The following is a 129333-nucleotide window of genomic DNA, read 5'->3' on the forward strand; positions in this document are numbered from 1 at the left end:
TATTTTTACAATAAACATGATTTCAATTTAAAAGAGAAAATTCATTTAGTAATATATTAATCAAAATTTTCATTTTTGTAAATATGAAACTGTAAACCTTAAACTGAATTTTTTTTAAGGAAAAATTGTATACATTTATTTACATAAAGTAGTATTAAAATAGCATTGCAATATGTTACAATATAAAAGTTAGTAATAACTGTGCGTTGCACGAGACTTAAGCTAATTAACTATTAAAGCAAATAACATTTGTTCTACAAATGTGTGCTAGTTCATTAGCCTTTGAAACTTGATTCGACCCACTTCCAATGCAAGTTTTCAATAAGTTGCCTATCTTCATATAATTTCACGCACTGTCCAAAACAAATTGATCTCTACTTTGTTTATACGTTGGAGTCTAGTAAGAATGTATGATTTTTCAAGCTTATCTAACAAATATTTAAATCAAGATCGATATGAAAATAACTTGAACATACGAAAATTGAACCAATCTTTAAATTTGTGATGCAAATATATATCACGAATTTATTATATTAAATTACTCTTTTTGGGTTTTAATATTTGCAACAATTTGACTTATTATTAATGAATAAATGTTATTATGCAATATATTATTGAATTAGTTACCAGGTTTATCTTTATAATACTTCCTCCATTTTTTTCTCTCTCTCATATCGCATGGGCCTCTTTACTTAGAAAGTATAATTTTTTTAACAACTTTTACTACAGAGTAATACATAGTTAATGATATTAATGATCAAAGTTTGTGCCGATCAATGTGATGTAAAAAAAAAAAGAAAAAAAGGTTGTATACTTTGTAGTTTGCAAACACATTATTTTGGATGAGGACACCTATTGCTCGAAGTATTCATAAGTTTTTAAGATTAGGTTAGTAGCTTAGGATACTAATCACTCAATGTATAACGTTAATGAATCAACCTTTTATAATAGTAATTCTATAAAAAAAAAAAAAAAAAAAGCAATTTGTATATGGTTAATGATATATTGATATTATTGGCCAAAGTTGCAGGTACATAAGTGCAACATGGTGAAATAACTAAAAAGAATCATTTCTTAGTATGGCTTAGTGACAACAAGTTGTAATGTGTGCAAATGTGCATGTTGCTAAACTAGTCAAAAACTCACCCAAACCATGATTAATTTGGCCGAATCCAAAGTGACCGGAAAGACACCCAATTTTGATTCACTGACACATTGGCCTAGCATTACCCATATAACCTTATTGGCCAAATATGATATGACCCAACCCAAACCCGATCAAATACTTGATTCAACTACCCATTATTTCATCACTAAAATTAAGTAAAATCATTCAGAGTCCACAGCCAACCATAATCATAGGCTAAAATGCTGATCTTGATGAGCTATGCGCCTGTGCTGCTGTATGAGATCAACTAAATAATGCAAGCACTACATATATTTCCACAAACGGTAAGCTATAAAGAAAAGAATGACGGCATGATGCCTTACTCAATAGATGAATTGCAGCCCTTAATAAACAACAATGGTAAGAATAACAGTCTTATATAATAATGATATTAATCTCATTCCCAGATTCCCTTTTTCTAAGTGTAAGAAACCTGAATCTACTGACGAATCTGAGCTCTCTCAGCACCGTATTTCCCTGGTACGATTTTTATCAAAAAGCAACATGGGAACTATGAGTTCCAATAATGTGCTTTCCATCTTTCAACCTTTGAAAATTGAATTCGGACTTGTAGGAGCTCATCATATCAACTTTGTGTTGTAGGAGCAGCAGTTTAAGCATTTATGTGCCAATACGTGGTACTGGACTTCAGAACTAGCCTCACAGTCGTTGCAAAGAATTCGCACCTAATAATGTCCGCAAGGAAAACAATTTAGGTTGCATAAACCAAAACTTCTGAAGTATACTTAAGACAAATAGTCACTTACCATCCTCTGACATTCTTCAGGCAATAGCGTGGTTGCTACCTGGAACATTGTGATTTATTGGATGCCAAGGTTAAACTCAGTGCACAAGAGAGAACAAAGACATGAAGAACTGCTGGTAAAGAGAGTATACATTTGGACGGAAGCAGCTTGAGATATTGAATACAAACCTCTTCATCGAGTTTCCTCCAGACTTTCGACATATCACACATAGACTTCAAGCAAATAGGGCATGCATACCTGCAAGAGTAAATATCAAATGGCTGAAAATAGGTGCCAGAAATGTATTCACTGCTATAATTATTATAGCTATATTAGGCTCTAAGAGTTTTATGTAAGGTTGTGAGTTCAAGACAAATTGCGTTTTTTTCTATCCTTCTTATTACTCTGAACATAAAATGAAGTATCTACATTCTACCAAAAAGAAGATATTGATATTGATTCAGGGAATCTCAAAGACTCCAATCTCTTCCAGATTTTTCAGAACAGTTATTATCCGTAAACTGTTTTAAGAAACTCTCGAAAAATTTATTGATTGATAGCTTGAAAACTAAATGTTTAACAAAAAACAGTGTGAAAGATCAAGGTCCTGTTTTTCTTACTGATAATGCTGTTCCATCTGTTTAGCACATTCTAAATGCATTGTATGCCCACAAGAAAGTACACTAATTTTCCTTGTTGTATCAAATATATACTGCAAATATAGAAATGTGGCAGCAATGTTAATGACATAAAGCTAACATACTGAAGTATTCTTTAGATCATTAGACAGACATAAGTCACAGAAAACCTAAAGGAAAGATCGGAGGAAGAATTCCAACCTCACAACAAACAGGGCAATTATGATGCATTGCTTTCTCCAAGCACTTGTGTGTACCCTTCATAATATTTGAATAACAACAGCCTAATCATAGTGAGATGTAAAACAGTTACATATCTTAGAACCGACATAAAAAGGCTTAGAGAGTTTCAAGCAAGTTTCTATGGTCTAACCACATGATGAACAATGAAAGAAGTTTTCTTTGCCTCCAGTCCTGCACAAAAAGAACCATTCAGAGATGAATATAAAAAATTCACAATTCTTTCTAGTAATAAACACCAGTTACATGTGATCAAAATAACAAAACTGCCTACATTTCAGAGAAAAACTAGGAGGAAACTTTGATAAAAAAAAGAAAATGCCAATCTAGTGTCTGGCCATGACAAATATTATGTAACTGATTTTACAGTGGATAAAACTATGAGTTGGTGACACTGTGATGGGAACTAGAATTAAAAGCATTGACCACAAACTGTTTCAAAAAAAGACTAACATCATCAAAGAGAAGTGGCCATCATCGTTGCTGAATACTGGCATTGAATCCCATCTTAGCAACCATTCTATTTAAAACTAATACAAGTATATGCTTCCTGACAAATGAGGTTTCTGTGACTATTGTTCCATGAGGCTATGACAAATACATTATTGTTTGATTTGTTCAACACTACATCAAAACTGAGTCCAGAAATATGTGCTCAATATAGCCTTTCTTCTAATTAATAATGTTGTCAAGAGAGTGGTTTAACAATAGAAAAGTGATTCTGAAGTCTGAACTTACAATTACAGAGTAGCATTCATTTTTCACAACAAAATTGCATCCTAGTTGCATATTTGTTTTATTTGTGTTTTAGATTAAAACAAAAAAAAAAAAAGTCATAAGAAAGAACATAAGTAAAGCCACATACCTGCAAATTCCACAGTCATCACAGTGGTACTGTTTCTTAGAGACCTGAAACACAATAACAGCAATTTTGTATCAAGATCTGCCCTGTAATTGTTAGCTATTATCATATCTAGATCAAAAGCAAGCGAGCATAGCTATTTAAAATTTACTAAGATGCTTACGTCATCATCAAAGAAATTGCATTTTGAGCAGAAGTACTTCCCCATAATAATCCCACAATTAGTACAGTTATGTTGAACCTGCAGCAGTCCGATTAAACATGAGTTCATTCTCTTTTTTAAGGTCCTAATACTACTGAATACCAATATCCATATTTAATAAACTTAGAACTTACATCTTGTTCTACACCACAGAGGGAGCATATAACCTGGAAAAAAACCACACGACACATTACCAAAGAAGGAAATGATGATCTAGTGATTAGGCAATATAAAGAATACTACTCCCTTTATAATAGGCCATATATGCTTGGGGGTAATCTTTAAGGTATTGAGACAAAATAAAATAGTTATCAGTTACTCATTTAATGTTCTCATCTCCATCAAGGTATCAAATCAATGTTGACTTTCATTTGAATGCTGGTTAAGCATAACCTTAATGAATGATATGGGAGAATCAAAATTTCAACTTACTATAACAAGAATTAAAATGTGGCTTATTATATAAGGACAAAGTAAGTAGAATTTATGCCCATGTTTGTCATTTAAAGAGAGATATTTAGAGCTGATATGAAGTTCAACTTTCCATATAGTGTGGGAAGTATGAACGCCTGATTAAAGCACATTGCTAAGTTTACGTAAATGACTTCATTTGTTACAAGCTTACAATCTCATTGACAGTCATGAAAATCAAACATAATCATCAACATGTACTTTTTTTGTCAACTTAGTACATAAAATAAATCAATTTAGTTTGAAATTCAGATAAATTCAGTTAATGGTGCAAATATTTGTTGTAAATTAAACTTGGGTAAACCCTTATTTTTCCCGGTCTTTAACCCTTATTTGAATTTAAATGGACTTACATTTTCTTAATTAAGTGACATTAAGATAAACAAAACAAGACTTTTTGGTTATGCCCTATATTCTAAGAAAATGTTGTTATTTACCATGAACTTTGGTCATCAGATTAATTCATTCAGTAAAAAGAATTTGGAAATTGACAATCGAATAGCTAATAGGGAAGAGGAATCTAAGTATCTTATGATATGAATGAAAAGGGCTCATAATATTTTTCGTAATGAAAGAAGCATTGGATGTGATTCTCATCAAATCCAGCCTATCCTTTTCCAAACTACGGAGCATTACTTTCCTAAAGTTTTCATAGTGACATATTTATTCTTTAAATCATTAGTCGTTCAGCTATACACTATTTGTCACCAACAATTAACAACCTTTTCTAGCTCACAGGAATAATCAAGACTTCTCAAGTAAGAACTTATAGATAAATTTAGCTTACACTTGAAGTAATTAACATTCAAAGCAAAGACAATGCAAACCTTTCTAATCTCATGTCGAGGAATATCATGTCGATCCAAAGCGTCGATTTCGAGAGAATTCTGAACAATTTTAGTGCAGGAGTGGTGTCAGAGTTCAGAACAACAAATTTCAAGTGTTTTAAGAGCTGTAAAATTAAGCAGCCAAAATATCACCTTTGCTTCATTGTGGCAATGTCTGCAATCAAATATCTCATTACAGCAAGGTGCTCTAATTTTACACCTTCTCTTATAATGCCTGCATCTGATTTTACAAACCCCAATCAAAGTCAAATGATTAGGCAATTTCCCACAAACCCAAAATCAGGGAACAAAAGACAAAACAGGCAGTTTCTAACAACAATAACAACAAACTAAATAAACCCCACAATTAAGTCTTCTTTTGTGGGGTTTATTTTAAATAGTCTTGATACCAGAATGTCACTAAACATAAACAATAAGTCCATCTGTTCAGAACAAGTTGTCGCATTGTCTTTACCTCTTGTAATCAACTATACGAGAGATTTTAGCCATTTTTTCTCGACATTGGAAAATAGTATACGTGACTTTTAATCTATGGTATAATCAAGATTTTCCCGGACATTTTAAAATAGTAGTAAAATTCGTAAATTTAACTGACTTCTAAGTTCTAATTCGGATGGGAAAATTGGCGAAAGTATCCGAAAATCAATCAACACAACAATTACTCAACTTCAAAAGGAAACAACCCCACTAAAATGCAGAAGAAAGCAGATGATTTAAAGATGAGATATACCCATAATTCCCAGATGAAAGCTCCATCAAATCGACAGAAGAAGATGATGAATTAACTGAAATTTGTTCTGGGCAATCCATGATTAATTGCGTCTCACACCCAAACTTCATTTTTTACAATGTAAGATACTTCAAAAAAATATCAATCAATCAGTTAATTAATTTCAAAAGTAGTACAAAAGTTGAAAAAAAAATGTTGATAAAACAGTGGTTATAGTGTAATTGTGTAAAGGCTGCGATTTTGAAGAGTGAATTTATATGAAATGCAGGATTTGGTCGACAGCACTAGTTGTCTTGGAAGCGCGTCAGAGCTGACGTGGAAAGGATAATACCTATCGAATTTAATTATGTTTAATGATTAATGATTGTCTTACAAATGTGGATATGTTTCTGTTGGCTAAACCCTTGGTTTTTTTCTTGATTGCTTGTAATGCAATTACAAGCTTTTGATGGATGACATAAGATATTTTTGCAAATGGGCATAATTTATGGAAAAGTTTTGTTTGGTTTGTCTAGGTTGATCTCTTGGTTATAAAGGTTGTTTCATTGTTTGAATAAGATTAGAGCGGTATGGGTTTAACTCAAACTAGTGTGTGAATTGATATCAATTTTGAGATTTGCTTGAGTGCGGTATGAGTCTATTAGAGCCTAAAAGCATGTTACTCCCTCTATTTTTTTTTTTTTAAGTGCCCTATTTTTTTAAAATGACCGTTTTTTTAAGTGTCTTATTATTAAAAGTGAAAACTCCAGTCACGTTATATATTATTTCTCTCTTTTCCTTTTAACTTCATCACCATTTAATAATATTTCATCCCTCTCACATTATTCATAGTGGTCCCCATTTATATTTCTCTCTCTTACTTTTTTCAATTTTTTTATTCCTAACCATACCTACCCTTATATTATTTTATTCATTTACCTAAAAAGTATGTGCTCAAGGGTATGGGACACTTAAAAAAAAACGGAGGAAGTAATTGGTATTACGGTTATGTGTGGATATAAGAGAAATTCTCTGCCTCTAATAATACTTGAGTTATTAATGACTCTAATAATGTTTGTTTTTAGAAATTGTGCTTAAATGGTAGGGAGTACGGTATCACCGTGTCACAAAAATGGTAGGGAGTACTGTATCACTGTGTTACAAATAAAATACTTCTTCATTAATACCAACAAACACAAAATCATTTGTTGGCATCAATAGATTTTTTGTTGGTAATACCATCAAAGTATTGTTTTATACCAAGTGTTATTTAGGTCATTACTTAAGTTATTAATGGCTAAGAAATGCTCGAGGACATAGTATGTACGTAAATAGACATGTTGAGTTGCTCATTTTTTAAAATGAAAGAAAAAGGGTTCATGTTGTGCAACGGTCTATTCTTTGAAAGGACATAGTATGTACTGTATCAATAGTTTTTTGTTGGTATACCATCAAAGTATAGTTTTACACCAAGAAAAAGGACATAGTACGTATCAATAGAATTTTTGTTGGTAATACCATCAAAGTATAGTTTTATACCAAGTGTTATTAGAGTCATTAATTACTAAAGTTATTAATGGCTAAGAAATGATCGAGGACATAGTATGTACATAAATAGACACATTGAGTTGCTCATGTTTTAAAATGAAAGAAAAAGGGTCCATGTTGTAAAACGGTCTATTCTTTGAAATGTCAACTACTATACACGATATTGTATGGAATCAATCAAGTCGCCTAAAGATAGTTGGGGGTTTTGTCAGGTCATGTCTCATATCAGGTTCACGTGTCTTGCACCTAGCTAAGATTTCACTATGTGTTATGCAAAGTTTTTCAAAAGAGCATTATCTCAAGCACACCTAAAGCCCACATGCTACTATGTCATGTCGTGCCGTGTCGTGCTAGTGTGTCTAAGACAATATAATTTATTTTGCATGTTTTTGTCGTACTTCTTCAAAAACAAAATGTGGCCCAACATGCAAAGCAACATGTTATGCCGTGTTTTTTGTGTTGGGCCTTGTCATGCCACGTGCTAGCACGTCCCAATGTCATCTTTAGTCATATTTAGGCTCAACATTCCATCAATTACTAGTTCGTTATGTTGACAAAACTAGTGAGAGATACGACATAATGTAGGACCTGCTTTAGAAAAAGATGTTTAATATATTCCATCCAACACTATATTGAAAATTTAAAATTGAAACAAAACTAATAATTTGCATTTAATATAATTTTTCTTATATATTAATTAGCATATAGATATATATGCTATAACTATGTGATGTTGATGTGAAGAGCTAAATGATGTGGATGGGAAGAGGTTCAGAATAATTAATTTGATCAATTTTTCTAACTATTGGTTTGGTTTATTTTACAAGTCAAAAGGATATATGATATACATGATGAATAGCATTATTATGTCGTGAACTCAATAACATAGGGTTAAGCGTATACTAGGAGTCTGTGTAAAAAAAAAAAGGCGTATATTAGGAGTCATGTTAAGATTTTATTTATTATAGGGATTATTTTAGTTTAAACCTTATACAGGTAGTAATGTAATACATTATAATGGAGTGTGTTTTTGTAGCGTAATAAAACAACATAAATAAAGTTTTTTCAGTGGAATTTATTCTGTTTCAAGAGTAATACACAAACATTAGTTTTTTTTTTTTTTTTTCCGGTAGTGACTAAAATTAATAATTGAATACCTTATTCAAGAGTGTTTGTTGTGATTCAAGAACCAACTAGTACTTAGGCCCGAGCGATGCGCCAAGTTTTCGCATTAATTTCATGATTAAAATATAAATTAATTAAAACCGTCGTGGTTACAATAAATGACAACAAAAAAGTGTAAAGTACTTTTCTTAAAAAAAAAATTATTGTCTTCTATAGTTTCCAGAAAAAAAAAAAAAAAAAAAAAAAACTGAAAACAGATGGACCCTAAATCAATGAGGACAACGACATGCAATCCCCTTAAAGCTGATATAGCCCAGTTCAATTACAATCAAAAGGCCTACACGCCATGGATTGAGAGGTCCTCTTTAAAGTCCAACGAAAACCAAAGTACTTCAAGGCCTTAATGCCTTACACTATGTTTGGATAGAGAGAAATGGAGGGAAACGGAGGGATGCATAATCCATTATTTGGATATCTAATGTAAGGAGGAAAGGGGAAAGAAATGGAATGATCCATTTTCTTTCCATTTTTGACAAAATAAATCCCTCCATTGTTAGAGATATTTGGAAGGAAAATGGAATGTCATCTTCTTCCTCCCCTCCTCTCCCTTTCCATTCCCTCTTTTTCCTCCCCTTCCCTCTTTTTCCTTCCCCTCCCTTTCCCTCCACTATTGTTATCCAATCATAGTATTAAGGATTTTTTTACATTAAAATCTCAATTTCTAGCACAAGTTACGTAACATCTTAGATCTCAAAATCAGATTTTAGAAGAGGGTGAAAGTTTTGGTTTTCGGTTTGGATTTGGGACATGTTCAATGCAATCCTAAATAAAATTTGATTTTTGGAATTTGAGTCCAATTTAATCTGAAATTTCACCAAAGCCAATCTAATTATGGACTAGTTAGTTTGGATTTAATTTGAAAATCCATATCAATTAAAACATCTCTATTTTAATTAGAAGCCTAAAAAAATTAACCTATGAATCCTATTCCAAATAATAAATAAATTAACCTTTACAAGCCTAAACACTAACCCACAAGCCTTACAAAATCCTTGAAAACTTATTACCATTTCTTAAAAGTATAAATAAAACTTATATATATATTATACTCCCTTCGTTTCGTAATAATCAAAATACTTTCCTTTTGTATACATTTCATAATAATTGCAACACTTTCTGATTTGGTTAAGACTCACTACTATTTTATTATTTCTCTCTCCCGTTGATTCTACTTAAATACTGTATTTTTATTATTTCTCTCTCCTTATTACTCCACTTATACTACTTTTAGTTATTTTTATTATTTCTCTCTAATAATTAAATATATTAAATATATCTTCATTATACTATATGGTGTAATATTCACTCTATGATCCATATCTTATAAATTTCCCAAAAATTTTGTGCAAGCCTCGTTGTTGCAATTATTACGAAACAGAGGGAATAACTCTTAAAATGAATTGATTTATATTAATTGTTCAATTTTTGAATCCAAACACCCTTAATCAATTATGATCAGAAAATTCTATTTTAGAATTAATTTAAGTCCAATACTATCAGATTTAAAATTAATCAAATATAAATTGCTAAACCGATCAGAAAATTCAATTTTTGAAATAATTTAAATCCAATACTATCCGATTCAAAATTTAATCAAATATGAATTGCTAAATCGATTTGGATTGAATTGGACTTTGGATACAATCCAAATAACTTTCACCCTTAGATGTATCCATTGTAGACTTGGTAGTTCATACAATAACCATAAATGAAAATGTAAGCTTGAAATTGTAGCCCAATATATAAGGTTCAAAACCCAAGATCTCATACATGTAGGCCCAAATATCATAGAATTGAATCCAAAAATCTATGGCCCAAATCCCAAATTTTGTGACCCGAAACCCAAATTTTAAAACCCAAAATTGCTGAAAGAAAATAACAATACATCTTTCTAAACCGTAAATCAAAACTTAAAAGTTATCGTACACCACTAATTTGTCGAACCATCCTATTTCGATTTTAATTAATAAGAAATTAAATTAATGTTTGTGATTATCTTGAGTATTCGGCTTGCGTAGAACACGTGAATGCATGTGGTTTATGCACATTTGAAGTATGAATAACAATTTGTTTAGAGGAAATAATAATAACAACAATTTAAATTAAAGATTAGCGACATGAATTAAGCCACCTGCAGGTGGCATGCTTCGCCAATTGCACCATATTAGGAAAGTACTAGCCATAGATTAATTAAATAATCAATTAAATTGAAGGGATTAATTAGTAAGGAATCTGTAAATCGAAATCCGACAAGATCATACATAAGTAGATTTTTGGGTTAGTAAGTAGATGACATATTTTGTCACATAGTTAGTTCAACTAATTATTGATTAAACAAATAAATCCCATGGGAAAGAACAGTAAACTGAATTAAATGATTTATCCCAGAAATGTGGAATTCAAGAATCGAAGACTTGATTCATTGTTTCAATGCTACGTGTCGATTGTCTTTTCTTGGGAAATTAAATTATTACACAACGTAATAATTTAAGGTTCTATGTAATTTTAAAGGCATAATACATTACAGAGTAATTAGTTTTCTTAATCTGCGGAGAGCATTGGACTAAACGTGGAGTACGTCAAAATGGCGTGTGCTTTGATACAATGAGTGTAATGCATATAAGAAGTACTTGTATACTTCTCCTGGCCTGTTATATAATAATTGTAATAAGGGGGATTTTTCTGTGTGGCTCACACCGTGTGATCGGAGTTGTTTGATTTACTCGGTCAGGGTTATTCGAGTTACTCCTAACAAGGTAACCTCTCAAGTAACCTTTGACCGAGTAATCCCTCAAGTAATTCCTGACCGAGTAATCCCACAAGTAACCCCTGACTGAGTAACCCCTGACCGAACCCCTAACCGAGTAACCCTTGACCGAACCCCTTAAGTAAACCCCTGACCGAGTTACTCAAGTAACCCCAACCACACGGTGTGACCAGCCAAATATAAAAATTTATGTTGTAATTAGAGGTGGGCATGGGCCATGCCGGCACGGGCCCAACATGAGATTGGCCCGGCCCGGCACGAGCCCTCTAGCGGCACGGTGACCGAGGATTGGGTCGTAGGCCGTGCCGTGAACACGATTATATGAATCTGGCGCGAGCACGGCACGAACCCGCTGGCGGCACAGTAGTTTCGCCCACCAGGCACGGTCATAAAATAACATAAATAATAATAAAGAACTATAATAATAATAATAATAATAATAATAATAATAATAATAATAATAATAATAATAATAATAATAATAATAAAAAGAACAATAATAATATGATAATAAAAAAAACATAAACATAAATTAATAAAATTATTTAAATAGTATATCCATTTTAAAAGTTGTTCAAAAAAAAATTATGGACGGCTCGGTGTCCAGCACGGCATGGTACACCAGGCACATGGGTCGTGCCGTGCCGTGGGCTGGGGTGTGCTAAATGGTGGCCCGACACGGCACGGCACGCCAAGATGCAGGCACGGCGTCGGCATGGCACGACATGGCACGAGCCACCACCAAACACGACGAGGCACGGCCCATGACGGCCCAGCACGGCACATTGCCCACCTCTAGTTGTAATAAAGGGTGAGATTGGATTTTGAGATGCATGCTTTGTAAATGACGAGACAAATAGAGAGAATGAAAAAGTTTCTTATTACAAAGAATTGAAACTCATTAATTATTGCAACTACTTTGTATTATGGAACACAAATTCTTATATATGGCTGCTGTGGTCAGCCATTATAGGGGTTATTTCGTTAGTTTAATTAATTGGAGTTACTTGGTTAGCGTTAAAGGGGTTACTTGTCAGTGTTATAGGGTTATTCGGTCAGTGTTATAGGGGTTACTCGGTCAATATTACAGGGGTTACTTGATCAGTGTTATAAGGGTTACTTTGTTCTTTTATAAGTGGTTACACGGTGTGGCCAGCCACACACAAGACGGGTTGATTATGGAATAGGAATATTTTATATTTGTATACAAAACCTATTATTATAATAAATACTCGGGTAGTTAAAGAGGAATCCGAAGTTTATCACCCAAATAAAAACTTTGTATGTTTATCTAGTGGCAATTAGGTAGGTAAATAATTTGCTTTGATATTGGTGCAATAATACACCTTCCAACTTTTTCTGCACATAATTTTGTTTTTCTTGCTCCATCATTAATGGAGAAAGGTCACATCCAATTCAACAAATGAAAGCTCATTTTTAATGAAGAAAGCTATGGAGATTATTGAGAAAGCTCACCTACCCTTTAAGGGTTAACCATGCCCTAAATTACTCCATTTTCCTTATGGTTCATAGGAAGAAGATGAAGGTGGTGGTCCCTGGTGAAGAAGATGAAGTCTTTAAGGGTTAACCACTCCGTTAATGTCGGTGTGGATTCGCATGAGGAAGATGAAGATGAAGATGGTGGTCCCTGGTTGGCTCATAGGAAGAAGATGAAGGTGGTGGTCCGTTTGTAGGTAAGAGATGAAGGTGGTGGTCGGTTTCTGGTTGTACTGTGGATCGAAGGAGGGAGGAGATGAAGGAAGAAGATGGCGGTGGTTTTGATGGTATTCACAGTAGGAAGAAGGAGATGATTGAAGGAAGAAGAAAGAGGATGAATTTACAAATTTGCCCTTCACTTTATTGTGAAAATGACGATTTTAACCCTTGATATACTTGGAAAAGTTTAAGCATATTAACTGGGCCTGCCTCGTAGTTAAACAATATTGTCCCAATTCAGATTAATTTGATTTGGAGAGTCTAAATTAGAATGTTAGTGTAAAGAGACATAAATTTCGAACCTAAACGATATTAAAGGAATTTTTTTTTTGGATGATAAAACAACAACAAGGTAATAGGGAGCTAAGTGATGAGGTCTTTAATTTGGAGAAAATTCAAATATCTCTCTGAGATAAATATGTAAATATATCTCCTCTCACAACATAATTCTTTTATTTTATTTGATTTTTTAAATAATAAAAGTGAAATAGTAATTAAGTGACATAGAAAGAAATGCATAAAGTTGTGAGAGGAGATAAACTAAAATGTTAATCTTAGAGATTAACTTGGACTTCGATTCCTCTTTAATTTGTGACTTGTTTTAATACGTTCCTAAATTTATAAAACACTATTATATTTACTAAATCATTCTTCACATTTTTTTTTTTTTACGAAAAATCATTCTTCACTCATCATCCACAAAACTGTTAACAAAAATAATAGGTAAAGCAAAACATGTTGCATTTTTGTTAGCTAATCAATATTTTCCGCAAAAAAAATATATTACTCCGTTTAAGAATCAAGTTTTCAATAGGTAAAGCAAAACATGTGCATTTTTGTTAGCTAATCAATTTTTTTCTGCAAAAAAATATATTACTCCGTTTAAGAATCAAGTTTTCAATTATTAGTATAGATAATTGATGGGGGAGAAGTCCATAAACCAAAGTCCACAACAAGGTTCCATTCTTAAATTAAACCAATTGATAATAGGAGAATTAACCCGTTTGGATTATAAACTGAAAACCCTTTGCTTTCTTTTTCAACGTGGGACAAAATACTACTCACACTTGAAGCTAACACTTGTTTTCTTCACTTTAAACAAATATGGAGTAATATTAAATATAAACATTTTAAGTTCATAAGTTAAATATAGCAAAAATAAGTTAGGTTAAGTAAAAAAAAAAAGTTGCTTTGAGCAAAAAAAATTAAGTTTAATAAAAAATAATTTTATCAATAAAATTCGATAACTTTAAAGGACAAATAAGAAATACGAAGTATATAATAACGACTCAGTAAAATAATTTAAATCTAGCCAAAATATTTTAATTGCAATAAAATTAATTTAAATTCAGCGCATATAATTTAAATCCGGCGTATACAAGGTAAAGAGAATGGGTCCATAGTGGTAGTAAATTACTATGTTATATACGAAGTACTTGCTAAATCGTAATACTCAAAAATTTAGTTTACTACTAAAGAGTTAACTAAGTTTCATTCTAAAATTGCAAGTAATGAAATCCATGCATCACGTGCTTAACCAAAAAAAAAAAAAAAAAAAAAAAAAAAAAAAACTCCGTAATCTAGAAATACATTTAATGACTTAAGGCATCGTTGGAAGTCAAAAACTAATCTTCATTACAAATTACAAATAAAAAATATACGCCCCATTTCTTAAAAATTGCAACCGTTTATATAAGCTCACCAAATCTAAGCTGTCACTTTAGAATTAACCTTTTTACAGTTATAGACTCATTCAGCTATTTGGTCAACCAGTATTGATTTCATGGTACAATCATCAAATCATTCATAGGAAGCCAATCCTCTAATTTGAATCATCATCACATTATAAAAAGGTCGTCTAAAATTAAATCATGAAATATTGGAGCAAAATACAATAAGAAAGTATTAGGAGCCCATAATTTTTTTTAGGAAAAATTGACCGCAACTACACCAATTATTACAAAGGTGTGTTTAACAGCACAATTTTGTAAGGGTGCGATTTACATCACAAACTATGTACTTGGGTGCACGTAGCAATATGAATGACACCAATGAACTAAGATTTCATGGGAAAAGTGGAATCTTTATTATTTTATTATTGTTTAAATATTGTTTAAACTTACATGATTTTCCATTACGCATGACTAAGTTAGCTTTTACTTCTACTAAATATTTTCATTTAAACACTTCTTAATCTCCACCATTAAAGCGAATCCCTTCAAAAAGTTTTCACTATTATTTTCCTTTGTTCGCTTTTCATCAATTACTTTTTTTTTTTTATATATCGATTTCATGTGATTGATTTAGTTACCTCTCCTTTCTCCATTTAGTCAAATACTAAATTGATAAATAAAAGAAAATCATCTGAAAACCATTTCGTTCCTCAAATTTTAGGATAAAAAGTCTATTTCTAATACCATGCAAGCTCACAAAATGTTTCAAAATACTTAATTCTTCAAAAAGCAATTTCAGAATTAGATTTTAGGATAGACCGAATTGTTCTTTTTTTCTTGGTTTTCAATGTACAACACTTTAATGGTGGAGGTTGAGAGAGATAGTAATTTAAAGGGAGAAAATTAAATACAGGAAGAGGAAACTAAGACAATCACATGAGATGTTAAAAAAAAGTAACCGAAGAAGCAAACGAAGGAAAATAATGGCGAAAACTTTTTGAAATAATCCCTTTAATGATGGAGGTTGAAAAGTGATGTTTAAAGGAAAACAATCAATGATGGAAGAGAAGACTACATAGTCAAGTGAGAAGGAAAATCAAGTAGGATGGAATTAAATAAAAAATATATTAAATTATGTATAAAAAGCATTAAAATATTGAATGAAAATTCTACTTTTCGATGAAATCTTAGTTTACTTGGTGTCATTTATGTTGTTATTTGCACCCAAGTGCATAGTTTGTGATGTGGAGTGCACCATCGAAAGATTGTGCTGCTGCACGCACCTTTATCATAGTTGGTGCTATTGCGGTCAATTTTTTCCTTTTTTTAATAGGGCGTTATACATATTCAAAGCTATTAATCTATTTTCTTTTTGTAGATTTTATTTGTAAATTTCAAAGCTTTTAATGCAAATTAATTGGAATGTAATACAAAATGTATTGGTTATATAAGAAAGAAAAATAAACAAGTAATATTTTGTTTCACTTGTCTCGTTATATGTATAGTTTGCAAATATCAATTTTTAAAATTACTAATAATACTTATTAAAATATACGGTATCAAATCAAGAGTACCTCTTATGGTAAGCTCATTGCTAAATTAACTTGTAATGCCACATATGATTTCAAGCTATACCCCTTTGTAGCTAATTTGTGTCCTAATATGGTTAACTACTTTTAAGTGATCCCCAAATTTTCATTTAGATTTTCAATTAAAATTTTTAATTTATTAATATATCCATCTCTCAGGTTTTGGAATTTTTTCAAGCAAATTTTTAGGTCCAATGGTCAAACTAATAGTTATAGACATCAAAAAATTGCAAGCAAGACCCTAAACTGGCTACAACCATTAAAATTGCTCTGATGATATACTAGATGCATGCGTGTACTAGAAACCGTGTTAATTTTGAAATAAGAATATAATTTTTAAAAAGTAGCAAAGAAATTATTACTAATTACTCGTACCACGAATAAAACCATTACCATAGTTAATCTTTAAGAGACTAAACTATAATTGTTAAATTAGAGAAGAATTGGAGATAACGGCTCAGCTTCTATTGATGTTCACAACGGTATATATAGTACAATCAATAGTCAACCTTAACTTGCTTAAACTCCATAACTTAACGGATATATATACCAAAAGATAACTATACAAAAGGAATATTAACATAACCAAAAGTTTAATCAACCTAGACTTTCTAATAATAATGGTTGCATTATTAGATCGATCAAGATCATCGAAATTCAAGCAAACCAATTACTATCTTGATTTCATTCTAATAGAGTTCATAAACCGATTCTGGGCTTCAACCATCAGCTTAACTTATTGATTGAATTGATCCTCTTACATGGTCTCCACCCCCCACTTTCAAGTGGAATATATATTTCGCGCTAGTCGCTGGGTATAAAGGGACTTATGCCGCATCCACACTTCAACGCCAAAGGAATCTCATGTAAGGGGGCGTGATAGAGTATTTAAACCGATTTTTGGGCTTCAACCATCAACTTACACTTTTGGTTGAGTTGGTCCTCTAACACATTCTTTACGACCGAGAAGTTGTTTCACTAGAATTATATTTAATGAAGCTAAAACTACTTGAAAAAGAGTCAGAAGAAATGATTCGATCTTGAACTGAGTAGGTTGGTAGTTGTTTAGAGCCGAAGAAGCTTCGGTCGCTAAATGATTGTGCCAACAGTTGTGGTCAAATGCCAAACATTGATATGGTAGTTGCAAAATCAACCTTTAAGTGATGTTGGTAATAAATTGTAGCGTTTGTTGAAATATTTTTTGGTGTGGTCCCAAAAATTGTCATTATCTAGCGACCAACTAAACAGATGCTATTTATGTGCGTAATTCATTCGTGCAACTGATGGAATATGCTGGTCGTTTAATTATTTCACGATTAGGTCATGCATTTTCTGTTCTTTGATAATTGATGACTTTGACATGTATGCGACTTTGGCATGACTTGATAAGAAAATTTTATTTTAATTAACGTGGATTTAAGTCTATTTGTTAACATTTCAGGCAGAAAAATTGTATTTCTAGTAAAGATGGCACTGGGTCGGGCTGGCCCAAGGCCCGGCACGGCCTGCACGAAAAAAGCCCGGCACGCCACGAGCACGGTGTAGGCACGACATGAGACGTTATTGTGCGTGCCGGGCCGTGGGCCGTCTTTATTTAGGAGAAGCGCGATAAGACACAACATGACTTGACCTGACACTACAAAACACGCTAAAATCAATGAAATTTTTCTTAGGCACGGAACCCTGGCACGATGGCACGTGGGACTGGCTGTTGCACGGGGCAAGCTTTTGAAAATTTCGGTCTGGCCCGGTACGGCACGAAACTCGTGGGTTGAGTCATGGGATGAGCCTAACTAAACTCAAAGCACGTGGATCCAACACGAGGCACAACCCGACACGATCCAGAGCCATCTTTAATTTCTAGTAATAAATTGTGGAATTTAGGTTGTGCTCTTAGACATGCTTTGAGCCAAAAGCATACTCAAAATTACAAAGTAACGGCATTATACCTGATACAAATTAAAGTGATTGGCCGGTTCACAACATTGCGGTGTGATGGTACTTGTCCTTTTCACTGTCCTTAATTATTGGAGACAGCTGATCGTGCATGACTGCGTGGTAATTTAGTTGACAATATATAAAATAATCTTGAACTCCATTCAATTTTTGTTGAATTTTCTTGTTGATAATTCCCTTTGTCAAAAATTGTTACTCACGTAGACTATAAAAGACAATTACAAAGTACAATACAATTGTTTGGGGAACAGAATATATTGTCACATTAGCTAGGATTTTATTTCGAAAAATGTACTACGAGAGTATCTAAAAAGGTAGAAACGGGATGAAAGAGGACACCTATACTGAAAAATAATATTTTATTGAATTCATAGTGAATAATAATGAGAGGTAGAAATATAATAATATGACAATTAATTTTTTTTATCTAGTTCGACCTATAGCTATATTTTAGCAATTAGGACCACATATTTCGCATCAACAGAAAAAAGACTGGCATCTGTAAGAGCAAAAGACCTACATACATAATTTTAGTACTATAAAACACTATATTGAGTGACTATCTGTAGTAATGTTTTGTATTATACAAACAAACAACAGTAATCACACAAAATAATTGACGTTGTTAAATAATTGATAAATGAGATAAAATATAAATTTGCAGGATTTTATTTGAGGCAGGTTCTATTTGCATTAATATTTATGTCTTTATCAAATTAAAGTTTAGCTAATTAATCCTCTAAGAATCGATTCTTAAGATGATGAAGCGTACACTAACGGTCACAAGACATCGACCCGCATACCGTTTTTCACATAATTATAATTAATTACTTCATATCTTAATTTAAATTTAGTGAATAAGCAAATCATATGCACTAATGATATTAATTAAAAAAACTGTATTTGTCGTATTAAGTAAATAAGTAATTATTCAATTTTGTCAACATATGGAGTTGAGAGTAGAGATTGGTTCCTCCCTATATACCACTATTCTTGTTCCATTCACACTAAGAAAGCATATTTTTATTCATCCCTTTTAGGTTAGTAATAGGTAAGCACTTGTTTTGAGAATAAGTAATTTGGCGTATTGAAAATTTTGTCACATATTTTACTCTCTTCTTCCTTAATTAAATGACAAGTTATACTTACAGTGCATATATTCTCATCGTCTAAAAAAGAAAAAGTTTCAAATGCAATAATTTCAAACAAGTGCAAAGCACGAAAATGTAATAAATTTCAATAAATTTCGATAAGTAAATCTAAGTAGTTCCAATAAATTTTAGACTAATATGTATATGGGAGGATAAAAGGTATATTTATCTTTGTCATAATATGCAAAAAAAATGAAATACGAGAAAATTCTATGACGAAGAACTCTATAGACCAAATTTAGACAAAAAGAGGGTAGAATTTAAAGGAACATAGGGTGTACATTACATGTACTTTGTATTTAATGACCGACTGATTATTTAAAAAATACTAATGAATTGTTTTATATTTCTAACACAGGAAAAATAAACAAACTCAATACAACAAAATTAATGTGGTTCACTAACAAAGTGGTAGCTAGTCCACCAAGCAACGTAGATGAAAATTTCATTGAACTTGAGAACAAGGTTCGTAATATAGAATAAAAGAGTTTATAATTTTATATAACACACCCAAATACATACGGAGTACTTTGCATTAGTTGCACATATAGTCAGGCATTTCATCAACTTAAAACGGTAGCCCAATCAAAATAAACATCATCATGGGGATTGGGGCACTCAATAGATTCTAGGTATTCTAACGATTTTTATGAATTACTTCCTCTATTCTATTGAGAAAGTAACAGCTAGACCTTTACGTCTGACTATGTACAGCTTAGATCATTATCATATATAATACTTTATTATAACAGTAAAAATGTACATAAAATAATATAGTATAACAATATACAAAGTATTTTGTATTATTTAATCCTTTTATAAAATTCCCTCCAAAAAATTTAACATTTACCCTTCGATACAGGGATTGAAGGAAATAGAGGAAAAAGAAGGGAAGGACAATGGAGGAGGGTGTATCTTTCATTTGGATAGCAAATTAGGGATGAAAAGAATTGAAGGGATTAAATTCTAAGAAAATTACCCCTGTAACAATGGAGAGATTTGGAAGAAAAACTCTCCATTCTTCCTTCCCCTTCCCTTCCCTCCCCTTCTTTTCCTTCCCTTAACTTTATCCAAACAAGCTGTTAGTTTTTTTGGTGTTCTACCCGCTTCACCCTTTGGGCTAATCCGAATTTGAGGATCAGTTTTAGGTGGTTAGGTTCCAGTTCAGGTTCCAGTTCCCTCCCAATTGTGGTTGCGGGGGATCAAACACTCGGTCCTCCTTACCAAGTGTAACCCCAATCACCACTACACCAACAACCAATTGGTCTTTGATACAATTAGTAAGAAGCTTACTATAAAATAATATTTTAAAAAACTATTAGTAAGAAGCTTTAATCGAATTTTTAAGAATAAATTAGTTTTCATTTCCCTACTAAGTACTAACCCTCTAATCCGCTAAGTATAAATAAGCACATAAATGAACTTGCAAAATAAAAAAGGTCAACACACTCTTCTCTCTCTCTCTCTCTGACTTTTTCCCACAAAAAAGATCTAGTCATGGATGATTCCAATTCCTCCACCCCATCATTACCACTAATTCATGATTTTAGCCTTGATTTTGTTGAAAATGACATTAATTTTAATCATGTTATTGAAATGTTAAGAGGATCTGAAACTTCTGATCCTTCTAGTATTTGTGTTAATCAAAACTTTGATCCTCTTTCTTTTACTAGAAATAATGATGTTTCTGATAATTATAGCATGAATTTCTACCCACTTTCCCAAGATAACAATGTTTTTAATACTTTTAGTTCACCAACTATGTCTTGTACCAACAATACTATGCTTAATTCGTTGTCCGGGTTCGAAGATGGTAGAGGAGGTGAAGAGGAGGAGGAGGATGACGACGACGATGATGATAACTTGGAGGCCGGAGAGCATTCTTCGGCTACTACGAAGAATACGTCGGGTTCTTCGAAGAAGGGGAAGCTCGATCGATCGAGGACGTTGGTTTCGGAGAGGAAGAGGAGAGGAAGGATGAAGGAGAAGCTCTATGCCCTTCGTGCCTTGGTTCCTAACATCACTAAGGTATGCGTATTAGGTGGTTTAATTATTTTTTTTTAGTAAATTTTCGTGTTAACTATGGAATAATTCACGACTATTTACCAACGTGACTATCAAACTTATTACGTATTCTTTTGATGTTTTGATGTTACGGTAACTTTAAAATTTTCACCTAATTTTTTTTATGGAGAAATATTATTTGATGGCTCACAAGTTAATGACTTATTGTATGACACATGTAATTGTTAGATTAACTTTGAGATTTTAGTAAAAATGTATAATTGTAATATACTAATATCCCTTATATGTAGTCCTTGCCTTTTATTTTCTTATCATGCATGTTTGAGAGCAAATTACTCTCATAATTTGAGAATTGCAATTTTTTTTGGTGCATAAGAGGGACAAGCTCGAAAAAAACAAGAACAAACTAAGCAACTAAAATAAGCCACCCTTATTTGAGAATTGCAATTTAATTACACCATTAATATATATTTTTGGGTGATTGTGGCCGTTAAATTAATATAATGTTATTTTATTCTCTAAAAACATTGTGCGGAGTAATAGAATCATTGATTAAACGCTCAATTTAACGTACTAATCATGAAGTGTACAAAAACACCTTAGCCAAATTCTAGAAGTACATCTCTTCATACAATCATACACAGGTAACACTACTACATTAGGCTTCCAAATCTCCGTCCCAAATTTAAGTAATGGTTGATAGTATATATTTATTTTTATTTTTTTGAAAGAAGTTTTGGCTGATAGTATGAGGAAAAAAGATAATTTCTAAATTTGCAAAGTATTCAAGTTAAAAATGAAGAATTTATAATAAAAAGATCTATGTATACTTTTGAGTATTATTAATTTTTTTTCCCCATAAGTTCGAATTACAGGGTATTAATTTATTTGTGAAGTGATGATTTGATGATATATATATGTCAAGTTACCTAACACATACTATGTATGGTTATTTGACTTATTTGAGATCAGTTTGTGAAGTGATTTATAAAGAAAATTAGATAATACTATAAAGGGGAACCGTGCAAACATTTTGGAGCTACTTAAAGGGAATGTAACACACATAGAAGTTAAAATTTAGACAATAATTACATAGTCAACTTAACCACTAAAGCAATGTTTTTAATTTTTTTTTATTGGGATTTGAAATTGAAAAATGCCTATGAAAGAAAAAAGGGAGACAAAGATGACAAAATGACAAGGAGGGTGCAACGAGTATGGATAGTGATGTAAACTGGAAACAAAAAGACTGGAAACAAAAAGGAGAGCATATTACGATTTTATTCTCTACTAAAAAAAAAAAAAACCCAAAATTGTTTAAAAATTAGACTATTTCTATTAAAGGAATATAAAATTGAGCACATAGTTCATTCATAATTTAATAAGAAAATAAAAATTAGACTATTTTCATTCATAATTTAATACGAAGTGTATAATATGATGAGCACATAGTTCAAAATTCATGTATCATTATTGAGACATCTTTGCCTATCAAAAAAAAAAAAAAAAAAGGACATCTTTAGCAATAACATTCACAAGCATTTCTCTCAGGTGGAGGGTTTAATTTTCTATTTTCTAATGCCCTTTTTTTTTTTTTTTTTTTCTTTTCTAATGTTTAAAAAAAACATTAAATTATAGGATTTTCAATAATATTTGCAATAAATAAATAAATAAATAAAAATAGACTAGGTTCGATTCATGGAATTTTTGAAAGCAGACCAAGAGATACGCAGATTTGCTATTTTGAGTTTGATAAGGTTTCACATGCAATAATTCAGAATCTTGAGACAAAACACCATAGTTGTTGTACGAGTATTAAACAAGACAAATGAGCTTACTATAAAAGTGCATTACATTATTTAGACAAACAACGCGGCATTCAAAATTATAATCATGAATCTTCTACCATCTACTATATCTAAATCCAATTATGGGGTGCATGTTTGATCTTAAATTAAATTAATCTTAACAAAATAATAATAAAATGTTACGTCATGTTCCAAGAAAGGGTACATTCATTTATGTTACTCTTTGTAGTTGAAGGTTTTGAAATCTGATTCGTATAATAAGAAGCTAAGCTATTTTTTAAAGCACAATTATAGAGTATAATATCAAAAACTGTTATTTATTATGAAGTATTATATCAAGATACAATGATTAAATTATTATTGTAGTTCAATTTTATTTACATCGTCAACTTACATTTTTTTTTTTTTTTTTTTTTTTTTTTTTGCCAATTTTATGTTTATTGGAAATTAACCATCATTATTTGTTCTAGATGGACAAGGCATCCATAGTTGGCGACGCCGTGTTGTATGTGCAAGACTTGCAAATGCAATCAAAGAAGCTAAAATCTCAAATAGAAGGCCTTGAATCATCTTTGAAAGCTGCTGAGAGAAGCCAAGGTTATGCCGATACCCCTAAGAAAAATGCTTCTATTGACAACTTTCTTCCGGTTTGTAAGATGATTGTGCAGGTACGTTCTAAAGATATAATATCCCAACCCATCTATAAATATTATCTCTTAATAGTTATGTTGATAGTATAAGTTGAAATCGTCATAATATGACAACTAAATTCAAGTGACATTAGTATGATTTTTTATTCATTTGACTATTAACCATATTGTACTATTGAATGTAACGTAGATGGATGTGCTTCAAATTGAAGAAAGAGAATTTTATGTGAAGGTGGTGAGTAACAAAGGACAAGGTGTAGCAGCGTCCCTTTACAAGGCGCTTGATTCTTTGACTACGTTTACAATCCGAAATTCAAGCTTAAGCACTCTATATGAGCAATTCGTACTCACATTTACCCTAAATGTAATAACTTTGGTTTATTATACATATAATCTTACTTTTCGATTTTACAATTTGATTGAATGAAATTATAGCAACCTAATTCATGAACTTTGTTTGGAACAGGTTGCAAAATGTAGGGAGGAATTTAACTTGCCTAACATGAAAGTGTGGATAAGTGGGGCTTTTCTTAACCAAGGATTTGAGTTTCAATGTTTTTAATTGAGGTTATTCATCAGCTCAAGATGTTTAATTTTCACAACTTTTGTAATTTCTTTTATGATTTATGTAGATCTAGTTATGTTAAAAGAAAAAGAAAAAAAAAATTAGCTGCATGCATAACAAAAGGTCCATAAGGATGCTTGCTTTTGCATTATGGAGATATAGTTCCAACAATGCTTGACAATTAGAACTTTGCAAAATTCATAAATTAGCTTCTATTTTCTTGGTAAATCTATTATATCCAATGTCAATTCTTCAAGTTTGTAATATATAATTTTTTATATTAAAACATACTTGAAACTAGAAGAGAAATGGACTCTGACTCGAAGCTTATGTAAACTTGGCCGAAATTGACCCGACTTGTGTTAAATTTAGGTCTCAATAAATTTCTCTATATTTCTCATGCATTTTCTGTTGTATATTCTCATTTACAATATTCGGCCACAAAACAATATATAGATAATAGGAATATCTAACCCTAATATTCCTAAGTATCTTAACTTTATAAAATATATTACATTATATATTTTCACAAGATATTCTCCAAAATATTATTTCAACCCATCTCTTAATACTAGACTCCTCTCTAAGATTTTTCATTAATGGTTTGCTAAAGTATATATTTTTTTTCATGAAATTTCAGCGCCAAAGATTTTCACTACAATTGAATACTAAATTTCCCTCTCTTTCCTCTACAAAGACGGGCTTAACCACTGGCGGAGCCAGCATGGGACAAGGAGGGACATCTATCCCCCCACTTTCTTAAAAAAAAAAAGATTAAGAGCCTGTTTTGTTCACCTTATTTTCACTTATTTCAGGTCTAATAAGTTCAGTTAAGTTAAGATAAATTCAATTTAGAAAAAATAAGTTCAGATAAGTTATGTTCAGGAAAAATAAGGGGCTAGCCCCAGTTACTCATTTTGAGTAACAACATATGTTACTCAAATAGCACAATTGTAAATAATTGCTTCTTCCTCCTTCTTCCTTCCCATCGTCACAGCCACCACCATCATCACAACCATCATCACAACCATCATCACAGCCATTACAGCCACCACCATCATCACAACCACCATCTCTCAAGCCGATCTTCTTCTTCCCCATCGACCTCCGATCTTCTTTCCCCCGTCGACCTCTTCTTCGTCCTTTCTCAAGCCCACAACGCCGCGACGAAACAAAACTCAAGCTTCCTCATCTCCACCTTCCCCGATCTCCACCCACCTCCCCCGAAAACGAAAACCCTAGGAATGAAGGGTGAAATTAAGGGCATGGTCAACCCCAAAGGGAAGGGGTGACCATGTCCTCCATTGAAGCTCCCTCAATTGAGCTTAATTTTTGAAGATGGGCGAAGAAGTGTTGATGGTGGAGGCTATGGTGATGTGTTCGGCCGGAGAGATAGTGGTTGTGGTGGTGAATAAGTGGTCGGCGTGCAGTGCCATGGTTGAATACTTGAGGTAGAAGAGGAGTGAGGAGAGAGAAAGTTGAATGGTAGTATTGAAAAGACAATAGTACCCCTTTGAGTAACATATTTTGTTACTCATGTTGAGTAACTTAGATTTCCCCAAAATTAAGTTCTAATAAGGGTTACCCAAGTTCAAATTACAACTAAAATAAGTTTTAATAAGTTCCAATAAGTTCAGTTAAGTTTAGTTAAATTTAAATAAGTTCAGTCTAGTTCATATAATAAGTTAGATAAGTAAAAATCAAGTGAATAGAACACACCCTAAATACATAATTGTGCATGCAAAATTTTATTAAACAAGATGAGTGGAGCAGTGGTGAGTGGAGTAAGCCAGTATGCAAGGGAATTGTATGCATGCAGTTCGATCTTTGCTACAGTATTTTAATGTTGGATATTATTAAGACTAAGCTAAGTACTCCGTATTTTAATTTGGATTTTTGTGTTGTAATAAAACTTTAACTATATGTGCGTTCAAGTAATTTTTTTTTTTTTTTTTTTTTGTCAAACTATGTGATGTCTATTTGTCCCCCCGCTTTGAAATTTCTAGCTCCGCCACACACTAGGGTTCACTATCAAATTTACCGCCATAAACTCAGTCTCTTCTTTTTTTCATGAATGATCTGTTATCATCATTTTAATGGTTCGTTGTCTTACTTGTCTGTGATTTATTCATTGTTATAATATATAATATCCAACAAATCCTAGTTACATACAACATATTATTTTACTAAATTCAAATAAAATGTCTAAAACTCTGCACATTGCTGCAGTTTAAAAAATGAGGGATATATTATTTTTGCACATTTAATAAATAAAAACTTTCTTGAATGATCAATTGATAGTGGACTTTTACTAAAGCAATGTGAGAGCAGAAATTATGTGTTCTGTAGTTCTATGTTATAATATACTCACATAGATAAATTGTTCATGCCATATGAACTGTAAATACAATAATATTCGGTGATAAGACTAATGGCAAACCTACCAGAGCAGCAGACAGTACACTACAATAACCTCTCACAAGTTATTTCCAACTCAATCCAGCTTAGCATGTCGAAACTCAAGAAAGGGAGAACGCTTGGCTCCTATCAAAATGAAAAGGGTGATTTTACTACCACGACCTAACCAAAGCTCCATTGCTTGCTTTGGCAGGCGCCTTAGGTTTCAACACAAATTTGTAAGAAAAGATGAGTCGCATGATGGATGTTAGCCCTTTGCAGTTTGCACGTTGCTTACTAATCTGTTAGACATATAGTTAAGGCTCCCAAGTACATTGCAAGACTAAGTGTTGTGCTACAAAAAGGCTAAGTAAGAAAGCAAGCATGCAACGAAGGTTTTCAAAGATTTGTTAGATTGTTTTGAAAGAGTGTACAAATTAAAGAGTTTGATTGTGTTTTTTTTTTTTTTTAAACACAAAAAGGAACTAGATTATACGGAGTATCAAGAAAGCAACAGCTTCCTTGTACAAAAGATGGTTCGGAGAGTTCAAAAGTAGAAATATACTGCCACCAACATAAACTGAAAAGTACGTAAAAAGCATAATTAAAAAGATCTTCAAGCTGCTGTCAAAAGTCCACAAAGGAAACACCTGGTGCGCAAAATGGGAGAAGCAAGCAACAACAACAAAGTAGAGAGAACTAAGTAGCAATGGGATCTGGAATTTCAGCAGCATAAGTTTCAAATAGGTCAGCAGGGGAATTATGATACAAAACTGTATTTCTAGTTCTTTACTTGAGTACTTCCAATCGCAACAAGCTGATGTGCCATATAGTTTACAGTTCTCTTGGCATGCAGAATAGTAACAGATTAGTTTCTTTGGAGAAGTTTAGCAACATCTCTAATGATGTTACCCAGATCATGATTCCTGAAAGAGTTTGGATTATTAAGCATCTTTCCAGCACTCATAACATTGAAGTTCATGGCATATCCAATCTGCCATAGGCCTTTGTAACATCTGATTATACCTCCACCTCTTGCATTAACAAGATCCATCCAGGAACCATCTGTATTGTGCTTGTAGCCTTGTACTCCCTCCATCCCTTTTTATAGTTACTATTTATAATTTTGAACCTATTCATAATATGAGATAATCTTCTAAATTACTATTAATATATAAGACATAACATAGTCATGTTGGGTCTTATTTGATTTGTCTCGATGAATAGATTATTAATATTCAATTGTTATTTTTTACAAATAAGCAACTAACGATATTTATGGTCAAAGTGTTGCATTGGCTAATGTGCACAGTCCAAATGAGAACTATAAAAAGGGAAGGAGGGCGTAGTATCCTTTTTGAGGGGGAGCCCAAATCCTAGTGATCGGGCACTAGTTAGAGATATTAAGATTACAACAGCCCAAATCCTTAGAAAAACATGTATAAAATGCTTATGTGACTAGCTCTAAAAGCCTATCTCTAACTAGTTATAAAAGCCTGTCTCTAACTAGTGCCCCGATCACTAGTGAGCCTTGATTTTCCACATGTTTTTCCAAGCAAAATAAGATAGAAAAGAGATATTAAGATTATAAAAGGGTAAGATGGAATTATAAGTCGATTTTATAGTAAGAAAGACCATTTTTATCAAGAGACCATCTAAGCCTATTAGAGACAGAAACCAGCTTGGGGAGAGGGAAAGATTTAATTAAGAGACATATATTAGGAAGAATAATATGAGTAACAGTACATCATCTAAGTGTACCATTCATTAACAGTCAATGACCTTTAGAATCAGAAATATTAACACCAGTAATAAGGTAAATAGGACAATCATCAATCCAATGGTGAAACCATAGAGAAGTATCCTTGCCATCCCCAATGTTAATAATAAGACCTTTCTTGAGGATGGTCTCCCAACAAGAATGTCATTCCAAATAATAATGGAATCTGAATTTTTTTTTGCTATAATCCATAAAATTCGAATATTTGAGATATTTTTTGGTAAGAATCTGGACCCAAAGCTTAGAATGTCGAGTTGGCATTTTCCACCCAAATTTGGCCATACAAGAAAGATTCCTTGTTTTTAAATCTCGAATGCCTAGACCCCCTTTAGCTATAGGATCACAAACAACGTAACCTTCCAATTAGTTCTTGGAATGTATTTAGAATGATTAACTCGATTCCAAAGAAACTGTTTGCAACTTTTCTCTCCAGATCATGAATAACATTACGAGGGAAGATGTTAGTCTGTATAGCATAAACCGGATAAGAATTTTAAACGGACTTGACAAGGGTACATCTACCGGCCATATTTAAAAGGATAGCTTGCCAAGCTTTAACTTTAGAACAAGTTTTATCAAGCAAATGAAAATAATCTAATAAACTTAAACGTTTGTGACTAATAATGATACCAAGATACTTTAGTAGTATTGGTAACATTACATATGTTACAATTAGATTTTCAAACATTGAAATTCATTTTTCTAGGAAAAATAGCAGAAGACTTTATGATGTTAATTGAAATACCTGAAATAGATTTGAAATTGTTTAGAACATCCATCATGACATGAATGTTCCTAAGGGAAGCCTTTCCAAAAAAAAAAAAAAAAATAGTCGTCATCAGCGTAGAAAAGATGCGAAATGCAAATGTCCTTTGCAATTTTCAAAGGTTTCTAGGATTTATTAATTAACTTTATCTTGGATCATACAAGATAAACGATCAAGATCAGACAAAGAACAAAAATGTAAGGAGAGAAGAGACGCCTCGCCAAATACCTCCAAAAGGGGTAAAAGGCTTAGTGATTTCCCCATTCCAAAGAAGAGAAATGGAAGGAGTGCAAATACAACTAAGAATAAGCTCTACAATATTAGAAGGAAGGTTAATGCTAAGGAGTGTGTCTTTAATAAAACTGGATTCTAAACTGTGAAAAGCTTTAGAGAGGTCAATTTTTAAAGCCATTAAGTTAGCTTTTTTAGAGGCTTTGTTAAAATGGTGAGCAACTTCTTTAATGATAATAATATTCTCTTCAATGGATCTATTAGGGATAAAACTAAATTGAAAAGGACTAATAGGTCATTAATAATTAGTTTAGTTTAACCCTATTAGAAATACATTTAGTGATAATTTTATGAATTGAATTGCACAAACCTCAAAAATCTTTCATCAAGGAAGGATTGTTAAAGAAATGTAAAAATCATTGATGGAAGAAGGCAGAGCTCCTTTAGAAAAAAAAAAAAAAAAAGTCACCTATGTATATACCAGTATAAAAAAAAAATTAAAAAAAAAAAGTAGTAATAGAAGAAGAGGAAATCCAAGTTACTCAATATGAGTAACAAAATATGTTACTCAAAGGGTACTATTGTCTTTTCTATACTACCATTCAACTTTCTCACTCCTCTTCTACCTCAAGTCCTCAATCATGGCGCTACACCCCGACCTCACTTCTTCACCACCAAAACCACCATCTCTCCGCCGAACACTCCGCCGACCACATCACAACAGCCACGCCACCATCATCACTTCTTTTAAACATGTTTTCATTTTCTTTTAAACATTCATATTTTTGGGCAGGATTTCAATGAACCCACTTGAACTCACCATGGACCCGTCACTGTCTTTCAAGGATAAAATTATACCTTTACTTTATTTTAATGTTTTAAGTGAAAATATTTATTTTAATGTTTTAAGTGAAAATATTTAGTATTACAACCTGCATTTTATCGCCAATCTGCACCCAACTTTGGAGCCAAATTATTCTATCAATTTTATACAGTCAAAATTTTTTAGAAAGAGAAAGTTGAATACCATCAATTCTAGCAAAATGTTTTTTCTATTAGTGATATTACTTCCTCCGTGTTTAAATAAATAAAACGTTTTAACTTTTTGCACTACTCATCTTATTCACTTTAACTAATGTTTGTAATTTATACATAAGAATAAATATAGTCTTGTGAATACTTGTTGGAATCGTATCAATAAATAGTTTATTAATATTCTAGTGTTATAATTTTATTTATTGATAACTAAAGCTACTATTAGTCAAAGTGTTGTATTGACACACTTACACAAAGAAAACGTTTAATTTATTTAAAGACAAACGGAGTATCAAACACATCGTGATATCAATATTAAATGTTATTTAAAAATTCATGTCCACCCTTTACAAAATCAAAACTATGAAGATCCCAATTATTGACAAAAAAAACCTTTTGAAATCAGGATGCTCCGGCCATGCAGCCTAACATCGAAAAGAAAAAAGACCATTTTTACAAATATTAAACAACGAAATTAAAGGTGAACTATGATCAGAATACGTTCTTGGAAGATTTATAGGCATCCATTCTAGCTTGTCCCTAAATCTAAAACCTTTCTATATGTTCTAGACTTCTAGTTACAACCTTATAGTATGTTCCCACATCTAAAGAAACATACATACATGGAGGTTTCTACATACTTCTATTACATACAAATCTTCTATGTCTAGTATATACAAGAGTATTCTAGACATCTTTATGCTTGCACATATCCCACAAGGCTACAAGCTAAGAGCCTTGCAATGCCATCCATAGTATTCTAGAACCTTTCGAGAGCACTATCCTCCAAGTTGTACACAAACTTGTATTTCAGGACCCCCATTTGATTCTCCAAATGACCCATCATTATGAAACTGTCAAATGTAGGTCGCTAGAGATACACAAATGCAAAGTAGAAGCTCTTTAAGGGAAAAGGACTGCCAACTACCCATGGGAATTGAAACCCCTAGGCCATGATGTTGCCTTCTTGCCCAATGACCTATTCAACGCTCCTTATTGGTGTGACAAATGACGCAACTCTCATTATAGCATTTAGCTTGGGTAAAGCTCTTTATGATTTAATAAATGAGCTGAGTTTGAGTAATTTTCAAAACTCGTTTAACAAATGAGCATGAACATAAAACAATATATACTCCTTCGTATAAGTTCATGGATAACTCATTTATTTAAGTTCATGAACCTATTTATTCATGTTCATGAACAAGCTTATTAAGTTATTTATCATTTAATATTTCATGAACAAACTAATCAAACAAATTTTTAAATATGATTAATTATTATTCTTAATTTTTAAAATTACAAGTGCAAAACTCGTTTATAAATCTCGGTGATGAACTCAACTCAATAATAAAAGAATTGTTCACAAACACAATAATCTCCTACACAAACCAATCTTGTACAGATATTTGAACTCCGACTCCCCAAGCTCGCCAAAATTAGATGAATGTAAAATGTTGCAAGTACTTAAAAATGGATATAGTAGGCAAAATAGCTCCTCTTCATTATCCAATGTTCAACTCATTCCAAAAACCAGAATCTTTAGATGATCCTCAAACACCATTTTTTGAATGAGAGCCACTTTCACATTCTATCAAAAGTCTTCTCTGGATAAATTTGACAATAGAGCTTCGTATTGAAGAGCAATCATGTTCTCAATCCATTTTGTTGGTTGCCTAAATCATCAAATTCAGTAAAGATTTTAAAACACAATTAGAAAACAATTCTATACATGTTTACTCTTGACTCACAACACCTTCTCATATCTATCTCAATCCTCTAGTGTATCCACCTCTGCTTGACTAGAATCATTTCCCAAACCGTCTTCCTAAGTCTGTACAGAGGAAACCAATGCACATTTACAAGAAAGCTTTCACCTTCACGATCAACAAAATGATCTTTTAGATTTCTAATCCTAACTTATCTATTTACATTTTTAATTTCCATCTAGATGGTCTCGACCATAGTCCATAGGTCTGATAGGTGAGGTATTCAACATGGCAGCTCCAATTTTGCAACTATTATTGTACATATAGGTGTGCAAAAATGGAAAGAGAACACAGATGGAGTGGGTTGCATAATAGAATAATATGAACAAAATGCAGAGAAAAATTTTTTAGTTATGCCTTACTAAAGTTGTTCCTCGTTAGAAAAACATAATAGCAGCATAGAATACAGTTACTTACAGGAATTTTGCTGTGGGTTCTGCAGACAATATAAACAGAGGGGTGCACATTATGATACGGTGATACCCCAAGGAGTATTAGCATTTTTATCGAGTGTTCTCTGCAATATGTTACAGGGTGATCAGATTTGTTGTAGATGAGGGCCAATATCCAGACGAAACCTTAGAAGCTATACTCCCTGCTCCGATTCACTTGCAAGTTGGTAGAGTAGGCATCGCGATATCAGAGTGCTTCACTTAATTGTAGTCTAGGTGGCTCGCTGTATTAACCACTGCAACCCTTCAACCATCAAGCTGATCAGATACTTCTAACCAAGTAACCAGTATCCCAATTTTCTCCTACTTCAGCAATATGCAAGCAAATGCTAGCCCCTGCATAATAAATTAACATAATTAATAGTTAATACGGTGTCAATAGTGGAGGCAGGAAATAGGTCTTTCAGTTTGGGTTGATTTGGTCCAAGTTCTTTCAGGTGATGAGACAATTGATTCTGGTTCGAATTTAATTCGAAATAAGTTTTGGACATGTTTGAAATTTCTTCTATTAATCATCTGGATCTACTCTAAATATTAACAAAATATGTGTTCAACAAAATCTATAGTGGTAAGCAATAAAAATTAAAATAAAAGTTCTTCGAAGTTGTGCCAATGGTGGTCAAGAATAAGATTGGCTTATGAAAATTTTCTTTTTACATACATTCAATCATTATTAATTAATAGTCATTTATTATGGTTAGGTTCAGCTAAATTAAATTTCAGTTTTAATTCAGGATTACTGAATTATGTTATCTAATTTCGAGTTCTTTGGATTTTGATTGGGTAGATGAGTACTAGTCAGTTTTATGAGGCCTAGTGAATGATAAGTTAGCATCTTGATTGAGTACATACCATTTTTTTTTTTACTAAAAAATTAAGCACCATTGAAAAGCTGAAGAATTACACTAAGGGGGGCCTTAAGTCCCACCAATATTAAGGAAAAAATTTAAACTCCAACCTCCAACCTCACAATAAACCAAAACGGAAAATGGGACACGACAGGGCGACCAAATAAGTGTAACCCAATAAAATAGGTTGACCGTAAAAAAGTCATTCTTTTGGTATTAAACCAAAGCACCCACAAAATAGAACAAAACCAGCCTAGCACTGAGCCTTATGCCCCTTACACCTTCCACATAGAATGTATACATGACATAACTTAAAATCAGGCCACCGAATCAAGAGTTGAACAGCTTTTTCTTACCCCTTTTTGCTCCCTTCAGCACTTGCTTATTTATACCCTCATCAAGACTCTCCTTACATCCTTCCCAAAAATACATCTTACAAGAAGACCAAATACCTTTTTGTCTTCCCACATCTCATGTCAACTAAAAAAAAAAACCTTCTTGCACACAAATGAATTATGACCTAACATTGACACACTGTGTGCAGCATTGGCCTACCACTCGGTTCACTGAGCAAAACCTATTCCACTAACATTGACATATAATGAGGCATAACTTACAATACATAGTTCATAGTCTCAAATATTAGCTACACGGTCTCCTTTTTGACATACTTCCTCTGTTTTTTTTAATTACACCATTTGGGTAGGGCACAAAGATTAAGAAAGGAATTAAATAACAAAAATGCACATGGAAAGAAAGTAAAAGTGAGGTAAAAAGTAGGGGTGTCCATTATTCGGATAAAAACCGAAATCCACAATCCAAACCGAATTATAAATTCGTATTAGATCCAAACTATAATTCGAATCGGATCGGATTGAAATTTTTTGAAAATTTGGATTTTCGGATCGGATCGGATCGACCTTGTTTGGATCCAAAAAACCGAATTAACCGAAATATGAAACTTGCTTTTACAAATAATGATTGTTAATATTAATCATGAAAAATTACGTTTATAATACATTAATATAAATTATGTAAAACTATATTATCAATACTTGTATTAATCATGTACAACTATGTTTTCAAAACTAAAATTTTAATAATTGCATTTTTATTTTTATAATTACTTTAGGCCCTAAAAATTTGCAATGTATTTTAATTCGGATTTTCGGATCGGATCCAAATAACCGAATTATAAATCGGATTGGATTGATGAAAAATTCGGATCGGATTGGATTTGAAAATTAAAAACCGAATTTTATTTCGAATGTGATCGGATTGGATTTAGCCAAAATCCAAACCGAAAACCGAATAGAGACCCCTAGTAAAAACGGTAAATATTAAACGTGAGTCAGGGTAAGCTTGGGTATTTGGTGTATCAACACAAACAAAAAAGTGTATAAAAGCATACCCCAAAATAGAAATGGTGCAATTATTATGCAACTTTTTAAAAAGGAAAACGAAAAATTGATGTGAATAATCCCACCTTTTGAGCGTCCGCGATTAATAATCCTACCTTTGGGATTCTTTTTAATAATCCCACCTTTACCCCCCGATCTTTTTTAACGGTCCCATTTTACTTGAAACCGGCTAACAAGGTGAACTATTCTTATGTGGACTTGGGTACTCTCATTTCCCTCCTAAAAGATGTCAGCTTATCTCTCCCTCCCAACCACCATCTTTAATGTCTGAAAGAACTCCTCCCTCATAACCCACTGCAACTGATCTTTCGCTGTAGCATTTAAACAAATTTTGTCAGCCATAATTGAAGGTTCAACCACTTGTGTATGGTGCCCTAAAGTCTAAAGCTTCCATTTTTGGTGACATTTGGACTGCAAAGAACTCCAATTTAGGTAAGTATTCGAACCCTAAATGCCGCCTGAAATTTTGAAAATTTTGCAAGTTAATCTCGAACCCTAAACAATTAAACTCGAAATTGTTGATTTTGCGTGTTGGATTTCAATTAGTATGTTACTTATGAGTGCGAATTGTAGTTTGTTTGCATTATGTTGCGATTTTCATGTTGGTTTATGTGAATTGAGTTCGAACCCTAAATGCTAGGTTTTGTTGTGTTGTTTTTGTTTGGTTTTGTAAATTGTTGACTGTGCTATAGTTCCTGTTAAATTAGGTATGAGTGATAGTAAAATAAGCTTGAAAATGTGACATGGAGGGGTGTTTAGGAACCTTGACAATGGTGCCTTGTGTTATATGAATGGGCAAGGTAAAACTTTTAATGTGGACCCTGATGAATTGTGCTCCTTTTATCTTGTGGAGTTGGTTATGAAGTGTGCTAGATATGATGGTCGAATCCGGGGATTTTTATACTTAGTTCCTGGAGTGAGTATGGTGGATGGTTTGAAGAGAGTGACAGATGATAGTATGAAGGAAATGATACAGGTGGCAGAGTACCCTTTCCCTCATAATTACACCCTGCTTCCTCAAAAGAACCAACCCAAAACCGTGAGATCCAAAACTGTGAGACCCAAAAAACTTCAAGTAAAGAGGGGACCACCAGTTAGATCTAGTCCAAGAAAGAAAAGTCAGACATTGACTATTGTTAAACCTTCCCTAAAAGCCCCTGACAACTCACTAAAGCAAAAAAAAGATGCTCCCACTGAAGTTATTCCCACTCCACCAACCATTTCCTTATCCAACCAAAGTACATATAAAGTAAAATATGTTCTAAACCCTAGCATCACATCTGAAATAGGGCAGCCCACTCTCTCTTCCTCAAACACAAACACAGACCCTATTAACACCTATGAGTGGGAAGATTCAAGGCTTGAGAGCCCTATCCCCATTAATGACTTGATACCAGATTACAGCAATGACAAGTGACAATGAAGACCTTAGTTACAACCCACTAGTTGACAAAGGCAAAGGAGTGAGTAGTAAGCCTTTCTTTGGAGCTGTTTATACAGATGATAGTGAAGAGGAGGATGTGTTAGATGCAGAGTTGGATGGTGGTGCTGATTCAGATGATGAGGCTTATGGCTTAGAGGAGGTAAAGGAAGAGCTTGAGAAGGAGACTGAAGAGATTTTGAATGAGGAGCTGCGATATCACAATGGGAATGAAGAGTACAACATAGCTAGGCAAAGGGTAAGGGATACAACTGCTCACCTTGTTGATATTTGATGAGTGACATTTATGTTACCCTTAGGGGTAGTGTATTGGTCTCTTTTCTCCTGTTTTTCTTAGGTTTTTCTACCTCTTTTCTCCTCTTATGGCTTCCTTTTTTTTTATGGATGAAAAGTATGCTTATTTGCGCTTGTTTTGATAATCTTTATGCATAATTTTATCATCCCCATGCTCTCGTGATCTTTGCTATCTTTTGCAGGTTCCATGACGGTCCTAAGCACGGTAGGAGGCCCCTTGGCCAAGTATGGAGGCATGGACAAAGACAAGAGGAGCAAAAGGGAAGGAGAGGAAGCAAGAAGAGGAAGTTCAAGAGGAGGTGTGGCCGAACCTCTAAGAGGTTCGGTCGAACCAAGGTGTGGTCAAACTTTTGAAAAGTTCGACCGAACCTCCAAGGCAGTTTCAACCAAGTTTTCAGCATGTTTACAGGAGGGGTCGAACCAGGAAAGTTCGACCAAACAAGGATCAGGGAGGTTCGACCGAACCTACCCTGAGTTCGGCCGAACCTACCCTGAGTCCGACCGAACCTACCCAGAGTTCGGTCGGACCTTTTCCCGTTTCAGCTGACTTTTTGCGGAGCTTCCTAAGCAATTTTGTAAGGGGTATAAATAGTTTTTTTTGCTCATTAAAGAAAAAGATTTTTTCAGTTTAGAATAGATTTTAGGTTAGTTTTAGGTTTTAGAGAGAGAAACTCTCAAAATTTTAGAGAGAGAAAGTGAGGAGCACAATGGTTTTCATGGATTTTGGATAATCAAATGAGGAATTTGAAGATCTCGATCTTATATCAATGAGCATTTCTTACTTTCTCTTCTCTTATTGCTTTATTTAGTTGCTTTCATTATGCTTGAGTAGTTTCCCTTCTACTAGGTGTTGAGTGAGGCTTTGTAATGATTATTTGAGTTATTTGAGATAAATTTGATGATAATTGTGTGATTAAATTGATTGAATTGATGTTGGCATGTTGTTTGTTTTAGATTGGATTGATCTCCCATGATAGCACACTTAATTGCATATTGGTTTTAATTTGACAAGGGATTGTGAATTAGAATTGATATATTTGATTGCATTTTGGGTAATTTTCTTCTATGCACCTAGTCAATGAGGGATCTAGGCTAGGAATTTGAGAGATTACTTTTGAGTGTAGTTAATTCTCATTATAATTCTTTCTTTGCATGATTGATTATCAAATGGATTCTCATTAGCTTATTAATTGTTCTAAGTGGATCTTTTCCCCTAGTAGACTTTATCATACCTTGTTCTTTATATGTGTTTTAGTGTAGTTGTAGTGTCCTTTATCCGTAAATCGACTTCGGCATAGCTTAGGCATTAGATTAAGAACAATCTAGCATTACCGTTCCTTGTGGTTCGACTCCGAACTTACCACTAGACTTGTTTAGGGGTTAGTTTTAGGATTTATAAATTTATTTGATTGAGTGTGGAATGTGCGACCGTTCTAACGCCCGTCAAAATGGCGCCGTTGCCGGGGAACGGTGTTGTTGATAGCTAATTGATTACTTGAGTCTAGTTCACCATAAAAAAATTTCAAAAAGATTGTTTCTTTTTGGCTACACTTGTAGCCTTGGTACTAATTGCGTTTGTTGAGAGTGTATGCGCAGAACTCATAACAGGATCTTGGTACCTTACGATCCCGAGATTGAGCAAACTTATAGAAGGAGAAAAAGAGCCGGTTCTAGGCCGTTTACTACTCCCCCAGCTAGAGAGACCAATTTCGAGGAGGATCGAGATCAAATGGGTGACGCGGAACCACCACCTCAAAGACCTTTAAAGGAGTTGGGAACTCCGGGAGCTTATAGAGCTTCAAGCGGCATTGCTCCACCCGTTACTCAAGCCAATGACTTCGAGATTCGGCCCGCAATGATTAATTTGATTGAAAGGAGGCAATATAGTGGAGCAAAACATGAGAGCCCTCTTGCACACTTGAACGAGTTCGAAAAATATTGCAACACGATCAAGGTAAATGGGGTAACTCAAGAGTTTGTGAGACTAAAGTTGTTTCCTTTTTCTTTGATAGGAAGGGCTCTTGAATGGCTTGAGAAGGAGGTGAGGCCTAACTCCTTGAGAACTTGGGACGAGGTCACCACGGCTTTCTTAGGAAGATTCTATTCCCAAAAGAAGACGGCCGAGGCAAGAGCTTTGATCCAAGGTTTCCGTCAAAAAGCTAGTGAAACCATTTATGAAGCATGGGAACGATACAAGGAATATCAAAGGGAGTGCCCTCATCATGGCATTCCGTCATATCAAGTGCTTCAAATTTTCTATGGGGGTTTGAGCCCACAAGGAAAGACTAGCTTGGATGCAGGAGCGGGTGGCCCGATTATGAACAAGACGGAGGAGCAAGTCATAGAGATAATTGAGGATGTGGTGAGGCACCACATGGATTGGCAAGAAGGAGAGAGAGATTCTCTAAACAAGGGAGAGAATGGGGGACAGTAGCCTAGTTTTCAGAAACCTCTCTTAGTTTGAAACATTCCTTAGGATTAATTTAGCTTAGTTTTCATCAAATCAAATCATTGTATTAGTGAAATTCAAGAATTATTCTCAAAGTTTGGCAATTTGTATTCAACATTTGAAGCTTCAATTAGTAATTTCTCCAACCTTCTTCCTTTTAATTTCAGATTTTATTTGGTATTTGCATGTTATTTAAATCTTCCTAGTTCTTGGTAATTTGTTATTGGATGATAGTTATTTCAATTGTTAACCACTTTTCCCCAATTATTGAAGTATTTAGAACCCTAATTCTTGATTGCATGTTGATAAACATGAGTTGTGAGTAGTCTTCTTGCTAGGGGTTGGGTGAAGCTCGACCTTTTGGGTTAACTATGCAAATGTGGGAGAAGCATTGATGTTTGAATTGCAATTAAATTGATTATATGAGATTGCTTGTTAGTTCCTCATGATAGGTTTAGCTACCCTTGACTAAGGAGCTTGATAGTATGATATGCCTAATTTGACATGGAAGTGTAAATTGAGTACGTCATTACTTATTGTAATTTGATTATGTATCATCTATTGCTAAACTAATGAGGAATCTAAGTTTAGTAGTGTGAGTTGTTTTCTAATTGCATGAGGTTGATTTTACATATAGTCCTTGCTATATCTTGTCTATTTTACTCCCCGTTTGCCTATTTGCCTTGGTTGAGTGGATCTCATTCCCTAGTATCTTTAATTCATTGATTTAGAACCATAGTTTGTTTGTCTTCTTGACGAACCCCAATTCACCAATTGACTTCGAGTTAGCTTAAGTGTAAAGATCTTTGGCAATCATATCCCGTTCCTTGTGGACCGAACTCTTACTTGTCATTATGCTTGGTTTGTAAGGTGTTTGTTAATAAATGTGTTTGATTGAGTGTGGAATGTACGACCGTTCCAACGCCCATCAAAATGGCGCCGTTGCCGGGGAACGATGTCAATGCTTGATTGTTTTTGATTGCTTGAGTCTAGGTCTTTGTGTATACTTTTTTTTTTTATTTGTTTATTTATTTTTTGTTTGTTTGATTGTTTTTGTTAAAAAAAATTAAAAAATGGCATGTTTCTCATTTCCTCAATATGATAATGAGCCTTTTTGTGATTATTTCAATAGACTTGAGGGACTTGTAGATCGTAATTGTTATAGTCTTTGGGAGGCTTCTGAGATTTGTTATTTTGGTTTGAATAAGCAAACTAGGGATATTGTTGAAAGCATGTATAATGGTGAATTTAAAGCATTATCAACTGATGATGCTTGGGATTTTTATGTATGGTTTGCTAGGGATGTTTACAATAAGGGTAATCATGTTTCTAATATTGATGTGCAATGTGTCGATTCTTCTAATGTTAGCATGCATTCCCATGATTTGTCACATGATCTCATTAGTGAACCTAGAACAAATGATTTCAACTCTATTTCCCCTATTGTTCATGATGATGAGGTGCATTCCAATGTTGATGAGCATGGTGTGTTTCATTATTCTTCATTATTTAGCATGCCTTCTTGTGATGTACCTTTTTCTCCCAATAATGAATCTTATATGCTTGATTGTGCCCCCTCTCCCCGTGATGATGATTATACTCATCCTTCTAAAGTTGATGCTTACAATCTTGGTTGTGATCCTTCTCCCCTTGTTAACCCTCAATTTTCTTCATCCTGTGAGTGTCCGATTGATTATTTAGAATCCCTTATTAGGTGTGTTGAGCTTGATTCTACTTTTGGGCCAAGTAAGGAGTTGTTTTTAAATTCTATGAGAAGTCAATTGGAGATGATGAATAGGAGTGAAGAGCGTATTGAGGAGGTAATAAGGAGAAAGGAAGAGCTAGAAAGCCAATTGTCATCTTTGTTGCATGATCTTGAATCTTTCAAATCCCATGTGTGTATTGAAGATGATAATGATGATGTTTTTGTGCAATCAAAAGATTGTGAGGAAGACAACAATGAGCTTTTGAGTGAAGGAAAGAGAGTTGAGAGTGAATTAAATGATGATTTTATGAATCAAAACCCTCTTTCTTATTTTGACCAAGTGCATGTTTGTGATTCCTCTATTCATGAGTATTTGGACTCATTTGAGATTATGTCCCATTTATTTTGTGAGGTTCAAATGAAAAATAATGATATTTTGAGTGAGTTCATTGAGAATGCTTCATGGGAAAGAGATGAATTTGAGATGAATTTGCATCCATTCATGCATGGTTTTGAGATCTTAGGCTTTCAGATTTCTAAGGGAAATGTTGTTTATCGTCGTGATAGGGAATTGGAAGATGAGGTTGTTTCTCTTGGAGATTGGTTGTTAGAGGGAGATGTAGATCACGAGTGTTCTTCTTTTGAGAATTCAATGATTAATTTTCATTCCCTTATTAGTGATGAGAGGCAAGGTGGTGAAAATGAGATCATTTGTGAGACCATTTCTCCTATCTCCCCACGTCATCATTTTCCATTTTCAAGAAAATTTGATCATGTTCCCTCCTATCCCATGTCACTCCCTTCTTTTCTCAAAGAGCCTATTGGGGACCCTCTTTCTATTTGTGATCTTCAAGCTCCCCACTCATCGATTATTGAGGAAGAGGGTGATTTTGCCACCAAAAAACATTTTAAGGAGAGTTTGCCTTCCTTTTCTTTTTCTTCTTCTTCTTCTTCTTTTGTTGAATTTTCTTTTGATTCTTCTTCTTCTTTTTCTTGGCATCTCTCTCCTCATTTGCGTGCACTATCCTTGTTGCACGTTATCTTCCCGTCATTTTCCTACCTTCTTTCTTATGAAATGTGTAGTAGTGCATTTGATAAGCTCTTACGATCCTTGCAATATTATTTACTAGAGCGGTCAAGCTTGGACCTTAAGCAAGCCTTTCTCGGGAAGTAACCCGTGTTTATTGCTTTCATTTTTTTTATTTTTAGAATAGTTTTTGGCCTCATGGAAATGTTTGTGTGCTTGGTGCTAGGTACATAACTTAATATACTCTTATGCATTGGTTTGGATCAAGAATCAAGGAAGTTTGACTCCACTTTTGCTAGCACATGGAAAACAAGATTCAATTTTAGAGGTAGTCGGCTTCAAGAAGGTTTAATTGGGTCATTTGCGGGTACTATACACACCTAATATCCGGTAATATCCTTCCTTGCTCTTCCTCTAATGATTTGTGACTTGTTAGACATATGTTGGTTGGTTGGATGACTTTCTTTCTTTTCTCCTCCCATGGATTCTTTGGTTTAAAGTTTGAGCATGTTGCCTCATTCAAGCTTGGGGGAGGGTATTCTATCATGTTTGGTGGAATTTTGATTCATATATGCCATGCACATTTGTATATGCATTTCCATTTTCTTTATTTTGAAAATTCCAAAAAGATTTTGTTTCTATCAAGGCAAATTTGCAATGTGTTTTGTTTTGTTCTTACTTTTGACATAATACGCTTGGACTTGTATTCTTGAATGTCCTTATTCCTAAATTATAAAGGTATGCACGGTTTGAGAATGTGTTAGGTTGACTCTAGGATATGATATGCTAAGGTAGTTGTTAAGAACTTTGAGACCATGAAGCCCTAGTTCACTTGCTTGTGGTAAGATGGAGTTGCTCTCTATGGTGGATATGAAATCAAGAGTTAGTTATTGCTATCCCTAGTGAGGTAAATTGTTCAAGCCTTCATCATACTTTGTTGAGCGGCATATTTGGATCCTTGGCTATTGCATTCTCGTATCTAGAACTTGACTTTTATCTCCCAAGATCGCGACCGTGCCACTTTAGGGGATGACAAAGGAATTTCTCTTTTTATAGGATAGATTTTCTATTTTTGAGTTTAGTTTATATTTGCCCCTATTGCTAGCCCTTTTGAGCCATATACCTTCTTTTCTCTAGCCACAATACAAGCCTTGAAGCCTTGGTTTCACTTTCTACCTTTAGTTTTGTGAAGCAATTTAGTTTTCGAGCTTGTTTTATTGTTTATGGTGCAAGTTTAGAATTATGAGTTTATTTGCAAAGCAAGTATGTGTTGTATATAAGTTTGTGCATAAAAGCAAATGCATTTTGAGAAAAAGTCGTCCAAAGTTAAAGAGGCAAGGACTTTTAAATGAAAAAAAAAAATGTCGAAAAAAAAAAGGTAAAAGAAGAATGAAAAGCACAAAATGATTTTGTTATAGTTGTTTTTTTTTTCCCTATTTTTGTTAGTTTGTTTTAAATAAGCTTGGGGAAATTTATTTTTTGAGCATAGTTGGTACTTTTGTTTTGGATTCGTTTGGATCTTGTGGAAAAAGTTCCACCCGAGCTTCACATGTAGGTTTACCACCAATTTCAAAAGTTTTCCACACCTTTACTCTCCTAGCCTGTGTATTACAACCTTGAAAGTCCTTTTGATCCTAGAGGGTTAAGTCATTTAGTGGTGGCAGGAAATAGGAATCAAGCCTATAGAGCGAGTTTGCATAGCCAAGATGTTGGGTAACCTTCTCATGTTTTGAATTTCTTACTTATTTTCCGGTTCCTTCGTGGAATCATGAGAAGCTAACTTGAAAGTGGATTTGAAACTTGTAGAGAGGTTGTGGTTTGATTAGTTGGAACAAAAGGTGGAATATGTTTCCGTTAGTTCTCTATGCTTAGCATATGCTATGTTTCAATCAACCTTGGACATCTTAGAACGTGCATACCTTTATTTTTTTTTAGAAAGATTGACATTCTTTAGTGCTTGTTCCATTGTAAAAATCCACTTAAGAACGCTTGTAACCTCTCTTTTACTTCAATTTATTTTATCTATTTGTTTATTGCTTTGCCTTGATTTTTGTCAAGAGTTATGGGTTAAACTCTTAGGATACCCTTACGAGAGCATACTCGTCCTCTAGAGCGATCTATGGGGTTTAAAGTGCTTGATGCATGCGCTAAATGCATTCGTGATTCCTACGAAAGTGAGTTAGTGTATATTCTTTCTCTTCTAGTTTTATTTTATTTTATTGTTTTTTTTTAAAAAAAAAAAAAATATACATCGTTTTCCGTTGTGTTTGTTTTGTTTTGCTCGAGGATGAGCAAAAGTTAAGCTTGGGGGTGTTTGATGAGTGACATTTATGTTACCCTTAGGGGTAGTGTATTGGTCTCTTTTCTCCTGTTTTTCTTAGGTTTTTCTACCTCTTTTCTCCTCTTATGGCTTCCTTTTTTTTTATGGATGAAAAGTATGCTTATTTGCGCTTGTTTTGATAATCTTTATGCATAATTTTATCATCCCCATGCTCTCGTGATCTTTGCTATCTTTTGCAGGTTCCATGACGGTCCTAAGCACGGTAGGAGGCCCCTTGGCCAAGTATGGAGGCATGGACAAAGACAAGAGGAGCAAAAGGGAAGGAGAGGAAGCAAGAAGAGGAAGTTCAAGAGGAGGTGTGGCCGAACCTCTAAGAGGTTCGGTCGAACCAAGGTGTGGTCAAACTTTTGAAAAGTTCGACCGAACCTCCAAGGCAGTTTCAACCAAGTTTTCAGCATGTTTACAGGAGGGGTCGAACCAGGAAAGTTCGACCAAACAAGGATCAGGGAGGTTCGACCGAACCTACCCTGAGTTCGGCCGAACCTACCCTGAGTCCGACCGAACCTACCCAGAGTTCGGTCGGACCTTTTCCCGTTTCAGCTGACTTTTTGCGGAGCTTCCTAAGCAATTTTGTAAGGGGTATAAATAGTTTTTTTTGCTCATTAAAGAAAAAGATTTTTTCAGTTTAGAATAGATTTTAGGTTAGTTTTAGGTTTTAGAGAGAGAAACTCTCAAAATTTTAGAGAGAGAAAGTGAGGAGCACAATGGTTTTCATGGATTTTGGATAATCAAATGAGGAATTTGAAGATCTCGATCTTATATCAATGAGCATTTCTTACTTTCTCTTCTCTTATTGCTTTATTTAGTTGCTTTCATTATGCTTGAGTAGTTTCCCTTCTACTAGGTGTTGAGTGAGGCTTTGTAATGATTATTTGAGTTATTTGAGATAAATTTGATGATAATTGTGTGATTAAATTGATTGAATTGATGTTGGCATGTTGTTTGTTTTAGATTGGATTGATCTCCCATGATAGCACACTTAATTGCATATTGGTTTTAATTTGACAAGGGATTGTGAATTAGAATTGATATATTTGATTGCATTTTGGGTAATTTTCTTCTATGCACCTAGTCAATGAGGGATCTAGGCTAGGAATTTGAGAGATTACTTTTGAGTGTAGTTAATTCTCATTATAATTCTTTCTTTGCATGATTGATTATCAAATGGATTCTCATTAGCTTATTAATTGTTCTAAGTGGATCTTTTCCCCTAGTAGACTTTATCATACCTTGTTCTTTATATGTGTTTTAGTGTAGTTGTAGTGTCCTTTATCCGTAAATCGACTTCGGCATAGCTTAGGCATTAGATTAAGAACAATCTAGCATTACCGTTCCTTGTGGTTCGACTCCGAACTTACCACTAGACTTGTTTAGGGGTTAGTTTTAGGATTTATAAATTTATTTGATTGAGTGTGGAATGTGCGACCGTTCTAACGCCCGTCAATATTGCAAGGAAAATCCAAATTGAAGCAACTAAGGGTGTGAGCATACAGCAGGAGGTTGTGAACAGAGGTTAGGCAAACTGCATGTGGTGAAGCTTTTGTACTCTATTATGAAGAGAGTGATGAGGAAATACATACACCACCTGATAGTGGTGAGGAAGATTTGATTGCTAGAAGGAGACAAAGATTTGGTCTGTTGGTGTCTAAGTATACAGACTTTTGCAAGCTTTGAGTGGAAAGTTGGCAGAAATTTGCAATTAGAGAGGACTTCAAGAAGCTAAGTATGGAGTGTTGCAAGGGAGAGATGTGAGTATTGTTGTAAGTAATAAGCAGAGATCACAAAGGTTGGGTGTCAAATGCATAGAAAGCTGTCCATTCTATGTGTATGCTTCATGGGACACTAGAAGAGCTACAATAGTTGTAAAGACAGTGAAAGGTGCTCACACTCGTCAGAGATTGGGTTGCAAACCAATTTCTTGATGTGATTAAGACAAGGCCACATTGCCAGCCAAAGAGATTATTGAGTGTGTACGGAAGGCATACAGGATGCTTGCTTGTGACCAGAGACTTTGCTTACAAAGTAAAATATAATGTCCATAGACTGTTACATGAGTCAATGCATGACCACTACAACAAGCTGAGAGGGTACTTGAAGGCAATAGAGGAATGCAGTCCTGGAACAGAATTGGAGCTTGTAACTGAAAAGCAAGCTTTCCCGCCAATTTTCCAGAGATTGTTCATATGTTTTGAAGGTTTGAAAACTGGGTGGATGCAAGGTTGTAGGAAGGTCTTAGGAGTTCTGAAGACCTTTTTGGGGGGTCAACTGTTGGCTGCTGGTGGCAGGGACAATAATGACCCGGTGTGTTCAAGGTGAAAACAACTCCAGCTGGGAGTGGTTCTTCATGAAACTTACTGCTTGTCTAAATCTGGAAGAAGGAGAAGGGATCTCAAATCATTTCTGATGAGCATCAGGTATGAGTCCTAGCTTAATGCTTTTACTACAGCTATTTGTAATAGTGTTTTGTGCTCAATTGGTTGTTGTTTCATTTGCAGAGTATAGTGCATAGTGTAGCACAAACACTAGACACATATTTGCTCACTAGCACAAACAGAGGGGATGAGATGAAGTTATTGTTTTGGAGGATTGCTAAGTCATATAATATGGCTGATTATAATGAAGGACTTAAGAAGCTTGTAGAGTTGAATGTGGATGCTGCAACTGATTTCAAATTGCATAGGCCTGAATTATTTTGAGCCTATTTGAGTCTTAGAGTGAAGACTGATGCAATTACTTCAAACATAGCAGAAACATTCAATGGGTATATCATTCAAGCAAGGACCAAACACTTGTTGTACATGCTAGAATGACCTTGACGAAGTTGAACCACTTGAACCCAACCAAATGACCTTGACGAAGTTGAACCACTTGAACCAATCTACCTCCTACTAGCCATTGCACCCTAATTCCAGAGAGAAGAGAGGAAATTGAAAGTGGAAATTGAGAGCAACAATGGAGTTCAATTTCTTTTGGAAACAGAGAAAGAAGAAGAAGACCCAACATTTAAGGGACGAGGCATTTTAAACAAAATAAAAAAAATAAAATTAAAAGGAATATAACCGTTGGAAGCCACGTAGGACTAAAACCGGCTACAACAAGTGAGGTAACCTAAGTAACCTGTAGGGACCGTTAAAAAAGATCGGGGTAAAGGTGGAATTATTAAAAAGAATCCCAAAGGTGGGATTATTAATCGCGGACGCTCAAAAGGTGGGATTATTCCCAGCAATTTTTCCAAAGGAAAATGGTGCAATTAAAAAAAAAAAAAAAAAAAAAAAAAAAAGAGGAAGTATTAGATTGCAATCCTCTCCGAAATCTCAACATCATCTTTCACAATCCAACTTTGAAAATATTAAAAAGAAAATTTGGGAATCCCAAACCGAAAGCTCACAAATGGTTCTTCTTTAGTCCTCCCTCCCTATTGAGCATGGTAGTAACAAACACAACTTATATTTTCTCTTCAATCGAGCAGAAATTTCCAGTCCAACTAAAGCTAAAAAAATTCCCCAAATTGACATTAAAGCAAGAAATTTTACCGTATACATGCTTATCTAAGCCTGTCAAATTTTTTAATTGCTACGTAATTGATAATGGCAAATTGCCCAAAAGATATTATTGACCGTAAAAAACCCACTTTATTCAAATCATCTAGCAGAACCGTCTTTTGATATCCCCTCCAGATTAAGCAAGGGCAAAGTGGACACATTTTAGGGTTGCAGCACAGAGCTTTGTATTGACGGTCCATCTCAATCATCTAACATTTTCATAAATCACAATTAAAACAGAGAAAATAGTAATGAAAACTAACATGGCAAGGGGGTCAGAGCAAGAAGAGAGATATGAAAGATATTGATGAGGCTGGAAAAGAAGCTCAAATTGTTATCTCCATGTAAGTTTGAGACAAGGATTTAAGAAGATGATTTTACGTAGTAGGTGGAAAGGGAGGGGAAAAATAGACGGGAGTGGGAAACTCCACTTTTGTGTTGTTTATTTAAGTCAATCTTACAGGGGTACAGATAGGTTCAGAGCTATAAGATGAATGTGTTGACAAATACACACCATAAAGCAGTAGTTTGGTAGAAAACTCCTCCCTTATTAACCCTGTCCCTAATCTACTATACACATATCATATCCTTGAGAGAAGATTCCCTTACCTCTCCAAACGAGGGAGCAACACAGAGCACGCAAACACTCTGCACCTCCACCTCTCAGCCTCTAACCCTCATCTTCTAATTCATCTCCAAGACCACGTACTGCCCTCCATTTGCTCCTAAATGAGTTAAAACCCATCTTTCTTCTTCCCTCGGTGCCAATAGTCAGCCCATTGTCTTCGTCCCACCACTAATCCTATATTGCTACCCTGCTATGGGTAGCTCAGCTTTTTAGATTTGGGGCAAAATCAGCTTTATGAAAAGAAGAATGGAGGAGGAGAAAGCAGTTGCACTGATAGAGAGAAAAACAGAACATGAAGGGGAACAGCATGACTGACTTGGGTGAAGCAAGGAAGAGGGATTTGCTTGTAAGGGTCTATGTGGAAAGCAGTCGCTGACCTAGGCTATCCCTTTATTAGAAGTGGTTTTCGGTGGTCATTCCAGGATAATCTAATCGCATATTAATTGTGGCTCAAAACTTTAAAATTTAACTTTCTTTTCTTCTCAAAATCCAAAAGACTCCCCCTCTTCTTTTCCTTATTTTAATAAAACAAATAAATACTTCTTCCGTTTCATTAAATTGCAACACTTCTCATTTTATGTTTATCAATGCATTATTTCAATCAAGATATTTTGAAAATTGAGGCGTATCTATTAAGTTCCCACATGACTATAATTTTCCTTGACCATAAATCATATTTCATCCGTTCTTTTTTAATCGCAACATTGGGGATTTTAAGCTTGTCAATGCACATTTTATAACATTTATATCCTAAACGATATTTTAGTAAATATTATAAAAATTTAATATTCTAAAAGGAAATTTTGAAAAGAATCTTACAAAATCTCACTTGACTATATCTTTTCACGTATCAATCAGTAAAGGCGATTAAAAGAGTGTGAATAGTGTAAAATTCCAAACGTTGCGATTAAAAGAGAACGGATGAAGTACTACTTCATCTGTTTTTTTTTTTTTTTTTTTTTTTTTTACTTGCAATACTTTTGCTTATGCACTATTCATGTACTCCACATTAACTAATAATTTAAAGTTAAGTATAAATGTAGTCATATGGGATCTCGTTAAATTCGTCTCGATTTATACATTCATAATATCAAATTCTTATATTTCTTACCTTTGGAAATTAAATATATTAATGACCGAAATAATGTATTGGCAAACATCAAATGAAATGAGAAATGTTGCAAGTGAAATAAACGGAGGAAGTAAAAGTTAGTCACAATAGAGATGTGAATAGTCAATCAGTCAAAGCATTGTAATTTTAGTGAAAAGAAGGAAGTAAATATGGAGAAACATTCTTGATTGCGTACCTGAGGTTCCTACACATTAGGCCCAATCAACTAAACACCGCCAAAATGAGGAGACTTGTGATGTAATCAATCAGGTAACTGTTTCACCAACAACCTCTGGTCTTCAATTGCCTCTTAAAAACCAAGAAACTCAAACAAGCTTGAATGTACCCCTGAAATATTAAGATAGGAAACCAGCCAATTAGATTAATTAATCCATTAAAAAAATGAAATGTAAATGCCCTGAAATATTAAGATAGGAAACCAGCCAATTAGATTAATTTCTTTTAAGCAATGTAATGGAGTTAGTCCTACAGCCGCTGCAATACATTCTCATAATGAAGAAGCTCAGTAGCAGCAAACCCAGAAACTATGCAGCAGGCTATGCTAGCAAGATTAATTGCTTCCCTGTTAGTCAACTCAATCTATGGAGCATAATGACTGTTTAAATATTCATTATACAGTCCAGTTCAGCATCAATAGATATTAGTACAAAATTCTGTCATAACAAAGTTCATTATTTCCCAGCTTTTCTGTTTTTGCATAACAAAAAAGTTATTACCAATTGTACTATATTTTTTGTTGCCAACCAATTGTACTATATAGTTGTAAGAAACCTGATATCATTCAATATAGAGTAATAAAGATTATAAATAGCTTATCCAAAATTTCTTACTCTAAAATCCTCCAAAGAGCTCTCTCAAAGATGAACTAAGATTAATGAAAATACACAGAAGAAAATCTGCTAAGTTGCAGAAAATTATTTAAAAAAAATAAATAAAAAAAATAAAAAATAAAAAAATAAAAAAAAAAAATCATCTTTTTTTTTTTTGGAAATTCTCAATGGTAACACTATAGTTTTTTATTTTCTCAGTGGTAAATAGTAAAAATTCTTATTATCCTTGGTAAACTTTAATTAGTTATAATTATTCAATGGTGACATTAATGAAATTATAAGCTTAACTCTAGTTAACTAAAGACTTAATGACTAATTTAACCTAATCCTCAATTCTAACTTTTCTTCCTAAAGCCTTCAACCCAAAGACTACTACTACCCAGCAACCAGAACCACCGCCCAGCAACCATAGCCGCCGCCGCCATCGCCATCACCACCAGAACCACCGCCCAACCGTCGTCACTACCACCATCAACTGACACAACTTCACCGCCCACCCAAATCGCCCTAAATCCACTAGAAAAAAACCTATCCTCCCTGAAAACCACCCCACCGAAAACACCCTAAACCCTCCCCGTCAGCCTGTGATCAAGCTCACGCCGGCAACCTCTTCCCCTACCCTCGCCGGCTGTCACAGCCCCTCCCCCTCCACCTCCCTCAAAATGTGTCTTTCGCTGCCGAAATCTCATCAAGCTAGGATTTGTTCTGATTTAAGTGGCTGAAAAAGCCTCTTTCATTGCAAGATGAAGATATTCATCCTTGCCCATCACCCCCCACTCCAAACACACTACATACACACACACCAAGGCGGTATTTTACAAAGGAATTTGGGTATTGTTGCTGTTGTACTGCTCCTTGCTATATGTGGACGAAACACATAATTGAAGGTTAGGCGGCAGCAATCGGCGATCCTTCTTCATTGGATCTGATTTCTGCAATTTTCGCTCAATTTGATTGATTATCAACCTAGCTAATTTCCCCAAATTTGCAAGAATCTTATTCAATTTTTTAGGTTTGATCTGATTAATTTGTAGGACAATAATTTAGTAATTTACCCCAAATTTACCCCAAATTCAACCCTAAGTACAACACAAAGGAAATTAGAACAATTTGAAGGAGGAATTGCAGAAATTGGGGAGATTTCGAGCCGAAATTCAATGGATTTCGTTTAGGGGGGGAGAGATTGAGGATTTGAGGGATTGTTTGGAGAGGGGGTGGTGGTTCTAGGGGAAGGAGAGACGCGGCAGGGGTGGGGGAGGGCGCCGAGCAAGGGAGGGCTGGGCGATGGCGCCAGCGTGGTTGGGGGCGGGGTAGAGGTGGTTGGCCGGTGGCGATTGGGTGTTGTTCAGAAAGTGTGAAAGTTGAGGAAGAAAGAGAGGAGGATGAAGATGATAGTTGATGATAGGTTGGGTTTGAGTGAGGGCATTTTAGGAATTTGAGTGTCTTAAGTGTATTAAATGAGGAACATTTTAGGGAATTTTAATTTTTTTATTTATAAATTGTCTCATTAAGTTCACCATTGAATAACTGTAACTAATTAAAGTTTACCAAGGATAACAAGAATTTTTACAATTTACCACTAAGAAAATAAAATACTATAGTGTTACCAATGAGAATTTTTTTGTTTTTTTTTTTTTTGGTGCAACAAATCTACTCTCTCTATTTTTATTAATTGCAACACTTCCTATAAATGGCCTTTTTTTAATAAAATACTACCTTAATTGAAAATACTATTCACTATTTTTTTACATCTCCCCTTAAATGGTTCCCATTCATAGGTCACACCCCACTCACACTTTGTTAATACTTCCCTTCTCACATATCTCTTCTTTTTACATAACTATTCACCCACTATCATAATCAATCAAACCTCACTTACATAATCAATCAATCAATCAAAACCTTAATCCCATAAGCCGATGACATGGTTGAATTCATTGGTGGGAGTAGCTGGGGTAACTATCACTAATCACTAATTGTTCAATATGTTGAGGAGAGGCCTCCACGTCCTTAAATGAGGAGCTTAGTAAATCTCCATGATACTACAATAATCTATAACGTAGCTAACAAAACTAAAATCAATTTCGACTCCTTTAATAATTCAACATCTTGACCATTGCATCTAGGGATGACAATTCAATCCGAGTTCGAATCCGACCCGATCTGAAGAAAAAAAAAATTCGATTCAAATCCGTTTAAAAATAATCCGAATCCGACATAATAGATCCGGATCCGAAAAGGAGGCGGAGCGGACTTGGACCCTGATGTGGATTAAACCACAATAAGGGATACTAGCAATTAGGGTAAACCTAATTCAATAAAGTTTTGATCTTTTCGACTTGAACAAGAAGAAAAGCAACGTAAATTTTGATATTTTCGAAAGAAAAGCAACGATTTGAAATCAGTTCGATTCACTCAAACTAACTCCCAATTTCATGTTTTCATAAACTCAATCACTCTAAATTCTCATTAATGAAAACAAATATTTATAGGCATACAATCCCATGCCTGATATGATAAACAAACCTAAAAGATAAAATAAAATCCTAACAAACTCTGATAATATCTTATAAAAAGATAAATATTATAATACGAATACGGAAAAATAAATCCTAAAAAAATTAATCTACACTTTGATTTTTTGATGCTTGATCCGCATCATTCACTCCCTCTTGAAAAAAACTTGTCTCAAGTTTTCTCCATGTAGCAAAAGACCAAGAAATCATCCAAATTAAACGAACAAAACATGAAAACATATTCTCTTGAAGATCATTATTTCCACCAAAAGCTATCCCAATTTTCAGTGTGGTTGCTTCCATATGCAAACAATTAGAAATATGTTGTACAGCTCGGATCTCATGATTAATTTGCTAGGGTTGCATCAATTAATGGATAAGACAAAGCTAAATCTAATTCATCTTGCACAACCAGATTTGAAATATTATCAACTTTGTTTATAGAATTAGAGTCAACCACCTCCATCTTATGTTGTTCTTTCGTACCCTTGCATCTCAACCAAAATTTCTAGTAATGTTTGCGTTACTTGTTGCAATTGTTGATTCATTTCCAACATTCTCTCCATATGTGTTATAAGTTCAATTTGGTCGTCCATATTGAACAACAATATTGCATTTACCAAGATAAGCCACCAGCAAGCAATCACGAACCCGACTCAAAACTGACCCGTTGGCAGAAACTGACCCAATTTAATAGAAAACTTTATCTAAAAAATTCTGAAATTTTGTATGTGGAAACTAGACAAAAAAAACACTCATATTCAAAAAAAGAATCGCTAAAAAAGCTTTTGTAACAAAGGAGATATAGCCACTTGAATCTGACCCTCAAAACGGTTCAAAACTGAAAAAAAATAAAGGACTTCCAAGATCCTGATAAACTGAAAAATTCTTCTAAAACCTTGACTCTGATACCAATTTGATGTGGATTAAACCACAATAAGGGATACTAGCAATTATAGTAAACCTAATTCAATAAAATTTTGATCTTTTTGACTTAAACAAGAAGAAAATCAACGTAAATTTTGATCTTTTCGAAAGAAAAGCAACGTTTTGAAATCAATTCGATTCACTCGAACTAACTCCCAATTTTCATGTTTTCATAAACTCAATCACTCTACATTCTTATTAATGAAAACAAATATTTATAGGCAATCCCATGCCTAATAGGATAAACAAACCTAAAATAAAATAAAATCCTAATAAACTCTAATAATATCTTATAAAAAGATAAATATTATTCTAATTAAATCATACGAATACGGAAAAATAAATCCTAAAATAATTAATCTAGACTCTGAAATTTTTGATGCTTGATCCGCATCATTCCCTGCGCGAAGTCCGACCGAGTCCAAGTCCGACCCAAGTCCGAATACGTATTGAACGACGTTTTAAAAGTTACTTTGTTGTTGTAAGAGAATAAGCTAGTAACACTTTATATCTTGGGACGATTTCTTGTTTGTTAGTAGCAAATTTAATTTATAATTGGCAAAATTGGCCGCAACATGAACTATTAACAAGTTGCACTCAGCGATACGAACTTTGACTACTAGCTCAAACAGCACGACCTATAACATAAGGTGCACGAAACATCATTAATGAGTGTTGCCACATGAGATTCTCCCAGAAACAGCCTATACATAATATTTTATTATTTTTCTTTTTATATTAATTTTTAAATGCAATTTAGTTAGGCTTTTTTTTTTTTTAATAAAAAAATACCATGTAATTAGTATGGTTCTTGAAGGTGACATGCTACCAGCACCATTCACCATAACCACCACATCACCACCTATCCCCACCTCCACCTCTAAACCAAACTGACCCCACACGCCACACCCACAACCACTGACCACAACCCACCACCCCCTCTCACCTGACCGCACCCCAACAGACCGAAATCCCACAACCACCTTGAAACCCACCGCGTCGATCGGAACCCCACCTCAACCAACCCCAAAACCAGATTGTAAATGGTAATTGAAGCTGAAGCGAAAAGGTGCCTGAAAGGATTTCCAAAGTAATCGAAAATCAGAAAAAATGGAGATATTTGGTACAGACTTTGGCTGTGTAATTGGATAACTTCGCCATAGCCAAATTCCAGAAATAGATTGCTTGCTTCGGGGTGGGTGTTGAACGGCGAGAAAGGGGTGGAGAAAGGGTTGCGGTCTGGTGGGGTACGATGAGGCTACTCTGGCATGGAAGGGGGTAAGTTGGGGCAAACCCTTGCCTGAGGTGGTCGCCGTTTAGGCAAGGATGGCAGCAGAAGCGGGGGAATGGGTATCGTTCAGGGGAGCAGGCTGAGTTGGGTTTTTTTTTTTTAATTTTTTGTTTTTGTTTTTTTAATTATTTAAAAATCTAGGGCTAATTAGACAGTGACACATGGAATGTCACCTTAAAAAAATACAATGTAATTAGTATGGTTCTTGATGCCTAACTAAATTGCATTTTAAAAAAAAAAAGCCTAACTAAATTAGTATGTATTTTTAAGCCTAACTAAATTGCATTTAAAAATTAATAAAAAAAAGAAAAATAATAAAATATTACGTATGGGCGGTTTCCGGGAGAATCTCAGGTGGCAAAACTCATTAATGATGTTTCGTGCACCTTATGTCATAGGTCGTGTTGTTTGAGCTACTAGTTAAAGTTCGTGTTGCTGAGTGCAACTTGTTAATAGTTCATGTTGTTACGGCCAATTTTGCCTTTATAATTTACATACATTCTGTTTTTAAATCCTAGGTTTTTCGGGTTTTTTACGCACTAATATAATGTAAAACAATTATTAGAGACAATATAAGCAATTATAAGCATATCACACATTATTCTCCAAAAAACAAAAAAAAAAAGAGTACTTTGGGTCAATCCGGATGTCCGAATAAATGGATCGGATTCAGACCCTTAAAATGTGAGCCAGATCGGACACAGACCCGGGTCAATCGGATTCGGATTGAATGAATTCCGCCCTCAGCCGGCTGGTGAGCATACGGATGTCGTGCTGGACATCTCACGTCCTGACCGAACAGTCAAGGTTGGGACGACTGCTCTTGAAATATTGGGTGAAGATTTTCACCAACTTTTGAAGGAATTTAAAGACATTTTTTTCATTAAAATAATTTAATTCGTGGATTATAATCTACGTGGCATTAAAATTTTAGATATATCAAATCTAATTCGTTACTTTTATCTAGGTGGCGACATAATTTTTTAATTCAAAAATAAAATACAAAGGTGGACCCAGGTCACCCGAATCCGATCCGCTGCCATTCTTAATTACATCATGTTTCAAAATCTCATACAGATCATTACTTACCAGCAAGCAACATAATCATCGTATTTTCCAATACAGAATAATTTCTCTTCAATATATAACTACACAGTAAGAAGTTTGACTATAAATGTACATCAATAACTGAACTATAAACAAGAATGAAAAATATAGATTGGCAGCATTACCTTGGTAGGACGGACACAAGTTTGGTGACAGCTTCAGCCTTGTGTGCTCCTGAGTCCTGATTTAGTCAGAGGCTTTTTCCCAAGATAATCAAATGTATTTGCAAAGCTACTAGTCGGGACTTCCTCCTTTCCAAATGGCCTGCAGTGCTGTGCCTTGCATGATTCGGGCAGTCAATTCAGGTTGGTGTTCAAATGGATTAAGAGGAATTAATCCCTTATCTTTGACCTCCAAGCCATAGACAAAGGGGAGTCTGATTGAGACAAAACTCTCTGGAGGCAATATAACTTGACATCCAAGGCTGAATTGCAGCAGCTGTTCGTGACTTGAAACACCTTCCAGTTGATGGGGCTCCTGCATAGATGCAAGGAAAAAAACTAGTATTAAATTCATAAAGATAATGGACAGTCAACAAAAAGATAAAACATCAACCCTGTGGTCAAGGTTCAAGCACAAACTAACCAAACTACCAATTACAAACTCATTTTTACAAATTTAAATGCAACAAAGTCAACTAAGAATAGTGGTCAGTGAATACCTCAAACTGTAAAACAGGGTTGGTTGCTAATACAACAGGAAAAGGAGGTGTAACCTGCATCCAAGAAACAGATAATTATCTAAAATGCTCACAAATGAAGGCCTCATAAACTTGCAATAGACCACTTTGACTCAGTATTAGGAGAAAAAGAGTAAGCACATTTAACTGGCATCAAAAGGGATCATGTAATGCCAACTTAAGTCATTCTGTCATAGTGGTGGTGTATTAATACATAGGATACAAAGTGAGTTATAAAGAGAAAAAGAATACAAAAAAGAAATGGAGTTACATATATACTATTCACAGAATCTTTTGGCGAACCACTAGAGAAGACTTCTAAGCAGAAGCCCAAAATATCCAGGGATGCAAATTGAAATATTCTGAAGTCAATCCATTCTGTAGTTCTCCTACATCAGATATTGAGGAGGTTTTACCATAACTTAGTCTTTCTTTAGCATTCTCATTATAAAAAAATGACAATGAAAAGGTCCCTCATGCATGATTTAATAGCAATATATAGAACGCAGGTGGCATCAAGTCTAACAAGAAGGTTATTAGAAGGCTAGAAGCTAAGTGTCAACTTGTAAAGGGTAATTGGGCAATTTGGCTGCAGAAGAGAGAAATGCAACAGATCAAGAAAAGATAGCAATACAGGGGTAAAAATATTTTTTAAGGAGGCTCGTGAGGGAGGAGAAAAAGAGAGAAATAAAGAAAAGGGCCCCATTTCGTGAGGAGAGAGGTAACGAGTCCACAAACCAAAACTGAAATGTTGCAACTAATACAAATCAACCAAAAATTGCAAGTGTGGTGCATAAGAGAGAATGGAGGGTATAGAGGGGATGTTTATGTGGGACAAAAGGAAAAGTTAAGTAAAAGGTTTAATTCAATTCGGAATTTTTTTTTTCTATAAGATTATTAAAGATAAGCATTTACATGTCGCCTTAGAAATCCCTGAATGGATTTCCAATTGCAGATATCAACATGGTACAATTTGTGAAAAAAGAAGACAGAAGCACACAGATGAAGAGTTCAAGATGTTAAGAACTGTCAATCTACCAAGTGATACCACAGAAAATAAATAAGTTTCATCAGTAAACAAATAAGTTTGAAACAACTACATATACATTAAGGAGACTGATGCACAAGATTTTCATACCACAAAAATCCTCTGTAACTGAGATATTGTGCCTGCAAACTTCAAATTTTGCCCATCCTTCTTATTCTTTGATGTCCTGCAATGCGGGCAATTTAGGTACAGTGGTAAATTTCTGTTTAGCAATGAGAATGCAGGCCCATTATTCTCCACATTTAGAGAATGGTGACTCTGTTGAAGATCTGTAACAGAATTAGGTGGAATTGATGAATCAAAAAGTGTATGTTCCACTGGTTTAGACAATGATATTCCATTCACAGCAAGGTTGCTGTCAACCACAGCTTCATTAGCTTTTTCCAAATTGCTAACTTTGTGTGTTGTAGCATTACCACTTGGCGACCGATGCACTTTACCATGGAGATCACTCTTGCCCGATTTCAAGGGACCCCTATTCTTACGATTAACATGTTCCACAGGACGAGTAACCTGAGATCCTTCAGGCAACGAGTATGGTTGCCCAAGTTGATTCAAAATTTCTGAAGATAATATATAGCGGTGGCCACGCGGGCATTCATGCTCAAAACCAACATAAACTACGAAATGCCTAACCGAAGGATCAAACATAGTCTTTCCCCCATTGGCATTATTGTTCTCAGAAGCTTTTTTACCATCATCAACATTTAACGGAATTACATTGCTACCTATATGCAAGAAAGGATTACCATCAACATGGCCAGCATTGTTCAACCCAGATTTGTTCTCTGCTCCTGCAGAAGAGACCTCTTCAGATTTTTCAGATCTTTGAGCATCAGTGGCAGAAATGTGACTTTGCTCTGTGCTTGCAACTCTTACAGCAATTTTCTTAACACCTTTTCCTGGACCAGACGCCAGCTGTGCCTTTGGTTGTAAAGGGGGAAATGCAGAATTAGACGTCGTTGATCCAGCAACAACCTCAGAAAAAGCTTTCTTCATTGTGGTAATTGGAAGACCTCTACCAAAACTGATCTTTCTATGGTCAGATATTGAATCGTTCACAACTTTTCCGTGACCTTCCATTCCATTTTGTTCTTCACCTGGCTCCACCGGCAATGTAGTGCTTTTCTTGGCATCCTTGACAGCAGTTGATTCAAGTTTAAAGTCTGGTTTACTGCGGAAGGAACCTTGCCTCAGAGCATTAGCAAAGGAAACATTTGAGTGCTTCTCTTTCTGAAGAACAATAGTCCATTTCAAAAGGAACTTTTGATCATGCGGAAATCCAGCTTGAAGCAAACCTTTAGAAGAATCATAGTACTGTGCCCCTCCAAGCCGAACCACAGTCCATGATGAAGGCTGAATAGGCCAATTGTCACTCAATTTTGGCAGTTGCAGCATAGGAAGAAGCTTATCACACTCAGAAAATATATTAAATTTGATATTAGCAGATTCAAAATCAAAAGGGTCGGCTCTTAATTGTCGAGAGCGGCCACAAGCACAAGCATGAAGAAATACATATCCACTCTTATGTTCCCTGCTTGTGGCATCTAAAGGAAGTCCATCATTCTTGACTTCATGTCTCTGGTTCATGCACGGTTTTCCAGTCAAACTGATAGCATCACATAGTTGCCTCCCAGACTTCCAGATTGACACGCATTCATCCTCCAATTTTTTTTTTAAATTCCTTCACAGAAGGACCCTTTACCATTGAGTGAAAAGCATACAGAGCCTTTTTTAATTGAGTTTCATGCTGAGATGTTGGGTAACAGGGAGGCAAGTCTTTTAAATAGACTTCCATAGCAGCTGGTAGGGCTTTTTGGCACCATAAAGCCGAAAATTTTCTATTGATCCCCTTGCCACTCTCCAACAGAGACAGTGCAGTGCTAGGTGGATCAGCACCTTTAGGAGCGATCCCTTCAACAAGAGGAGGGATACCATTACGTTGCCGGAGTTTCCTTCTATTTAAATCAGTTTCATCAACAGAACCGGGTTTTGCAGACAAAATTCCCTTTAAAATTAGTTGGCTGGAAGACAACCACATTTCTAAACTGGGAAGCTCAGGAACACTAGTTGCTCTTCCAGAAGAAGCAGATGCTGCAGCTGCTGCTGCAGCTGCAACAGCAACCATACCAACACCTGCTGCTGAACCACTGTTTGCATTTGTAACCATCCCCCCTTTTCCTCTTAAAATGTCAGCCTGCCTAACAATAAACTCCTTTAAAGTCATAATGTCATCCTTATTTCCACTCTCACTGTGACTTTCAAGCAACAAAGCATCAGGAGTTGCCTTTCCACTCAAAACATCTTCTACAAGGCCTGTGGCAAAATCAAGAGACTCACGCCTCAAGATTCCAGAGCTATCTAAAAGCAGAACAGCTCTTGATGCATCAAGGGTTAGTAATGGAGCTAAACCAGTTATTGAACCACTTCTGGACCCTACATGACTACTACTCTCAGATCCCGTAAGAGTCCGGCATTTTTTTATCAAAAATCGAATTTGGGTTTCAGTGGAGGATTGCAATTTCTTAAGTAAACTACCTTCAGTTTTATTTACTGGGCGAGAGAGTACAACAACTGAACTAGAACCTTTCCCTGGCAAATCTGATCTAGCCAAGCTGCTCAAACCTGACTGGCTAGAGGAAGATTCATTTGCCTCCTCAGCCGCAGCACTGGAATTCACCATTTCTGAGAAATCATCAACAAAAGCAAAGAGCGTAACAGGGGTACACTGCCCGGGAAATAGTGCAGTATATGAACCTAAAGTTGACATGACAGATATAGAACTGTTTCGATTTGAGATGCCAGTACCTCTTCGTGGGGAAGGACTCTTAGAGGATGTTGCTGCGGTAGGAGGACGAGAAGATGATGATGAAGGCCTAGTAGTTGAAGGCAATATACTATGTGATTTTAAAAAAGGCATCAAAGCATGTTTTGCAGATTGCAGCACTCGTAAATTTTTCAAAACCTGAGTGTCAAATCGTGATCCCTCTTGGATGTAAACAATTACATGGCACACCTGCAGTAACATGGGAGTACCAATTTTTCCTTAACATCTATAGACCAGTTACCAAGGGAGGAAAAAAAAGGCAGCAATTTACAGAAACCATTCAAAACTTACCAAACATGGAAGATGAAGAAAAGAATTTTAAGGTGTTTAAAAGGAGTCAAACCACAATTGCTTCACTAAAAGCTTTCATTTAATCCTTTTGACAAGGAAACATGTTAGAAAGAATATGACCACACTATGTAATAAAATAAATCCCAATAATTACAATTCAGAATATGAAAACTAGATCAGAGTTTGCCTGCATTCCAGTTTTCTAAGGTCTAACCCCAACCTAGATGGCAAAACTAGGTAGCCATAGTCGCTCCAAGTACTCTAAAAAACCATGTTCTTGATGCCTTACACCCACCTTCCTCCTCTCATTAAGTCATTAGTCTACACCAATGAAGTTACACTATACATCAAATTACTCAACCACCCATAGTAGTTCTTAAAAAAGAGCTCAATAAAACTATGTTACTTGGACTCTTCATTTTATGTAAATTACCCGTGTTGGACACTTCGACCCTTCATTTCATTCTATGATCAAAATCATGAATATATGTCACAAAATAGCTGAGTTAGACACTTAGACTTTTAGACACATAACCATGTCGTACACGAGTTCCCAAGTCCAAGCAACATAGGTTCACTTCTCTATTTAATTGAAAAAGTAGACCACTTATCATTAATCAATTGCAATTCATAGTTTCATACATAGAACATTGTTCATATCTTCATTCATATGACCTACCCCTTCATTTCTCTAGTTAGCAATTCTAATCACAATATATGGCAAATAACTTTATGTCCTTCATTAGAAATCCAATTACAAACAATCAACAATATCAAAAAGCTCATAGTAAAATTAAGAAAATTGCAAAATAAATGAATCAAATAAAAATTGAAACGAAAATAAAAGAGCTTACAGTGAACATGAAGAGCATTCCCTGAATATCCCCAAACTCTTGTTCTTCAACAACGGAATCGAAACCGGAACCAGAACACATAGCAGGACATTTGATCGAACACATTTGAAGAAAGAGCAAATTCTTCTGCTTATCATGATAATAACTAATCCTACGATTACTAAACCAAAGCTTAAACTCTTCACTAACCTCCTCATTATCATCTGAAACGACGCCGAGAGGCGTATCGCAGCGACCGGAACCGAAGACATTGGAGTCGAGGATTCGATTGATGAGCTGAGAAACGTCGGAGTTGCGTCGGGCGATGAATCCGACGACGACAACGCCAGAGGGAAGTTGCGGGGGCGGAGGTTGGGCGGAAGTTGCGGAGGAGAGAGAAGAGGGAGGCGGAGGTGGCGGCGGAGATGGAGAGGATGGAGATGGTGAACAAGATGAAGAAGGTTGAGGAGTTAGAGGTGGCCGAATTAGGACTCGCATTGAATTGGGGTTTGGTTTGTTGTCCATGCTTCAATTGTTTTTGATTTGAATTGGCTTTGGATATATGGTGGGATGTTAAATAAGTTATGCACATTACATTAGCACATACAGTAGTAGAATTTGTAGTGTATTTTGCGTGCGTCTGGCCACATCATGTCGTCTGTTGTAAAATAACAAAATAACCCCTATAATACTAACCGACTAATTTCTATAACATTGATCGAGTAATCCTTGCAACACTAATAAAGTAATTCGTGTAACATTGACCGAGTAACCCCTATTAAACCAACGAAATAACCCCTATGATTGTTGGCCACACGGTGTAGCCAGCCACATATGAAAGTTTGTGTAGAATTTGTGGGGTCTATCTACTTGTGTAATGTAATGAAATGAAACGTCTTTGTTTTTTTTTTCACTTTTTGTATTTTTGTTGTTAGGGGTGGGAAATTATTAAAAAAAATACTACTCCTTACAAAAAAAATAATTAATTACAATAATTAAAGGTATTTGATAAGTGGTTTATTTGACCACTTATTGTGTAAATTTAAACCCGATTTTGCGATCATTTCCCCTCTTTCTAACCCAATTTTGAATGAAAATGTTTTGTCTCGGCTTTCCCCCTCTTGGTTTGTGTTTGTCCATGTTTTGCAGGTCTATGGACTCAATTAGGCAGGCTTTCGGTGCATGAATCGTGTTTAAGACAAGAGGATTGAAGATTGGAGAGGGCGCTCCAGGGGAGCGGGCGTGCACCTCTCATGGAGCGGGCGCTCCTCGACTCTAGCTACATTCTGCCCAAGTTCAGGTGATGTTAGGAGCGGGCGTGCTCCTCACCAGGAGCGGGCGCTACTCCCTTTGAAGATTGAATATGCCCATGCTGCTGGAACAGGGGAGCGGGCGTGCATCATGTGAGGAGCGGGCGCTCCTCCCTGACACTTTCAAATCTGATCCTTCATTGAAGCATTCTGGAGAGGGCGTGCAGCCGAAAGGAGCGGGCGCTCCTCATTGTGGAGCGGGCGCTCCTCGCTGGGAATCCGTTTTCTTTTGACGGATTTCCCTATGTGTTTCGGGGAGTATAAATACTTCCCCTTTAGCTCATTTAGAGTGTGGTACAGTAGCCTAGTTTTCAGAAACCTCTCTTAGTTTGAAACATTCCTTAGGATTAATTTAGCTTAGTTTTCATCAAATCAAATCATTGTATTAGTGAAATTCAAGAATTATTCTCAAAGTTTGGCAATTTGTATTCAACATTTGAAGCTTCAATTAGTAATTTCTCCAACCTTTTTCCACTTAATTTCAGATTTTATTTGGTATTTGCATGTTATTTAAATCTTCTTAGTTCTTGGTAATTTGTTATTGGATGATAGTTATTTCAATTGTTAACCACTTTTCCCCAATTATTGAAGTATTTAGAACCCTAATTCTTGATTGCATGTTGATAAACATGAGTTGTGAGTAGTCTTCTTGCTAGGGGTTGGGTGAAGCTCGACCTTTTGGGATTAACTATGCAAATGTGGGAGAAGCATTGATGTTTGTATTGCAATTAAATTGATTATATGAGATTGCTTGTTAGTTCCTCATGATAGGTTTAGCTACCCTTGACTTAGGAGCTTGATAGTATGATATGCCTAATTTGACATGGAAGTGTAAATTGAGTACGTCATTACTTATTGTAATTTGATTATGTATCATCTATTGCTAAACTAATGAGGAATCTAAGTTTAGTAGTGTGAGTTGTTTTCTAATTGCATGAGGTTGATTTTACATATAGTCCTTGCTATATCTTGTCTATTTTACTCCCCGTTTGCCTATTTGCCTTGGTTGAGTGGATCTCATTCCCTAGTATCTTTAATTCATTGATTTAGAACCATAGTTTGTTTGTCTTCTTGACGAACCCCAATTCACCAATTGACTTCGAATTAGCTTAAGTGTAAAGATCTTTGGCAACCATATCCCGTTCCTTGTGGACCGAACTCTTACTTGTCATTATGCTTGGTTTGTAAGGTGTTTGTTAATAAATGTGTTTGATTGAGTGTGGAATGTACGACCGTTCTAACGCCCATCAGTATTCTACTCCGTAATGGATAAAAATTAGATAATTCTTAAGCCATGCTCAGTTTTTGAAAATAATACATTTGAAATATAGATTGAAATCTCGAGAGAAATGAAACTTAATCGTTAATATTAGTAATAAATAGGTAAGTAATAAAGTTCCTAGGCAAATTAATGATTCAACAAAAAAAAAAAAAAGAGGAAAATTTCCATAAAAAAAAACTCTAATTTAGTATAGGGTTATAGACAATTAAAAGGTTAAGGCACGATTTGTCTTATTTCAAATGATATAAATTCAAATAAGATAAGTTTATTTAGAAATTGAAGGTTTTATGTCTTCGTCAAGTGCAATTACTAGATATATAAATGGATCAAATTATGGAGATAATTAAGTTCGTTCATTTGGGTTGTCGTTTTATCATAGCTAGAGGTACTAACGATCTTTGGGCTAGTAAAATACAAAGCCCAATTGAACGGATCCTATAAGGTCACACAATGGGGCTAGATTGAGCATAAGAGGAAGAGGCCCATGATGGGTCTTCTCTCTCTAGGTGGCCGGCCATATGAGGAGTCATAAGAGGGTTGCGCTTTGCTTCCTAGTCTAATTATAATATGATTATAAATAGACTAGGTGTCTAGGGTTGAACATAACATTCAGTGATCAGTTGATCAAACCCAAATTAGCAAACACAAACCAACCCTTCTCAAACTCTCTCTCTCTCACGTCCATACTCCTCCTTGCGCCGGTGATTGTGCACGGTGGTGGTGGTGGTGCTTCGTGGTGGTGGCCGGTTGTCCATAAAGGTGGTGATCGTGGTGCAATCCTCCTTCATTCGACCAATATAGCATTGGTGGAAGGCTCGTTCAAATCCCGTGGACCAAGTAGAGGAGCAACGTTTGGGGCTCTATTCTCTCCCTAATTGAAAGTCAATCGCAACGTGGACATCACGCTTTAAAGGTATAATTATGTGATTTTTGTGTGTTATGCATGTGATTCTATTTTAGGTATGTATGAATAAGATTCATGAAATTCCGCTTAGACTACCTAAATCCCTACAAAAAATATATAATTTTAGGAAAATTTATTAACTTTAATATTTTTAGAAAAGGAATATTAAATAAAATAGGAAAAATTGAAACTAATAATCCCACATCTGCCTCATTTTCTCAATACAATCCCACCTTGGGAAATTTTGGAAACAATCCCACCTTTAACCCCCATATGCTCAAAACGATCCTTTTTACCGACAACTTTTTTAACAGGTTAAATTTTTATTTTATTTTAAATTTTTTTATTTCTTAAATCTCTCTCCTCTTACCTTTACCTCCCCAACCCCTTTAATGGTAACCCCACCATAACCACCACCGCACCACGCACCACTTTACCCACGCCTCACCGGACCCCAAAACCCCACCCGACCCCACCCCGAACACCAAATCCCACCCCCTCTTACTAGGGATTGCAATTCTAAATAGATATCCGCAAATCCGAACCACCCAATATAAATAAATGGACGAAAATCCACGTTAAATGGATGAAGGGCGGGTGACGGATGAAGCGGGTGACGGATCGGGTCGGATTCGGGTGGAGCTCCGTTTCATCCATCACCCGATCCATCATCCGATCCGTCATCCACCCGAATATTTATACATATAAATTATTGGTTTTTTTCAAAAAAATTAATAATTTTACCTTATATATTGTATGTACTATGTATACATATTTTCTAAAAAGCATATGGAGTAGTTTCTAAAATGAATTTTATAGTAAAACATTTTTTTATCTAGCTTGAGTTTGACAGTAAAATAATTCACTGACATTTTTGTAAGTAATATAATATACAGCTTAACTACATTTTTTTTACCTCACCCCATTTCCCCTAATATACTGTACAACATTTTTTTGTTTTGAAAGCAAGTAGAGCTTAACTACATACTTCATAATTATATTTTTGTGATTATTGCTATAGTTTGGAATTAGAAGCTAATTAATTGTTTATTGTTCAAGTTTAAAATTGGCTAAAAGTTTTTTTCTTAAAATAATGTATTAGATAGTTAGAGTAAGGATTATAATGATCACGCGCTAAGCATCCGATCCACCAGTTTCACCCGCGGATGACAGATGGATCGGATGCGGGTGATGGGTTTTGCGGGTGACGGGTGGATCGGGTGGAGCGGATGGTGGATGCGGGTGAAGCTCCATCCGACCCGAATCCAATCCGTTGCCATTCCTACCTCTCACTTGACCCCCTTCACCGGACCCTAAAACCCCAACGGACCCCACCACGAACACCAAAACCCCACCCCTCACCGAACTCCGAAATCCCACATGAACTAAACCCCTAAAACAAGAAAGATCATCATCGCCATCTTCGTCTTCATAATCATCAAAATCATCAGTACTTTCACCATTAAAAACTCCATTAACATTCGCGTTCACAGAAAATTTTGAAGTACCCTTTGAAGCAGAAGCAATTATTGTCACTTTTTTTGACAAGCCATTTCTTCTAACATTGTTTTCGTTGAAATTGACCGAAAAAAAATCGAGCAAAAAACACCAAAGCCGAACACCCCACAAGTTCTATTTACCCCAATAAGCTAGCTTACTGTTTTGGATGAGCTCTGATAACTGTTGTTTGGGTAAAGGTTTTATCGCCTAAGGGGGATTCTTACACAGTCAACAAGGATTAGCTACCCGGGGGTTTATCCGAGGATAACCGCTTCGATGATAAAGTCAGTAATAGGTTGATAAGGTTAAGAAAGGAGATATGAGTAGAGAGAGAGATATAGAGATAGAGAGAGAGAGAATATATAGAGAGAGAAAGTATTTTTGAGAGAGAGAAATTGTACATTGTAAATAAGTTATTGCTTGGGTATTTATAGGAAGATAACCAAGCTGGTGCCACATGTTAGCCCACGTGGCTAGCTTATCAAGTGGATGTTGGGGTGCCTACGTGGACGGAAGCAGTTCTCCATGTGGATGTCATTTATATGCCGATATAGGGTATGATGCCAATATAGAGTTGACCTGGAAGGTAAGATCCGACCCTAATCTATCTATTCCATATCAGCGCCAGTATTATCCCGTACAAATAGCCTCCCAAGTGAGTATATCCGTGTAACGGATGTACTCGCTTGAGAAAAGAGAAGAAAAGGTAATAATGTGCTGAACATATTGTCAATCATTTCGACTAAAAGAAAACAAGTAGGTCGGCTTGAAAATCTCCAATTTGCCCCCAAAGTGAGCGTATCTAGGAAGCAGATATGCTTAGTTGGAAAAATTAGGTCAGCTTGAAAATCTCCGATTTTCACCCCAAGCGAGCATATTTGGGATATGCAGATATGCTCCGATAAGCAGATATGCTCAATTGGAAGAATTAGGCCGGCTTGAAAATATATGATTTGCCCACCAAGTAAGCGTATCTAGGAAGCAGATATGCTTAGCTAGAAGAATTAGGCCGGCTTGAAACTCTCTGATTTTCCACCCAAGTCACTATATCTGGGAATATGCTTAGTTGGAAAGGCTTAGGTCGGCTAAAAAATCTCCGATTTGCCCCCCAAGTGAGTGTATTTGGGAAGCAGATATGCTCAGTTGGAAGAATTAGGTCGGCTTAAAAATCTCCGATTTGCCCCCTAAGTGAGTGTATCTAGGAAGTTGATATGCTCAGTTGGAAAGGCTTAGGCTGGCTTGAAAATGAAACGTCAGGGCAAAAAATGGGCGGGAGAATTGACTGGTCAACAGACACGTGTCAACCTTTAATTTTGAAACGTCTCCAAATGTTAGCCCTCTGATTTCTGTTCAAAATGTCCCATCAACCGTCACTTTTTCAGTAGTATATGTATGAGGGCTAGCTCATTTTTGAGTTATTGCTCTAAAATGTTTTTGAAAATTCCTCTGAAAAATTTGCGATTGTGGCAAAATCTGCAGTATTGTAACGGTTATGTGCGAGTTGCGAAGGAGGTCGTTTAGGAACCAAACTAGTGTGCTATCAGTGCGTTCAATTGCGGTGTGGGAAAAACAAAGGTATTTTCAAAAACCTAACTTTTTAATCTTTGCATGCGTTTGATTTTGTAATTTTAGCGTAGTTAAGCTAGTAAATGTCTGGTAAGGGTATTGGGAGGAACAACCTATACACTTAGTACTGTCAGATGTCGCCTAATTAGGCAGTCTGTGGGTAAAGATATCGGCAAAACAAAGGGAACAACTTCCTCATTATCTGATACAATTGGCAATCCTTTTCAGCCGTTATCAGCTGAAGAGCAATAGGCTTTTTATCGGCATAAGATTATAGCAGACTGAGAACGGACTCTAAGACCTAAAAACCCTGATATACCATCCGATATTGACTAATAAGGTACTTGACGTTGAGCTTGTTAGTGTCCGGTATCATCTGCGAAGTTTTTACGTTCTAGAGTTTGTCGTGGTTTCAATCAATACGACACAAACGTGGGCCATATTGGGGTAAGAACAACAAACATGCCGAGAATAAAGCAAATTAGTTATCAACCAAATGCAACCCCAGACGATATACATATGAAGAATCTGGTCTTAGTAAGAGGGCCGATAAAGAGAATATGTCGGATGCCGAAGAGTCTGGGGTTCCGGTCAGAACTTTCTGTTTCTTTCTTTTTTCGGTAAATTTTTTCAAAAAAAATTACTACTTTACCCTTACTTTAAAAATCATAATCTCAATTACATAACATAATCTGACCACCTTAAAACATTAGTCTAACATCAATAAATGATACCCACCAAATTTACACTAGTAGAAAAAAGCAATTGGGCGGGCCCATAAAGGCAGCGGTTATAGAAATCCGCTCCCAAAAACCCAACAAAAAAAAAAATTGAAACACAATAATGGCCAGCGGTTTTGGGTGAACCGCTTCCCTTTATTAATTGAGAAGCGGTTTGAACCGCTGCCTTTTTTAAAAAATTAGGCGGCATTTCCCTAAAATTCCCTTTTCTTTGTAGATCTAAATCCCTCTGTCTCTTTCATTCTCTTTCATGCATTTCCTTCTCTTTCTCTTTCACTCTTTCTTTCACTCTCTGACGCACGCCACCACCTCCGACGCTCCACCACCACCTTCACTCTCTGTTCACTAGCACCGGCGTTGTTGTTGCTTCACGCCACCACCCTTCTACTGTTGCTGGTGCTTCACGCCACTACCTCGCTGTTGTTGCCGGTTCACGCCGCCACCACCACTGAGTACACCACTATAGTGCCCCACCACCACCACGTACTCCAGGCGACAATCGTCCACCACCACCCCGCATTTCCTCAAGCGCTGCTGTTGTTGTCCCTCTCACCTCAAACACTTCACACACCACCACCACCACCACAACCTACCCCTCTCAACCCACATTCCCTCTCTTTCCCACTTTCACATTAGGGGTAAGTTCATGTGAATCTCTCTTCCTATTCTATTCTCAACAATTTTCCTAACTTAAGTTAGGGTTTCAAAATTAGTTTACCCAATTTTTATCTTAATTCTTCTATTAATTATTATCATATTATTTTATTACATAACATTAATTGTTACTTAAATTATCTAAAATGTTATATGTTTTAGGAATTTTAGTAGCCTTAAAGTGATTTTTTTTTAAAATAGAATAGTTAGTAGTTAAGTTGTTAGTTTGTTGAATTTGGAAGGTAAAATATAATGTAGTGGAATGTTTGGCATCTTTAATGAATGAAATAGATAATTTAAATATTGGTAATGCATTATATGAATGAATGAATTGATTAGTAAGCTTACTTTGCATGTAGGTAGTCTAATTAGCATTATGTTACTATAATTTTGAAATGCACATTATTTTAGGCCACTTTTGGTATTTTAGGCCACATAAATTGTCCTAAATGTTGTTAGAAATGTTTTTTTAAGTGATATGTGACCTCCTAAGCATAAAACTCATCTTGTTTGCCATGAAATATTTGTTCATTCATCCATTTAAGTATTTGATACAAAAATGGGCAAGGACAGAGGTATTATTAGCCTTTATAAATTGTCAAATTTGCTCATTGATTACTAACCTTATTTTTTGTATATTTTATTTTTATTTTTTATTTTTTTTATGTTATGTAGATTCATATAGAAAGCAAAACTTGGATTTGAAGACTAAATATTTATCTCAAAGCGGGAAGTTGTTAGAAAGTGTACATCTATTCAACTTGATATCTTGGTATGAGCTATAAACCTTTCGTACTAAGATAAATGGTTCTTGATCTTTATCCATTCTACATGTAAATGCATGTGCGTATATGAACTTGTGTATTGTTGAATGACAAATAAATGCAAATTATTGAATGCTTGGACATTTAATCTCACTTAGGTAGTGAATTTATGTCTTTTGTTCGATTTTAAGGAATTTCTCCGTTAATCATTTCCTCACCATGTTCTCTGGGTACATATGTGGGTAAGTAATTACCTACATCGTGTACTTGGAGAACTTGGGGCAAATGCTGCCGGATTTTCCTTAAAGTTGGAAAGTTGGCATACATTCACTAGTGAGATTAGACGTTCAAGGATGGGTTAGGTTGGAGTGATAAGGACCTTTTGGCATCATTCATTTTTACACCATAGGAATGATAAATATGCTATGTACTTTTATTAACATAATATATGTTGCATTTATACATTTTTAACAATATGTTGGAATGTTTAGAGGCAATTTAAACGTCGATGGATCGTGGTAGGATGTATGGTAGACATGATACATTGGAATTCTTTTATGGGGTTCAAGAGTTTTGCAATAGTGCTTCACAACATCAGCTTTGAACAGGTGTCAATTAACTTTATTGCCCTTGTGTCAATTGTAATAATGTCACCATGGTTGATAGTGTTGATACCATCAGAGATCATGCCATTTATCGTGGGTTTAGGTCTCAATATCATGTGTGGGTTTGGCACGGTGAAAAGGGATCGTATAGAGGGAATGTTGATGGAAATGTTATGCATGATAGAAGCGACGAGATTCGTGTGGACGAGGAATATAGGAATGATGATGGCGAGGATGGGGATGAGGCTGAGGATGAGGTTGAGGATGAGGATGAGGTTGAGGATGTGATGATGATCACTTGGATGAGATGATGCATGGTGTTGAAAGTGAGTTTGGAGACCGAACTGATGTATTTGAGTCATTAGCAGAGGCTGCCAAAAAGCCTTTGTATCCTGGATGCAAAAAATACACCAAACTCTCGGCTGTGCTAACAATTTTTAATATTAAGTCGAAGCATGGCTGGAGCGACATTAGTTTCACTTCTTTGTTGACTGTGTTATGTGACATGTTGCCTGATGGGAATGAAATTCCTAAGTCCTACTATTATGCAAATAAACTCATGTGTCCATTTGGTTTGAAGTATAAGAAAATACATGCATGTCCTAATGATTGTGTTCTTTATCGAAATGAATATGAAGAATTAGAGGAGTGTCCACGATGCGGTAAGTCGCGCTACAAGCGCATGAGTTGCAATGCTGGTAAGAAGAGACCTCCTGCTAAGGTGTTGTGGTATCTTCCCATTATGCCTAGGTTCAAGCGTCTATTTTCAATTCCAAAAGACGCTAAGAAATTGAGATGGCTTGCAGAGGAAAGAAAGAAAAATGGTTTGCTGAAGCATCCAGTTGACTCTCCGGAATGGAAGAACATTGATATGAAGCTTAAGACATTTGGTGATGAAGTCAGAAATTTAAGGCTTGGGTTTTGCACAGACGGGATGAATCCATTTGGCACTCTTAGTACCCTAGCACATGGTCGGTACTTTTAGTGGTCTACAACTTGCCTCCGTGGTTGTGCATGCATGAAACGTAAGTACGTAATGCTTTCACTTTTGATAATCGGGCCAAGGCAATCTGGAAATGACATAGATGTTTATCTTGAGCCACTTGTTGATGATTTCAGTAAGATGTGGGACGAAGGGGTTTCCGTTTTTGATGCTCATAAGAATGAGATGTTCACACTGCGTGCAGCCCTTATGTGGACCATTAATGATTTCCCCGCATATGGCAACTTGTCTAGGTACAAGAACAAAGGGCATAAAGCATGCCCCATTTGTATCGATGACACACCGAATGTGCACCTTGATAATTGTTACAAAGATGTGTACATGCGGACCTGAAGGTTGCTGAGGTGCGATCACCCATATCGTAGGCAGAAAAAGGCTTTCAATGGGAAATTCGAAGAGGGGGTTGCGCCTAGGCCATTGACTGGTAAGGAGGTTTATGCTCGAGTCAAGGGTATACCAACGGTTTTTGGTAAAACTGCAAAACCCATAGATCCAACAACTCTTTTCAAAAAGGAATCAATGTTTTGGAAGCTTCAGTATTGGAAAGAACTTGACGTTAGACATTGTCTTGATGTGATGCATATAGAGAAGAATTTTTGCGATGCTCTTGTTGGGACACTTATGAACATTCAAGGTAAAACAAAGGATAGGAAGGGTGCGCGATTAGATTTGAAAGTGATGGGGGTTCATCCGGAATTGTGGGTTCAAGGAACTGCAAAGGGAAAGGAAAAGGAAAATGAAGATAGTGGCAAACAAGGTAAGGGGAAAAGCAAGGTAAAGGGAAAGGCAGCGAATGTAGCAAAGAAGAAATATGAGGGAAAAGGCAAGAATGAAAAGGTTTATTTACTTCCAGCTTGCTACACATTGTCAAAGGAAGAAAAACGAATGTTTTGTGCATGTTTGTACGACATTAAGGTTCCATAAGGGTACTTGTCAAACATGAAAATATTTATTTCCTTAAATGGAGAATTGAAGTTGACAAGTATGAAATCCCATGATTGTCACATGATGATGCAAGTATTCTTACCTATTTCAATTCGTGGTATTTTACCTAAGCACGTGAGGGAAGCTATTACAAGCCTTTGTTCGTTTTTCAATACAATATGCAGCAAAGTGCTTGACCCTTCTACACTTGATGCTCTCCAGGCTAAAGTGGTTGTAACTATGTGCAAATTTGAGATGTATTTCCCACCCTCATTTTTTGACATAATGGTGCATTTGATTCTTCATTTGGTTCGTGAGATTAAGTTGTGTGGTCCAGTGTTCATGAGGTGGTGTTATCCTTTTGAAAGACACATGGGTACATTGCAAATAAAGTTAGAAATCCAGCTCATCCGGAAGGTAGTATGATTCAAGGGACTGTGGGTGAGGAGATTGGTAATTTTGTGGCCGAGTATATAGCCGTTGATGAACCTATAAGTTTTCCTACTTCTTGACATGAAGGGAGACTTGATGGTTATGGCACAATCGGGTTAAAACGGATCGCACCTGCTCGAGATAAGTTCTTACAAGCTCACCTCTTTGTGCTACACCATGTTGCGGAGGTTCATCCATACTTAGACGAGCACATGGCTAGTTTGCATGCTGAATTTCCTTCGAAAGGGGAAAGAGCACTGATGCAGTTGCATAATAAGAATTTTGTGATGTGGTTCCGTGATCGAGTGATGCGTCAATTGGATGAAAATGTCTCTGATACAGTGAAGTGGCTTGCGTATGGTCCTAAGGAAAATGTTCATTCATTTTAGGGATATGACATAAATGGGTTTACATTCTGGACTGAGCGCCAGGATACAAAATCCTCATCGACTCAAAACAGTGGTGTGACTCTTGTGGCGTCATCAAGAGAGTTCGCAAGTGCTAAGGATAAAGCACCAGTTGACGCAAAGTTGTCCTACTACGGTCGTATTCAAGAAATATGGGAACTAGATTAATGTGAATTCAAGGTAAATCTGTTTAAGTGTAAGTGGGTTGATAATATTAGGCGTAATGTTAAGCATGAGGACTTCACTCTTGTAGACCTTGGCCATTTGCGGGATAGTTTGAAACCATTCATCCTTGCATCTCAAGCTAAGTTAGTATTCTATGTCACTGACCCAGCTGATCCAAAATGGTCTGTCGTCATTGCTGGCAAAAGAAGAATTTTAGGCATTTGAGATATTGATGACGAGGAAGAATATGAAGCGTTTGATGATTCGCCTCCTTTCACTGCTCCTAGACCTGTTGTACGAAATGACGTAGACAATTATGCAAATTATATGTGATCAGACCACAACGAAGGAATACTTGAAAGAGGTATTATTATTTATGCATCATAATAACAATCCTAAAAGTATTATATGAGGAGGTGATGAAAACAATGCCTTTGTATATGATTATTAAATTATGCATCACTTTCTATTGTATGTAATGAAATTCTACCTATCACATTCATTTATGTTACAACTATTTTTTTTTCTTTGCTTGTAATGGCAGGTGTTAATACCTCATGGACAACGATGACGACCTTCGTTGTAGTTAGGATATGGAGGATAATCATGACGCTGGTACTCTTCACTCTGATGACGATCTTAGTAGCGATGATGACGAGTTGTATGATATCACTAAGGAGATGAATTTGGGTGAACCAGAGGACCAGGCTCATGATGCCTTAGAACGTAGGATTGAAGAGTTTGAGATGGCAGTTGAATGTGCGCCCCCTATTCCGGAAATAGTTTCCGAGTTTATAGGTGACAATCTTACTACACAAGGTCAAAGTCACACGCAGAGTCAAGGGAAAGGCACAGAGTCAAGAGAGCCCCTTTCCTGATGTACTTCCTTTGTGTGAATTTGCTTGGTTGGATGATATATCTGATGTGCACCGTTTTGACCATTAAGTAGAGCGCAACTCCACTCCTGTTGATACTTCAATGGCTGCTCCTCAACCCTAATTTCTTGGAGATGCTGCCTTAAATGCCTGTCAGCCCTGGTATGTAGATGAGGTGGTCCCTCCAGGTGATCCTACCTTTTATTTGGAAGACAAAATTGACGGTCCCCGTCTTTGTTCTCTGAGTTCTTATTGGCGGATGCTGGCTGCTCGTTTGAAGTTAGCAGAGTGCGGTAAAACCTTCTACGGGCTGGGAGAAGGTTATGAGCTGGTGTTGCCCAAGTCTGGGTCCAGCCTTGCCAACCCTCTAACGGGTCACATAGCCGTTTTCACTTCGCAGCTGGATGTGGGGCTGAGGTTTCCTTTGGACCCTACCTTGGACAAACTGTTGCGTGCTTTCAACGTTCCTCTTTCCTTGATCCTGCTTGCTTCTCTGCACACTTTGATATGTTTACTTTGGACAGTGCGTTTCAAACGCTTTCCAAAGTCGTTATCTCTTTTCCACCAACTGTTTAGTTTTAAACGGAGTGCTTCAGGCGCTGACTCTGGCTGGTTTTATCTTGCACCTAAACCCAAGAGAGTTTTGTCTTACCTTGAGCTGGGTAGCTTCAAGGATTGGCAGGGAAAGTTCTTTTGGCTGCGAGTCCCTGCTAACTTTGGGTGTCCTCATTCTTTCTGCTGTGTTAGATCAAATATGGGAGGTGTCACTCTGCAGGCAACTGACGCTGCCAAAGAAGCTCAGGCCTTTGATCATTTTGAGGGTGAGTCCTATTCTCCCAAAACGTGGCTTCCCAATGGGTAATATGTTATAGGTAATGCTCAGCTCTCTGCCATGCGTTTATGCTCGACTCATGAGTCTGGTAAGATTCTGCTCGCCTCGTAGTCATTTTTTTTTAGATAGTATGACTGACTTGTTTTTCTCCTTTCTAGGTTATGACAAATTGGACAAGGCTTTGCTGGGTGTGGATGATACTTGGAAACCTATGGTCAAGACTCCAGGATATCCTCCCTTTCCCCTTGAAGTATTAGTGTTTATGCTGCTGCCCGCTTGGGTGAATCATGTCCACTCCCTCCTGAGTTTAAACATGGTCTTGCCACTACTGGGGCTTGTGCTCGTTCTACTCCTACTGTCTGAGCAGAGACTGAGCCTGAAGTTTCTACTGCTGTCAGTGATCAAGTTAGGGGAAATGTTGAGTCTCCTCAAAAGTCTGGGTCGTTGATGGCGTCGAGTTCTTCGGCTGCGGTCTCCAGTCAATGGACAACCCAGACTATCGATGAGAATAAGGATGAGGTCTATAATTGCGAAGTCCTTGATGCTGCAGATACCTCAAATCGCACAGGGCACAGCAACAATGAGTTCGCAGATTCTCTGTTTAACGCTGCCTCTTTTGGTGTTGGTGGGGTATCTGAGTCTGTGCAAGTCGTTGCATCTTCTGGGCTTGAACCTCAGGGTTCTATTTCAATTGGGCATGTTCTGCCCTCCCCTAATGAAGCTTCACTTTCTATTTCAGAGAGTCGACCTCTCAACTCTTCTACTTCTACCGAGCATGTTCTACTCGAACCTTCTAGTACTACGGGCTTGACTGTTGAGCTTCCTACTTCTAATTCTGTATTTTTTGGAGCTGTTGTGACTCACCGCTCCATTCCTCAGTCAAGGTCTTACCGTGATCGTTGATATGTTCATTTTATATAGTGTTTTACCCTCGTCCCTTGGTCATATTTAGGAGTATTTTTGGCTCTTTAGAGCCACTTTTATTACTAATATGTGTTTTCTAGTGTTTTCGTAGATTTGGTATTGTTTTATAGGATATTGTAGATTTGGAGCATTTTCCCAGACTTATGTTATGCCACTACGAGCATTGGAGAAATATGACCATATTTCGTAGCCCAAAACCGGTCTGAGTCATCAAATCGGTGATTAAGGGCTCGACAAAGAAGAGACCGAGGCAATGGACCAAGTATTAAAGACCCAAGGTGGACACCCGGAATTAGGCCAAGAGAAGTAGCCCAAACCGAAGATAATCCTTGCTCGGGAGCTCGGCCGACCGGGTGGGTGCCTCGCCCTAAAGCGCACCCGGCCGGGCGAGGAAGGAAGAAGATAGCAGCCATTCGCCCTATCTCGCGCCCGACAGGGCGCTAGCGAAGATCCACTAATAAAAAAAGGCGGGCCCGGCCGGGCGAAGCTCCGCCCGACCGGGCGCGTGTTTTTGAGGGGTGTTTTGCGACTTTTAATCTTCGTTTAAGTTTAGGATTTCTAGCTTAAGTATAAATACGCTTTTCTAAGCAAAGGGACGAGGACATCTTTCATTAGTTAATTTCTCATATTTTAGTTTTAAGCTTTTGGTAATACTCTTGTTTCCTCTCTCTACACTTTTAGTTTAAGCAATTCATTATTTCCGTTCATTTTGGTAACGATTTCTTCCCATTTTATTTTCAGTAATTAATTGCTTTGATTAATTATGTCTTGTTTATTTGCTTTGCTTAGTTTAGATTTAAATATGTGTGAGTAGTTTTATTTCTAGGGTTGTGGGGATCCATAAATAATATGAAGGGGTAATTTACTATTGTTGATTGTTAATGCTTTGGTTGGTTTCCTATTGATTGATTTAATGTTATGCAATTAGATTAGGCCTGGTTTAATTGTATGAGTTATGCAATATTGATTCGAGATTCGAGAGATGAGAATTGATGTTTAGGCTTAGTTTCAATAGGCAGGTTAATTTATAAATGGTTAAGTCAAGATTCGAGAGATGCGATTCAATACCGGTAGATTAATTCTGTGATTATAATACGTAGGAAAAGCCCTTTATGATCTGATTAATTGATGCATTGATGATTGATTGTTGTGTTTTACCCTGGAATATTATTTATTGGTGAACCTGTTTCGGGGTTTTTTGAAGAGTCCTACAGGAGAGTTACAATTCCTAGTATGCGCAGTCCGACGTCTGTACCTGCAAAATCAAGTTAGAATACGTCTGGGGGGTGGAGTTCCGCCTCCGACGATCAATTTAGAATACGTCTGAAATAAAGTGTACGGAACAGTAAATACTTCTCGCTGATTGGGAGAATTCTGCAATTAATTATTGCTCGGGGTTTGTGTTTCGATTCGTGTATATGTAATAAATGAGGTCTTCCCCACTGTTTATAGTAGGGAAGACCAACTCCCCAATTACGGTTCAAAGGACACGTGTCACCAAGGGATTGGGCTTTGGCTGACCAATGAGGGTATGACACGTGTCAATAGCCTATTGGGCCACGTGTCTAGGGTAATTTTTACCCTAATAAACATCTGCCCCTCACTGGTGTGACGTGGCTTAGCCACGTGTCACCTGTGACAGGCGTCAGACGCTTGGGTAAGTGACAGTTGGTCTACTTCCCGCTTCTTCTTTTTTTGAATTTGAATTTGAATTCTAAGGCAGAAGGTGTCGATTCACCTTTTGCTATTTTCCTATAAATAGGGAAATAGCCCCCTCCCTTCCATACTCTACATAATTTTCAAAAAAATTCATTTGAGAGCTCTGACACCAGCTGCCTTTAATTTCCCAAAATTCTCTGCATCCGGCTACTGAAAATCACTTGCATCCGGTTACCGGTTGAGCATCTTCTTGATCATCTTCCCAAGGTACCGGCTGACCTATCTTTATATTTTTATGCTTTGAAAACCACAACCGGCAAAACACCGCCTAGGGCACATATAGGCAATGTTTTCAAAAATAAACCCAACCGGTAATACACCGGCTGGGGTCTCTTCAAATAGTTCTCATAGTTCATTATACCCTCAGCCGGAGTATTCACCGCCTAGGTTGCTACTGGACAATTTTTAGAACTTTTCATAGGCCCACAGACGGTTAAATACCGCTTGTGGGATCTTCAAAACTTTTTCGAAATCTCCACCATACCCCCAGCCGAAAAAGCCCCGCCTGGGGTATTACTGATTTTTTCAACTGTTTTTTCATTCATACGCAGCCGGATGTACACCGCCCGGGGTATTTGAGGTCAATTTTTAACTTCCTCTTCAGAGACCTATAGCCGGTTGTACACCGCCTGGGCATCTTTTAAACCTTGCGTTGCTTTCATGAGACTCTCTTCCGGTGTAGCACCGGATGGGGTGCTTCTGAACGCATTCCAGGGATACCGCCTTGGGTATCTTTGAGTAACTTTTACAAATTTGCTTTGCAACTTTCTAAACAGCCACAGGCGGATACTTTTGTCTGTGGTACCTGGGATTAACTTTTACAAATTTGCTTTGCAACTTTCTAAACGGCCACAGGCGGATACTTCCGTCTGTGGTACCTTGGAGTGACTTTTACAAATTTGCTTTGCAACTTTCTAAACGGCCACAAGCGGCTACTTCCATCTGTGGTACCTTGGAGTGATTTTTCAGAAAAACGGCTGATTACTTATCTTGTTTTCTCAGCTTTAAACACATCCGGATTCTCCCGTTTTGAGGCATCTTCAAGTCACTCTTCCAAATTACGGTTGCCTTCGTCAACTTCTATAATTTAAGGTACAACTTACATTCTTTGCTGTTCTTTAAGATTCTCAATTCCCGGTTGTGCAGTTTGTTAGAGTAAATAGGGTCTTTCAGAACACACACAACACAGCCTACGACAGTGGTCAGCCGGTCACCTGAGACGGCTGAGTCTAGGACTGGGGATGCCGTCTGGGGGTGTTTGGACCACCCTTCATCTACCTCGAATGCGACCGTCTCTGTTCATGTGCAGGACAGAATGGCTCAGACCAGATGGACGGCAACATATCCCGATTACAAGTCTGATGACGCAGCCGTCGACCCGGCTGTACCAATAAATGAAAGCCAGGCTGAAGAGCCGTCTGACAAGGCAACTCATGATGCGCCGGGTACTCCCAATACCCCGGATGATAGCATCTTAAACGAATCTGACTCTGCCAGCAAAGAATCTGGCGAAGAGTCTTCAGAGGAAGCCGCTCCCGTTGATGAAGAGGACTATAAGTGGCCGCCTACAGGCAACTCTTTAGATGCCAGCATGACCGCCAGGGATGTGGTCACTTTGAACGCCACCTTCCCTGCTATTTTGGAGAAAAAGCCGGTTGGGGCAGGGTGGGAAATTGTAGTACCGCCTGTGACTATTGTCTAGGAAGACGACATTGAGCATGCCGATAATTATTTCGGCTGCTATGAGGCGGCATTCAAAGCCGGCCTTCGGTTCCCCCTCCACCATTGCATAAAGGCTATTTTAAGGGGGTATGATCTGGGTGTCTGGCAATTGACCCCCAACTCATGGGTCAACATTCTTGGATACATTACCGCCTGCGAGATGCAGGAGGTTAAGCCCAGCTGGGAAGCTTTTGCACATATGCACTATCTCAGACGGGCGCCGGGTGGATAGAATGCGTGGTATACTCTGACTACGCACCCGGAATACATGATGACCTTGGACAAACCGTCCAAGTGGAGTTGCTGGAAGAACAAATTTTATGCTGTTTCTTCTCCAACTCCCCAACTAAACCGCCGGCTACGCAGATATAATAAGCATCCGGCTTTCCTCGGAAAGAAATGTGCTCTTCCCAGAGTGCCGAGTGAGGCATGGGAACAGATAATGGAGAGGGGTCTCTTTAAAAAGACGACCCTCCGCCTGGATGACGGGAGTGAAATAATAGTCCCAAGTTCTGGGTGCCCCACCCGGGCTGGTTCAAGGACGAGGCTTTTCTTTCCGCCTGTAACCTTAGCACCATGTTCAAAAAGAGTAGGTTATTTGAATCAACCGGCATCTGCCGCCTGTTATGGCAAACTGGTATTTTAACTATTTTCTGTTGTTTTTGCAGAAGCTGCTATGGACATGCTGCCAAAGGAGAAGACACCGGCTACCTCAGCCGCTCAGCTCCGGAAGGAACAAGTAGAAAAGAAGAAGTCGCAACTGGCGGCTAAAGACGGCGGGGTAACGCTTTCATTTCTTTCTTTCATCTCTTTGTGCCGGTTGTAGCATTTGCATGTTAGTTTGCCACTAACCGGTTGCTTTTTGCATATTTTCAGGCTGGGAACAAAATTGTTCCACGCTCCCTGTCTAAAATGGTCAAGAGAACGGCTGGGGAGCTTCCTCAGCCAGCGGCCAAAGTACCAAAGATGCCGGCTCCTACCCCGGCTGCAACTGCTCCTAAATCTCCTACAGGAGACAGACCTACCTCTGCAGGCAAGAGCCTGCGAGGAATAATTCCCACCTTCGAAAGGATGGTAGAGGAAATAAAGGAGCCGGAGACTCCGGCTGGCCAGACCCAGACGGGCACTGGCTCCAATGCGGCTGGGGGTGATCTTACCCCATAGTCCGATAAAGGTACGACTTTCGCCTTTGATCCCCCTGGCCGCTTGGGCCTATGCGAGTCAAGACCCAAGCTTGCCAATCCGGGGATTCTTCTGGCAGCCGCCAGAATATTGGCGCGGCGTATGCCCAACACCTGACAGATAAATCTCTCCTTGCAGATGCTTCCTCCAGTCGGCCGAATTATCAACAGTTCGCCAAGAGGATGATCCGGACCCTTACCCGGTCCGAGAAGGAGGCGGTGCCGGATGTGCATACAGTGAACATTGACCGAATCACTTCTCTCCTGGCTGAGGTAATTTGACCGATTGTATCATCTTCTTGTAATTTCATTTTTTGCCGTTTTAGGTTTGAATAATTCTAACATTCCATCACCGGTTGATATCGCAGGTGATGCTGAGAGTTGATGGGCTTCAAGTCCCCTTGCGCAAGAAGCAAGAGGAGGTAAGGGATGCCCAGAGACGGGAATCTGAGCTCATTGATGTTTCCCAATACAATGCAATTAGATATGAACTGGAAACTAAACGGAGGGATTTGAAACAGGATGAGCTTCTGAAAGAAACTATTGCTGCTGCTAAGGCGGCCAAAGCGAGGGCGAATGACTTAGATCTGCAAGTCAAAAACCTCCAAGCTGATCTCAAGGCTTTGGAGGGAGCTGACAAGGAAAACACCAACCTTCGCAAAGAGAACAGCTGGCTCAAGAACGAGCTTGCTTCAAGTCAGGCGGCTCACAAAGAAGAGCTTGAAAAAGAACAACGCCGCTTGATTGATGAGAATGAAGCTGACTGCGAGGAGCGCATGAAGCTTGCCTGGGAGCTCGTCCATCCGGGTTATGGCTTTGATTTCTTTGAGCTTAGGTATAAATATGCCACAGAGGTATATGATGCCAAAGTTCTTGGCCTTGACCCGCCTGCACCCTTCGAAGAATGGGCCGAAGTGGCCGAGGAAAATGACTAGCAGGAGGGTGAGCAGGATGGTGAGCAGTAGGCACAAACTCAAGAGCAGCCGGCTGTCATACAAAGCGAGCCGGCTCAGGAGCAGCAGCAACAGAAGCAGGAGCAGCAGCAACAAGAGAAGCAATAGAATTTTTTACTTGTCTTCTTTTACCGGCCTGTGAGCCGTGTGTGCCAATGTATTTCCCCGGACAAGGTTCCGGCTGACATTTCTTTTTATATATATTTTCCAACGCAGTTGGTTTGCTTTATTGCGATTCTATTTTAAATTTTCTTGCAATACTTTACAAGTATTATAAGTGCTACTCAATTTCTCCGGATGTTGCAATTGTAGATGCCCCTGAACGGTTGTTGGTTTATGACAAACTTTAAATCAGCAGCCGTTCATGAGACCATCCGGTTGAGGATCCACCATTGACCTATCCATTTAACCGCATGTAGGTATGCCTTGATTAGATCATTTTGTATTTGTTGTCATTCAAACATTTCGCAAATACCGTCTCGTTCAAGGTTGCAAATAAGACCGTCTGTCCTGTTCAAGCAGCATAGACCGTCTGTACTATTTTTTAGTAAGGGCCGTACATAATGTGTTTGAGCGAAGCCTGTTACTATGACCAAGATTTAAAATATGCCGTCTCAGCTGCTTTGTAGTAAAGCCCGGCTGCATCTTGGGTGCAATGAATCATAAAAATAACTTTATATATAACCTTAACCGGTTAATGCCGCCTGTGTTTTTTTGCACAGGATTCTCTTTACATATACAAAGGGGGTGAGTCGGTATGTTAACCGTTATTTAGATCTCGAGGACTTAACCGTCTATGGTGCTTTTTCGCAAAAGCCGGTTATGTTATCACCAAGATTTAAAACACGCCATTAGTAATACTTAGGAGTAAATACCGGTTGTATCTTGGATGCAATGGATCATTCGAACGACCATTAATTTTCTACAACCTTAGCCGGTTGATGCCGTTTGAGTTATGATCGCTAGAACAATGTACCACCCGGAAGGGAGCTGTTCTCTTCGACGATTTCACCCAAGTAGGTGTCGTCGGATATCTGCTCTTTTTGGAGCAGACGGTTTTTAATTAATAATATTGATCTTCCAGCGTTTTTGCACCGGACGGATATTAATGCATAAAAGAAATGATGTATTTCTCATTCAATATACAAATTTACAAAACTACAAAGGTACAATATTTCTCAGAAGTAGTACTTTTTCAAGTTGTCTACATTCCAAGTTCGAGGTAGTTTCCTGCCGTCTGGGGTTTCCAGACGGTAGGTACCATTTCTAACTTCTTCTAAAATCCGGTAGGGGCCTTCCCAATTGGGAGTTAATTTCCCTTATTCATTGGCCCTGCCGGTTGCCTCGAGTTTTCGTAGCACAAAGTCCCCAACTTTCAGGGGCCGTTTGTGTACTCTCTTATTGTAGGCTCTCGTCATCCACAGACGGTAAATTTCGTGACGTAAGGCGGCATTGCCCCTTCTTTCCGGGAGGGTGTCCAATGCTAGGCGCATGGCCTCCCAATTTGCTTCTTCATCATAAAGCATGATTCGAAGTGTTGGTTCATATAGCTCTATAGGAAGGACAACTTCCGTGCCGTATGCCATGAGGAATGGGGTCTCGCCGGTTGCCCCTTTTTTAGTAGTTCTGATGGCCCATAGAACATGAGGCAATTCCTCTGCCCAAAGACCGCCAGCTCTCTCAACTTTTTTCTTAATACCGTCTGAGATGAGCTTGTTAAAAGCCTCAACTTAACCGTTTGCCTGAGGACGGCCTACGGATGCAAAATGATGTGAGATTCCTTGATCCCCCAACCAACTCTTGAGTATAGGCATTTCGAATTAAGGGCCATTGTTAAAGACCATTGACATGGGTACCCCGAACCGGGTAATGATGTTTCTCCAAATAAAGGAGATGACATCCTTCGTTTTAATGCCCTTGACCGCTTCCGCCTCCACCCATTTGGTGAAGTAATCTACAGCAACCAAAATGTATCTACGACCGCCTGTGGCAGGCGTATATGGTCCCAAGATATCCATGCCCCATTTTGCAAATGGTACCGGGCTGTAGATAGCCGTTAGATCAGTAGCCGGCTGGTGTATAAGCCGGCCAAACTTCTGGCACTTGTCACACTTCTTCACCAAGTCTAGGGCGTCTGCCTCAAGAGTGGGCCAAAAGTAACCCTGCCGCCTGGTTCTCTTTGCTAGAGTTCTTCCGCCTATGTGTGATGCACAAAAGCCCGCATGCAAATCCTCTAGCACTTCTTTTCCCCTTTCCGGGATAACACATTTCAGTAGCGGCTGCAGGTAACCCTTGCGAAAGAGTTCTCCTTTATGCATGACGAAGCTTAATGCCCTTTTCTTAAGAGCAGCCGCTTCTGAAGAGACATCCGGCAAGGTGCCATTTACAAGATAAGACCGGATGGGGTCCATCCATGTAGAACTTCGGTCGAGAACTCCAATGGGATCATGTTCAATACTTCTTTTTTCCATGACTTCCCAAAAAACTGACCTAGGAGCATCACAAGTGGCGGATGATGCCAATTTTGATAGTGCATCCGCCTGGTTATTTTTTGACCGTGGTACTTGACTTAGATTGAATTCGTCAAGTGTCCTAGCTTTATCTTTGACCGCTTGGAGATATTTTATCATTACCAGATGGGTGGCTTCGTAGTCACCGTGGTATTGGCTGACAATCAGTTGAGAATCAGAACAGGCGTCAACTTTCCTTGCCCCTGCCGCCTTACACATGCGGATACCGGCTAGCAGGGCCTTGTACTCAGCTTCATTGTTTGAAGCCTGAAATTTGAACCGTAGTGCATATTCATATTTATCCCCTTCAGGAGAATGACAAATTACGCCTGCACCACAGCCGTTCATTGTAGAGCTCCCGTCTACAAACAACTTCCAGACCTGATCAGTATTTTCCGGTTGTACCGGCCTAGTCATTTCGACAATGAAGTCGCCAAATGCCTGACCTTTCACTGCCCGCCTTGGTTTAAAAGTTATTTCCAGACTTTGAATTTCGACAGCCCATTTGATCATTCTACCGGATGACTCTATAGTGGTCATTGGCCGCTTGAGTGGCTGATCAGTATAGATGGTAACCGGATGAGCCAAGATATAGGGCTTCAGCCGCTTGACCGCTTTATACAAAGCCAAGCCGAACTTTTCAATCATGGGGTACCGGAGCTCAGCATTTCTAAGCACATGACTGATGAAATATACCGGGAGCTGGTTGCCGTCTCTCTCAGCAAGGAGAACAACACTTAGAGAATGATCTGAGACGGCTAAGTACATATAGAGAGCCTCCTGTGTTAGAGGACTCACTAATCTTGGTAAAGAATGCAAGTGTTGTTTTAGCTTCTGAAATGCCGCCTCAGCCTCTTCTCCCCATTCGAATCTAGACCTCTTTCTGATTGCTTAGAAGAAGTAGAGGCACTTGTCACTTGACCGGCTGAGGAATCTTCCCAATGCCGCCAGACAACCAGTAAGCTTTTGGGCCTCTCTAACGGTACGAGGTGACTGCATGTCAATCACCGCCTGTATCTTATCAGGGTTGGCTTCTATGCCCCTTTGATCAATCAGAAATCCGAGAAACTTCCCAGACTCAATGCCGAAGACACACTTTTTGGGATTAAGCATGACCTTATGCCGCCTGAGGGTGGTGAAGGTTTCTCGGAGGTCAGCTAGATGATCCGCCTGTTGCTTGGATTTGACTATCATGTCATCAATATACGCCTCTACATTCCTAACAATCTGATTGAAAAAGACCGTGTTTATCATTCGCTAAAATGTTGCAGGCGCATTTTTCAACCCAAACGGCATCACCGTATAACAGTATAACCCTTGATCAATGACGAATGCCGTCTTTTCTTGATCCTTATTCCAAAGGGGAATCTGATGGAAGCCTGAGTAGGCATCCATGAAACTCATCAAAGCATGACCGGCTGTAGAATCGACCAGACTGTCGATCTTTGGAAGCGGGTAGCTGTCCTTTGGACATGCTCTGTTCAGATCCGTGTAATCTACACACATCCGCCAGGTACCATTCGGCTTTTTCACTAAGACGACATTTGCTACCCAATCCGGGTAGTAAAATTGCCGAATGAACCCTGCATTAAGCAGTTTCTTGACCTCAGCGGCTGCCGCCTGAGATCTTACGTCACCGTGGTTCCTCTTCTTTTGCCTAACCGACTTCTTTTTGGGATCCACGGCAAGTTTGTGGACAGCCGACTGGGGTCGGAGGTCGTCTGACTTTCTTCTAGGATGATGTCAACACTTTCGCCAGCCGACTGGGGTCGGAGGTCGTCTGACCTCTCCCCCGACAGTGATTGCTATAGCTTTTGTTTTCTGACGGGTTCCAATTGGTCCGCCTTCCTCTTTTTACCGGTTGCTCTTGGAGCCGGTGCTGCTTGATCACAGTCGTCAAGTTCAACAACATCCTCGCCTTGACCGGCTGTGACCATTGTTGGTTTGACGTCCGAGAGGTAACACACCCTCGCCGTCTTTTGGTCCCCACTCAAGGAACCGACTGTGCAATCATCTTTCTCGAATTTTATCAACATGAGAGACGGGATGATGACTGCTTTGGAAACATTAAGGGTTGGACGTCCCAAGATCAGATTGTAGGCCGTCAGCTCCTCAACAACAAGGAATTTGATGACCATGTGGCGCCCCTTCCCTTTTTCTCCTAGCCAAATGGGAAGCCCCACCGGATGCACTACCACTCCCCCAAAACCAACTAAAAGGTGAGGAGCTTGATGCATGCTGCTAGGTTTGTAGTTGAGCTTAGCCAAGCACTAATAGCTTATTAGATCAGACAAGCTCCCGGTATCTATGAGGATCCGGCCAACTCGTTAATTGGCTACCTTACATTCAATGACTATGGGGTCATCATGAGGCCGCCTGACCTGGCCCCGATCCTTTTCAGAGATAAGAACCTCCGGAAAGGTATTCTTAGACGACTGGCTCTCATCCACTGAGTTAACCAGTCGCCTGATATTGTCCTTAGTACCCTAGATGGTAGGACCCCCACCCGCAAAACCGCTTGCTATGGTGAAGATTGTGTCTTCATCCGTGTCAGAATGACCAGCCGGTGTTTTGGGCGGCTATCCCTTGATCTGCTTGGGAGTACCCTTGGACTTGGGCATGTAAGATTTCGATTCCCCCTCATCAGCCAACCGGTCAAACAGCCGCCTGAGGCTGAAGCAACCTTCAGTTTCATGGCCAACATCCTCATGGAAGTGGCAATATTTGCTTTTGTCCCGGCTGCTGACAGGACTTTTCATAACTGCCGGTTTCTCAAGTTTCAACCGATCTTTCACCTCCTTGAGGATGGAGGTGCAGTCTTTTGTGAATTCGTATTTTGGAACATATGGATTTGATCTTCTTCCTTTTTTCTGGGACGGCTGACCAGCAGGTTCCGCCGCCCATACTTATTTTCTTTTCCTCTCTTCTTTCTTGGCCGGCTATATAGGCCAGATCTCTCTCTTGTCGGTTTTTTTATAATCCGATGGAATCTTTACGGCACAAAGCTCCATCGCTTGTATATAGGCTTCGGCTTCCATTAACGCCTCATGGAGGGTAGAAACCCTCTTTCTGACCAAGTCATACTTAAAAGTAGACCCGTCTTTCAGACCCTTAAAGAAGTCTGTGTAGGCGACATCATCAGACAGCCCCTGAATCTGAATTCTCATCAGATTGAAACGTCTGACGTAGGACCTTAGTCCTTCCTTCTCCCCCTGTTGTATTGCCTCTAAATCAAGACTTGTCTTTTTAGCAGGGATATTCATGGAGAAGTTCGAAGTAAACTAGTAAGCAAATGTTCTGAAATTGTTGATACATTCGGCTGGCAAATTGCCAAACCACCGTTGGGCAATGCCTTTCAATGTAGCCGGGAAGTATCTGCACCAGGGGGCATCATCCAAACCCTGCAAATACATCAGGTTGGTGTAAGCCATGAGGTAATCTTCCGGATTGGTGGTACCGTCATAGGCACCAACCAATACATTTTTAATTTTGGCCGGCTATGCCGCCTCAGTTATGTCCCTTGAGAATGCCGTAGGCTGATCCCCAAGGTTAAGCAGCCTGAGCTGCCAGTCCATGGGCTGGACGTGTGGCGGCTGACCCCCAAAGAGGGCCAGCTGCATGTATGGTGATCCATACGGCATGTATGGTGACCCATACGGTGCTGGCTGGATGATATTTGGGCCAGACCGCGCGGAAACCTCGTGCGACTGACTTTCTCTGTTTGTCTCCGAATGCTTCATTGATGCATTCTGGAAACTGTCCGAGTAGGTCAACGTTGAGGCCGACGCGGACTTTTGGTGACTTCTCTTTTCTTGAATCAGAGTTCGAGCATCAGAGTAAGTCTTTTTTGATCCATCCGGCTGTATATGTGATAAGTGTCATTTATGTCGCTATTTTTAAGAGTTTTCTAGTTATTTTTTCATAGTTTTTATATCTTTTTACTTGGTTTTAATAACATTTTATTACATTTGTCATGATTGCGTGTGAAATGTCGTTATTGCTCAATTTTGGCTTTTCTTGCATATTTTAGTTGCTTATGGCATTAGATTAAACTTTATTGGTTTATTCTTATGTTTAGGAACACTTGGATAAGTTCATTGCTCAAGATTGAAGAAATATAAAACATAAAAGAACAAGTAATGAAGAAATGTGCACTTGATTTGCAATGATCGAACTTCAAACGCCTATATCTTTTGATCTACAAAACATTTTGGGGCAATTCCAATTGGAGATGAAATCTTATCTTGAGAGCTTTCCAAAGACAGGTCATATGCCCAATTCCGTTGTAAAACGTGGGAGATATGCTCATTTGAAGCTGAGCGGTTTGCCCAGTCCGATAGGAGCGGGCGCGCATCCTATGAGGAGCGCCCGCTCTAAACTTTCTGGAACGATTCTGCCATATTTTGCTGCAGCTAGGAGCGCCCGTGCACGAAATTGGAGCGCCCGCTCCTCTGCACGCTGCTCGACTTTTTGCGGAGCTTCCTAGGCAATTTAGTAAGGGGTATAAATAGATTTTTTGCTCATTTTAGGGAGAGAATTCATATTTTCAGTAGTTTTAGGTTTTTAGAGAGAGAAACTCTCAAATTTTGGAGAGAGAAAGTGAGAGAAACAATGGTTTTCATGGATTTTGGATAATCAAAGGAGGAATTTGATGATTTGAAGATCTCCATTTTATATCAATGAGCATTTCTTACTCTCTTCTCTCTTTATGCTTTATTAATTGCTTTGTTAATCATGTTTGAGTAGATTTCCTTCTACTAGGTGTTGAGTGAAGCTTTGTTATGGTTAATTGAGTTATTTGAGATAAATTTGATGATAATTGTGTGATTAAATTGATTGAATTGATGATGGCATGTTGTTTGTTTTAGATTGGATTGATCTCCCAAGATAGCAAACTTAATTGCATGTTAGTTCTAGTTTGACAAGGGATTGTGAATTAGAATTTATATATTTGATTGCATTTTGGGTAAATTTCTTCTATGCACCTAGTCAATGAGGGATCTAGGCTAGGAATTTGAGAGATTGCTCTTGATGGTAATTAATTCCCATTTTAATTCTTTCTTTGCATGATTGATTATCAAATCGATTCCCATTAACTTGTTAATTGTTCAAAGTGGATCTTTGCCCCTAGTAGACTTTGTAATATCTTGATCTTTATATGTGTGTTAGTGTAGTTGTAGTGTCCACTATCCATAAACCGACTTCGGCGTAGCTTAAGCATTAGATCGAGAACAATCCAACATTACCGTTCCTTGTGGTTCGACTCCGAACTTACCACTAGACTTGTTTAGGGGTTAGTTTAGGATTATAATAAATTTTGTTTGGCCGTGAGGAGGTTAGTCAACGACCTAATTTCCCCGCGCTCAATATGCCGGATGGGCTTCTTTGCCCTTCTACAGGGAAACGGAGTTTTGAAATATCAATGAGCCTATCCGCCGCTTTAGGCTTCGGGTGGGGTGTAGGCACACGATCTTTCAACGCCTTTGGCGTCTTCTTCCCGGGACGGAGTCTTTCCTCCGCCTGACCCTTACGAGGGCTGGCTGACTTGTTAAGGAGGCTTTTGATCTCCCCTTTGAAACTCGTCATAAGGTTCATGAGTTCGTCTCTTGAGACAGGGGCGGATCCCTCTGCCGCCTGGGTTAACCCAGTCGGCCGCCCGGTTGGGCTGCTTGGAGCAGCGTGAATCTCACCTCGTTCCTTCCTTTCTTTGGAGCGGGTGTGCTTGGTTCTGAAAGACCCGTCTGGGGCAGTATAAGTTTGAATCTCATAATTGTCACTTGTGTCTTGGTCCGAATGGACCTCGGGTTCGCCAGGAGGCTGGTTACTCCCACCAGGCAGTACAGGCTTAGAAGTCATCTAGAAAGTACTCTCTCCACAGACGGTGCCAGATGTTTCGGGGTTTTTTGAAGTGTCCTGCGGGAGAGTTACAATTCCTAGTATTTGCAGTCCGACGTCTATACCTGCAAAATAACGGAGACTCCGTCTGGGGGGTGGAGTTCCGCCTCCAACGATCAAGTTAGAATACGTTTGAAATAAAGTGTACGGAACAGTAAATACTTCTCGCTGATTGGGAGAATTCCGCAATTAATTATTGCTCGGGGTTTGTGTTTCGATTTGTGTATATGTAATAAATGAGGTCTGCCCCACTATTTATAGTAGGGAAGACCAACTCCCCAATTAGGGTTCAAAGGACACGTGTCACCAAGGGATTGGGCTTTGGCTGACCAATGAGGGTATGACACGTGTCAAGGGCCTATTGGGCCACGTGTCTAGGGTATTTTTTACCCTAAATAGAACCTATACCCTAGGCTTTGATTTATTGATTTCCTCCCTTATTCAATTTGTTTTAGTTTAATTATTCTCCTTAGTTCAATTCTCATAAAGACAAATTGGTTACTTGATAATCTAGATTATATTAATTATTTAGGAATAGAAAGACTTGTTCCCTGTGGATTCGACCCTACTTCCCTATCTATTTTAGTTAGTGGTTTTAGGAATTACTTTTGATTAGGTGATACGACTTTAGCCTGTCAAAATTTGGCGCCGTTGCCGGGGAAACGGTTTTATTTTTATTCCTGATTATTTCTATAGTCTAGTTATTTTCTTTCGTCTCAGAGAACGCAAGTTCTTTGGGACAGTTTCTCATATTTGTCTGTATAGTTCTGTGTTTATGCCCAGGAGTTCTAGATCGGGTTACCTTCCATTCGATCCTGAAATCGAACGTTCTTTTCATAGACAGAAGAACCTTTTTAGAAAAGTACGAGCTATTTCCGAGGGTAATACACCTTTGGAACCCCCATCTGATTCTAGTGACACAGAAGTTTCTTCAGAACCAGAATCAGAGATGATGGCTCAACCACCTCGCAAGCTCAGCGATTATTCGCAGTCGTCCCTGATGGATTTTCCACACCTTGCTCCCACACCAAATCTCGAGGGAGTACAATTCGCGATTAAACCCCAGTTTATTACTATGATCGAAAGGAAGCAATTCAGCGGAGCTAAGGGTGAAGATCCAAATCTTCACATCTTGGATTTTTGTCAATATTGCAATACTATTAGACAAGCTGGGGTCACGCAAGACCAAATTAGGGACATTCTTTTTCCCTTTTCTTTATGTGGTAAAGCTAAATTGTGGTACAATGGATTGAATAGGATTGCCCTTGGGATTACTGACTGGAGTACTCTTGCTATGAATTTCTATAATAAATATTACCTTGCAGAGAGAACAACTTTGTTAAGGAGTTTGATCCAAAAATTTTCCCAAGAAGTGGATGAATCTTTATTTGAAGCTTGGGAAAGATTTAAGGATTTGCAGAGAGAATGCCCCTATCATGGGCTAGCATAATGGTAGATAATCCAAGCCTTCTACAACGGGCTTGGATATAATTCAAGAATGATTTTGGACTCTGCAGCTAACGGAAGATTTATGAATTTGGATGAGAATATAGCGAGCAATGTTGTCGAAGATATTGCTATTCATAATTCCCAATATGGGAATCCCAGAGGATTTGCAAATAAGGGAAAACATCAAGTCGATTCTATATTTTTTTTGCAAGCACAATTAACTTCTATTAGCCAGAAACTAGACAATATTAATAATTCTAATTCATCTTCCGTTGCTAATGTTTCTGATATTGGTACTAACTCTGCAATAATTTGTGAAAATTGTGGTCTTGTAGGCGCATTAGGCGCAGGAATGTAGGAGTTCACTTGAGAAGATTAATGCTTTTCAGACCTATAAGCAAATTAGTCCATACTCTAACTGTAGGGTTTTGTAGTGACCCTCACTACGCGGAATGAAACCCCCCAAGACCCGCCCCCATAATTAATTGCAACTAATACAAGCAAAACATAATTAAAACACAATTAAGAGTAAGGATAAGAAATATACCCTTGATGCGTGCTTCGCTCTTACAACGAGCTCTTACTTCAACCTCGATAATGCGAGGCCTCCAACGGGATCGTACCCTCGAACCCGACCCAATCGTCCTAAGCCTCGAAGGTTAGTCGAGGCCTGGACAAAATATAAACTTGGAGTTTTACAAATTCAAGGTATACTCAACAATTGAGTTTTCTTTTCAATTCCACTCAAGTGTGTATTCTCCAAATCCCAAAACAAGTGGGTATTTATAGAGAATGGGAACTTGAATCCCATTTCATGATCAATGTGGGATCATGTGAAATTTTGATAATTTATTTAATTCTAAATTAAATAATTATTCAAATGCAATCACTATACAAGTGTCAAGGGGAGAGATAGAGTTAGGTGAGGACCATGTACCTTGGGGGGGACCATTTCCTTGCTCCCCAATGCATGGCTCTAAGCCTTGGTCCCCACTCTCCTCAAACCGCCTCAAGCAAAGCAGCTGGGCTGGCTGCTAGCTGGCACGCCAGCATGCACTGCCAGCTTGCACAGCTAGCTCGCATCAGCCCCAGCCAGCAAATGCGTGCTGCTAGTGAGCCACGCATGCTGCTGCGCTGGGCGATGCCTTCGCTGCTGCTGCTTGCTTGATGGACGCTGCTAGCAAGCTGCTGCTGCCCAGCCAACGCATACACGCACGTAAGGCCCAGCCTCCCGCACATGCACGCAAGGCCCAGCATGCGTGCTGCTAGCGAGCCACGCATGCTGGATGGCTTGGCGCTTGGCGATAGTGCTAGGCACACACGCACACACACGCAAGTGCCCAGCACTGCGATGGTGCTGTGCTTGTGCGAAGGGCCTGCGATGGCGCCTAGGAACCCAAGCCCGCATGCTGCGGTGATGTGCCATGCGAAGGCACGCACACACGCATGCATGCTGCGATGGGCAGCCTTGTGCGCCTAGCACTCATGGCGCGCCTAGCACACCATGGTGCGCCTAGGCTTGCGATGAGCTAGCCTAGCCTAGCACTTCACATGGCTAGGCCAATGTGATGCTACGACTATGCTCGTACTTGTTGCTTGTGATTTTGCGACGCTCGGACTCGACGCCCTAGGCTCGATATCCGACGTATGTGTTCGTAAAACTCTGACGACTCATTAAATCCTTCGAATTGATTCATCGTCTCAGATCGGTTGTTCGATTGGGTTCGACCCGAAGGGTTCAGTTAAGATTAAGCTGTAATATTAATTATACCTTAATATTACTGATCAGAAGCGGCCTCCACCTAGGCATTCCGATCACTTGACCTTACTGAAGAATTAGCTCTGTAATAATTCTGAACCCTCTATCAGAATAATACACTTGTTGGAAGGACACCATTCCTTTCACTAACACCTACAATGCAGGGTTGAAAAATAACCAATATATGTCGTACAATAGTACGAATGTGCTTAACCCCCCACCACAGGTACAACAACCACAACAAAGGTACTACCAACCTCCACATCAGAGACCACAACAGGTTGTTACTCCTCCTTCTGATTCTGGCTTATGAGAAATCAAAACTATGTTAGCCAATATGCAAAAGCACATGCAGAGTAGGGACGCAAATTGATTCGATGCTAGCTCATAATAAAATTATAGATAATCAAATTGTGCAGATATCCTCTACTCTACAATCTCTCTAGCAGGGAGCCCTGCCAGCACAGCTAGTACAACCTACAGATCACGTGAATGCAATTACCCTGAGAAGTGGTTCAAAATACGATGGGACTTCTATGCCCAAAGATGATGGACCTATCATTATAACTTATTGCTAATCCTGATTCTGTTATACCAAATATTGTTGTTACTAGCCCTACAGGGCCGCAGGGTAAAACTAACTCTTCTGATAATAAATTGCAGGGTAAAAATCAAGATAAGGTCAGAGATGTGCAGAATCCTGCTATCAAACTTCCATTCCCAAATAGATATCTTAAGAGTAAGTTAGATAAGCAGTTTGGTAAGTTTTTGGAGGTTGTCAAAAATTTGCAGGTAACGGTCCTTTCACAAAATTAATTACTCAAGTTCCTGCATATTGGAAATTTATGAAAGAAATTTTGAGTAGAAAAAGATCTATTAGTGAGATAGAGACGGTTGCTTTTACTGTAGAATGTAGTGCTATATTACAGAATAAATCCCTACCTAAACTAAAAGATCTGGGTAGTTTTTCTATTCCTTGTCATATTGGTAATCTGATGATTGATAAAGCTTTATGTGATTTGGGTGCTAGTGTAAGTGTTATGCCATTATCTGTGAGCTCTAAATTATATATGGGTATATTAAAAGCTACCAATATTACTCTGCAAATGGCCGATCGTTCTGTTAAATACCCTTTGGGTGTTTTAGAGGATGTTCCTGTTAGAGTAGGTAAATTTTATATACCTGTTGATTTTGTTGTTCTTGATATGGAGGAAGATTTGCAAATTCCGATTATTTTGGGTAGACCATTCCTTCATACTGCAGGGGCAATAATAGATGTGAAAAGTGGTAAACTTACATTATATGTAGGGGATGATAATATTACTTTTAATCTAAGCAATGTCCCTAAAAGCCCCATGTTAGAAGAAAAGTGCTTTAGTATTGGTGTGGTCGATGTAAATAATTTTTCTAATAAGCCCCAAGCTCTCGTTAGAGATCCCTTGGAGCCGGTATTTCGTGTTGCATCTTCCGCAGGAAAAACTATTACATGGAAAGATGAAGTGGATACTATAGAAAGAGCTCTAAATTGTGTAGGGCTTGGATTTGCAGATGAACAAGTGGAGAAAAATGAGCAAGTTGCGAAAATCGAGCCCGTAATGAAAGTTTCACTTGATCGAGTGACATTTGCTCAATTAAGTGAAAAATCGAAGCAAATTAAGGCCAAAAAGGAGTCTCGTGCAAGCAGCAGCGAAGAACCGCCAGTTCAGACCTTGAAGGTGGGTCTGGTCGGGCTACGCTCACCCGGTCGGACGCGAGAGCCCGTCAGCAAAACTGGCCAACTTAAAAAAGCCATAACTTTTGCGTTCCTTAACGAAATTTTGCGTGTGATCTATCATTGGAAAGCTCTTCAATTCTACTTTCCAATGCAATTAGAATCACTGCATTATCATTTATAAAAAAAAGTTATGATCAAAATAGTGAACCTGACACGTTTTTGCTTCTTTTCCTACTAACATTTTGTTTCTTTCTTGCTCAAAATTGTACCAAAGTGATGAACTGTGATGCTTGGGATGGTGGTGGCTACGATTTTGATTATGAGGGGTAGTCTCTTGGATTACTAGCTTCCCTTTAAGCCAATGAGGACATTGTCTAGTTTAGCTTGGGGGGGATTTCTTGTATATATAGGTACTCTTTCTTTCCCTTCTATTTTTATTTTCTTTGGTGTGCTTAGTTTAATTTATTGCTTTCTTAGGTTAGATTTATTGCTTTCGAAAAAAAATACAAAAATATGACCCAATGAATGATAAATCATGCTTCCCTGTGCTCCATACATGAAAATTGTTTTGATTCTTGGTATATGATGATGAGTATTATGGATGGGTTAGCCACGATTTGATGTTTGATTGCTTGGATGTCTTAACATGAGTCATTTTTTCCCAACTACTTGTGAATATAGTGCTTGACTAGTTGATTTGGTGAGGAATGTGTGTTAGTTCCTGGTATGTCAATGAATTTGAGTATAGGTTTGCAACTTTGAGTAATGTTTGTATGGCTCATTATTATGCACATTGAGGAGGACGAAGGCATTTGTTCTTTTAGGTGGCATTCAGATGATTTTAGATGCATTTGTTCCCTTTTTGCTACCCATATTGTTGCCTTTACTTTTTGTTGTTTATTAGACACATTATAAGCCGATTTTTCCCCATTGGTTACTAGTCCCAAGCTTGGCTTGGGGGAGATATTAGTGAGTGAGGTGAGGGAGTTTGTGGTGTGCTTACTATTTGCACAATTTGGGTGTGTTGAGAAGTTGTTTGTTCTTGATTGTGGTTTATTTTGATGATTGTTGAAAGATTAATTCTCTTGAAAAAATAAAGCATGATGTTGAAAAAAAAGAAGTTCAAGAAAAAAAGAGAGCAAAAGAAAAAAATTGTTCAATGTTCAAATGTTCTAAGAGAAGGTTGTTCAAAAGAACAAGAAATTTTGAAATAATCGAGGATTAAAGAATTCAAAAGTTTGTTCGGTTCGCTCAAGTTCTTAATTATTATATTTTTTATGAGCGAGATTGTAAGAGTTGGGAATTGTTGATATAATTGGTTGTTTGGTGAATATTTGGTTGAGTTGAGCTGTGTTGGAGATGATTTATTTGGTCATTATCTATTTTGACCTTGGTTTTGATTATTAGGATTTTAGCTCCCTTAAGCATGGCTTTTCTCTCACATATTCCCAAATATTTCCTGCCCTTTTACCCTAGCCTTACATTATAAGCTTTAAAGACCTTCCGACCTTTGTGCATAGAGTTGTGTGAATGTGAAATTAGTTGTTTTTCAATGCAAAGAATGACTTGATATATTCGAGTCGACTATTAGGTTGAGTGAATGTCTTTCAAACACACGAGTGTTGTGGGTTGGGAGGGCTTTGTTCACATATAAGGGGTTGGGATGGAGAGCGATCGAGTACATCTTTTACTCGCCACATAAATGAGAGTTAAGTGTGTGAGCACTAGTCTTGAATTCTATATGCTCATGTGGTTTTCTCTATTTGACAATTGTTAGGAAGGATGAGTAGTTGGATGAATTTGATTGGTTGATTTTGATGCATACGTGTTGGATTTGCCTTGAATTGGTTATATTTGGTTTTAATTGATTTTGGGGTGAAGTATGTTTTATTTGTTCATTGATGAGCTTTTTTGCTTCGGGACAAGCAAAGGTTTGGCTTGGGGGAGTTTGATATGTTCATTTTATATAGTGTTTTACCCCCGTCCCTTGGTCATATTTAGGAGTATTTTTGGCTCTTTAGAGCCACTTTTATTACTAATATGTGTTTTCTAGTGTTTTCGTAGATTTGGTATTGTTTTATAGGATATTGTAGATTTGGAGCATTTTCCCAGACTTATGTTAAGCCACTACGAGCATTGGAGAAATATGACCATATTTCGTAGCCCAAAACCGGTTAGAGTCATCAAATCGGTGATTAAGGGCTCGGCAAAGAAGAGACCGAGGAAATGGACCAAGTATTAAAGACCCAAGGTGGACACCCGGAATTGGGCCAAGAGAAGTAGCCCAAACTGAAGATAATCCCTTGCCCGGGAGCTCGGCCGACCGGGTGGATGCCTCGCCCTAAGGCGCGCCCGGCCGGGCGAGGAAGGAAGAAGATAGCAGCCCTACGCCCTGTCTCGCGCCCTGTCGGGCGCGAGCGAAGGTCCACTAATAAAAAAGGCGGGCCCGGCCGGGCGAAGCTCCGCCCGACCGGGCGCGTGTTTTTGAGGGGTGTTTTGCGACTTTTAATCTTCGTTTAAGTTTAGGATTTCAAGCTTAAGTATAAATACGCTTTTCTAAGCAAAGGGACGAGGGCGTCTTTCATTAGTTAATTTCTTAGATTTTAGTTTTAAGCTTTTGGTTAATACTCTTGTTTCCTCTCTCTACACTTTTAGTTTATGCAATTCATTATTTCCGTTCATTTTGGTAACGATTTCTTCCCCTTTTATTTTCAGTAATTAATTGCTTTGATTAATTATGTCTTGTTTATTTGCTTTGCTTAGTTTAGATTTAAATATGTGTGAGTAGTTTTATTTCTAGGGTTGTGGGGATCCATAAATAATATTGAGGGGTAATTTATTATAATTGATTGTTAATGCTTTGGTTGGTTTCCTATTGATTGATTAAATGTTATGCAATTAGATTAGGCCTGGTTTAATTGTATGAGTTATGCAATATTGATTCGAGATTCGAGAGATGAGAATTGATGTTTAGGCTTAGTTTCAATAGGCAGGTTAATTTATAAATGGTTAAGTCAAGATTCGAGAGATGCGATTTAATACCGGTAGATTAATTCTGTGATTATAATACGTAGCAAAAGCCCTTTATGATCTGATTAATTGATGCATTGATGATTGATTGTTGTGTTTTACCCTGGAATATTATTTAGGCCAAATTAGAAAATAACACCTGCAAAAACACCTGATTTTGATTATAACACCAAAACATTTCGAAATTTTATTATAACACCACTTAAAATCCCAAAATTTTGGTTTCACCACCCACTAACGGATTTTTGGATGGGAACCGTTAGTGGGACCCACTAGGGACACGTGTCAGTTGTTTATTGGCTTAAAAATAAAAATTAATAAAAATTAAAATAAAAATTAATAAAAATTAAAATTAAAATTAAAATAAAAAAACCCCTAAACTCTTACCCAGCCACCAACCCCACCACCGCCGACCGCCACTACACCGCCGGAGACCCCCACTGCTGTCGGATTCCCTTCCTTCACCGGCGAAACCACCGGTCGTCACCCCCACCAACATCAGCCCCCCCGTAAATCCCCTTCCCCCTTCCTTCTCCCCGAAAAATCACCCCCACCACCACAACCCTCCGCGAAAACCACCTAGCCCCTTCGCCTCCTTCAGACCCACAACCAAACCCCGAGACCCGACGCGGACCACCACTCCTCCTCCTACCCACAACCCACGACCCTGTTTTTCTATCTCCTCTGAATCTCCGAATTGTGCGTGGGGGTTAGGGTTTCGGTTCAGCTAATGGGGGGAGGGGGCGGAAACTAGACGGGAGAAAGGGAGAGGGACTGAAAACGGGGCGGTGGTAGGGACTGCTGGCTAGGTTTAAGTTTCGGCTGAGGTAGTGTGGTGGGGTTAGGGTTTCGATGGAGGTGGAGGTGGAGGTGGTGGGGGTGGCTAGGCTGGTGTTTGGCGTGGTCTGGTTTCGCCGGATTATGTGAGGGCAGGGGATGCCGGCGGCAACGGCGGCTGGGGCAGGTGGTGCCGGTGGTGGGGCTGGCTGGGTTAGGGGTTTTTTTTTAATTTTTCTTTATTTTTAAGCCAATAAACAACTGACACGTGTCCCTAGTGGGTCCCACTAACGGTTTCCATCCAAAAATCCGTTAGTGGGTGGTGAAACCAAAATTTTGGGATTTTAAGTGGTGTTATAATAAAATTACGAAATGTTTTGGTGTTATAATCAAAATCGGGTGTTTTTGCAGGTGTTATTTTCTAATTTGGCCTATTATTTATTGGTGAACCTATACCCTAGGCTTTGATTTATTGATTTCCTCCCTCATTCAATTTGTTTTAGTTTAATTATTCTCCTTAGTTCAATTCTCATAAAAACAAATTGGTTACTTGATAATCTAGATTATATTAATTATTTAGGAATAGAAAGACTTGTTTCCCTGTGGATTCGACCCTACTTCCCTATCTAGTTTAGTTAGTGGTTTTAGGAATTACTTTTGATTAGGTGATACGACTTTAGCCTGTCAACCGTCTGCGCAGCCTTCGTCGTGGCGGTCACGCACCAAGCAATTCTGGCCGAGAGGTTCCTGCTCCCATTATTGACTTGGAGCCTATCTCTCCTCCACCCAAGCCTTCTCCTAAAAGGGCTAAACTTCCTACTGTGGACGAGTTGTTTGCTTTTGCCTCTGGTCAATCTGAGCCCGTCACCACGCTAAATTCTCAAGGTGGGGCTGCTCCTGCTTCCAGTGAGCTTAATCGCTACGTGAATCAATATTTTGGGGAGACTTATACTCATCCCTTCTCTATTTCTTCTTAATCTGCAGGGAGGTTTTCAGAGCAGCGGGTCCTTTGGAGTTTTCTGAGGTGCATATTGACGCGGCACTAAGGCCTGCACCATGCCCCTCTGGGGTCGCTGACGAGCCTTTCTGCCCTGCCCTGAATGTCAGAGCTGACGAGTCTATTTTTCTTGATGACCCCCTTCAAGGGGGCACTCTGGGGTATAGGTTGACTCAGGGTATCCGGCTCCCTGTTGACCTTGGGAATGAGTATGTCAGCGTGCCTACCGCTGTTGCCTGCCATGACCTGCTAAAGGTATCATTTTACTTGCTTCTTGCCTTCGTTTATTTTACGAGGTTTTCAGTTATCTGTTTTCTTTTCGTTATTCTTTTATTCTTATTACTTTGTTTTCTTCTTTGTCGATTGCCCAGCTCACTCGCTCTGTTGGTGATCTGGCTAATGCTTTGCTCACTGTTGAGAAAGGATACCAATCTCAGAGTTTGAGCTTAAATGAAAAGACTAATGATCTGGAGTGGACTCATAACGAGAAGGTAGAGTATCTCCCAGCTGCTGAGAAGCTGTCAGAGCGTGAAGATGAGCTAAAAAGGGCTCAGGCCCAAGTGCATAATTTGGAGGCAATTGTTGCTCGTTTGGAGGGAGACCGTACTGCGGAGCTTAACGCAGCTCGTAGGGATGCCTTGGTGGAATTTGCCTCTTGTCAGACCTTTGCGGATTTGCTCACAAATATATATGATGGGGGCTGGGAGGCTGCACGCAGGTGTGCTAACCATGTCTTTGGCACAAGTGAGGAGCAACAAGTGAAGTTTGAACAATTTTGGAGCAGGGTTGACCATGCTGGGAACCAAGATGTTTATGCGTACCTTGCTGGCCACCCTCGCATTGCTGCCTGTGGCATCCCAGACCATGTTGTTCTCAACAAGGCACCTGCTGAGTCTCCTGATCTAGCTGCTGCCATTGGGGTAGAGGCCCTTCCTGCCAATTAACCAATAAAGGTTTTGGCGGCCATCTTCCAATGGCTCCTCTGAGTACCCCTCTCCCTACTCTGTAGTGAGCTATTATCTATCAGCTTTCGCTCTCTTCTTCCATTGAGGTGTGTGGCCTCCAATGGTTATGTAGTTTTTGAGGCTTATAGTTGCCTTGGCTTATTGCCAGAACTGTTTGCTTTTCTTTTGTTTGCTAAAACAGTTTTTTTATGTGTTTCGGATCTGCACTTTGGTTTTTCACCCAGTGCCAGGGGTTGTCTAGCATAAACTTTGTAGCTTATTTTGTTGTACTTGCTGCACTTGCTTTAATTCCCAGTTTCCTTCCTTTCATTTTGACGAGGGTTAAAATGGTCGCTACAATCTAACTCTCAATCAAACAATACTTATACGAACACCCTATAACCAAGTACAATGGCAAATAAAGGTTCGGTCCACGAGGAACGAGAGTAATTGCAAATCAATCTTAAACCTAAGCTAGTTCGAAATCAATGGAAAATGGTGTTCTAAAATACTACTAATAAGATGGAATAAATCAATAAACTAAGACACTAGGGAGAACGGGAATTCACCAAACCATCGGTAACTACGCAACAAGGAATCACAGAGACAAACGGGATATGCAAAGACTATATGTCTGATCAATATCATGTGATAGGAAGACAACGGGCAATACTAAGCTTGGATTTCTCATGCACTTAACATTACTCGATACATAATCAAACCACATTCAATAATGAAATACTCAATTCACAATCTCTTGTTCAAATCAAGGATATCATGCAATCAAATTCAAGATTCTAGGTTAGCTACTCCTATTATAATGAATTAACATGCAATCGCATATAATCAATTTAATCACAATCCGTTTATCAAAATCAATCCTCAATTACATAGATTACCTAGGCCGGGTTTCATCCCGAAACCCTAGCTAGGAGACTACTCACACATATTCATAATCAAAGCAATAATGAATTCCAAAAGCATAATAGATATAAACATGAATTCTGATTAAGGAATAATAAAGCTTGATTAATAAACAAGAATGAATAATACCAATTGTATTGATGCGAATCAATGGAAAAGTTCAGAACTTTGATATCCGTCGTCAATGAATAATACAAAGAATATTCGCAAATCTTGCTTCAAATCAATCCAAGAAAACTAAAATCTCTAGAAATATCTCTAAGAAAACTAATGAATCTCTAATACTAAGAACGTTCTCCAATAACTCTCTACAAAGGCTCTCAAAACTATCTCTAAAACTGTCTCTGGAATCCTCTTAAAGTCGGGCCTTATATACGTCTTCTAATTCGGAGAAGTCAAGCGCGCAGTTAACCCTGGATCAGCACGGCCGTGCTGAATTTGGCACGGCCGTGCTAGCTTGTCAGTAGGTAAACCGGATTTCTTCTTCAATTTGGCACGGCCGTGCTATATATGGTACGGCCGTGCTAAAAATGACACGGCCGTGCTAAAAATGACACGGCCGTGCTGAATATGCTCTAGCACGGGGCTCATACTGAAGCTGACACGGGCACGGGCAACATCTGGCACGGCCGTGCTAATGGCCTGCACGGCCGTGCTGGTGCGTGGATACTGACACGGCCGTGCTATTGGCTTGCACGGCCGTGCTGCCTTGCCTGGGGTTGCTTGCTTATAGGCCAGCACGGGTGTGCCTATGGTAACACGGCCGTGCTGCCTGTGCTATGTAATCAATGCACGGCACTTAAACTTCCTTAACTCCTCGGACTTCGGTCAAGGCTAGCTCGGTTACGCATCAAGGGCTCAGGATCCGATTAAACTCGGTTGATATTACCTGAAAACACATAAAAAACAAACCGAAAACCCGTGAAGCACGTAATATGGGGAACGTAAGCATAACAAGGTAATAATCGGCCAAAACGGCCCCAAATACATCCAAAATCATCCTAAAATATGCTCTAAAGCGCTCCCTAAAGTGCGCTTGTCAAAACCCCCCAAGCTACACTTTTGCTAGTCCTCGAGCAAAAACCAAGGGAAACACACACAAGATCAAATAAACTATGCCATTGCGAACAAATCAAATTAAGCACGGAATGAAATCAATGGATCCTACTTAGAACAACCATGCACGAAATGAAAACTCACTCAAACAAGCAACGAGACACACAATCTAAGATATCGTTGATCAAATGCGAACAAGACCTAAACCAAGCATAGAGAACAAAGAAATCATGCTTCCCTCTAAACCCGACCAAACCGGCCACGTCCTCCCCTTTTGCTTCAAATCACCACCCTAATTGGCCCCTCGTGATTCCTCGAAGGAACCGGAAGAAGTGATGTTTTGAGGAAATAACAAAGGTATCCCGACATCTCGATTACGCATAATCTTTCCATAGGGTTGAAAGGTATCTCCCTCCACCGTTTGAGAACCGAACACCTCTAAAGTCTAAGGGTCTTAAAAGGGTTGTAATGTATTGGCAATGGGTAAGGTAGGTGAAAACAATTTAAAAAAAAGTGGGGTTAATTCCTAAATGAAGCGCAAGAATCACAATTCTCAAAAACAATAGTTCAAAAGATGTAATTCACTTTCCACAATCTCATTGATTCACATTCTTACACATCCCAAATTATCCATATAATACACACTCAAATGACCTCTTTCAAACTTCAAAACTTTATTTATGTGTCCTTGCCTTTTTCACAATTCGGACGACTTTTCTCTTCTTCTTTTTTTTCTTTTTTTTTTATTGATGGCAAAATGACTTTCACATTAAATATTTACAATTAGGCTCACTTTCACACCTGCTCAAACCAACTATCAAACTTTATTTCTTGATTAGTAAACAATAAGCTCAACAAACCTATCTAGGTAAACGCTTCACAACTAAGGGTTGGTAAAACATTGGCCATCGGGTTTGTAACACGGTTAACCAAGAATGGAATTAAAGCTCAACATGGTTAGCAAGTAAGATGATGTAAAAAGAAAATCAATTTGTAACAAAACAAAAGGAACAAAATAAGAAAAATGAAAAAGGTGCCCTCTTCCTCCCTTAAAAGTGTCAAGTCGGTCTCGGGAGCTACTAGTCAACACAAAGATCGAAAAATGCGTAATCAAGGATCCAAATATGCCACTCAACAAGAATGATGAAGGCTAGAACAAATAAACCTCGCGGGATCTAACAAATAAAGCAACTACCAATCAAGGGGGTCAAATCCACAACCGGGAAGCGACTCCATCTTACCACAGCCCAAAGGCATAGAGTTTCACATGACAAAAGTGTTCTATTTCTACCCTTCGCCTAGACTCGTCCACATTGATCAACAATAGACTCGAACTGTGTATTCATCACTGGCTTAAGTGGAAATAGACATTCCATACACATTCATTCACATTTCGAATCCAACATGAACAATATTCCAAAATTTTGCAATTAGACAAGTTTATTATGATCCAAAAACAGAGGAAAAGACTACGAGGCATATCATATAAGCTAAACCACACATCCTCATAGCAGAAGCTTTTCCTATCTAACACAAACATATGTACAACTAAGCCAACTGAATAAGTTGAAAGGCACATAACGAGGCATAAAAATCACATAAAATCCCAATCGACAAACAAGTGATCGAATGATATCAACATCAACGATCCCAGGTTCCTTAGAACCGATCAAACATCCTCGAACCATTCAACTTCTTCCTAAACTAAACTATCCTAAGCACACAAAAAAAGAAAAGATCTCACCAAATTTGCTTCCCGGGAGCTCCAATTAACGGCCATAGCATCGTTCTTCAAACTCATGCCGCGTCTCGAATGTTCCCAATCTGCAAAAAGGAAAGACATACTAGCAAACAAGTTAAGGTTAGTCTAGGAAAGCAGTAAATCTTTTTTTTTTTTTTTTTTTTTTTTAGAATGAATACAAGTAAGACCCCCCCCCCCAAGCTAGAATCAAACATTGTCCTCAATGTTTATACATCAAGGACTTACAATAGTAAGGAGAGGGAGGTAACTAAAGGGAAAGGGAAAGGGATCACGAGCTAGGCCCGCCCGGGCCATAAGGGAAACGGGAGGCCATATCATCAACACTCCTCTTCAGGTCTCTGAAGGCGGAGGTCATATCCTCGTTCGACCGGCGCAAATCCGCTACCTCGAGCTTCAAATATTCCATTCCTTGGCGGAGCCAGGCGAAGTCTTGCGCCGGGATCTGCTGGGCCGCATCCGGGCCACCCTCCTCGTCATCATCATCATCATCAGCATCGTCACCTCCTTGGCCCCCATGGGCCTGCTCATCCCCCTGGTGAGGCTGGGGATTGCGGTCTACATACTCCGTGCCTCCGTCCTCGTGCCAGGCGAAGTCGGGGTCGAAGATCCAGTTGTCTTTGTTGTAAACCACCGTCCTCTCCGGATCGGGCAAGTAGGCGTATGGCTTGCCTGCTACGAGCCACAAATAGCAATCCGGCTGGGATGTCCCTTCAAGCCACTGCATGGCTCTCAAGGTACGCATATCAAGCCTTGTAGTGCCTGGGATAGCCTGCAATTCAGAAAAATCAATCCCATTATATTGCGCAAGAATGGTGATCATGCCACCGATAGTAATATCACCCCTACCCCGGGCTACACCGTCGAGGTGGTCTAGTAACCACGCTCCCATGTCTAGACGCCCGTCCCCACGGGTGAGGTGCCAAATAAACTGTAACTCCCTAATGGAGACTACACCCGAACAATCTCCTCTAGAAAAGATAGTAGAGGAGAAGGTCCTGTGGGACAACCGAAAGGCGGGATTGACGGTGGAAGTCGCCTTATCCCTACGGGGATCTCGATCCATTTTCCCCGTGATTTGCCGCCAAAACAACCCGGAGTTGTAGTGTTTTGAGTGGCCATCCTTAGGACCATATTTCAGGTCGGATGTCCACCCAAAGGCGGCATTAACTTGGGCCACCGACATTTGAATGGTGCCCGAGTTCATTAGTTGAAAGGACAAGTACCGGGGTGAGTTATTCTCATCCCGATGCACGTACAAAGAAGACAAAAATTCGAGGGTAAGCCTCTTGTAAGTGAGAGCATGCATGGTAAGGAAAGAATCAAAGTTGGTAAATGAAAATAGTTGAACCATGTCGCTTTCGATCCCTAGAGCCCTAGCGGCTAAAGGGTCGTAGAACTTGGTAGGCCGGATCGGTCGGTGGGATAATCCTACAAATTTGTCCAAAAAGGACGGGTTATTAAAAACAATACCCATGGTGTCCACCGTGGGTGGAACCATGGATGAGGATGCATTGTCCCGACCCGGTCTCCTAGTCGATGTCTTTGTTCTAGGCATGTTTGATTCAAGAAATTAAGCACAATATACCAATTAACAAGCAAGAAACTATCCTAGCATGCAATGTACTACCCTAACACTACTAGTTCACCCAAACTTGCAACAATAAAGCACAATTCAACAACAAATATTCAATAAAACTAATGAAATTGGACAAAAATTGCGAAAATCAATGAGTTTAAGAACGAATTCACCGAGGACTCCACGAAGTGGAGTTGTGGCGAGCTCAAAGAGGGCCGAATTTTGCGTCCAATCACTTGAAAAATGCTCCAATGCAAGGAGGGTGCCGAGGTCTTGAAAGAAGAATATGGGGAATTAGGGTTTGATTTGAGGAATTGAGGGAGGAGGTTGGGGGTTTGGGTTAGTTTAGAGAGAAAAAGGGTAGGAAAGAGTGTTAGAGAGTTGGGGAATAATGAGAGAGTTTGAGTGAAATCATGTTTAAAAAACACGAAAAACTATCCGGAACCCGCGCTGCACGGCCGTGCTGAGGTTTGGCACGGCCGTGCCGAATTTGGCACGGCCGTGTTGGCTTGGCAGGCTTTTTGCGAAATTGAATTTCAGATGGCACGGCCGTGCTAAAATTAGCACGGCCGTGCTAGTACTTGACACGGCCGTGCTGAAAATGGCACGGCCGTGCTAGAATGTCAGTGGGCTTTTGAGGTTTGGCACGGCCGTGCAGATTTTGGCACGGCCGTGCTGGATTCTGGCACGGCCATGCTGTCTGATGGCACGGCCGTGCTGTCTGCTGCAGTCTGCAGGTTTTCTTTTCCTTCAAGGCACGCATCACTCTCTTCATTCCGACTTCTAACCAATCTTCTACCTGCACAAAAACACACAAGAGCACACAAAACTCACACAAATTAGGAGCTAAACCAACTACAAAACAAAAGAAACTACTCTAGTAAAAGCAAGAAAATCGGGTTGCCTCCCGGAAGCGCTAAGTTTAACGTCGATAGCTTGACGCAACACATGGATTACAGGTTACCCATAATCAATACTTGCCATTGCAGTGGAGATAAGCTCACCATTCTTATTCTTGACAATAGTCACCGCCCCTTTCTTAGGTACTACAAACACAGGGGAAACCCTTCCTTGATGTGTTGGAAGGGGTTTAAGCTTTACCTTTGGTGCTTCATTAGCCTCCTTTGCAGTGGCCACATCTAATGCATCTAGAAATTGCTCCTCCATGTCCCTGTTTTCCTTGTTCTCATTCAACTCAAAATCATGATTAGTATAGAATAATTCGTTACGCATATCAGAGACAATGGAATCAACAGTGTCAACCATCATGCAATTATCAGAATTAGAACAAGGATATTTCATAGTTTTATTTAAATCAAAATCTAAAACCTCCTTTCCTACTTTCAATGAAATCTTGGCACCCTTTACATCAATAAGGGCCCCCGAAGTAGCTAGGAAAGGACGTCCTAGAATTATAGGTATATGAACATCCTCATCCATATCTAGGACCACAAAGTCAACAGGTATGACAAACTTCCCCACCCTTAGGGGAACATCTTCCACTTTACCCTTTGGAAATTTGATCGATCGATCGGCTAATTGAAGGGATATGTTAGTGGGAAGAAGTTCTCCTATATTTAATCGTTGATAAACAGAATATGGCATGAGACTAACACTAGCTCCAAGATCACACAAAGCATTATCAATATTCATTTTGTTTATAGCACAAGGGATTGAAAAGCTACCCGGATCTCCTAACTTAGGAGGCATTTTGTTCATTATTATAGCACTACAGTGTTCAGTGAGGTTAACAGTTTCTACCCCTTCACAGTTTCTTCTACCACTCAATATATCTTTTAAAAACCTAGCATAGTTAGGCATTTGCTTGATAGCATCAGTGAATGGTATAGAAAGGTGGACTTCTCTCAAGGTCTCTAAAAACTTCCCGAATTGGGCATCTAGCTTATGTCTCACATATTTTTGGGGGTAGGGGAGTCTATGTAATAGGTCGGGTTCATTGGTTTGTGCTCCCACCTGTTCCTTTGGGACCTCATTAATTTTATCTTTTTCTCTGGTCCTCTCATCCTCACTTCCTACAACATTATCAGTGATAGGTGGAGTCACAGGTTGACTCCTAGGGGGTACTACTTCATCGCTCCCCCTCAATGTCTTTCCACTCCTAGTGGTGATAGCATTTACAGAGTTTTCAGGGTCAATACCTTGAGGCGGTAGTTTTGAAACTCCAACCCCATCTTTTATAGCACTAGCCAACTGAGAAATCTGGGTTTCAAGCATCTTATTATGTGTCATCACTTCACTAAACTTTTTATCAGTGGTGGACATAAAAGTGTTGAACATTTTGGCCTGGGACTCCATCATTTCCTCCAAGCTAGATCTCTGTGGTGGTCCATGAGCATAATAATTATCATTTGTAGCTCGGGAACCACGCACATTAGATTGTTGGGGATTTTGATTAGAGTACCCCTTATTATTATTCCAGTTTCCCCTATTATTAATGTCGTTTCCCCCTTGATTGAATTGCCCTTGGGAATTATGATTCATTTGATTACCCTGTTGGTATTGGTTTTGATTTCCAAAACCACCATGTTGATTATAGGGTCCTTGGGAATTTTGGTCCCTTTGGCCCCTATTTCCCCACTGGTTTTGATAATCAAAATCATTACCTCCCTGATTATAATTGTTCCCTCTTTGATTAGGTGGCAGATATCTATTATTGTCATTCCTAGGTCCGTTATCATAAGACATAGCATTGACCTGTTCATTATTATATCTATTACCATCATTATTATTAGGATCATATGAGGGATCAAAATTACAAGCATTAGTATAATGATCATAAGACCCACAGTTTTCACAGAAAATACATCCTACAGGCATATTAGAAACGGAAGGATTAGGATTCATACCTCTCCCCTTAGATTGGGAGGGAAGATCTTGCAATGGCACGGAATCGAGCTTGGCTTTAATCACTGACATCTCCTTCCCGAGGTTCGTAATTTGTGATGTCAAGTTGCTAATGGCATTGAGGTGGTCCACTGAATAGACCGCTCCTCCACTCTTGTTCACAGCATCTCGCTCGCCGTCTTGCCAATCCATGTGGTGTCGTACCACATCTTCGATAATATCTATGACTTGCTCTTCAGTTTTGTTCATTATTGGGCCACCTGCTCCCGCATCCAAACTGGTCTTCCCTTGAGGACTCAATCCTCCATAGAAAATCTGTAAAACTTGATATGTTGGGATTCCGTGGTGTGGGCACTCTCTTTGGTACTCCTTGTACCTTTCCCATGCTTCATAGATCGACTCCCCACTCCTTTGCCGAAACCCTTGAATCAAGGCTCTAGCATCGGCCGTCTTCTTTTGAGAATAGAATCTTCCCAAAAATGCTGTCGTGACATCATCCCAAGTGTGTAGAGAGTTCGGCTTCACCTCCTTCTCTAACCATTCGAGAGCTCTCCCAATAAGTGAAAAGGGGAAAAGCTTCAATCTCACGAACTCTTGATTCACCCCATTAACCTTGATGGTATTGCAGTACTTCTCAAATTCGTTCAAATGAGCCAAAGGGCTCTCATGCTTGGCACCACTAAACTGCCTTCTCTCGATGAGGGTGATCATAGCTGGCCGGATCTCGAAATCATTGGCCTCAGTAGTGGGTGGAGCAATCCCACTTGAAGCTCTATACGCCCCAGGAGTTCCCAACTCCTTAAGGGGTCGTGGTGCTGGCCGATTAGGTTGGCGCGGTATGTCTTCCATTGGAACCTGTTGTGTGTTGTGTTCCTTTCCTTGAGAGTTTGATGACGTCAATCGAGATTTACGATTGCTCTTCAAAGTTCTTTCGATTTCTGGATCGAAGGGTATTAATTCTCTCTGTTTAGACCTGCGCATACACACTAACCAAACCAATTAAATAGCAGGGCTACAAGTGTAGCCAAAAGGGAAAAATCTTTTTGTGCTTTTTTTTTATGATGAACTAGACTCAAGAAATCAAAAAGAAATTAACAAACACCGGTCCCCGGCAACGGCGCCATTTTGACGAGGGTTAAAATGGTCGCTACAATCTAACTCTCAATCAAACAATACTTATACGAACACCCTATAACCAAGTACAATGGCAAATAAAGGTTCGGTCCACGAGGAACGAGAGTAATTGCAAATCAATCTTAAACCTAAGCTAGTTCGAAATCAATGGAAAATGGTGTTCTAAAATACTACTAATAAGATGGAATAAATCAATAAACTAAGACACTAGGGAGAACGGGAATTCACCAAACCATCGGTAACTACGCAACAAGGAATCACAGAGACAAACGGGATATGCAAAGACTATATGTCTGATCAATATCATGTGATAGGAAGACAACGGGCAATACTAAGCTTGGATTTCTCATGCACTTAACATTACTCGATACATAATCAAACCACATTCAATAATGAAATACTCAATTCACAATCTCTTGTTCAAATCAAGGATATCATGCAATCAAATTCAAGATTCTAGGTTAGCTACTCCTATTATAATGAATTAACATGCAATCGCATATAATCAATTTAATCACAATCCGTTTATCAAAATCAATCCTCAATTACATAGATTACCTAGGCCGGGTTTCATCCCGAAACCCTAGCTAGGAGACTACTCACACATATTCATAATCAAAGCAATAATGAATTCCAAAAGCATAATAGATATAAACATGAATTCTGATTAAGGAATAATAAAGCTTGATTAATAAACAAGAATGAATAATACCAATTGTATTGATGCGAATCAATGGAAAAGTTCAGAACTTTGATATCCGTCGTCAATGAATAATACAAAGAATATTCGCAAATCTTGCTTCAAATCAATCCAAGAAAAACTAAAATCTCTAGAAATATCTCTAAGAAAACTAATGAATCTCTAATACTAAGAACGTTCTCCAATAACTCTCTACAAAGGCTCTCAAAACTATCTCTAAAACTGTCTCTGGAATCCTCTTAAAGTCGGGCCTTATATACGTCTTCTAATTCGGAGAAGTCAAGCGCGCAGTTAACCCTGGATCAGCACGGCCGTGCTGAATTTGGCACGGCCGTGCTAGCTTGTCAGTAGGTAAACCGGATTTCTTCTTCAATTTGGCACGGTCGTGCTATATATGGCACGGCCGTGCTAAAAATGACACGGCCGTGTTGAATATGCTCTAGCACGGGGCTCATACTGAAGCTGACACGGGCACGGGCAACATCTGGCACGGCCGTGCTAATGGCCTGCACGGCCGTGCTGGTGCGTGGATACTGACACGGCCGTGCTATTGGCTTGCACGGCCGTGCTGCCTTGCCTGGGGTTGCTTGCTTATAGGCCAGCACGGGTGTGCCTATGGTAACACGGCCGTGCTGCCTGTGCTATGTAATCAATGCACGGCACTTGAACTTCCTTAACTCCTCGGACTTCGGTCAAGGCTAGCTCGGTTACGCATCAAGGGCTCAGGATCCGATTAAACTCGGTTGATATTACCTGAAAACACATAAAAAACAAACCGAAAACCCGTTAAGCACGTAATATGGGGAACGTAAGCATAACAAGGTAATAATCGGCCAAAACGGCCCCAAATACATCCAAAATCATCCTAAAATATGCTCTAAAGCGCGCCCTAAAGTGCGCTTGTCACATTTGTTTTTGCATCTTTATTGCGTGTGTCTACTTGATGCGTGCTGGGTTCAGTTGTCAGAGGAAAAGGGCACTCCTCTCTCTGCTATTTGGAGTTCTCCCCTTTCCTGGCTGACTTTGCCCTACCCTTGGCTTTATTGATAGCTACCTTTGCCTAATAATGCTCTTCAGCCTTGGTTTACTTAGGCAAATTGTTACTTCAAGCGTCCCTGTTGTAACAATTTCCTTCCAAGGCTGAAAACACTTTCAGCGCAAGATTGTGGCCCCTTTCTTTTGCGTTTTCATGCCCGTCCTCTACCTCCTAGGCAGGGCTTTGGGTTTTTGTGCCGCCACTTTATTTTAGTGCAGTTTTAATTGTTATGCCACTGTTTCTATGAACAGGGTTTCTACCTCTGCTTTGTTATAGAAAGGCTTTAGTGAGGCGAAAGCGTTGTGTTTCGTTCTTCTCAGCTCATGCTGGGTTTTGCTTCGTTGTAGCAATCCCTGCCCTTCCTTGCTTGCATTGGCAGAAAAGTATAGTCTCTTGCAAATAAACGAGTAAGTAATGCAATAAATTGTTATATTCAAGGAAAGGCCTCACGCAGAGGTTAAATATTCCATTGAAAATGTGAAACGCCTCACATAGAGGTTAATGTTCCACTTCTTTGAAATTACAACTAGAGGTGGGCACCGTGCTGTGCCGGGCCACAATTTGGCACACCCCAGCCCACGGCACAGCACGACTCACGTGCCTGGCATGCCGTGCCATGCTGGGCAGCAGGCCGCCACGACTTAAATTTTTTTTTAAAAAAAAAAATAAAAATAAAAATTGATATATATTTTTTTTGAACAACTTGTAAAATAAGTATATTTAAATAATTTTATTAATTTATGTTTATGTTTTTGTATTATTATATTGTTAATGTGCTTTTTATTATTATAGTTCTTTTACTCTTTATTATTTATGTTATTTTTATTACTATTTTATCATCATTAATTTTATTTTTTTTATTATTATACATATTTATTATTATTTAGCAAAAAGTAATAATGCACATAATTAAAAAATATACGAGTGCGATAACACAAAAGTTAATGAATAACTTATTTAATTTTATTATACGCCGGTACGATAAATCGATAATACAATAATTTATAATGATAAAATCGTACAATAATTGATGAATAACTTAACTTTATAACTTATTTTATTATATAGGGTGCAATAATACAAAAATTAGCTATAATTAATAGTATGTAATAATCTAATTATTCTTCTTGTTCTTCTTCGTCTTCGTCTTCTTCTTCTTGTTCATCGGCCAATTGCATTGATTGAGAACTGGTAGAACCCGACGTTCCTTCATCGTCGGTCGTTTTGTGCATAAGTACGATCTTGGCAGCGAGTTTCGGCATCAAACCAATCCTTAAAACAAACACACATTTCAAGTGTTTCGGGTTTTAGTTTTGTTCTTCTATCGTCTAAAACCCTCCCTGATGCACTAAAAGCTCGTTCGGAGGCAACAAAGGAGACTTAGATAGCATAAATATCTCGTGCCATTGCTGCCAAAATTGGATGCTTCGAGTTTTGTGATTTCCACCATTCAAGGATGTCGAGGCCGTACTTCTCTTCGTCATCCATGCCTTTCACGAAGTCGTAACTTAAGTACATTTGCAACTCTGAAACATCGCTTTGTGTTCTCCTAGATGATGATTTAGTACCTGAAAACTTAGACATCATGTTAGCACCTTGTGTAAATAAACCTTTGGCCCTTTTACTTACATTTTTGGATGATTGAGAAGGAGCAAATCGATTCACGGTTCCATATTTAAATTCATACACTCTATATAAGGAAAAAATATTGATCGGTTACATTACTTTTATAAGAGTCAACATCATCTTCAATATTCATGCATTGAAAATAAATATCAATTAACAAAAATGTGCCATCATACTTTTGCCTAGGATCTAATATAGAAGCAAAAAATAAATCATAGGAATAGTAGTGTAATATTTACGCCATTTTACCTCCATTGATGGAAGGTATCCATCATAATCGTGTTGTGATCGGTGTTCAACGAAAAGTTGTGCAAGTAAACATGCATTATTAAGAAAAGAATGAGCACAAGGATTATAAACAGAAGAAAAACAATGTGTCATACTATACGATAATTGTAAAAACTGGATATATTTTTCACAATTAGACCAATCATCATCTAGTAAAGCAAATTGTGGAAATTTTTTATTATAAAAAATTGTCAATGGACCCTTGTACTCGATTGCCCTACTCAACATTTCATAGGTGGAGTTTCCTAGTTACACAATCCGTTGATATTTTAATAGCCTTTATCTTTTGTTGCCTGCAAAAAGCTTTCCATTCCTAAAATCTCATGTTAGAACTGTTAATAGACAAAATAACATTTCTAATTTTGTGATAAAATGGACCAATTGCTTGTGTTCCATCCTTCACACACTAGTTAAGAACATGACAAATGCATCTAATATGAAGTCGGTCAATTGTTCTTTAACTAAATTTGCACAAAATGTCATAGAAATTGCATTATCAAAAGTCATAGACATGATTTTGGACCTAAGATTATATGCATCAATAGCTTGCATTAAATGATGAGCAATATTAAGACCGGTGTGGGGGTATTCAAGCATTTTAAAATGAATAATGCGTTTTGTAATAACCAATCACTATCCAACCAATGACAAGTCACACACAAATAGTGATATCAGTAACCACTATCCCATGCATCAGCAGTCAAAGAAACTCTACAAGTAAGATTATTTAATTCATCATGTAACTTCATTTTGTACTCTAGAAAAGATTTCATGGCAGCCGAACGGACAGTTTTTCTAGAGATTTTTTTGTGTTGGGGTTGTAGTGCTCGGTCAATATAATTGTTGAAGGGATCATTTTCGGCAAAAAGAAAAGGTTGTTCGGCATGTACTAACATTCTCCCAAGTTCATCTCTATCTCACTCATAACTGTAAGTGAAACCTTGTGGGTGGAATTGAGAAATTTTGGGTTGAGTTGGATCACTCGATGGACCACCACATTTTTTTTACATGTCTACTAAGGTGTCCCGTCCCTCCCTTGGTTTCGACCGAGTAAATTTTGTTACATGTCTTACACTTGGCTTTGGTTCCATCTCTACTTAATTGAAAAAATCCCCAAACATTACTCTTTCGATTGCTATTGACAAGTTCCTCTTCGGTACACCATTCTAATGTGTTTGGAATTTGGGTGTTTGGAATTTGGGTGGACTGTTCACTTGACTCGGTGGCATTTGTTTGACTACATTGGGTACTTTGATAAGAAGGTTCATGTTGTGAGCCGTATAAATGAGGTGAGAATTGGTTTACTTGAAATCCCAAAGTAGACATATTCCAAGGAGACATATCGTTAAATTGTTCGAATCCTCCCATGGGTTGGGGATGGAAGAAGGGGGTGGAAGTGTTCGGATTGGGCATGTTAGGGGGGCGTTGAAGTGTTTGGATTTGGTGATTCCCTACTAGTACTAGTACGATTTGACTTGGCTTTCCTAGAGGAGGAAGAAAGGTTCGGGTTTGATGCCATGATTAATAATAAAAACAATAATAATATCAACAATAATAATAATACAAATAATAATAACAATAATAAATAATAATAATACAAATAATAATAACAATAACAATAATAATAACAACAATAATAATAACAATAACAATAATAATAGTGACAAGAATAATAGTTATAACAATAATAATAAATTAATATATAACAATAAACAATAATAATAATAACAATAACAATAACAAATTAAAATAACTTTGAGTTAGATCTTACAACGACGCTTCGATTGCTTTCCACTAATTAATTTCCCGAACTTATATATTTTTTTTTATATTAACTTTTATAATTGAGAGAATTAAAGATTATATGAGAATTTTTTTTTTTTTTGAGAAGTAGAGATTATAAGAGAGTAGGAATTAGAGAATAAGAGAATAGATGAGTTGTGGAAAAAAATGGAGGAAGAAGTGAAGTATTTATAGGAATTAGGAAGCAAAGTAGCCGTTAATATGGCCGTTTGTGGCCGTTTTTTGCTGTTGGAGAAATCAGAAATATGGCCGTTTATGGCCGTTGTGCACGGGCCGTGCTTGTGGGTCGGCCTGCGGGCCAAAAGCCGTGCCTCCCACCCATGTCGTGTCGTGCCGATTTCCGAAAATGTTGTCCACGGCCCACGGCTGGGCCACCGTGCCATGCCGTGCCTACGGGCTCATGCCGGGCTGTGCCACCGTCGTGCCGTGCCTGTGCCACTCGCGTGCCGACACGGCCCATGCCCACTTCTAATTACAACTTAGCCAAAATAAAGTTATAAGCTTTGTCCTTACGTATAGTTAAATAAATTGCTAAAACAAAACACTAAATTACATGAAGAACCTTTTTAGGACGTTCGCGTTAAAGCTATTTCTCAGGATACAACCATCTTGGTCAGAGAGTAGGTAGGCCCTTGGCCCTACCTTCTTGTGTATTATAAAGGGTCCTTCCCAATTTCACTCAGCTTTCCAAGTAGCTTCCCTCTGCCCACAACAGTTGTTCTTCTCAGTACCAGGTCTCCTTCACTGAGTTCATGTGCTTCACTTTTCTGTTGTAAACTTTGACCATTCTGCTTTTCTGAGCAGCCAATCTCAGGGCAGCTTTCAACCTGACTTCTGGCAGGAGGTTTAACTCTTCCTTCATCATGTCTTTGTTTTTCTGGCTGTCGTAGTGCTACACCCTTAAACTTAGGAGTTGTACTTCGATGGGGACTACTGCCTCAGCCCCATATGCCAGAGAAAAAAGACTTTTACCTGTTGCTTCTTTCTCTGTTGTTCTGTTAGCCCATAATACCTCTGGGACCAAATCAGCCCACAGGCCTTTGTACTCTTCCAGTTTCTTTTTAAGGGCATAGAGTATTTGCTTGTTTGTTGCCTCTGCCTGCCCGTTACTCTGCGGGTGGCAAACAGAAGCGTTGGCATACTTCGTTCCCATTTCTTCAAGGTAGTCTCTAATGGTGTCGTAATCGAACTGGCAGCCATGGTAAAAAATTATGCACTGCGGGATCCCAAATCTGGTAATGAGAGTTTTCCATATGAATGTTCTGACCTGAGAGGCCTTGATATACTTTGTGGGCTTTGCCTCTATCCACTTTGTGAAGTAGGCCATGGCCACAATCAAGAACTTCCTGCCCCCTGAGCCAGTGGTGAATGGCCCCAAGATGTCCATTCCCCACTGAGCAAAGGGGATGGGACTGAGAATCGGTGTGAGGTCGTTAGCAGGCTGATTTATCACTGGGGAGTACTGCTGGCATTGTTCACACTTCTTGACGTAGTTCATGGCATCTTGGGTCACGGTTGGCCAATATGCCCCTCGTCTGATGATCTCTACTACCAAGGCTTTCCCTCCTATATGATTTGCACAGATCCCTTCATGGGCTTCCTTCATGATTGCTTGCTGCTCTCAGTCTAGGATACATCTAAGGATAGGTTTTGAATATCATTTTCTGCACAGCTCTCCATACAATACCACATATCTGTATGATTCCTTTTTCACTGTTTTTGCTTGTTCTTCATCATCAGCTAGTGTTTCATGCAGTTTGTATGCCAATATATCTGAGTACCATGATCTTTGCTGGCTAGCGCAATTCACCTGCCTCTGCCCCTCAACACTTTTTCCTTCTAAAACTTCCACCATCACAGTTCTACTTAGACTTTGCAAAGTCGAACTTTCTAGCTTGGAGAGTGCATCTGCTTGAGCATTTTCAGCCCTGGGGACCAACTCGATATCAAAGCTAACCAACTAGGCTGTAAACTCCTTCACTGCGGCTACATATTTTTGCATTAACGGCTCCCTGGCCTCGTACTCCCCCTGAGCTGGCTCGCTACTAGCTGTGAGTCAATCTGGAGTTTCACTTTTCTAGCACCCGCTACTAAACTCATCCTCAGACCTACCAATGTAGCCTCGTACTCAGCTTCATTGTTAGAGGCTTGGAATTTGAACTTGATTGCATATTCAAAGACATTGCCTTCTGGTGATACCATAATTATTTCAGCTCTGCTGCTCGTGTGGGCAGCTAAGCCATCCACAACCACCTTCTATGTTCCCATCTCTTCCTCTACTTCTTTGTAGCTTGCCTCTACTATGAAGTCTGCTAAATCATGAGCTTTTATTATCGTCCTAGGCTTGATTTCCAGCTCGTACTCAGTCAATTCTTTCGCCCACTTTAGTAACCTACCTGAGGCATCCATTCTCTACATGGCTTTCTCCAGCGGGTAATTTATTAATATCTGTATTACATGAGCATCGAAGTACGGTTTTAGCTTTCTAGCAGTTGTGACAACGAGCAAGGCCATTTTCTCTACCAATGAGTATCTCTGCTCTGCCTGGGTCAGGACTGTTATAAACTATGCTAATACTTGAACAAATTCTAACCCTAGAAATTGAATAATATGAAATTACAATGTAATATAATACAATTACACCAACACACCAAACACCAACAAGTTTAGAAAGTTAATTTACAGAGATTAATCTAAACTACAAGTATGAAGAAAATCACTTGCCTCACTCCTAGCCAATGAATCAACTAAGAACACGAAAATACCATGGACCACGTGAGTCTTCGATACTTGATACTCGTCTAAGGCGTGAGAACACTTTCCTAAAGCTTTAATTTCCCCCACAACGGTGCTTGGGTTAAACCAGAAACACGCTTTGAGATACAATAGACGAACTCTACACTTTAAGCACTTAAATGTGTAGAAAGATGATCAAATTCTCAAACAATTAACTTAAATGATAGAGGATTAATGAAGAGATTGCAAGTTTCTTCAATAAAGGTGTAGAGAGGAGAGAATTTCAGAGAGGAAAATCAGTTTTTCGTATCTCACAAAATAAGGGCCTTCTTACATTATATAAGAAATAACCGCAAAACCGAAGTCGAGGGAGGTTGCGCGGGCGCGAGCGAGGAAGCGCGGGCGCGCCACCACAGCTGCACGGGCGCGCCACTTGCTCGCGCGGGCGCTCCTCCTCGTTCTTCCAAAATTCCGATTTTTCCAGTAAGGGTCGCGGTTTTAGCGCGGGCGCGCCTAACGATGGCGCGGTCGCGCCACCTAAAAGAGCGGGCGCTCCACCTTAAACTGTCAGAATTTTCCAGAGAGGTACGCGGTTTAGGCGCGCTCTCTGCTCAGCCGCGCCAACCTTGCGCGAACGCTCTTCATGGTTCACGAACGTGCAACCATCAACACTCTAAATATCTAACAGTCCTCCCCCATTTAGAGTGTTCCTTTAAAACCTTCTCTACTTCTATCAAATAAGCTTCATCTTATGCATAAATGTCAATGTCCCTACGGATTGAATTGACACTTAGTATAGCACACTTAACGATGATCATATCCCATGATTTCCATATGGATTGAATCACACGGATATCTCTAATCATTCGAAGGTGAAATACACACAAGATAACTCGAATTTAACATCACTTGACACTTTTATACTGCCACGTGTCCGTATCTTTCATAAGTTCATCAAAGTCTATATGTCCATCTAGACTTCTTAAAGCGGCAAAACTTCGAACTTATATAGGTAGGTTCTCATATACGTAAGTATGTCCTTGTGACAAGACACTTTCATTTAGAGCTTCTCAACTCTAAATCTTTGAGAACTTTGAATTGACGCTACCTTACCGTCACAAGTAACATAGCCATATGGGTCATCAAATATTGCTAACAAACAACAAAGTTGTAATTCAACCACATTGAATCTAAGACTTGATGTTTCTTCAAGCGTTAGATTGGGTTTCACAACTTTGTGCTTTAGGACATAAACCCATTCCAGTCAAAGCAAATATGATGGAATGTCTTGGCATTGCTTTAGTAAAGTAATCCGCCAAATTCATTTTCGTAGGAACATAGTCAAGACTTATGACCCCATCATTGATAAGCTCTTTCACTAGGCTATGCCTAAGTGAAATATGCCGAGACTTACCATTATACACTTGACTATATGCCTTTATTAAAGACGAATTCGAATCACAATGAATAGCCACCGGTGAGATTGGCTTAGGCAATAAAGGTAGCTCTAACATGAGATTTCTCAACCACTCAGCTTCCTTACTAGCTGAGGCAAGAGCTATAAACTCTGCTGCCATAGTGGAATCGGCAATGCAAGTTTGTTTCTTGGAAGACCATGAAATGGCACCTCCCCCAAACTTGAACACCCAACCACTTACAGAAGAGTCATCCTCTTTGAAAGTGATCCAACTTGCATCAGAATATCCTTCTAAAACCGAAGGAAATCCACTATAAGACAAACCATAATCTAATGTACCTTTAAGGTACCTCAAGACCCTTCGAACTGCAAACCAATGCTGTGCACCCGGGTTACTTGTAAATCTACTAAGTTTTCCCACAGCCAATGCAATATCTGGTCTTGTACTTGTCATGCCATACATCAAGGATCCAATTATCCTTGAATACTCCAATTGGGAAACCGTTTTCCCCGAATTCTTAACCAATTTTACATTGGGTTCCATGGGGGTGTTCACGGGACACTTATCAAACATATTGAACCGTTTGATCATTTTCTCAATGTAATGAGACTGACTTAATATAAGCCTTCCTTTGTCCCTAATTATCTTGATGCCCAAAATGACATCCTCCTCCCCCAAATCCTTCATCTGAAAAGATGAGGATAATAATTCCTTGGTCAATTCTACTTGTTGTAGACTTGTACCAAAAATAAGCATATCATCAACATATAGACAAATGATGACACCATGACCTTTGTCATCAAATTTGCTATAAATACACTTATCAGCTTGATTCACCTTGAATCTAAAGGACAAAATCATGTCATCAAACTTCCGATGCCACTGCTTTGGTGCTTGTTTAAGTCCATACAATGACTTAACCAATTTACGCACCTTATTTTCCTGTCCTTCCAAAACAAACCCTTCGGGTTGTTTCATATACACTTATTCCTCTAGATCTCCATAAAGGAATGCCGTTTTGACATCCATTTGATGAATCACTAGATTATATCCCGAAGCCATTGCAATCAACAACCTTATCGAGGTTATTCTTGCAACCGGTGCATATGTGTCAAAATAATCGACACCATGCTTTTGCCTAAAGCCTTGGATTACCAGTCTGGCTTTAAATTTCACTATGGAGCCATCCGGTCTCCTTTTTCTAATGAAAATCCACTTGCAACCAAGAGGTTTGCAACCGGGAGGTAAATCCTCTAAGACCCAAGTGTCATTTCCCATGATGGAGTCCATCTCATCATTTATAGCTTCTTTCCAAAATGCACTATCTTGGGAAGATATGGCCGCTATAAGTTATTGGGTCACTATCCACATTGAAACAATATGGAGTAGTAGAACTAAGGACATCCCTAGATCCTTCAACCAAATAAATTATGAAGTCATCTAGAGGATTCCTAATTTTCCTTTGTCTCTTACTTCTTCTAACATGAGGAGTCTCATCCTCATTATTAGATGAATTTACATGAGAATCAAGTTGATCATCATAATCAACAATTTCCTTCCCTTTGGTACTCGCTTGTAGATCCTTAGGTCTACTCATTGATGAAAATCGGTTTTCATCAAATATTGCATCTCTTGACTCAATAATCGAATGTTTTAATAAATAAAGTCACTTTGTTCTATAACATAGAACCTATAGGTTTTGCTATGCTCAACATAACCTATAAAAATGCATTCCAAGCCCCTTTCACCGAGCTTTCTCTTTTTGTTACCGGGCACTCTAACAACTGCCCTACAACCCCAAACCTTGAGATACTTCAAGTTTGGTTTCCTTTTGTACCAAAGTTCATAAGGAGTGGAATTCTTTCCCTTAGTGGGAACACGGTTAAGTATGTGACAGGCCGTCAACATAGCTTCACCCCAAAACCCTTCACTCAAACCGGAGTAAGATAGCATGGAATTAACCATTTCTTGAAGAGTTATGTTCTTCCTTTCAGCTACACCATTTGATTGTGGTGCATAACCAGCTGTAGTCTCATGAATAATACCCAAAGATTGGAAATAAGCAGGATCATAATACTCTCCTCCCTTATCGGTTCTCAATCTCTTAATTAAAGATTCTACTGCACTTCTACCTCTTTCTTATAAATATCAAATTTAACCAAGGCTTCATCTTTAGAATATAAAAGATAAACATAGCAAAATCTTGAAAAATCATCAATAAACGTAACTATGTATCTTTTATTTCCCAAAGAAGGTGTACTGTAAAAGTCACACAAATCACTATGAACCAATTCTAAGATCTTAGAACATCTCTCAACTTTCTTGAAAGGAGTTCTAGTGATCTTATTAAGCATGCAAGTAGAGCATTTATCAAGAGCAATATCACATGGTGGAATAATCTCTAGTTTAGACATGAAATGCAACTTATTGTAATTCACATGACCTAATCTAGAATGCCATAAAGAAAACAAATTCACACCATTGTCATTACCAACATTAAAACAAACATCATTCAACATTACAGACTTCTCTCTTAATGAGAGTTTAAACAAACCATGAGACAAATAACAACGTCCGATAAAAGTGCTACCCTTAGTAATAATACATCTATCTGCTTCAAAAACTAGTCTATATCCAAGTCGATTCAGGGTAGGGCCAGATACAAGATTTCTTGAAATACTAGGAGCATATAATACATCCCTAAGGATGATACTATTGCCCGAATAAATATCAGCTCAACTTTTCCTCTTCCTTGGACCATGATGGTAGAGTTGTTTCCCATAAAGAGCTCTTCTCCATCACCAACCTTGTGAAAGGTTTTGAACCAATGCTTCACCTTGCATACATGCCTTGAAGCCCCCGAATCCATCCACCATGAGTCATCATCCTGCACCATAAAAATGTTAGGATCCGTTGCATTTAAATCCATACCGGAATTAAATTCAACCTCATATAATAAATTACCTTTGGTGGGTTGGTCCTTGCTCTTAGAAGCTTGACCATCCTTGGATTTCTCCATTTTCTTCTTGAAAATGTAGCAGTCCTTCTTGCGGTGTCCAGTCTTACCGCACTCCCAACAAGCATACTTGTTGTTGTCCTTTTGTTTCTTGGACTTGCCCTTAGAGGAATTAAACATCTTCCACTTACCACTAGTTGAAGCACTAGATTTGCCTTCTTCCTCCACATTCCACCACATTGATGGTGGAAGAGCTAGGATTTCCATCCTTAGCTTTCTCCATGGCCCTTATCCCTTCTTCAATTTGAAGATGGGTAGCCAAATTGGACAATGATATGTCCTCCTTTTTGTGTTTCAAATCATGTTTTACATCATTCCAACTATTGGGCAGCTTATCAATAATACTCGAAACAACAAACAATTCATCAACATTGATTCCATGTTGTTTCAAGTTACTATAAATACGTTGTATCTCATGAAACTGGTCCATAATTGATCTACCATCAACAAATTTGAAATCATTAAAGTTACTTACAAGGAATTTCTTGCTAGAAGCATCCTCCGCCACATACTTGCTTTCTAACGATTCCCATAGCTCTTTAGCCGACTCAACATGTTGATACACATTAAACAAATCATCCTCCATCCCATTGAGAATATGACCCCGACATATAAAGTCATCATTATCCCATTTCGATTTCTCACGCACATCCTCCATAGTTTCATTCTCATATTCTACCGGTCTAGGAGTGCTAATCACATAGGCAACCTTCAACGATGTAAGAAGAAAATACATCTTCTTCTTCCATCGTCGAAATTCCACACCGTCAAACTTTTTGAGCTTGAAAAAATTAGTGGTGAGTTCTTTCACACTAGACATGTTGTTATTTAACGCTTTAGATTGTTATAAACTATGCTAATACTTGAACAAATTCTAACCCTAGAAATTGAATAATATGAAATTACAATGTAATATACACTAGACAAAAAAGGTAATTTGGCACCGGTTCAAACCCCCCCCCCCCCCCCTAAGGCACCGGTTTCGAACCGTTGGGGATTTGAGGGATGCCAAATCCTCAAAATTTTGGCACCGGTTCAAAACCGGTGCCAACTTTAATGGCGCCAATTTTTTTTTTATTAAATTCAATGTAGTAGGCACCAGTTTACCGGTGCCTTTAACTTGGTTTTTTTTTCGGCAATAATATATATTAATATTAATACTAATAAATATAATAATAATGAGATCATGTACATAATACCGATAATTAATAATAATAATAATAATTATTATTATTATTATTATTATTAATTTTAATAATAATAATTATTATTATTATTATAATATTAATATTAATAATAATAATTATTATTATTATAATATTAATAATAATTAGTATTATTAATATATTATTAATAATAATAATTGAAAATAATAACAAGGACATAAATATTGATAACAATCCCAAAATATGATATTAATTAGAAAAATGTGTCATAACTACAACCAAACATAATTAATTAGTAATAATGTAGTACACTAAGCTAGTTAAAACAGAAATAAATGATATTTACAAATTAAATGTGATGTAGGCCACCAAAATGTCTCGAATTACATTGAGTTCCTCGCTCGTGAACGGATTTCCCGTTTGTCCCTTGCAAAACTTGGAATACATACACAAAACGTAAGTTAGTAGGAGTGAACTCATAAATAGTCATAACATGTCTTTATCACTTATTTATAGGTGGCCAAGGCTTGAAATTACAAGAAAATAGCAATTAAGGGGTTTTAGAACGCATTTTCAACCAAAATGGCCCGAGTAAGGCCATTTTGACTACTAGGATGCCTATTTCCTACATTTCTTGTAAGTGAACTCATAAATAGTCATAACATGTATTTATCACTTATTTATAGGTGGCCAAGGCTTGAAATTACAAGAAAATAGCAATTAAGGGGTTTTAGAACGCATTTTCAACCAAAATGGCCCGAGTAAGGCCATTTTGACTACTAGGATGCCTATTTCCTAAATTTCTTGTAAGTGAACTCATAAATAGTCATAACATGTATTTATCACTTATTTATAGGTGGCCAAGGCTTGAAATTACAAGAAAATAGCAATTAAGGGGTTTTAGAACGCATTTTCAACCAAAATGGCCCGAGTAAGGCCATTTTGACTACTAGGATGCCTATTTCCTACATTTCTTGTCTAGTGAACTCATAAACAGTCATAACATGTCTTTATCACTTATTTATAGATGGCCAAGGCTTGAAATTACAAGAAAATAGCAATTAAGGAGTTTTGGAACGCAATTTCAACAAAACCGGCATACCTCTTCAAGCTGTTGTGTGTCTGTACAATGACTCACTATGTCAAACATGAATCTCATCACGTATAGGCCACAATCAACTCCGTTATCTTGTTGTGCGCACTAGCATGAGGAAAAAAGTACATGAATCAAACATACATAGCAAATTAGCAACATCTTACGCATTGTATATTACGAAAATCACAATATCATGTGGCATTACCATCGGTGATTTCCATGTAGGACCTCGAGGAGCTCGAGAATTTATCTTCTTCATAACACTACATAGAAAAGTAAGTTCAAATTTGATTAGTATAATTAATATATATGAGTTAGGTTATGATAATCAATAACAAGAATTGAAGCTATGTATATTTACTTTTGCAGTATGGACTTCACGAGGCGCTTTCTTGGTTGAGGTAACCGAGCAGAATCAAAGAAGAAGATTGTGTTACTGGAAACACAAATCACCAGTAGGGTCCAATGATAACTACGTACATACATTCACACGAGACAAACAAATCAATAATTAGGCAAGTACAGCATATAAACTGGGAAAACAAATGAATTTGACAAGCATAATCTGACGTACTCCTCATAATATGGGGCAAATATAAACATGTCTCCCGCACGCACTGATTCCTTGATACCCCGTTCAACATAGTACAACACGTCAGCGTGGTTGCCTAAGATTCTAGCAGTGGAGATCTGCTCAGGGCATAACCACCCAATTTGACACGGAGAACCAAGCTCCCATAAGTGCTCCTGGAGTGCTCTGCATGCATGATAATAGAATGTTAATCGAAAACCAACCGACAATCACCACTAAACTGAATAACATAAATTGAGTACTAGTTGAATTACCTGATGCATATTTGAATGAGGGAAATGTTAAGCATTGCACCACTTAGAAATTCCTTCACATCTTATTTGAATAGCCATGCCATTGCATCATCATCGTAGTGGAACATTTCCTTATGTAGTGGAACTTGAATGGGGCTGTCACTAGGCAACACGCAAACACGGTTGTGCAGATAAGTTAACTCCTTAGAGAGCGATTGAAGCACCGTGTCTTCAACTAGTGGAGTAGCTTGCATAGCTGAACCTCGTGAAGAGCTCTTGTTTGACGCTTTTCCACTCACCGAGCCATGTTCACTCCTCTTCTTTGGCATCGGTTGATCAATGCTTTTTGGCCCCTCCACCCTCTTCTTTGGAGTTTGGCTTTTCCTCGATGGCTAATAAGACAAATCACACAAATGGTTAGAAAAGAATTTCATCCAACTCTTGGGATGAAAATTGGGTATAGAGTAAAGCCTGAACTTTAAATCTTAATTACCTGGTTCATCAACCGTATCCAAGCACATGGCCATTGCACAAAACTACCTTTGCCGCCCAAAGTGTAGTAAACTCATCCTCCTCTACGGGCACAGGTATTAGGATGTCCTCGAACTCGGCAACCACAGAATGGATCCCGACCGAATAATGCTCAAGTCGAAGCGGTCGCAAATGGACCCTACCTTGTTCGGCCAGTTGTGCACTACCATATGCAACGACATTCAAAGCTCCACTAAGCGATTCGCCCGGGTGAAGAAGTTCACAACGGGTCTCTTCCTGCACCAATTTGGAATATCACTTGTAAGAAACAAGTAGAAAAAAAAAGGAAGAGCAAAATAACTAATGAAAAACTGATCAACATCGGAACAGCGTAGCAACAGAACTGCTACACAGCTACTGCCTGCTGCCTGCTGCCTGGTGCTGGTGCACTGGTGCTGGTGCAGTGCACTGGTGCCTGGTGCCTGGTGCACTGGTGCAGTGCACTGGTGCCTGGTGCACTGGTGCTGGTGCACTGGTGCACTAGTGCTGGTGCAGTGCACTGGTGCTTGGTGCACTGGTGCTGGTGCACTGGTGCTGGTGCAGTGCACTGGTGCTTGGTGCACTGGTGCTGGTGTTGTGCACTGGTGCCTGGTGCTGTGCACTGGTGCTGGTGCTGGTGCTGTGCACTGGTGCTGGTGCACTAGTGTTGTGCACTGGTGCAGTTGTGCACTGGTTCTGTGCACTGGTGCACTTGTGAAACCAGTTGATCATGTACCTCCTCGTCTGCATGTATCTCATCTTCTCCTTGTTTTCGTGGGTGACTAGAAGAGTCGACCGGTTTAGTCGAGGAGAAAGGCAAGCTCGGCAAGTTCATTTGCTTTGCCCATGCATTGAACTCTTCTCACATCTCGTTGTGCACTTGTTCCTTAATTGATGCCACCGTGGCATCCAAGTTGACCGGTGAGTTCACACTTGCCCGGGATCTCCCTGATTTGGTATATTCCGGGCCCATCACCTTCTCCCATCCTAGCAAGCTCCCCCCCCCCCCCCCGCACCCAATACGCAACCTGGATGGTAGGGCTTTCCCAAAGCCAAGGTGAAAGGGTCCTTCTCCACTGTTGGGACGAGCTTGCCTTCAAGAAGCTCTCCAGTGTACTCAAGCTGTAGCAAAACCAAAAAGGCAACACCAAGTTAGTGTTTATGTAAAGTGATATATATGCAAAAGATTCATGCAGTTCACAATTCATAGTTGCTTACAAGTTTATCTGTCATTTCTTTCGTTTTCGGAGTCTTGATGGACCATTTTCCGATTTTCTTATCACGAGAATGCAAAGAACAGAAGAAATCTCCGGCACGACTCACCAAAGTACTGGTCGTGGAGTCAGAGGGCACTGTAGAGGACCCTAGAAGCGCAGTGGGGTATACTCACTCACTCACCCACGTCTCCCTCCATTCATCAAACGTCATACACCCCATACGATGGTAGTATTGCTTCTGCAATGCATTCTTGGAATTCTGCTCCCTTATTTCCTACATAATTAGACATATTAGTTTCAAAACTACCAAAATATTAAATATATTATACAATTGTCATCAGAGTTACTTGAACTTACAATTGCTTCTTTTTTGCTTTTTTGAAGAACAAAAGCATCCCAATCTTCCTTTGATATACTAGGCCATATTTGCCATGGGAGTTTCTCTTCATCGATGACTTCATCATCCATGCCACCTCCTTTCTTGTTCTTTGGTTTTCTCACAAGCTTCTTTGTGATTAACCGACGAACTAAGGTGGTCTTGAAGCCTCTGAATCTTGTTGCAAGTAAGGATTCAAACACCCTTCGATTTGCGTACTCATTTGGAATGTTAAATAGACTCTGCAAGCACAAATAACAGTCATTATTAGTTTGCCCATTAAATAACAATAAATTGAAGGAATTTATAAATGTGGAAACAAATCACTTACCCTTGTATCATTCCAAAACGTGTCTATCAAGCCAATAGGTACGTCGCTCAAACGAAGAGTAATGGGGATTTTGCGAGCACAAATCCCAACTTGAACAGCATACTGACGACGCCATTTGCCTGTAGGTTGTCCTACCCTGTCATACTCCAGGACCATTGGACCGACAGGTTTCTTGAAACTTGTCGTCGGACCCCTCAGCTTTTTTTCGCTAGTC

The 129333-nt window shown here is 38.1% G+C and overlaps 5 protein-coding genes across 8 annotated transcripts; 1 reads left to right on the top strand and 4 right to left on the bottom strand.

Annotated features, from left to right (window-relative positions):
* Nucleotides 1–1416: 1416 nt before the first annotated feature.
* LOC110691767 (E3 ubiquitin-protein ligase RZFP34-like) lies at nucleotides 1417–6156 on the bottom strand. 2 transcript variants are annotated; one of them, XM_021868710.1, is made up of 12 exons: nucleotides 5906–6152; nucleotides 5308–5395; nucleotides 5155–5214; nucleotides 3991–4023; nucleotides 3818–3895; nucleotides 3658–3701; nucleotides 2926–2966; nucleotides 2754–2836; nucleotides 2535–2626; nucleotides 2103–2172; nucleotides 1936–1974; nucleotides 1417–1854 (listed from the first exon to the last, which is right to left on the bottom strand). In XM_021868710.1, exons 1-12 carry the CDS (start codon nucleotides 6013–6015, stop codon nucleotides 1750–1752), a joined length of 843 nt encoding a protein of 280 aa, XP_021724402.1. In that variant the 5' UTR covers nucleotides 6016–6152; the 3' UTR covers nucleotides 1417–1749. The 2 variants fall into 2 exon arrangements, with proteins under 2 accessions (XP_021724402.1, XP_021724403.1); XM_021868711.1 differs by having other exon boundaries at nucleotides 1716–1854; nucleotides 2066–2172; nucleotides 5906–6156.
* Nucleotides 6157–20777: 14621 nt separating this feature from the next.
* On the top strand, nucleotides 20778–24906 carry LOC110691768 (transcription factor FER-LIKE IRON DEFICIENCY-INDUCED TRANSCRIPTION FACTOR-like). The gene is made up of 4 exons (XM_021868712.1): nucleotides 20778–21497; nucleotides 23773–23970; nucleotides 24143–24316; nucleotides 24419–24906. Exons 1-4 carry the CDS (start codon nucleotides 20967–20969, stop codon nucleotides 24512–24514), a joined length of 999 nt encoding a protein of 332 aa, XP_021724404.1. The 5' UTR covers nucleotides 20778–20966; the 3' UTR covers nucleotides 24515–24906.
* A 7116-nt stretch (nucleotides 24907–32022) lies between these two features.
* On the bottom strand, nucleotides 32023–59776 carry LOC110691770. Of its 2 annotated transcripts, none has more exons than XM_021868715.1 (6): nucleotides 58261–59776; nucleotides 57105–57158; nucleotides 56569–56920; nucleotides 49948–50099; nucleotides 32910–33280; nucleotides 32023–32399 (listed from the first exon to the last, which is right to left on the bottom strand). In XM_021868715.1, the coding sequence occupies exons 1-3, from the start codon at nucleotides 59758–59760 to the stop codon at nucleotides 56678–56680; spliced, it is 1797 nt and encodes a 598-aa protein (XP_021724407.1). In that variant the 5' UTR covers nucleotides 59761–59776; the 3' UTR covers nucleotides 32023–32399; nucleotides 32910–33280; nucleotides 49948–50099; nucleotides 56569–56677. The 2 variants fall into 2 exon arrangements, with proteins under 2 accessions (XP_021724407.1, XP_021724408.1); XM_021868716.1 differs by lacking the exon at nucleotides 32023–32399 and adding an exon at nucleotides 32406–32557.
* A 17-nt stretch (nucleotides 59777–59793) lies between these two features.
* Nucleotides 59794–62679, bottom strand: LOC110691769 (nascent polypeptide-associated complex subunit alpha, muscle-specific form-like). Of its 2 annotated transcripts, XM_021868714.1 has the most exons (3): nucleotides 62143–62679; nucleotides 60979–61186; nucleotides 59794–60855 (listed from the first exon to the last, which is right to left on the bottom strand). In XM_021868714.1, the coding sequence occupies exons 1-3, from the start codon at nucleotides 62644–62646 to the stop codon at nucleotides 59828–59830; spliced, it is 1740 nt and encodes a 579-aa protein (XP_021724406.1). In that variant the 5' UTR covers nucleotides 62647–62679; the 3' UTR covers nucleotides 59794–59827. The 2 variants fall into 2 exon arrangements, with proteins under 2 accessions (XP_021724406.1, XP_021724405.1); XM_021868713.1 differs by having other exon boundaries at nucleotides 59794–61186.
* A 61064-nt stretch (nucleotides 62680–123743) lies between these two features.
* On the bottom strand, nucleotides 123744–124418 carry LOC110691694. Its single transcript, XM_021868631.1, has one exon. The coding sequence runs from the start codon at nucleotides 124416–124418 to the stop codon at nucleotides 123744–123746; it is 675 nt and encodes a 224-aa protein (XP_021724323.1).
* Between the last annotated feature and the right edge of the window lie 4915 nt (nucleotides 124419–129333).

This window comes from Chenopodium quinoa, unplaced genomic scaffold (genome assembly GCF_001683475.1).
Source record: "Chenopodium quinoa cultivar QQ74 unplaced genomic scaffold, ASM168347v1, whole genome shotgun sequence".
Classification (NCBI taxonomy): Eukaryota; Viridiplantae; Streptophyta; class Magnoliopsida; order Caryophyllales; family Amaranthaceae; genus Chenopodium; species Chenopodium quinoa.

Excerpts from the sequence above, each read along its gene's own strand:
- LOC110691767 (XM_021868710.1), bottom strand. The coding sequence starts at position 6,015 with ATGAAGTTTGGGTGTGAGACGCAATTAATCATGGATTGCCCAGAACAA. Across the intron at positions 3,896-3,990 it reads TCTGTGGTGTAGAACAAGAT|GTTCAACATAACTGTACTAA; the intron begins GTAAGTTCTAAG and ends GGACTGCTGCAG. Across the intron at positions 2,837-2,925 it reads CTTTCATTGTTCATCATGTG|GCTGTTGTTATTCAAATATT; the intron begins GTTAGACCATAG and ends CACTATGATTAG.
- LOC110691770 (XM_021868715.1), bottom strand. The coding sequence starts at position 59,760 with ATGAACCAGAGACATGAAGTCAAGAATGATGGACTTCCTTTAGATGCC. Across the intron at positions 57,159-58,260 it reads AGTTACAGAGGATTTTTGTG|GTTACACCTCCTTTTCCTGT; the intron begins GTATGAAAATCT and ends TCTTGGATGCAG. Across the intron at positions 56,921-57,104 it reads ACCCTGTTTTACAGTTTGAG|GAGCCCCATCAACTGGAAGG; the intron begins GTATTCACTGAC and ends GCATCTATGCAG.
- LOC110691768 (XM_021868712.1), top strand. The coding sequence starts at position 20,967 with ATGGATGATTCCAATTCCTCCACCCCATCATTACCACTAATTCATGAT. Across the intron at positions 21,498-23,772 it reads TGGTTCCTAACATCACTAAG|ATGGACAAGGCATCCATAGT; the intron begins GTATGCGTATTA and ends TATTTGTTCTAG. Across the intron at positions 24,317-24,418 it reads TACTCACATTTACCCTAAAT|GTTGCAAAATGTAGGGAGGA; the intron begins GTAATAACTTTG and ends TGTTTGGAACAG.
- LOC110691769 (XM_021868713.1), bottom strand. The coding sequence starts at position 62,646 with ATGGACAACAAACCAAACCCCAATTCAATGCGAGTCCTAATTCGGCCA. Across the intron at positions 61,187-62,142 it reads GAATGCTCTTCATGTTCACT|GTGTGCCATGTAATTGTTTA; the intron begins GTAAGCTCTTTT and ends ATGTTACTGCAG.
- LOC110691694 (XM_021868631.1), bottom strand. The coding sequence starts at position 124,418 with ATGTCTAGTGTGAAAGAACTCACCACTAATTTTTTCAAGCTCAAAAAG.